The following is a 144,179-nucleotide window of genomic DNA, read 5'->3' as shown; positions in this document are numbered from 1 at the left end:
GTCCTGGCTCCACCCGCAGCGGCTCCACCTCTGTGGTAGACTCAATGAGAAGAGCCTTGCCCTCAGGGCCCCCTCATTGACTGTCCAGGATTTGGTTGGGCAGAAAACCATAGCCCATCAAATGGATCCTTTCCCTCCAGGTCGGCTTTCCACTCCCTTCAGGTGTGGCAGGCAAACGCTGGCCTCACAACAGCTTCCTCCACAAGCAGCCTGTGACCACCCTCTTCCCAGTTGGGACCATGTTTGGTCTCCTAACAGGCAGTACAATTCCAGCCCTGACCTCAGCCACCTGGGAGCACACTGTGTGCCCAGAGACACACCACCCCACTCCTAACTCTGCCCTTTAGCGTTCCCCAAAGGTGGGTGGGAGGAGCCTATTGTCCAAACCCTGTGGTCAGAGGCTCAGGTCAATAGACAAGAGGCTCCTGGTGCTTCCCTGTGTTGTTCCTGTGATGTTGTCACAAATCTGTGATTCTGGGCGCTCCTGGCTCTCCAGGGGGCCTGTGTGAGTGAAACTCTCACGGAGTGGGATGCTGGGGAGCATGCTCAGGACACGGCCTGATGACCGCAGCGGCGGTGGAGGGCTGCGTTCTGCATGGACTTTGGCTGGCTTCCTGCTCAGGACAAGATTGAGGCTCTCTTCACAAAGGTGGGCAAGAGCGTCCCACCTGTTGTGGGTCCAAGCCTTAAAGTCCAGGACCTGGAGCAGCTGGTGTAGAACATGTGAGTTCAGAGCACGGGGTACAGGCTGAGGTATTCCACCAGACAGTCCATGCCCCTCCCTGTGCTCTGTGGGAGGGAGAGCGTGCCTCCCAGCAATCTCTGCTCTCTTTTCTGCTCTTCCCACCCGCCAGACTCTTTTCCACCCCAGGGCCTGTGCTCATCCCTCATCTTCCATGTCCAGCTCCTTGTCATACTCAGGTCTTCCTCTTGCTAATTGTAAATTCCAACCCTCACCCACTTTCTCCTCCATATCACATTGTTTTTTCTTCACAACTGTTGTCATCACCATCTTTAATTGCTAGTATTTATATACAATATATGTTACTTTAATATTTAATGACTGTTGTTTGTCTCCCCTTTTTGACCAAGCTTCATGAGGAGAGGAAACTACATCTGCATTGTGGACCCAGTGTGTGGAAGAGCCTAGCATCAGGTAAATGCCCCCAAAACAAGTGTTGAGTAAGTGCCTTTTGTGGGCCAAGCCCTCTACTAAATGCAGGGAGATCAGCATTTCATAGAACCAATATGGCACCCAGTTCAAACTCACATAGAGGAGACCTCTAAAGTGAAGAAGTGGCTGAACCTGGTTTGGCTCAGTGGATACAACATCAGCCTGTGGACTGAAAGGTCGCAGGTTCGATTCCAGTCAAGGCCATGTACCTTGGTTGCGGGCACATCCCCAATAGGAGGCAGCTGATCTATGATTCTCTCTCATTGTTTCTAACTCTCTATCCCTCTCTCTTCCTCTCTGCTTAAAAAAAAAATGAATAAAATATATTTTTAAAAAATAAATAAAAGGGAGAAGTGGCTTCACAAGCTCCTCTTGGTGGCTGATTGTATGTGTTGCGGGGAGGCTGGTAGCCTTAGTATTTGTACAGAAGAGCCTCCCGCCAGCCTCAACCCTAGAGTTTTTACTGCTCAGCCAAACCCCCAACCTGGAGCCTGGTCTTGGATGGAAACAGGTTGCAACTTCAGTTGGTGCAGCTGGCTGCCAGGAGTACCATTTTGTGAAAGGTTCTGCAGCTGTGATTGGGCTTCTTGGGAAATTGTGTGTGGATTGATTAACCATGTCTGTACCAGGCAAGGGAAGGCAGAGAGACTTGCCTGCCCTGGGTTTACCATCTTTGTCCTGGATGCTCACTGCCCTTTACTGGAGGAAAAGGGCCCTTTCCATAACCTTCATGCCCTGCCTGCCTAGGGCTGCTGGCCAGATCTGCATGAAGGGCAGGGCTCTGGATTTGGCATCTGGTATCTGAATCCTCAGCCACCTGATCTTCACGCCCCTCTGCTAAATTTCCAGGTATTGGTGATTAGAGGGTGGATGATTATCAGGAGAAGAGTCATAGGTTGTCCCTGTCATGTTAAGCTTGCTTCTCAAGATTACTTAGGAGTCTATAATCCAAGACTTTTCTTGGACAGCACTTATTCCCAACAGAGATAGATAGACAAACAGGCAGACAGACAGATAGATATTGAGAGAACGGGTGATAGAATGATATAAGTATGACTGAGTTTTGGCTTACCAATCAACAATATATAAAATTGTGTTTTACCAATTTAATCTTCACACTCTCTGGTGTTTTATTTTAATTCTTATGCATTTTCCAGGAGCAATAAAATTTGTGTTAATTGCTATTTCTTCATTTCCTAGAGAAACTAAACTTCCTATTTGCATATTGGTCCAATTGGGTTTTCCTTTGTATGACTATTTTTTTTTCTCCTGTTTTTCTGGTCTCAAAGGCAAAACTGAGATCCAGGCCTCCCGGAGACTGTAGGCTTCCATTCAGTCTGTCTGGTTCTAGATCCTCTATCTTTTACCCGAGGCTGTAGGATGGGAAGAGCCACACCAGCTGCATGTAGTCCCTGTCAGCATCCACCTGCTGTGTGTCCTCCAGTAAGTCACTTACCCTCTCTGAGCCTGAGTTCCCTCAAGTGGTCAGAACAAGGTCCTTTCCAACTCTGAAATTCTGTTACTCTCTGGACAGCATGAGGCTTGCCAAGACTTAGAAAGAAGTGAAGAATTCAAACAAATCTGAAAAACTTTTAGCACAAACACTGTAGTATTGATGAGTTCACCTGTCATGCTATAGAGTCAGTAGCCAGGGATGTTTCTGAGTGTGTCAAGCCACATTGTCTCCATTAGTTTCCTGGCCAAGAAGGTCTGTTCATACAGCCTTTTGGGACAACCACAGCTGAAAAGCATTTCATCCTCTCAATAACAGTAGATGAGTAGGTGCCATCTGTGCCTGTGAGTGACTTTGTCTGCAATGGAAGATGTGGCAGAAGCAGAAGGAACCAGCCAGGCTCCAGCAGCCTTCTGATCATTATTCCTGTCACCTCATCAAGGCTTTTATCACAGCTATGTACTCAGGAGACCCGGCCCAGGACCCTGCTAAACTAAGTGCCTTACATCTGTTGCCTCCCTCCTTTCAGCCATTCTGTGAGAAATATTATGATCTTCTGTTTACAGAGGGGACAGCTGAGGCTTATAGAGGTTGCCAGGTGACAAGAGGGTCTTGAAACCAATCTGTCTGCTTTTAACCACCAGGCCGTTGGGGACAGTATGCCCTCTGGTGGTCACCATCCAAGCTTGCAAGTGTTTCCTCTTGCTAGTGAATATTGGGAAAGGAAGCTCTCCTGATGGATCCTGGGGGTGGTCCCATGCTTATGTCTTTGTTAAGTAAGTAGTTTTGTGCTCTGAACTCCATCTGAAATCTTTTTGTTCTTGGCTCATGGGACACCTTCTCTCTCACCTCCCTCCATTCTAAACCATCCAAAAGTACCTGTTCCCTGCCTCTTGCACCCAGGGTCTTGTGTTGGCTTTTCCTTGACCTTTCCTGAGGCATCCTAGCTGGCTGGAGGGGAGGGGCAGGGAAATGAGTGGCCCATATGGTGGTAGATGGGAGGGTGAACTTTCCAGGGCTCAGTATTGTCAGCCCCCATCTGCTCTGCAGTGAGCCCTGTGCACTGGAATACACCAAGATGAAGAAAGAGGATCACTTCTGGACTGATCTCTCTGCTGATGAGCTCATTCAGAGGCACTGCATCCACAGTCTGCACCTGCCTCAGGACTCATTCAACAAGCACTCAGCCCTCTGTGTGAGGGGGGTGGGCAGTGGGACCTGTAGGGGAGTTAGACTTTGTTCCTGCCTTAAAGTTGGGGAACGGAATGCAGTGGGGCCTTGAAGGTGGCACCAGGCCTCATCCTCTACCTCTCTTCACACTGCCAGTTCCAGAAGAGGCATTGCAGTGGCAGCATGGGTGTCCACCCAACCCTCTCTGCCCACGACTCTGTTGAGTCCCTGCACCAGAACTTCTGGGCTACCCTGCTGTATGGTAAGAATGACATTCTCTTTCAGCTAGTTCAAGTTCATTGTGGGCCCAGATCTTCTATAGGGGTCTGGCTCCATCTCATAGAGAAATTGTCTTTCATTTCATGATACTCAATCATCCATCCATCCATTCACCTACTCACTCATCTATTCATTCATCTGTCAGTATTTCCACAATCAGTTCAATTATCCATATGCCAATGTTTCCTTCTATGAAAGTCATCTGTCCATATCTGCAGTCAGCCAGCCAGTCACTTCTCCTATTTCTACTATATCCACCTGTTCCTACATTTCCCACCATTCCTTCACCCATGTTTCTGTATTTATACCCATTCACCCATCTTTCCATTCATTTGTCCTTTTGTTTTCCTGTCCATCTGTCCACCCACCTTTTAAGCCAGCCAGCAATCCATTCATCAAAGCCCAAGGCCCCTGTTTGTTGGTTGAACTTAAGCCCAGGATTGTGTGAGATGACAATTTTCATGCTGATGTTTTGGGAGAGACTTTGGACCAATTGATTTCCAAGCAACTTCCCTCTTCCTAGCTCAAATCATCAGGGACTCCATGTGTCAGCATCACCTTTTTCTCTGTGAACAAACACTTTGTGGGCACCTCCATATTTAGTTCCAACAGAAACTGCACTTTCAAGGTCATGGCCAATGCTGGGACATCCCTAGTCCTAGGTTCTGAACCTCCATAGCTCCCTGTTTCCTGTTACTTTCACCTGGGGCTCAGGGAGGAGAAACGGCTAGGGGTCAGCAATGTGGGTGTTAGCATGTGGAAAGGAGGAACCCAGACTTGCCAGCATCTCTTAGGGGACAATGAAGGTAAGGGGAATGGTCCCTGTTCCAAGTGGCTCAGGACTTCTCTCTTTTCCCAACTCTCCCTCTTGCATTTCCCAACTAGGTTTCCTAATACTTGAGAGGAGATAATTCCCAGAGAGTTGGCTATTTGGGTCCTGGAGTCAGACTCAAATCTCAGCCCTGACATATGGAGCAGCTGCAGCCCTCCTACACTGCTGATGGGAAAACTGGTTTCTTATTACATACCACTACCACCTGACACAGCAGTTCCACCCTACAAAGCTGCTAAAAAATATGACGCAAAAACCAAAAATACATTGCTCTTGCTTCTTAATCTGATTTGGGTGACTTTAGAAATTGAACTTTACCTCCTTAAGCTTCAGGTTGTTCATCTACTAAGTGGGATGTGGCAATGGAACCTTTGAAAGGACATGTGGGGGGAGTCACTGGGAACATGCCTGCAAAGCCCTTAGCAGGAAGCCTGGCACCTGGAAATGCCTCTCTGTCATGGGGATCATTGGTGATAATTTACTCAGATCCAGAGGGACTGTGGCTGCAGCGCTCTTTCTCACTGGTGTTTGTGGTAGTTAATAAGTTGCTTTGTTTACAAGCTTCCCAGGGCCTACCATTCATCTGAACATGAACATTCCCTCAGCATCTTGCAGCAGTGAACAAACCCAGCCCCACTCATGGCATTCAGCACCCCTAAAGGTGGCAGAAGAGAAAACAGGCAATTGCAACCCTGTGTGATGGGCACCGAGTTGAGCAAAGGGAAGGGCCTGCCCAGACTCAGCTTGGGAAGGTCTCAGTGGAGGCTATGACACTAAAAATTGCTTGTGGACTTGATTGTCCTCCAAGGACATTCACTCCATGGACTCTGGTGAGACCAGCACCAGAAGCCTTGAGAGCGCTTATGTTCCAACTTACTCATTTCCTAGCTGGAGAAACTGAGGCTCAGAGAGGAGGAGGGACTGGTTCAATGTAGGTGTCAGAAGTAGGATTTGAATGTTGTCTGACTTTGAAGCCTGTGTTAGTTTGGGTCTTCCAGGAAGCAGACAACAAGCCAGGATGAGATATGCAGGAGGAACGTGAGGACCAGGAGGAGGCAGTGGGAGCCCCTAGACCAGCTATGCTGGGCAGGAGGAGTCTCATACAGTGCAGTTCTTAGACTGTTTGGCCAGATCATTTGCAAGCCCCCAAGCTAAAAGTGACCATTCCAGGAGTCCCCTGTCCCACAGGAAGAGGCTGGCACTAGCACCCTGTGTGCTCAGTCCTGGAACAAACATGGAGGTGCGTACAGTGGGGTGGCCTCAGAAGCTGATGTTCAACTCTTCTCCCCACAGCTAGGCTCCATGAAGGAGACCTGATCAGTACATTCCTGTGGTGCCACCAAGCCCCTGTTCCTGTTGGCTGATGTTCCAATTGTGTTCTGAGGGCAAAAGCAACCTATTTCACGACAGCAGTAGGTTTTTATTTGAAAATGACAAGTCTTAAGTAAATAATCACAGGCACCATCAACCAGGTACTTTTTAAATGTAGGATGCCTGCCAATCTCATTGTGGGGAATGAGCCTTTGAAATAAGTGATTCCATTTCATCTTCACAGCAACCCTATGCAGTGGGTACTATTACCATCCCCTATTTCAGTGGAGGAAACTGGGGTTCATAGAAGCCTTCAAGTGTCACTGCTGGGACTTTTGAAGTTAATGCCCTTGAGTGCTTATTTCAGCTCCTGTCCCTGGATACATGGTGTCCTGAAATTTGAGTCAGTTAGCTAAGACTCAGACACCAGTGACAGAAAACCAAACTCAAGCTGACATAAGCATTTGTCCACATGAACTGAAAACATGCTGGGGCAGTGGTGTCAGGCATGGCTGGATCAGATGAGGAAGACCTGAATACTTGCTATCCGTGTCTGACTCTGCTTCTGTGACCCTTGACTGTTTCCAGGCAGCCATTTTCTTGCCATGCCCTTCTCATTTCTAGATGTCTAGCACCCTTACCACTACTCTCCGAGTATTTCTAACATGGAATTTTATTGGATTATAGGGTCATCTCTGCTGTATAGTGCCATCACTGAACCAGTCTCTGGCTGGAACTGTGGAATGTGCTTACTTGCCAGGCTGGAGTCAGGTGGCCATTCCTGGAATATTCAGGTACAGGTTGGTGTGGTCAGCCTCAGATGCATGGAGTGGGGGCAACAAGGGATTGTAAAATTGGGTGCTTGTACCAAAGAAAGGGAGATAGAGTCTGGAAAGCCTGTGATAGAAATGTTGAAACAGGTGGGGTTGGTGAAAAGGTTGTAGGAGCCCATGGGTGTGTGTTCCTCTGGTCTGCTGGGCCCTTTCCCACAGTGGGATAGGCAGACATCCTGAGGGTCTAACTTTCCCTTCACTTCCAGCATCTACTGTGACTATGCCATGTCCATCTGCCTGGATGTGATTGTTTACCTGCACTGCCACAAACAAAGTAAGGATGGTCTGGGTAGTACAGGGCTGGGGTGTTCCTCCTTGATCCCCTGCCTGTCTCCATCCCCTTATTGCCCATACAAACTCAAACGAGTGACATTGGCTGATTCTTGTATGTGCCCTGACAGGAGATTGTACATACAACATGGGCATAGTAACACACCAGCTGAGCTACCCAGCCAGGGTCTACATGTCTTTTCTTTCATCATCACGATGATCCAGGGATAGGGGTGCTGTCAATCCCAGTTTAGAGGTGGGGAAGCAGCTTGGCACAAAGACACACAGCCTGTGATCTCCAGAGCCTGGACTGGAACCCAGGTCTTAGTCATCCCCAAATCAGTACTCTGCAGATCTGGGTTTAATCATCAGAGTTCTCCTTTAAATCTCAAAGAAGGTCCATTCACAAGAGGACAGTCATCCTTCTATGGAAAGCAAGAGACCCATGGCTCACTAAGGCCCAACACATTAAGCTTATTTAACAAGGTAGACCTGAGTTCAGATCTAAGCCCTGCAACTAATCAGTTGTATGACCCTGGATAAAGGTACATAACATCACAGTTTTATCTTTTGTAAAATAGACTTGCCTTATGTTTGAGTACTACAATTACATGGCGCCTATAATGTGCCATGCTCATATACAGCAAGTGCTCAACACATCTAGTAACAGTGAACTATGGCCTTGAGAAGGGGCAGGTCTACAAGCCTCCATGCAAAAAGATTTGTAGAGAGTGCTTGAGGACCATGGGGGTGTTTGGGAGCATTCTTTTGCTTTGATGGGTGACTGAAGGAAGACCAATCACATTATTTTTGCTCATGTCCTACAGTTTCCCGTCAACAACCATGACAGGTGGGATGAGAGGGACTAAGAGAAGTAAAACCTGCCCCTGACCTCAAAGTGTCCATGGATCTGGCTTGGGGGGTTGTGTTGTCCGGGAGGGTCCTTATCACCATGCTGTATAATGACTTCCTGTTGGGTCTTTTGTGGTCGGATCACAGTGGCAATCGAGAGCAGTGGGACAGTGGTGATGGTCAGCCAGAAAGGCATCCAGAGGCCATCTTTCCACTTCCCCAGGGAAAGGCACCTCCTGCAGTTCCTCTCCTCACAGGAGGACAGGGTGCTCCCTCTAGAGAAGCTGGACCCACCATTTTGGTGTCAGTGGGGGAAGGTGAGTTTTGAGGGTCCAGGAGGCTAAGGGTGGTGTCAGCCATGGGGAGGGGTCACTCTTGCCAATGGGCCCTTTTGTGCCTCTGTGAGCTCATGGACACCCCACTGAGTTCCTCAGGCTGTGCAGGTTGGGAACAGGTGGGTACCAGGGAGCCTGCATTGAGACATATTCTTTCAGGTCAAAGTAGGTCCCAAACTGCACACGTGAAGAACTGCACACTTCTTCAGAGGAGGAAGAGGACCAGGCTGCGGATGACCTGTTCAGGTTCATCTAGCCCAGGCTGCCGTCTGAATTTGGTAAGCTGTCCTGTTGGTACACCTGATCCCCAAAATGACCCGGCAGTTGGGAACTAGAGGACAAGAGGTCTGGATGCTGGGGCCAGCAGGGGGACCTGGAACCTGAAGTTTGTATCTCAGTGGTCTCAGTTTTTCTTCCAATTAGAAACGACCACTCTTCCCTGGGATAATAAGTAACCACTCTCTTCTTGGCTGGTCTGCAGCTGCTGTGGGGTAGTGGCAGGGACATAGGCTCTGGAATCCTAATTGAACTTGGCCAAGTCCCTTTACACCTCGGTGCCTCAGTTTCATTATCTGTAAAGCAGGGATGTTGACAGCACCCATTTAATATAGCTTATGTGAGGATTAAGTGAGCTAAGGTACTTGGCACAGAGAGAACACTCAAATGTTAGCTGCTATTATGCTGTTATTAGACTTCAAGATATTGTTGTAAGGATTGAATGAGATAATGAAGTATTTAATATAAAGCCCATAAAATATGGTCTTGCACCAGGTGGACACTCAATCAGTGGTCATCAAAGCAGCAGTGGGGAAGGAAGTGCTTGGCACTAGCACGGGATATGTTGAGTGATTTGCCTGCTCACTGCCCTGAGACAGATGCTAGTGACTGGAGGCTGCTGCTGTTAAGATCATCATTACCCTGGTCTATTGTTAGGATTAAGTGGATTAATATTTGAAAAATTCTTGGAAGGAGGCCTGGCATTTTTTAGGCACTGTATGAATGTCTGTTAAACAGATCAGTATTAAGTTACAGGTTCATCCTGTTAACCTCATTTTATTTCACTCTCTGTGGCCACATTGATACATCAGAGGAATAATTGCTCTGAGCCTACATCTCTCATCCATTGCCGCATTGGACCACTGTGTGGAGAAGGCTCTGTGGTAAGGTCTTACATGGCTGGCGTTAGTGTGTTTTCACCCATATAGTCCTTCATGGCCAGTTGGGAGACAAGTCTCATGTTCCTGTGGCATTAAGAGTCTCAGAGTGTCCTGACGTGGTCATGGCCATTTTCATTCCTGCCCTGGATCAGGGTCTGAGGCCACCCAGCCTGTCCATGGCATACAGCACCACCAGAGAGCTGATTCATTAGCGAGGACCAGATACCCTGTGCCCCCTTCCCAGACAGCTCTCTCCACAGGGGCTCATCCCCCAACACATTATTTGTAGGCTCTCGCTGGAAGCCAGGCTGTGAACATATCCCTTATTTGTGGGATGTTAATGTGAGTCTCTTGGGGTCCGGCATGTACCAGTGGAACACTCCCTGGCTATGCCTACATTCCATCCTTTGTGCACAGCACCCCTGTCCCAGTTCCCAGATTCAGGGTCTCTTGCCTGAGAAATTTATCTGGCCTCAAGATTCTCTCTGCTCAGGGGTGGGGCACAAAAGCAGTGTCAGGGAATCAGTGCTCCCTGGAGCAGCCATTACCAGTGACTGGCAGGAGGTAGGGTACAAGCACCCAGCTCTGTCACCCTCAGTTGGGAAATCTGACACGTGTCATCGGCTTGTCTCCCAGGAGATGCAGCCCCCAGTGCCCATAGTGGTCACAGGAGTGATAACTAACCCTTTCCTCTCTGCCTCCCCTTCCTATCTCACTTAAGCTCTCCCCTGCCCGTGCTCCTTGGGAACACCTCCCAGATAAACTCCATGCACTGGAAAGCTTGTCTGATTTGAGGAAACCCCAGCTAAGCCTGATTGTTTATTACAGGGCTTCTCAGATGAAACAGCTCATGTGACAGGGGCTGTCCTGTCCATTTTAAGATATTGAGCAGCATCCCTGGTCTCTACCTACTGGATGCCAGGCAGCAAATCCGCCAAATTGGGGCAACCAGCAGTGTCTCTAGATGTCGCCAAACATCCTCTGGAGGCAGAACTGAACCAGGCTGAGATCCACTAGTTCAGAGGAAAGCTCACATCATTGGATTCAGCCCTGTTGCTGCCATGGGGCCAAGTGACCTGACCCTCCAGGCTCACATGCTAGTCTGTAGAATAGGCTTAGCAGCACCCAGCCAGGATCATGCTCTGAGGACTCCATGTGAAGATACACCAACCATCTTATGTGACCAGCGACAAGTGCTCAATGTGCAATAGTAGGTATCATGTACTGAGTGCCACTGCGTGTCATGCCCACTTCTATGCTCTCCGTGTTCTAATTCATTTAACCCTCACCACAGCTTTCCCAGACAGGTGCCACTACCATCCCCATCTGCACTGTTCAGAGCAGCAAACTGAGGCCCAGGAAGGTTAAGAAACTGGTCCAGGGTGGCACAGATGATCCTTGGCATGGTTGGGGTTTAAATCCAGGTAGTCTGGCTTCAGAGAATGTACCTCTTACCTCCACACCATGCAGATTATTTGGTAAGGGAGGGTGTGCTGATTTTTCTCACTTCATCCTGAAGGTCACATTCACCTACATGGAAATGAGAAACCCCATCCTTGGTTCATTTTTCTCAGGGGCTGGAGCCACACAGGGTTAAGAATAAACCATCTTTTGCTTAAGCTTTTCACCTGTGAGAGGTATGAAATTGTTTTAGGAGAAGAGCCTAAATCAGAAGTCAGCAAACTCATGTCAGCCAAATTTGACCCACTGCCTGGTTTTGTCAATAAAGTTTTATTGAAATATGGCCACACCCAGTCATTAACATCTTGTCTCTGGCTGCTTTCAGGCCTCAAGCAGAGAGGAGTAGTTATGACAGCAACTGGATGGCTCACAAAGCCAAAACTATTTACTCTCTGGCTATTTACAGAAGAAGTTTGCAGGGTACTGTGGGAGGGAAGATGTAGCTTCGGAGGATTCTAAACTCCCTTTCAATGTCTTCTTACCCCTGTTTCTTCACCTCATTCTTTGCCTGCCCCTTGTGCACAGAGGAGGCAAAGGCAAGTTCTACAACATCAGAAGATTCACAGGCAGAGAAGGGCTTTTTCAGACTGCCCTGTGTATGGATGGCACTGCCCTGTGTCTGGGACTGCCGTTGGTCTGGGACTGCCCTCTGTCTGGGACTGCCCTGTGTATGGTGTGGCAGGTGCAACCATGTGTAGGTACCGAGCATTTGAAATGCGACTGGTCCAAAGTGAGATGCGCTGGAAGTGCCCAATACATGCTGCATATTGAAGACTTAGTACCAAAAAGAAAAACATGTCATCAATAATTTTAACTGATTACATGTTAAAATGATAACATTATGGGTTGATTGGTTTCGAGAGATATATTGTTGAGTTTGGATTCACCTGTTTCTTTTTACTATTTTAGCGTGGCTGTTGGGCATTTCTAAATCATGCCCATGGTTCATTGTATTCTGATTGGACAGCCCTGGCTTAGCGCAGGGTTTCTCTAAGTTGTGTCATCACTCTGTGCCTCAGTTTTCTCTTCTGCACAATGTGTAAAATGCAGGGTCATAAGGCACTCACTCCTCTGCCTAGAGTGGCCCTTAATACATATCAGCATTCTTTCTTCCTCTAACTCCACAGAATACTTGGGAGCTGTGTGGAGAAGGTGGGGAAAGTTCAAGATCCAAGGAATTGGTTATTCTGTTTGGGTCAGTGTTCTGCCCACCTCAGAGCATCCATTTCATAGTGTTTCTGTTTTCTGTCTCAATTAGTTCCTGATCTCTGGGGAAACATGTTCCAAGTCTCCATTAACCCTGTCTGGAGGGTGGTTCCTGGGGGCAGTGAGTGTGTCTGGTGGTGACCAGGGACAGTGAGTGTGTGCAAACCAGATGGGACCCCATGCTCCCAGCAGCAGGCTTAACACAGCAGCCCTCAGTAATGTCTGGACACGCTCACCCCTGGGGCTGAGTGCAGTTATCTCTGCTTTGTTGTCATTTGAGTCTTGGTTTCAGTGGACTTGGTGGTAGAAATAAATGCCTCTATGCTGTTCAGCCTCCACCTGGCAGGATTTAGCTTAGAGAGTTATGGGTTCAGTAGAGAAGGGATCCTCTGGTGATGTCTGCAGAGTGGGAGGGGCTGGGGGCAAAGGCATGCTTGCCACAAGTTGGTGCAACTGATTAACCCTTCCCTAAGATTGGCTAAGCTCTGCAGCCATTTTTCTAGAGCGTTTACAGGAGTTGGCTGGCCTTTCTTGGCCAACTTCTTGGTCAGTCTGCTTAAGTAGTAGGAGGAGTTTAACACTTTGGTGACCTCCAAAATCTCATTCTAAAGGCAGCTTCCTAGACTGTCATTGTGTGGGGCAGACCTTGTCAGCTACTGAGCTCTGATGGCAGGTGGGGCTGAGTACACAACTCTACCTCTCCTTGGAGCCCATGGTGAGGCTAGGTATTATCAATCATCATTGAAGAGACATAGCATGAGGAGCAAATATGTACCCCTCTTACATCCTAGAACAAGGCTTGTCAAACTATGCTCTGCAGGCCAACTCCAGCATCATTCTCTAGGGCCCATGAGCTGAGAATGGTTTTTAAATTTGTAAGTAACTGACAAAAAATAAAAAGAGAATACTTTGTGATAGGTGAAAATGATATGACACTCCCCTTTCAGTTCCCAAAAACTTTTACTGGAACATACACATGCTCTTCAGTTTACATGTTGTTTATGGCTATGTTTGCACTATGACAGCAGAGTGGAGTGGTTACAATAGTTCACAAAGCCAAATAGCTCACAAAACCAAAAGCATTTCCTATCTGATGCTTTACAGAAAATATTTCCAGAGCCTTCTTCTAGAGAAAATAAAGATTTGCACCCGTCTGGAACTGCGAAGAAGCTGGGAGTTAGCTACAGAAATTGCGATGCACCTGTTATCGGGTGTGTCCTGCAGCACTGCAGAGGCTGCGGTTTCCATGGAGCTGAGAAAGACAACTTAAGGGAAACTGTAAGTGCTGAGCCCCAGCAGCAGTTGGTCAGGAGTCACCAGTGTCCAGGAGTTAGGTAAGTCATGCATTCTTGGTTTTCAAAGGTTGCTGCTGCAACAAACTTGTTTTTAAATGTAGAGTACAGGGATGTATCACAAGGAGGTTTGAATTCATTAGGTTGGGGGTGGGACACAAGCTTCTGGCTTTCAAATAAGTCTCCCTCATGATTCCAGAATGTGGCCAACCAGTTTGAGACCCTGTTGGTGGCTCAGGACCATGGACAGCGCAGGTGCCATAATCACTGGGGAACTCCATTGGCTCCTTGGCCTTGTGTATCCTGCCTTAGCAGATGAGTCAGGCTTCCTCTATCTTACCACCAGAGACTCTCTCACCCAGAGAATTGATCTCTGGGGACTTGAGAGCATGCGCCTCCACAATAAACTCCCAGTAAGCTCCCTTTCCTTCATGTCAGCCTCCTTTGAGGACAGCAGAGTGGCAACACAGTGAGGCTTGGCTCCTTGGTCTGGGGTTGGGCCTGTCTCTCCACTCTGATCTTTCCCTCTTAGTTCTTTTCCCTCTCCATGGTCATCAGCTCTGCCTATTTCCTAGGCACTCCATATATTGGTGGTGGCTTGTATTGGATCAGGTGGGCTTAAGGACTGGAGTCAGACCGTGTTTGGGACTGCTGTTTCCTATAGGGGCATTTCCTGTCTCTGTGTGGACCTGGTGGGGAGGGGCTTGCTATGGAGTGTGGTTTCTGTGAGCCACATAGGATCTTCCTCTGCCTCTTCTACCCATCCAGCATAGGACCTAGTGGATGTCTTTGTGATCAAGCTGCCATCCCTATGGCAGCTCAGACCCAGCAAAATCACTTGCTCATCTTGTCCACAGAGAGGCTCAACCAATGGCTTCAAATATGAGAGGTATGAGGGTCTTGAACTGTGCATAGAGGGGGTGGAAGATTTACCACAGATTTGGGGATACCTCTTCCTTGCCTTGCACTGACCTCAGAGCTCTGGAATTAACCGAGTCTAGATTCAATATTACCTCTGTGACAGTCCTAGTTGTCGCAGCTTCCTTATATGTATCAGTCAGGATAAACAAGGCAGTTCACTGTAACAAACATCCTAAAATCTCAGTAGCTTATACAACAGAGGATTATGTATCATGCATGTTGTGTGTCTATGATGGGTTACCAGGTACTCTGCTTTCTCCACATTAAAGGGCACCACAGATGGAATCACCACCATCTTGAATATTCCTAAGCACAGTGATAGAGGAAAAGGTAGCCTGGAGGTACTCACATCAACAACTAAATGTTCCACCTGTCATTTCCACTCACAATTCATTGCCCCAAACACAACGGGCCAATAAGTAGAGCCCCCACAAGCTACGCTAAGGAAGATAGCAGAAATGTTACTTTATGATAAGCACACATGCCTCTGTTTGCTCCACAACCACATGGGACACTAAAGCTTATTTTTTATAGTTACTGTAACAAAAAATCAAATGATGCTTTAAATATGTCTAGCATATGGTACCTTTATCTATATGTATAAAACCCTACTATCCAAATAGATGGAATGATGGAACTACTGAAGAACTGGTCACTATGATGTGCACTGACCACCATGGGTTTCACGTGGAACATTGATGTTTCTTTGGTGGGCATCAGCTGCAGGTGGCAGAGCACAGAACATGGTGGACATCGTCCATGGTGGGATGGTTGAGCAGGGAGCAGGGGCGCCAGACCAAGGCGAGGCATAAGTTCTGTTATCAGAGTGAGTCTCTGGTAGTTATTGAAAATTTTATTGATCTCATGCACCACAGCCTGCTGCTGGCACTGCCCCCACTCGCACCCATTTCCGGTGTCAGAGCCGCTGCTCGGACCCATTGCTGTTGCCCAGCCTTGGCCCTGGTTCCTCGGTGCATTCAGCAGTTACAAGCAGTGGCTTCCAGCTCTGGTCACCCTCAGGACTTCTCCACCTCCCCCTGCTCCTGAAGTGCGATTGGAGCAGCAGCCACCACTCACACCACTGCCAGCACCAGGAGCCCAACCAGATTACTCAGCACCACTGGCCAGTGCAAGTGATGGTTGCTGCCCTGAGAGCCCCTCAGGGCTTCTCCACTTCTCCCTGCTCTTGAGCAGTGATGCGGACAGCAGCCACTGCTCACACCTTGGTGCTGGCCCCAATTGCTCTGTGCTGTCAGTAGGTGTGAATGGGGCCGGCCTTGTCAGCTCCTGGGAACAGTAGCTGGCAGCTGCAGAAGTAGAGCTGCAGGCAGACAGATATCCAGGGGTCAGGGTAGGAGTGCAGAGGATGGGGTGAGACCAGCCTCTGTGCCCACTGAAGTTCACTGCTCACAGTTCCTTTCAAGGTGCACAAATTTGTGCACTGGGCCCCTGGTTTTGTAATATTAAAACTCTTTCCTTGCACATAGGGCTTTGGTCTCTTTGAGGGTACTCAGGCCATTCATGAGAATGATTTTGTTTTCTGCTGACCTGGCCTGCCTGTCAGAATATAATCCTACTTTCCTTGTTAGGCTTCTGTTCCAATGGATGGTCCAGTCTTCAGCCAAAGCATCATCAAATGTGGGGGCTGGATTGAAATTTTTGAAGTCTTCTAAGCCCTGTTGACCAGAAACATTAGAACCTGAGGCGATTATCAGTCCCTCATCCCAGACCCACTGAAGCAGAGTCTGCATTTAACAAGATCCCAAGACCATGTGTATGCTTTTAAGGCTGAGAAGCTCTGATACTACTGGAGAGTCCCACATTTTAATGGGCATCATTAAAGTAGGAAAACCTACTGTTTTCTGGACTACTTCCCAGAGGACCTCTATAGGTAGATTTGTGTGGGGCCCATTCTGCAAAATAGTGGAGAAATTCATGGGCTGGTGGTCCAGGGACGACTGAAAAATGATGTTCAAACCTACTACCCTGCTCATGCTACCTGCTTATATACGGTACCCCAAGAGACAGGGAGCTCACCACCATGCAGATAGCTAAATACGTTATGAGGGAGCTGTCACTGATGTAATTAGAGTAAGCCTGAGCCGCACCAACTGGAGGGTACAAAGAGGGTGACTTTAGAATTTAATGCCTCCATGTATACCTGGAGGATGTCAGCCATGCCTCCTCCTCAGTCTCCATGGATTTTCCTGTATGTCCTGCAGATAAATAAATATGCAGATATTGCTCTATTCTCTGCTTTTCAAGAACACTTCCTTCAGCAGTTCTTGTTTATTCAACAATGCTTTATTCCTCTTCTTCTTTCAGCAAAAAGCCCAGAAGATTCTCGTGGGAGGAGTATCTCTGAGGCATCACCTGGACTTTGCAATCAGCCGGACCCTGAATCCCAGCTTGGCTCAGTTTGATTGCAGCTGGGTGTCTTCAGAAGTCCGAACTCTTTTGGAAAATGTCAGAAACTGTCTTCAAACTGATTCAAGTAAAAAGATTTCTGGGGTTTTCTTATTGGAATACACATTCCCCGGAAGGAAAATGTTTAGGTTTAAAAAAAGTTTTATAGTCAAATAGTTTGGGAAACACAATTAAACAGCTTTCTGTAACCTGCAGTTTTTCTTAAAGCCTTGACTATGTAATATGCTTGTCACTCTCAGGAAATTGAGGGCATGTTTGAGGAAAATAAATCATCCCCTCAAATCATTTGCCCACAGAAACCATTGTTGGAAAAGTACCTGCCATGACTTGTGGAAGATGGGATTCACTTTGAGAAACACTTATTTAACTGCTGGGAAGAGCTCGCATCTGAAGGAAATGGATGAGCCTAATGATTCGGGCAGCTGGGCGCCTTTACATCCAGGCACTGGGGAGGCCACGCTGGTGAGCATCTAGGTCAGTTGGCTCCTGTACATTGGGGGATGGCTCTGACTCTGTGTATTGATCTGAAATTATCAGGTGACTTGGTGAGAAAAACAAACTGGTTCCCAAATCTGGATAAGCAGAGAGGCTTCATTTTTTTATTTTCATTTTTTGGCCAGAATAAAATAGTTGTTTCTCTAATTTACACGGGAGAATTACTACTTACTGCAACATTTAAAAAAAATTAAGACTGCAGGTGTATAGAATAAAACATATTTTTTCATTTTTATCTTTATCTTTTGGCTCTATAAACTGATTTTATTCAGTACTACTGCAAAGGGGAAGGACGTTTAAAATCAAACTTAGCTGAATTCCAAATTCAGTAGAGATAGTTGTTGATTTATGGCCAATGCACAGAGTGAGGAGGCCAATGGGTGAAAAGTCCCAAATCAAACACTTTTCTATCTGATTGATTCTTCCCATGGATCCCAGCATTTTGGGTGTCTTTGCTTCTGCCCTCTCAGGTCCATGAGCAGATTCATTCCTGCTATGCACATTCTGTGGCCTAATGCAGTTCCACGCAGCTGCCCTAGCTCACTGCTCCTCAGGGGCCAGCCTGGATGGTCACCTGCACTGCCTTATGCACTGGGAGTCCACCATCAGCCACCGGGGGATGAGAAGATTATCTCAGGGATTGGGATTCCCTCCATCAGTTTGTGGTAGGAATGGTGAGGACTAGGTGTCTGGGGCATTGGATAGCATCTCACCCCTAGGTTTTGGGTGGAAAATGACTTGGGAATCTGACAGGCCTGAATTTGAACTCCAGTGCCACCATTTCTTAGCTCTGTGGCTTCAGGCAAGCACTCATACTTCTGGGCTTCAATTTCCTCCTCTATCAAATGGGGATAATTGTTTAGAGGAGAGGTTTGTGTGCAGCTTAAACAAGAAAGCATGCATGAGGTACCCATGCACCACAGTCCTGCTGCTGGCACTGCCCCCAGTTGCACCCATTTCTGGTGCCAGAGCCACTGCTCGGACACATTGGTGTTGCCCAGCCTTGGCCCCGATCCTTCTGTGCTGCCAGCAGTTGCAAGCAGCGGCTCTGGTCACTCCTCAGGACTTCTCCACCTCCCCTTGCTCCTGAACCACTCAAACCCACTGCCAGCACCATGCATCCATCCTGATCACTCAGCACCACTGGGCAGTGCAAGTGATGGCTGCTGCCCTGATAGCCTCTCTGGGCTTTTCCACCTCCCCCTGCTCCTAAGAAGTGATAGGGACAGAAGCCACTGCTCACACCTTTGTGCTGGTCCCAATTGCTCTTTACTGTCAGCAGGTGTGAATGGGGCTGGCCTTGTCAGCACCTGGGAACAGCAGCTGACAGCTGCAGAAGTAGAGCTGCAGGCAGACAGATGTCCAGGGGTCATGGTTGAGTGCAGAGGATAGGCTGAGACCAGCCTCTGTGCCCACTGCAGTCTCACAGCTCACAGTTCCTTTCAAGGTGCACAAATTTGTGCACTGGGCCCCTCGTTTTGTAATATTAAAACTCTTTCCTTGCACATAGGGCTTTGGTCTCTTTGAGGGTACTCAGGCCATTCATGAGAATGGTCTTGTTTTCTGCTAACCTGGCCTGCCTGTCAGAATATAATCCTACTTTCCTTGTTAGGCTTCTGTTCCAATGGATGGTCCAGTCTTCAGCCAAAGCATCATCAAATGTGGGGGCTGGATTGAAATTTTTGAAGTCTTCTAAGCCCTGTTGACCAGAAACATTAGAACCTGAGGTGATTATCAGTCCCTCACCCCAGACCTACTGAAGCAGAGTCTGCATTTAACAAGATCCCAATACCATGTGTATGCTTTTAAGGCTGAGAAGCTCTGATACTACTGGAGAGTCCCACATTTTAATGGGCATCATTAAAGTAGGAAAACCTACTGTTTCCTGGACTACTTCCTAGAGGACCTGAATGGTAAGTTCGTATGGGGCCCATTCTGCAAAATAGTGGAGAAATTCGTGGGCTGGTAGTCCAAGGACGTCTAAAGAATGATGTTCAAACCTACTACCCTGCTCATGCTATCTGCTTACATACGGTACCTCAAGTGACAGGGAGCTCACCACCATGCAGATAGCTAAATACGTTATGAGGGAGCTGTCACTGATGTAATTAGAGTAAGCCTGAGCCGCACCAACAGGAGGGTACAAAGAGGGTGACCTTAGAGTTTAATGCCTCCATGTATACCTGGAGGATGTCAGCCATGCCTCCTCCTCAGTCTCCATGGATTTTCCTGTATGTCCTGCAGATAAATATGCAGATATTGCTCTATTCTCTGCTTTTCAAGAACACTTCCTTCAGCAGTTCTTGTTTATTCCAACAATGCTTTATTCCTCTTCTTCTTTCAGCAAAAAGCCCAGAAGATTCTCTGAGGCATCACCTGGACTTTGCAATCAGCCAGACCCTGAATCCCAGCTTGGCTCAGTTTGATTGCAGCTGGGTGTCTTCAGAAGTCCGAACTCTTTTGGAAAATGTCAGAAACTGTCTTCAAACTGATTCAAGTAAAAAGATTTCTGGGGTTTTCTTATTGGAATACACATTCCCCGGAAGGAAAACGTTTAGGTTTAAAAAAAGTTTTATAGTCAAATCGTTTGGAAAACACAATTAAACAGCTTTCTGTAACCTGCAGTTTTTCTTAAAGCCTTGACTATGTAATATGCTTGTCACTCTCAGGAAATTGAGGGCATGTTTGAGGAAAATAAATCATCCCCTCAAATCATTTGCCCACAGAAACCATTGTTGGAAAAGTACCTGCCATGACTTGTGGAAGATGGGATTCACTTTGAGAAACACTTATTTAACCGCTGGGAAGAGCACACATCTGAAGGAAATGGATGAACCTAATGATTCGGGCAGCTGGGCACCTTTACATCCAGGCATTGGGGAGGCCACGCTGGTGAGCATCTAGGTCAGTTGGCTCCTGCACATTGGGGGATGGCTCTGCAGGAGTATAGAATAAAACATATTTTTTCATTTTTATCTTTATCTTTTGGCTCTATAAACTGATTTTATTCAGTACTACTGCAAAGGGGAAGGACGTTTAAAATCAAACTTAGCTGAATTCCAAATAAAGTATAGATAGCTGTTGATTTATGGCCAATCCATAGAGTGAGGGGGCTAATGGATGGAAAATCCCAAATCAAACTCTTTTCTATCTGACTGATTCTTCTCATGGATCCCAGCATTTTGGGTGTCTTTGCATCTGCCCTCCCAGGTCCATGAGCAGATTCATTCCTGCTATGCACATTCTGTGGCCTAATGCAGTTCCACACAGCTGCCCTAGGTCACTGCTCCTCAGGGGCCAGCCTGGATGGTCACCTGCACTGCCTTATGCACTGGGAGTCCACCATCAGCCACCGGGGGATGAGAAGATTATCTCAGGGATTGGGATTCCCTCCATCAGTCTGTGGTAGGAATGGTGAGGACTAGGTGTCTGGGGCATTGGACAGCATCTCACCCCTAGGTTTTGGGTGGAAAATGACTTGGGAATCTGACAGACCTGCATTTGAGCTCCAGCACCAACATTTTCTAGCTCTGTGGCTTCAGGCAAGCACTCACACTGGTGAGCCTCAGTTTCCTCATCTATCAAATGGGAATAATTGTTTAGAGGAGAGGTTTGTGTGCAGCTTAAACAATAGAGTATGTATGAGGTACCTATCACAGTGCTAGACTTTCATTTATTCAACAAATTCTGATGAAGTGCCTGTCATATGGCAGGTGCTATAGGAGTGTCTTGGTCAGTGACCCACTCAGACATCTCTATTCTCAGAGAATATTCAGTTTCTGGGGCCAAAGCAGGAGTTAGTTCTCTTCACTAATGATGTGTCAACCATCAATTGCAACACCAATACTGCTTAAAAAACTACTCCTAAAGGTTAATGCCTTCCAACATCATACTTTTCCTTCTACTCCTGAGTGTCTGGGTCAGAGGGCAGTTCTGCTCTGAAGGTCAGCTAAAACATCTGACCTTCGTGGGGCTCTCTCACATGCCTGGGGTGACTTGGCTCTGCTCCATGTCTCATCCTCCAGGAGGCTAACCTGCCTGTGTTATCATAGTGCACTCAGATCATAAGAGAGACATACACAGGCTCTTTTAAAGTCTCTGTCCTGAGGACTTGGCTGATATCCCATTGGCCAAGGCAGGTTACATGACTAAGCCTAGCAACAGAGTAGGCAGGAACTGGAAGTTATAGGGCAAAAGGCACATATGCAGAGAAGGGACTAAACCATCAGGCCATTCATACAATCTCTTACCCTGAGTCTAACTAAGATGTCAGCCCGAGTCTCAAGTACAGAGCAGTTAAAGATGGGGGTTTCTGGCCATCGGGATGGGAGTTGGAGGCCAGAAGCTGGGATGGCCTCTGAAGAGGCTCCAGGAGGCAGAAAGTGAGACGCCTGCCCCTTTCACTTTACAGAGAGGAACCAGAGGCCTTGGAAGGGACTCGCTGGTTTCCGGAACAGAGATAAACCTCGGCTTCCTGACTCCCAGCCCACCAGCCCACCTGAGCTCAGTGCAGGGCCTGAGCTGGATGATGCAGCCTCACAGGCTCCCTCCTGCCTCTGTGTCTCTCAGTCCTCCCAGAGCTGCCCTCTGGCCTCCAGGACATCCTCCTGCAGAGCCCCTGCAGCAGCAGCACACAGGTGAGCTGCCCCAGGTCCTTGTCCCTCCCTGCCACCTGGAATAACAGTGAACTTGGATGTCCCTCAGCTACAGGTCACTTATGGTTTAGCTTTTATAACAGCATAGAAATTGATATGTTAGTTATACAAGTATCATATGAATCAACTTTCCCTGTAAGAAAATATTAAAATATTATAGAGAATGTTAAGCTTGGCTTTGACTGTCCTTAATCCCCACTTGCCTCCCTAGAAATAGCACTGCCATCATCAGTTTGTCGTGTATCCTTCAAGACCCTTCATTATATCTTACATGCACAGAAGTATGTAGATGGAATGCAGAAGATACATTGCACGGTTAGCCAATCTTATTCCTACATAAATATGTATTGTTCAACCACTTTTTATTTCATCCAGTTAAAAGGGAGGCTAATTGAGTCTTATAAGTATTTTTTTAAAAGCAAAGTGTAAAAAGTATGCATATCATGTCACTTTTTGTATAAAAAGGAGAAATTTTTATATGTACATGTATTTGTCTCCGTGTCAAGAAGAATGAAGGATAAACCAGAAGCTAATTAAATGGTTACTTACAGAGGTGTGGGCAGGGAAAGAAGCTTCCTTTCCCTGAATGTACTTTGTTTGCTAGTTTTGACTTTGGAGTTAGGTAATTTTTTACATACTGTAAAATAATTTAATAGAAAAGAAATTAAAGACTGGCCAGCATGGCTCAGTGGTTCAGCATTGACCTATGAATCAGAAAGTCAAGGTTCAATTTCAGGTTTGGGCACATGTCTAGGTTCGAGCTTGATACCCAGTATGGGGAGCTGATCAATGATTCTCTCTCATCATCAATGTTTCTATTTCTCTCTCCCTCTCCCTTCCTCTCTAAAATCAATAAAAATATATTTTAAAAGAAATTAAAAATCAGAAGCATTTGACAGTAACAGTAAGTGAAGTTGGTGATATAATGACATAAAGTAAAATATATTTCACTGACATAGACTTATACTGTCTGTCCTTGATGGGTAATGGCCTAAGGATATAAAGAACCATGACTAAATGTTTTGTTATGTAATCTGGAGACTTTTCCTTAGTATTTGATGTGTAGTTAATCCTTGAACAACATGGGTTTGAACTACAGGTCCACTTACACATGAATTTTTTTCAATGAATATGTACAGTGCTATAAATGTATGTATATTCTTTTGTGGTTTTCTCACTAACTCTTTCCTCTAGCTTACTTTATTGTAAGAATATGGTGTATAAAGTACAAACGATCTAGTCATCTCTTTATGTTATCAATAAGGCTTCCAGTCAACAGTAGGCTATTCATAGCTAAGTTTTGGGGAGAACCAAAGTTATACTTGGATTCTTCATTGCTCCCCCACCTTGCTCATGTGTCAGCTGTACATCTAACTAGTTTTGAAAATTGGTCCATAATAGTCAGCCACTTGGAAATAAAATGCTTTGCTTGGCCTGTTCCCTATGTTGTTAATTAATATTTAACTTAAAAAAAAGTATGTGTACATAATTTTATATGATGAAAGGTATTCTTCTCCCATTTAAGTTTCTTAGTTCTCCATGTGCAGAGTCAACCACATTTCTTCCTTATTTATTTCTGGATTGCCCTATGCATTTTCATGCACATAGGCCAATAACAAATGGGATGCATTTCCAGCCACAGTTATTACTCTTATAAGTCTATGCACCTCAGAGGATTGTTTTAGCAAAGAAAATTTTTAAAAAAATATTCATTATACAAAGTGAAAGAGGGTTTCTTAGAAAACGACAACAAAAACCAATCACACATTGACTGGTCCAGGTAGAGGGTGTTCTTTCAGTGAGGCAGGAGAGGGCCAGGAGGAGGAGGGAGAATCTGTAAAGTCTGAATCTGCTGTGAGGACTTGGGGTGTAATTGTTCTTTTCTCCCACCCCCTGCAGCAGGCAGTGGAGCTACTGGAGGTGGACACTGTGAACCTGCACTGTGCGGAGATGTATGTGCAGAGGGGCGGCCGCAAGTGCTGGTACTTCATGCCCACCAACCTGGAGGCACTGAGCGGCATCATGTGCAGGTGGCTTTCACAGGGGCAGGCCTGGGTCTGTAAGGCATCATGGGAAAGGTAGGGTGTAGGCTCAGGGAGCCCAACTGGAACTCCAACCTCTGCAGCTGGCACCAGGCCCACCTGGGAACATATTCCAGGTCACATTGACCATAACAAGCATAGTAATGTTCATAATAGAGGATGTTTGCTAAGCACTTACAGTATTCCAGGCACCTTCCCTGGCTCTTCAATAAATAACACCATCTCACTTGACCCTCACAACAGGCCAGGAGGTCATGTTATCTCATTTCTGCAGGAAATGGAGAGCCAGAGGGGTACCTCACTACTAAACGCCCCCAGCTGAGCATGGCTGGGTGAGAACTTATCCCCACATCTCTCAGACTCTAGAATCTCTGCTTTATTTCATGAATACAAGATCTGGGACTTCTTATTACTTTTCATTAAAATGTAATATTATTTTTATTTCTTATAATAGACTTATTAAAAGCCTAAATCCACCAAAGAAATCAGAAGCTCATAGGCATGAAGAGAAGAGCATGGTATGTGTTTCTGGATGTTGGTCATGCAGGGCCACCTGGTCACAGGCAGGAAGCTGGTGAGAACTGTGTTGAGGATGTGGTCACAGGCCCCAGTCCAGGTGACACTGAACACTGCGATACACAGAGGCGGCTCCACGGGCTTTCTGGGAAAATGGGGGCCGGGTGCTGGGCTGATAGCGAAAAGCAGCAGGCCCACAACAGTGGTTGGCTGGAGAGAGCAAGGAGGAAAGTCAGTGTTTTAGTCAGGGGGCTCTGGGCTAACCTTCCATCCCAGGACTCACTGACTCCTCCACCTCCAGTGAACCTGCCCTTCCATCCACTTATCCATCCCTTCATCCATTCATCCATCCATCCATCCATCCATCCATCCATCCATCCATCCACTTATTTATCAGTTCATCTGTACTTTAAAGAATTTTTATTAAAGTAGTTGGTATTCAATATTATTTTAACTTCAGTTGTACAGCATAGTGATCTGACATTTATAAACCTTACAATGGGATCATCACAGTAAGTCTAGGAACCATCTATCACTATGCAAAGTTAACAGCATACCCTGCTGGAGGGGCCTGGAAGCCTGCTGCTGCCCTGAGACCCCCACATAATGACTCTAGACATTAAGGATTACTCTCTTTCTTCCAGCTGTCAAGAGATTCTCAAGGCTGTAAGAGTTGCTGTGCTCCCCTGCCAGGACCTCCAAACAAGCTCTCTGAAGCCCATTTTCTTTGCCCATTCCCAGCACACAATGCTATTTCTTTGTACTTTTAGGTTGAACTTGCCCTTTGTTTTTACTTGGATTTCTATAGGCTGAACACACTGGAATTCACTCAGTGTGGGACTAGGGGTTTTGCTAACGTTGTCTTAAGTCGTTGTCTATTTTTGCTGTGGAAAAGTTTTGGATGACTAGAAGAAATGAAAATGGGAGTATCCACATATGATGCACTTATACTTGAAAAGACACTGGAAAATGTGCTACTGGTTCAAGGCTACCTAGCAAGTCAGGCTGGGCATTTCAAACTGGAAAAGGAAAGAAAGAAGCTCCTCATGATGGTACTGCTAGAGTGGTCTTCTAAGAAACTGGTTTTGATAGCATATGTTATGTTGAAAGGAAGAGTACATGGAACTTAAAATCAATGACCAGCTTGCTTGTGTGTACATCATCCCAGGAATTCCAAAAGATGCAAATTTTGTCCAGAAACCTGGAAGAGAGATTCAGAACCCTCTGTGGATCTCCACAGAGACATTGTCAAGTCATAGAAATGAAACTATCCCAAAACCCAAAGAAACATGTTGAAATGTGAGAAAAACAAACTTGTTGATGGCTGTTCCTTTTGTCAGACCTTAAAGGGGCTGGCTTTCTGGAAGATTTGGTGATTCCTCAAACTGACAGTGGATTTTCTCCAGCTCGTGGAAAACCAGCAAAGCCCACAGTGGAAAAATGGAGGCCAAATTCCAGCACAGTGGGCAGGGATTTCCAGAAGGTTCTGGGGACCAGTGGTAAAGCACAGGCAGCCACTGCAGCAAAAGCCACATAAGAATGATTCTGAAATGTCTGGTCTTTTAAAAGCAAAGAATCAAAGTATGAGGGGAAATGGCAGAAAACAGTATCAAGACTCACCTACTCAAAAGAAGAAAACAATGGGGCCCACAGCCGGCCTGCCGAGCAGCAGAAACCCATGGTGAAATATGAAAAAAATAAAACAAAACAAACTTCATCCAAGAATCAGGATATTTTACTGTGGACCTCTTCAGTGAAGAAGGCCTTGTATCTCTGACAAAAACCACGGGGCCATTATCCCTTTTAATAAAGACAACGAAAGCTTTAATGTATCTCATGTGCAGTCCATCTTCACATTTTCCAGTTGCCTCAATATGTCTTTTTGGGTTGGTTTGTTCACATCAGCAAGCAAAGGGTCCCCACATCTATCATTCTTTTTATAATCCAGTCTGACCTAAGGGTATTGTCTGCCCTCATTGTGGGATGTGGCAATGACCTGGGTGAGGGGCATTTAGGACCACTCTCAAGGTAACATCCCTCCTATGTTCTGTTTATCATGCACCCAAGAGGCAGTTTCATGCCCCTCTCCTCTCCCAAATTGCAGGCAGCCCTCCAGGGCACCCAGTGGGGCCGAGTTTCTTCTCTGAGTCTGGGAAAGAGACTCACAGTCACCTGTCAAGGATGAATCTTGTAGTGCTGCCTATTCCAGCTCAAGTTACTTAAGACTTTTACTCACTGCCTTGTGGGGTAGGGCTAGGGGTGAAATGGTGAAGAGGTCTGGGCATGGGGCAGTTCCTCAGCCTTAATCCTACCTCTCTGATCTTAGCCTTGAATACAATTAGCTGTTAGAGAGTCTATTGTAGATCCTAGCAAAGAAAAAGAAACCAACTACCACCAAGCTTCTTTGCCTCCTGTCCTTTCCCAGCTTCTATAGGGTCCAAGGCAAATGGCTGAAATGCATGCCTGAGTTTAAGAGAGATGGTCCAGGTTATTCAATCCAATCTTCCAATCAGCAGGAACCCCTGTTTGCTTTCAAAATAAAGTGATTAATTTTTTTATTAGAGAGAGGAAGGGAGAAAGAGGAGTGGCGAGAAACGTGGATATGAGAGAGAGACAGAGAGAAACATTGATCAGTTGTCTCCCAGCCACTCCCTGAGGGAGTATGGAACCTACAACCCCAGTGTGTGCCCTGCACAATTTTGTGATTTCATCCTCACAACAATGTGTTAGGGTAGTTGTTTTGAAGTTGAGGAAACTGAGCCATAAATAATTCAGTAATTTGTTAATGATTGCCAAGTTAGTAAGTGGCTGAAACAGGATTTAGGATCTAGACACTCTGATTACAGAATCCAGGACTTTAACAACTTCTTTATACTGTCTTATTTTTCCTTATATTCTTCTTGCCTGCGGGAAGTTACTTCCAGAAACAAATGAACATTAGTAGTAATTTCTGTGGTAGTGTACCACCGTCACCTACTGGTAGAAAAATTAAAGCGTCAAAATTGCATTGCATGAAATGCTCACTGGCCATTCTCTCCCCTAACTACACAAATACAGTCAAGTATAATAATTATGAATTCTGCTTGACCCTGCTATGAACCAAATACAAGTCATAGGAGAAAAGAACAGAACGGCTAAAATTTGAGCTGTTCTGAATGGATCTAAATTTTGCTGATTAAAATATGGAACTCACCATAGAGAATAGTAGTATCAATTTTGTGATAATATATATTGAACAGCTTTATGTTTTCAAAACCTTTACATTTTCTAGGTCTAACCTGGTCTTATTCTGTTTTGAAAACTGGTTTCTCCTGATGCCCTTGTCCTGATGACTCATTTCTTTCTGCTGTTCAAATTTAGGATTAACAAATAACACAAGACTAATTAGCAATTTCTAACCATTAACTGTCTTTGAAAGAGAAAAGGAGAGGCTGTCCAGAGAATTGGCCTTGTTGCTTTTTCATCTCTGAGCTTGCAGTTTCCTAGGACTTAACTTGGCACCTGTCTCTGCAGTTTGCATCCACTGTCCAGTATGTGTCACCATAAGTTCAGAAATGATGCAGCACAACATTCTCACAAATAAGCTAGAAAAAAACCATATTGAAATCACCTGCTTTTAGAACTGGAAGACACCTTAGAGCTTATCCAGTCTAGATCGTACCACTTGTGTGTATTTTCACAGGGGAATGATGGGAAATTTTGGACGAAAGGGATGGCTGAATTGGCTTTCAGAGGTGATGGTCGTAGTCAGGAAGTACTCATCACGGCTCCCTGGAACCTGCAAGGACATGACCAACGTGGGGCTTGGGCACGGAACCTGAGCCTGGGGTGGGAATGCTGATTGACAGTTTTAACAAGGATGCTTTTTTGTCTTGGATCAGCCGCTTTCAACCACATTGGCATACTGCCAGTGATAGGTTGCTAACTGACGATGCCTACTGTATACTAAACCTTAACCTTTGATGTGTAGATCTGCTTTGTTTTAGGACAATTTGTGTTAATAAAGAGCAGGGGTCCAGAGACTCAGAGAACTTGGTTACTAAAGCTAAGCCCTCCTCTGGCTCCCCCATGGATTACAAATTTATATTTCTAGTCTCTTTATTAGTTTACATGCAGCACCTTCTCTAGATTCCTGAACCCTTCTAGATGATGGATAACACCCTGGCATTAAATGACACCTGGGTCAAGGACGTCTGGAGAAGAAATTTCACCTGAGCAGACAAAACAGCACCGGTAATGGTGGTAAGACTCACTGTGTGTAAAACTGGTACAAAGCCCTGGAAGTCACGAACCAGAGTGGGCAAGAAAAGTCTTTTAAGTCAGATTATAATGGGGAAGAATTCAGTTCTAAGGCAAAATTATAAAGAAATTGGAATACCAAAAGGCACCTTTTAAAATCAGGTTCTAGAAAGAGTGCTGTTATCATATTTAATTATGTGGCTTCTTGTTCAAGTTGAAATCCTGATTCATATTTGGTATGGAAAGTATATAATTTCTAAAAAGTAGCCAGATCCTCTGCCCCTGGAGAGGAAAGGCTGGGCAGCTAGAGAGATTAAAGCTGTCAGCTCTTTCCCCGGGAGATTCTTTAATGCTTTGTTTTAAAAATCACCCAAGAACACATTGGGACAGGCAAATGTTGGCATGAATAACTCTAAAAGCTAGCTATCACTATGGAAAGTGAAATAGGAAAAAATTCAAAATCTGTCTTTTTCTATTAAGCATGCCTTTAATTTAATTGGGAAAAGAATCGTGGCAGAATCATGTACTGAATTTTCCCAAAGCAAACAGGAGGTGAGGGAAGGGAGATACGTGGTGATCCTATAAGATGGACCTCCACTCCCGAATGTGCTAAGAAAAGTCTAATTTTCACCATGATTTTTCTTTCCTGATTCATAATTTAAAAGTTTTACAGAATTTACCATAGTAAATGCCTTAATGATTATAATTGGCTATAGAATCTCAAAATTGTTGAAATATAGATAAATAATATCTATACTAATAATATCTATGCTTTTTAGACTGGGATACCTTTGGGACCTCCTTCTGGACAAAGCCATGGTGGTCGGGCCAAGGCAGAGTTGGGTAGGGGTGATCAGGCTGGGAGGCAGTTAGAGGCTGATCAGGCAGGCAGGGGGAGCAGTTGTGGGGGAGAAGCCTGGCAGCTGGGGGCAGTTGGGGGGTGAGGCAGGGGGAGCAGTTGTGGGGGAGAAGCCTGGCAGTTGGGGGCAGTTGGGGGCAGTTGGGCGCAATCAGGGTGGCAGAGGGGGCAGTTGGGGACAAGCAGGTTGGCAGGGGGGCAGTTGGTGGTAAGGAGACTGGCAGGAATGGGCAGTTGGGGGCAAGCAAACCAGCAATTAGGGCAGTTGGGGGTTAGAAGGCTGGTGGGAGGGTGCAGTTGGGGATAAGTAAGCCAGCAGGCAGAGCAGTTAGGGACAATAAGGCAGGCAGGTGAGCGGTTAGGAGCCAGAGGTTCAGAATTGCCAGAAGGATCCCAGATTGAAGAGGGTGCAGTCTGGACTGAAGGACATCTGGCCTTGCTCCCGTGCACAAATTTCATGCACAGGGATACTTAGTATTAATTATAAAGGTCCTTATTGAAGAGGGTGCTGGGCTAGTTGCACTTCCCCCAACAGAAAAAAAAACATGGTTGTTTTTAAGTCAAGCAGAAAAACATGCAATGAATCCAGAGCAGTCATATTTCTGTGCAAAGAATTAAAAGCTATTAAGACTGCATTTCATGATTTCCATAAGCCACTTATAATATATTATTTAAATAAAAAAGAGGGGATAGTGGAATAATTTCCTGTAAGTAAATTATATCAAGAAAGTTTTTACTTTAAAATTATTTTTTTCACTTGTAATGCTGATGGCAAGACACCCATGAAAACACACATGGTGTCAGAATAAGCCAAAGGAAAATTGTTTGAACAAAAATAAAAAGATCCTGAATTCTAGGTTATAGAAAAGATTCCTTTATCAACCTTTATTTGAGAATATGCTTATATATTTCCAGAAAACTTCTCCAAGCCCATGTGGATTCCTGCAACAATAGATCTGAGAGAGAAACTAGTCAGACTACTCCAGCCAAAGATAGCAATGCCCCCAAGCATCACCCTGACAAGACAAAGGAGAAACAGTGCAGAGGTGGAGAAGATAAAGACTCCTTGCCTTGCTGGCAGCCAGCAGCTGTGTGTCACCAGGACCAAGCCAAAGAAGGTCTGACCTGTAATTGCTCACCATTTGTCCACCATCCAGAACTGAAACATTGTTGCTGGCACGTACACATAAGAAACTGTTGGACATTGAAAAAAGGACTCAAAGAACTGTTGGCCCAGAAAGAAACTTACTGCAAACTGATTCCTTTGATGCCTGACAGCAATTTCAAGGGACATGATAGAACTCTATACTTTCCATTGAATTTAAAAATCTTTAAGGACCCAAGCTCTATAAATGACATATATTCTTGTTAAATTTATAAAATAAAAAAGGGTGATATGCTGGAGGCTAATTCCAGCATATCATAGGGGCAAGAAGTTTCATCAAAAGGTTGATAGAACCTTCAGGCTTAAGCAGGGCTGAAGGTACATATTATTGCCTAATTGAAGTAGCTGAAAAGCATTTCCCCAAACCTGAAAAAGATGCCTAAATGATTGCTTGCTGCCAGACTGCTGAGGGCATTTTAATCTACATGGTATTGCCTCCTGCTGGCCAAACACCTGAACAGCCAAAGGCAGTTCCCCCAAAACTGTCAATTCCTACTGTATTCTAAACTTTAACCTTTGATATGTATATCTGTTTTGTTTTAGGACAATTTGTGTTAATAAAGAGCAGGGGTCTAGAGACTCAGAGAATTTGGTTACTGAAGCTAAGTCCTCCTCTGGCTCCCCTATGGTTTACAAATTTATATTTCTAGTCTCTTTATTAATTTACATGTAGCACCTTCTCCAGATTCCTGAATCCTTCTAGATGCTGGAGAAAGACCCTGGCATATTTCATCTCTTGTGTGTGTCACAGTGGAAAAAAATACGAAACAAACAATTCTAGGAATTATGGTCTTAAATGATGAAACAGGTTTACTACATTTTTATAATTTTAAATATGTTTTTATTGATTTTTTTTATTGATTTTCAGAGAGAGAGAGAAACATCAATGAAAGAGAATCATCAATTGGCTGCCTCCTGCATGGCCCCCACTGGGGATTGATCCCAAAACCTGGGTATGTGCCCTAACTGGGAATTGAACTGGCAACCTCTTGGTGCATGGGTTGATGCTCAAGCACTGAGCCATGGCGACCAGGCAGTTTGCTACATTTTTAAACTATACCTAGATAAACTCAATGTCCAATTTGAACATAAACACTTAATAAACGTTTGTATTAATAAGAGTAGTGAAGTGTGATTGTCAGAGATAGAAATGGAGTTGGATAAGTTCATGCTAGTAAATTTGAGCAAAAGGAATGGATTAATTGAAATATAGGGTAGGTAAGACTGGCTGCATGAAAACCCAGAAGGGAGAAATCTATGCAGATAACCCAGGAGTGGCAGAGAAGATGCTGTAGGAGTCACTCAGATTATAACCTTTAAGAATGGGTCTTTTCCATGGTTTAGTGGCATTATTAAAGCAAGTCATTAACACAATTCACCAGCTTCCTTTACTTGTTACTACTCTTCCTTCTTCCTAGGCAGTGGGAGTGCTTTTTTAACTAAAACAGTAATTAATTACCTCCTCAGCAGGTGGAGTATGAGAAACAGGTCCTACAAACTTTTGAAATACGCAGGCTATTTTACACCAGTCTGAAAGATGAATTGCTCATCCCTTCAACAAGAATTGATTGTCTGCTCTGTGCAAGGTGCTGCCCTGGCTGTAGGAGGGTCAGTGCTGACAGGGCAGACAGGGTCTCTACCCTAGGGAATTTGCAACCTAATAGTGGCCAAAGTTCAGGGACACTGAGGGGGTTAAAGGGGCAGATCACAGAGGCAAGGTGCAAGGTGTGTGAAGCAAAATGGGGACTTCAATATTTTAGAGCAATGAATTAGTCCTTCAGTCCATGTGGTCACTGTTTTGGCTTGAAGTGTTTGTAACTCCACAGAATACACTTCCCCGAAGCAGACATAAATGATGTTTTTGTGTCCACTCTGCTCCCCATGCCAGCAGGACAGGCCATGGAGCTGTGGTTACAACCCACTGCATTTGATAGGTGCCTATGATAGTGCTCCGACCCAGACTAGTGAACTTTATCTAGTGTGAGAGGCAAAGTTACAAACTCTTCAGAAATACTATGTATGAGGGATAGTTACAATAATAAGATCATTAAACAGAGAGAGGGAGGTTGCTGGTGACTTAGATAATGGCCTTCAGACCTCTAAACGGAAGTTAGGCCACAGAACCTTTCTCTGGATTTGAGCCCAAAAATACTGTCAGGTTCCTAAAACAAAAGGGAAGAATCGTCCTCACGACCAGTAGTGACCTTAAGTCGATGCTGCTCTAAAACAAACACAGACAGAACAACGTGCAGTATGGGGATGGGGACCCAAGGAAGCCAAGACGCTGAGGTTCAAATTTCATTTTCAGTTTCCGAAATACTCCTGAGTTTGAATGTCAGGAGAAATAAAAAAAGGTCCCGCGAGGCCACGTGCAGAGGAAGGGCTGTGGGCGCAGGCTGACTAACATTTGGCTTCCTGCTTTTTATTTGATTTGAGTCTGAAAAAAATAGGTACAAGAATGGTTGGTGCACAGGCCAGCCCATGAGGCTTTGAAATCATCTGTCATTTCCATCCTGTTGTGATTACAGGGGCTGCTGTCTAGAGGAAGGAAAATGACCTGGGATGGACGTCCTAGAGATGGGTGTCCCCAGTCCCACAGCTACACTGGGGCCCTGCCCAGGAGAGCTGTCCCTGGCTGGTCTGCTACAACCAATCCACTGCCATGGATGTCCTACTCTGCGCCAGCCCTGGGCAAACTGCTTTCTCATGGGACAGAGCTGGTGAAAGGCTGGGATAGGGATGCAATAGCGGGCGATGGGGCCGCATGCTCACCCCAGGCCTGGAGCCAGCACTTTCACAGGCTCCCGAGTGTTTTCCTCATAGACAACAGGAGACTGTAGCTTCTCCTTTCTTCCCCATTCTGGTCCATTTATGTGACTCTCCCAGGTCCTAATAACCATATATTTCATTTTCCACCCACCCACACTCCTTGCTCCTCCCCAGCCAGTGGTCTGGAGAGAACTCGTAAATGTCATTGGTCACAAAGCCGCTCTCTATGCTGGCTAGCGTGACGAACCCACTCTCAGATGGGTTCACAGCCCTGTCCTCAGAGTCGCAGGACAGGGCATCGGGAGTGGCTTCTCCCGAGCAGCCTCGGAAGGAAATGTTCTTCAGGTCTGGCCGGGTCTCGGCTAAGTCAGCTTCGCTTTGTTTCCGGATGACCTTGTAAACCTCCAGGTCTGGGCTGTTGGCGCGGCCAGGCGAGGGCCAGAGGGTGCGCGGTGGCTCCTTCATGCTGAGGCCTGGCTGCTCCCGGGTCCTAGAAGAGAGGACAGGGCTGAGTTTCCAGAGGCGGGGACTGCGACATTCCCTGTGCCCGACCATCCCTCTGCCCAACCACCCATCCCTGTGCCCGCTGGCCAGGCAGGAGGCCATCCAGGGCAGGCACAGCTGGGCATCTCACCTGCCTGACTCCAGGGGGCGGAGGGGTGGGGAGAGACAGGATAGCAGCGTTTTTCAACCGCTGTTCCGCGACACACTAGTGGGCCGCGAGATGTTGCCTGGTGTGCCGTAGGTGCAGACAAGACAAGAATTTTATAATTTTTCACTATTTTGTTTACTTAATATTTCATAATAAAGTAATTATAAAATACTTTCTTTGTGTTTATTTGATTCCTATTCAAGAGAATTACTTTATATATAGTCAATATAGGCACAGAGTTAAATTTTTTAACATTTTCTAATGGTGGTGTGCCTCGTGATTTTTTTCATGAAACAAGTGTGCCTTTGCCCAAAAAAGGTTGAAAAACACTAGAATAGGGGCGTGTTGCTATGTGCAAAGCCACTGTAAATCTACCAGTCACAGGAGCATGGAACAAAGGTGTCTATCCTGGAACCCCGGAGCCCCCAAAGAGTCCATGATAGAACGGGATGGGAAAAAATATCACTTAGAAAACCCTCTTGTCTAAGTGAAAAAGGCAAGGCCTTCCATTCTAAGTGTAGGAAGATAAACAAGAATAGAATTAGTAATATCTCTGACTTGATCAAGAGAAATTATAGATATATTTGTGATTTCATGATTTTATAACATCACAGTCATAATAGATGCCTTAAAATAACTTCAACATTATAATAATTACACCCACCACTAAATAAGGAAGCATTAATAAAGGAGCACATGTATTTCTGTATCACATTCCTTTGGGGAAATACTTGGATAAACTGTGTATTCGCATAATCGCTTCCCTTGCACCCAATGCATTTTATTTTATGCATTCAAAAATATTTTTCCGGGAAGGAATCCTTAGGCTTCACCAGGCCTGGTGAGGTGCTAAATAGGCAGAGAAAGGAAGAGAAATCAAGAACGAATGGCAGAGTCAGCCGTCGTCAAACACATTTGTGATTTTTTTTGGACTGAATTCAATTTTTAGATGAGAAGGAATTAACTAGTAAAAATGATCACAGTAATAAAAGCGAACGTTTTTGAGTGCTTCCTATCTGCCCATTCAGCCTGAACTAACTGCTTTGATTCTAATAATTCTCTAAGGAAGCCGTTATTAAAGGCAGCAAGTTCTAGACTCTTACTCATTCATATTAAATTGGCCATCAAAGGGCGTCACATCTGAAACTGGATCTTCGTTTTCCTGTTGCAAAGTGGGCACATCAGCCTTCTTCTCTGGGTACCACGACAAAGGGGAGAAAGGTCGCTGGGAAGCTCTGGGCATCTCAAAACTGTGGCACCTGATCCCTCAGTGGAGTGGCCCTAGGCTATTAGTGTCTGTGTTTTGTAGCAATCCACAACCGAGTATTCAGTGGAAAGAAAAACCAATTAAAAATGTTTGGCTATTTCATTTTGAATAAAGTGATTTATTTTCAGAAGTTTGTTTGTCAGAATATTCTGAAAGAGCTGTTTTCCATGTGGCTCACTATTCACTCCTCCACTCATTTTGGAGTGAGAGCATGGGTTTCTGAGAGCACTTGGCTGAGTGGATACAGAATAACTAACACAGTTCACCCCTTAAGCCATTAAAAAAATAAATAAGTAAAAGAATGCAAGATCACTCTCAAACACAGCCAAGCACAGATGCTTGATACTTCAGAATGCCTAGAGCATGGCAGAGAATTTACTCTCAGATCTGCCATGGTGTTTCCCTTGTCACTGCCATGGCTTTTAGTGAAGTCAACAGGGCAATGTCCAGACTTGAGAGTTCAGAAGACAAAGGTTTGCATGACCAAGGTTTTACTTGCCTCCTCCTCCAGATCCAAACCCAGCAGACAACTGCGGTGACCAGCAGGAGGAGGAGGAGGGGGATGCCGGGGATGAGGAGGTAGGCAAGGTTCCAGGCAGCTTCTGAAAAGAAAAATGCACATTACCCGCATTAATGATGATGTGTGCTTTGAAACAGGCTTTAAAAGTAATAATCCACCTAATGGACACAGAATATTCCAAAGAGCATCTCCTTTCAAAAAGTGAGAATTTTCTACCTGTCCAATCATCCTAGGTAACAGAGATATTTAAAGTTTGGGTCTCATATAATATCAGAAGGGCAGTTTGGGTAATTACATTTTTTTTTCCAATTGCAAGATATTCTCTCTTCTTGTCCTTCCTCTCCCTTAAGGAAGAAGGGGCTGCTTGGGCAGTGTGGATGTCCCCAAGGTGGGGCGAGGGAGAGAGAGGGAGGAAGGAGAGTCTCCAAGTTATTACCCGGAAAGAGACAGTCACATGAAGCACAACATTCAGACTGCAGAATCTCCCCAACATTTCTAAGGCTAACTGGATCCAGCTGGGCTGAGGAGCAGTGAGTGACTTCTTCTGTCCTTTAAGCCTTAGAACCAGAGAAGTTTCTTTCAAGGGGCTGGGGAGGACCAAGGATTGGGGACTGACCCCTTTCCTAGTCCGACTGGGCCACCCCTTTTTGCATAGCACTGTGTACTTTTATCAAACATTCCCATGTATTATCTATTGTAGAATAACACATTTGATTGGCCTTTGTCCCTGGTTCCTGGGAGGAAGGACCTCTACATCTTTGGAATTTCTCAGCTAATAAGAGTGACTGTTATTCATGAGCCCCTCAGACCATATCAGAGTTGATGCTGACAGAGATGTCTCAGAATGGGGCTGGTGGGGAGGCAGTGGGGCCTGGGGATTGAGCTCAATTCCATGGCCAGTGATCAAATCAGTGATGCGAATGTAATGACACCTCAGTAACACTCACACCAAAGCTCAGCGGAGCTTCCTGGTCATGTCAGGAGCAAGAGAAGGCATCCCGACTCTATAGGGAGAGGACAGGAGCGCCCCACTTGGGACCTTCCTACACATCACCTTTTGTGTTTTTCATTTGGCTGGTCCTGATGTGTTTCTTTTATAATAACATGCAGTCATAAGTAGAGCACTTTCCCAAGTTCTATGAGTTGTTCCACCAAATTAATGAACCTGAGATTGGTGGGCACCCCCTGGGTTTTTAGCCAGTTGGATAGAAGTGCAGGTGGCCGGGGGACCCCAGAACTTGTGGCTGATGTCTGAAGTGAAGGCAGCCTTGTTGGGGGCCTGAGCCCTTCACCTGTAGGGTTGTGCTAACTTGGAGGGCTAGAGTCAGAACTTAATCACCATTTCACAATATCCTATTTTATTTTATGGACACAGTTTCTCAGGTAGTGAGAAAAACATTATTGCTTCCATTATGCAAATGATTAAACTGAAACACAGAGAACTTGTGTTTTTTGTGTGTGTTTTTTAAGTTGTCCAGTGACAAAAACCCAGATCTCCCTCCAAAAATTTAAAGTGGAGCCCCTGTCTGGTGGCTCAGTTGATTGGAGCATTGTCACACATTGTCACAAAAAGGTTGGAGGTTCAATTCCCAGTCAGGGCATATACCTAGGTTTCTGGTCAATCCCCAGTTGGGGCGAGTACATAAGGCAACCAACCAATCAATGTTTCTCTTTCACATCAATGTTTCTCTCTCTCTCTCAAATCCATCAACTAATCCTGGGCTGGGGATAACAAAATAGCAACAATTCAAAGTGGAGTCCAGGTTGAAAGTCCATTAGCACTCCAATTCATCACCCCATTTCCTTTTGTCTTTTATGATTTAATGTTTAAAAGGTTTTTGCCCATTTCCTTTATTTGCTTCCCAATTAATATTAACCATGGATATAATGCAGCATGGTCTGCGACTCTCTGCTCTATTTCCCTACATCCATTCTCAGTCTCTGCCCATCACCTGCCCTAGGACTTCCGGGTGGTTTCCAAGTCTCCATCTTCATGCAGATCCCCCCCCCCTCCCCCCCAGCCTAATTTCCCCAATTGCTTTAGGACAGCTTCATTAGCATAGTTCACTGATGAAAGCTAACATTTGACTTAGTTTTTGCAAATCGCAAATGCCCTGTCTAGTTCCATTGTTAAGTAGCTCTGGGATGAAGAAAAGGAGGAAGTGTAACTGTGGGTAATTTGTGATCAAGGGAGTCCCATGATCTATTTTTCCCGGGAGAGTTCTGTGTATACCTTTGTTTTCTTTAAATGTTTCCTTGACATCTTCTTCCTCTGTGTTTTCTGGAAGTATGGGTGTGGCTGGCTTTGTCCTTTCACCTGGAAACAGACACATGAACTTGAGAACCTGGAGAAAAGCGTCAAAACACAGATATTCTCTGCAATCCTACCAGGTTCAAGGTGGAGTGCCAAAAGGCAGTAACCATTTGGCCATTGACATTTATAGACACAGAGCAAGGGTAGACTTTGCTGGGATGGAGGTGTAATTGCCTTTATCTTTCTGGTGAGACTCTTGCGGCCAAGAATCACAAAGTACTGCAACAATAGGTGGCTGGCATCAAGGCACATACTGTACGGACGTGCTAAGGGGAAGATTCTATGACTCATTTCTAGGGCCAAAAATGATCAGTTTGGCCCACTTGTTTAAATAGATCTCGAGTTATTCCTTTCATATTGTCAGTAATGACAAATAACATCTCAAACTGAATTTTCAAGCTGTTCCTTTTCAGCTTTGAGAGAAACAATGTTAGAGAACTAGACTCCCCACGACTCGCCACAGCTGGATATGGCATATACCTGTTTACTGTTCTGGTTAACAATGATCTTTCTGTTGAACAATCTGGTCTAAAGATCATATAGTTCTAAATCTATGAGGAAGGGCTGTGAAATAGCCCAAATTAGCCCAAACCTCAAAAGACAGGCTTACCTACCAGCCCCAGAGAAGGAACTGTTGGTTCCTCTGTGGCAGAAAGAAACAAAGATGAAAATAATAACTAAATTTTCATGCCCTCTTAATGACATTGGCCAGATCATGGCATCCAGATATTTGCTCATTCCGTCACCAATAAACCATCTTCGCTATGAAGTTAGTCAACAGGATCACTTGTGCACAAAGAACCCTCCCTAAGCTTTGCTTGTGTGCTTTTTTCTTTTAAAAAAAGTATTTTGAAATTTTTAAATATGAGGATTTCCAAATACACACAACAATAGAAAGAGTGGTATAATGGACCTCTGTGTACCACCATTAGCTGCAATTCTTATCAACAAATGATTAATCTAGTTTCAGCAATAATCCTTCTCCACTACATTCAGCAATAATCCCTCCCCACTACATTGGTTATTTTAAAGCAATCCAGATGTCTTAACAGTTTCTATTGGGATGTTTTAGAAAGCAACAAACAATGATCTCCAAGCAGAGGAAGTAGTTGGGGGCTAAGGAGACCACTGGCCAGCCCCTAGGGAGAGACTGGTGGCTGGCTTAGAACTCTCTAGAACTCGGAATCATTTGGCATATTTCAAAGAACCCAGGAAAGTGAGCTTGCACAGACAACTCATAGGAGATGTTTGTACTGTCTTCTGGCAGTCACTCTCTTCCACCCACCAGATGGCTTGGGGCTCATGGGGATGGGGTCCTTAAGGGCAAGATTTTAAAACTCATAGTCGTAAGGCCAGGATGTCAAAGCTATTCAGAGAGAAAACTTAATCATCTTCTCAACAGTTCAAAAATTGGTAGAGATGATTCAAATCCATTAACTTATTTTTAAAAATTTGTACAATGCATGTCATATGACAGAAATATCATCACGTTCTAAGTGTTTTCTAAAACAGTCTATCCTGATAACAGCTTCATGCGGTAGGCGCTCTATTATTACTCTGATTTTGTACATGAGGAAGCCAAGGTACAGGGAGTTTATATAACTTGTCCAAATCCCTCAGCTATTAAGTAATAGCTGAACTGGGATTTGAAACAATAAATTCAAATAAAAATTAAAATCATAAGGAGACAAACTCTGTGCTAGGTACTGGCAATAAAATAGCAAACAAGAAATAGTTCCATTCCTCTAAGGCTCTTATACTCTACAATTTGGCCATAAAATGTGGAAATATAGGACAATATTAATAAATAAAAATAAATATAAAAAATATTCTAAAAATTTGTGATGTTACATTATAATACACAGTACACTCAATAACATTACATGATCTACTCATTTTCCTGTCTTTCTGTGGTTTAATCCACTGTGCGAACCTGCAGCAGCCAGCATACTTACGCAGCTTTTGCTCCAGTCCTGCAGTGCCTCTGCAATGCATCGCCTGTGACGAATTGTCTCTGATTTTCACTGAACCTGCCTATGCCTTTGGCATACCCGGAAGGAAGTAATCAAGTGTGCAGAACCTGCCAGTATGTCCCCTGCTCTACGTGGTCATGTTGTCAAATGCAGTTTTGGATGTTATTCCATCAGTCCCTTGACACTCTGGCATAATGAGTGCTGTGCCATCCTGTTTGAACCACGCTGGATGAACTTTCCCTCATCCATCAAGTGCAGGGATTGATTGGTTAAATGTGTATGTTTCCAGACCTCATGCCAAACATGGAGTGAGGGAGCCAAACCTGTAAATAGGCCGTTAAAGTAATGTGTGTGTGAGGAGCTCTGATCCTCTTGGGAGGATCACCTAACCTAGTTTGAAGGGCCCTGGAAGGTTCCCAGAGGAAATTAGTATTTTTTTAATTTATTACTTGGACGTAATTTCTGATTTATAAAAATTTGCAAGAATAGTACAAATAATTTTCATATATTCTCCACCCAAATGTTATAATTTTATCACATTTCACTTATTCTCTTTAATCTCTATCTCTGTTGCTTTCATTGCTCTGAAAGGTGACCTGCTAAGTCAGCCTCCAACTTTGCAATCACCTGCCTAAGACAATTCTGCATGGGGTTTAGGGAAACAGGTTTCTGGGAAACATAATTCATTGAGAGTGGGGAAAGAAAGAAAATAAACCGTTTGGCAGAAAAAGCATAGTCCACTTCAAACAAAAGATGATAGGATTACCTAGTAACTAACTAGAAACAAGTCATTCTCCTATCGGGAAAGGATGCAGAATTGGAGCCAAGCTGTTGGCTTCATGGAGGAGAGAAACTTGAGGGACAGATCAAAACTCACTTCAAGTTTAGATCCAAGCCAATTATAAAGGAGGAGTGTGGGGAACTCCAGCAGAATGAGACTACAGTCTTAGAGCCCAAACCCTTGGCAGACCTAGGAGCAAATGCCCGTTGCATTTGCAAGGTATGTATAGAGCAGCGTTTTTCAACCGCTGTTCCGCGGCACACTAGTGTGCTGCGAGATGTTGCCTGGTGTGCCGTAGGTGCAGACAAGACAAGAATTTTATAATTTTTCACTATTTTGTTTACTTAATATTTCATAATAAAGTAATTATAAAATACTTTCTTTGTGTTTATTTGATTCCTATTCAAGAGAATTACTTTATATATAGTAGTCAATATAGGCACAGAGTTAAATTTTTTAACATTTTCTAATGGTGGTGTGCCTCGTGATTTTTTTCATGAAACAAGTGTGCCTTTGCCCAAAAAAGATTGAAAAACACTGGTATAGAGGGTGACCTAGGTGGTCGAGCTCATCAACGTATCTGCTCTTTGCCCCAAACCAGAGAAATTGGTGTATTTTATCACCTCCTGCCTCAGATCAGGTCACAATTCTGTTTCCTTAAAGCCCCAGAAAATGATCTCACATGGCTGTTAGAAGGCTTGTAGGAACAATGGCCAGTATCTTTTCATAGTTCATCTTTATTCCAAGCTCCTACAGCCAACATCACACGTGGAAAAAAATAAGAATTTGTAATTGTTCACATAGAGGATTTTTGTTTCCTGAAGTTCTCATAATTCTTGCTTCATTATTCATAAATTAGACCCTTTCTTTTCTCATCCCTCTCTTAGTATCTGATACCCCTCTCCTTTGCTAGTGCTACTCCTCAAGGAGGAAGGCTCTGTCATTTCCCTTTCCAAGGATTCCCAATGTTTACCATTGTTGGCATTTGCAACACACTTTATCAGAGACCACGTAATAAATTCTTGGAACCAGCAGCTGCTCATGAAATGAAGGAGGAAGTTGAGAGGTTCAGACTCCTAACTTGGGAGAGGATTATTACCATCGGAGTATTTGCAAATGAAATTGTTCTTCATGTTGCATCGGTCGTCATTCCACTGGAACATATAGCGGCCCCCGATGCCGGTGGGTGCAGATGGCTGGTGGTACATGACTACGCAGACCTCGCTGCCACAGGAAGGCTCATCCACATACCAGTTCCTGTAGGAAAGGGGTCAACAATGGAGGCAACTGGTGAAGGATACTTCAAAGCCTTTGTCCATCAAATCCCTCTGAGCCACAAACTTAAGACTCTGCTTCAGAATACAATACAGAAAAAGGGAGGAATTGAAGTTCCGCCAGTAGGAAGAGTCACAGGCTTTCTAATATGACAGCACAATCAATCATCTGACACTTGCCACAACCTCTCTGCAGGAAGGAAGAAATATATTACCATATGATTTCTGCAAAGTAATTATGGGGGAAACACAGCTAGCAGCGCATTCTGGACGATCTTATTTATGGCTTGCTTTTTGATAATTGGGTTTGTTTTTCTTCTTTTATAAATCAGATGCTCTGATAAGAGTCATGACTCATCTCATGTCCTGCTCCCATCTCCTCACACTTTTTAATTGGCCATAACTGACTTTCCCAGCCCTGGGAAGACTTTCCAAAGCAGGGGTCCTCAAACTTTTTAAAGTGGGGGCCAGATCACGGTCCCTCAGAAAGCTGGAGGGCCGGACTATATGAACTACTAATTCCTACTGTAACACCTCGGCTGCGCTCACTGCCCAAAAAACCTGGCGGGCAGGATCAGACTCCTCTGCGGGCCGCATGTGGCCCGCGGGCCGTAGTTTGAAGACCCCTGAGTAGAGGCTGTCAAAGCAGGTGAGGGGGCGGGGACTAGAGCAGAGGGTCCACATGGTCTTCAGCTGTTTCCTGCTTCTCTGGCTGATGAGCCCCTTGGTCAGCCTTCGCTGCTAGATTTCTTGTCATGATCTCCCTGGCTCCTGGGTAGGATGCATTAGCAGCCTCACCTTCACTATCCAGTGCTACTTGGAATTAAATGGCACTGCCACCCTGCTGGATATGTGGGTGCCAGGTTTGGGAGTTCACAAAGGGTCGAAGTGCTCTGAGCACCCACCCCATGCACTGGCCAAGGGGCCCTAGTTACCTGATTACCCACCTGAGCTGTTCCCTTCCAGCACTCAGACCTTGCCCTGATGCTCAGATTATTACTGGGCCCTTCGGCGCTGCCTACCCTTGTCAGAGCCCCTCCTTAGGAAACAGCTAAGAGTCAGGTCACCTCATAGTACCCCATTATGGCTCTGCTCAGTGTTGTATTCCATCCACTAAAGGAAGATCCTTTGCTGCACCCTCTGGGTTTTATGTGCCTGGACAACAGCTGACCTTGCAACTTGGCTGGATACTATGCCTGGATCCCTTGCTCCTCATTAGTTACCTCCAGGCCATTTCCCAACTCTGTGGCTGGGCCTCTTACACTGACTTGCCATTGGCCTTATGGCTTTCCACTGGCCTATGGCTTTATGTTTCTTCATTTTACAGATGATAGACTAGATGGAATGTCCAGAGCTTAGTTGGTAGCTAGTGGAGGTTAGAATAGAGAAGGACTCAGGGGTAGGGCAGAGAGTGTGACCAGCTGATCAGGGGAAAAGCTTTCTAAAAGAAGAAAGATTAGAAGACTGGGGACAAGGAGCTGTTGACTAGAATGTTACGACTAGACTCTATTATAGGTTAAAGCACACCAGAAAGTATCTATCATGGAGGAGACCCTTCACAACGAGGGAGACTAAATGACTTGGCCAATTGACATCAGCTAGTCTGTTGTCAGCTGCCCCAGTGCTGGTGCAATAGACACACGCTAGAGTAGCCATGGTGGCAGGGATGGAAACTGCATGGGCTCAACAGTATCGGTCCCCACTCTCCAAGGGCCATCTAACCTGCCAGCAAATCCCTGAAAGAGTACCAACCCTAGGAGACCAGCAAGTTGGCTACAATGGACTCCTTCCAGTGACTCATTTTGACAGGAACAGACACACAGTCTGGGTGCGCGTTTGCCTTTCCTGCCCCAGGGGCTTAGTCAGCATCACTATCCAAAGGGTGACACACACAGTATTTGATCCACCAGCACAGTACCCCAAGTAACATCTCATCAGACCACAGGATCTACTTTATAGCAAATGAGTGGGAGTAGGCACCTGGCCATGGGATTTGCTAATCATCTCATATATTCACTATCCTGAAGCTGCCAGCTTGACAGAGTTATGGAAGAGCCACTGAACACAGAACTTGAAGTACTAGCTTGGAGGCAATACTTTTTGAGAATAAGGCATCATCCTCCAAGATGCAGTGTACAGTTTGAATCAATGACCTTTGTATCTCCCTGTGTCTTCAAGAGTAAGACTACATCAATCTGGGAGCCTAGGAATGGAAGCAGAAGATGTCCTGATTACTGTCACTGGTAGTGGCCCAATTGGAAAATTTGTACTTCTTGTCTCTGCAGTGCTGGGCTTTGTGAGTTTAAATGTCCTGGTACCCCAAAGGTACCCAGTAGAAGATACAGCAAAAGCCTTATTGAACTATGAGCTTTGGCTGCCACCTGGGCACTCTGGGGTCCCTGTGTCCAGGGACTGGCAGGTAAGAAGAGGACTATTATCTTGGCAAGGAGGAAGTACTTCTGCTATTTCATATCATGGGCAGAGAGAAATATGTATGGCACCCAGATAGTCTATTTGGATACCTGTCAGTATTCGTATGACTAATTTTGATGGAAAATGGAAAAGTGCAAGGTAACTAGGGCAGGAAATCTGGACTGGATAGCAGAGGAGGGAGCTGAGTGTCAGTTGTGATTCTGGGACCAGCTGCAGTGGTGAGAAGTGCAGTTCATCCGATTAACCTTCCCTTTTAAGTTTCTCCCAGGAAGAGAAGCCCATGAGGATCCTGAAGGAGGAACTCCTAGAGCTTAGATGAAGATCTGGATCTGATCAACATAATGGGTAGACTTTGATAGATGCTGACATGCTGTCTTAAATGTAACAGGTAAAGAAGATTATATTTTAACTTTCATTCTTTTTATTGATAATGAGTTTAAACTTTTTTTTTTTAATCATATGATTGTTTATTAGTTAGATTTTGTATTTTTTGTAATGTCTGCTTAGGTCCTTTGCCTCTTTTGGGGTTTTATTAACTTATTAGAGTGCATGAAATTTGTGAGTGGGTTTGAAGAAGGGGTGTCCCTCAGCCCAGACTGCACCCTCTGGCAACCTGGGACTGCTGGCTCCTAACTGCTTGCCTGCCTGCCTAACTGCTCACCTTCCTGCCTGATCGCCTCTAACTGCCTCTGCCTTGCCCCACCACTGCGGCTTCTTCTGGAAGGATGTTTAGAATGACATCTGGAAAGTCATTCAGCTGTCCGGTCTAATTAGCATATTACACTTTTATTATTATAGATGTAAACTTTCAGTGTTTTATTGACTTTTATATAAACTCATAAAAATGCAATCTTTGTTAAATTTTCTACAATTTTTTCCAGTTTCACGTCTGCCTTTTAATTAGATATTTTTTTATGCTTGTCCATGTCACTGCATTTCTTGGGGTGGGGGTGGAGGCGATGGCAACACCATGGTGCCAGGGGAGGGCATGGGTTTAGGAAGGTTCTATAAACTGCAAGCTCCCTTAAGCCCTCTCTTGCCCAATCCATAGAATTAGATCTTGGCTCTGATTTCTTGTCCATCATTATGATTCCCTGTGGTCTGGAGATCTTAGCCCCATAGACCTTCAATCTCTCACTGGAGTTCTAATCCAGAAAAACCAGATAGCAGAATGATTGGAAGCACTGCATGCCATTGAAACAATGCTTCGGGCCACACCCTCCAGAAGAGAGTTGTTTGGATAAGAGCTGAGTCTGTATCAAGGCTGACTCATCACCTTCACTACACTGCTTTAGTCAGCGCTCTTCTGCCGATGTCTCTGCACGGCTGTTCCCTGGGTCAGCCTCCTCCTCCTCCTCACTGACCTGGCACCGTGGGCCTAACCTGCCTCCTGTTGGAGTTATGTCAAGTGCGTTAGCCCCCGTGGGTTCCACATTTACCTGAATGTTGATAAGCTGCCATCCGTCCAAGTGTAAAGGTCCTGGCAGGCTGTGTTGTTGCTTTGCTTCTCCTCACGCCTCCAGAGCCCAATCCAGAAATCGCCATCAGCTGCCATGAGGTTTTCAATGAACTTCTCTATCAGCCTCTGTTCATCTTCAGACTCAATGCTGACTAGCTGGCCCCCGTCTCTCCGGCAGGCTGCTCTGGCTTCCTCAAAGTTCAGTCTTCGAGAAGCATCATGGAAGTAAAGGACTTTATAACAAGGCCTCTGTGTCCCTCCCAGGCAGATAGGCTGGCCTAGAGAAAAAGCAATTCCACCAGTTTCAGTGAACCCAGAGTGAACTGGAGCAGGGATGCTTGGAGGCATGCGAATGAGGCTGTCCCCAGGGCAGGCACTTTGATGACTCCTCAGTGGACTGTTGTCAGATCAGTTAGGGCTCAGAGAAAAACTGATAGCCTGCCAGCACGGAGATGTGGTAAGCTAGACTATAATACATCATGCAGTGACTCCATGGTTTGTTTGTCCCATTGCAGCTTCCTGAACAGCAGACATTTTTGGCTTTCCTCCAAAAGAGAGGTAGATGAAAATGCATGGTGTCACCTTAAGGCACACAAATCACTTTCATGCTATTAGGGAGTATCATGGGATAATGTGGCTTTTATATATATATTTTTTAATTTTTTCCTACTTCCTTAGTGTGGCTTTAAGTGAGTTATCTGTTTGGGGCTTCCTTCAGGTAAGAGAGGCATTCTGAAATTGGGAGTGGTTTTCTCTATTCTGAAGCCCTTCTCTGCCCATGTGGCAGGACTCAGAATTCACCCAGTCTGTGCGCTGTTCTGCTACTGAACTTGCCTAAACTCAACTAAGGTTAACTGAACTCTCACTATGTGCCATGAACTAAGCTAAGGGTGTTTTTTTTTTTTTTTTTTTTTTTTTTTTTTTTTTTTTTTTTTTGTGTGTGTGTGTGTGTGTGTGTTTTGCTTGTTTGTTTTGGTTTTTACTTTTATATACATTAGTTACCTCATTGAACTCCCATAGTAAATCCCTGCTGTAGATATTGCTTATGCCCCATCTTACAGATGAGAAAACTGAGGCTTAGAGAAATTAAATAATTTGGCTAAGGTCGCATAGCTATCAGCAGCATTGTCTAAGTCAGAGCTCTAATTATAACATCATGCCAATAACCAGTGAACTGCATTACCCACTCGCTATTCCGCAGTCAGGTGTGTTTCTTCTGACTGACAGCTGGAGGGGAGGAAACCATCTTAGACAAATAGACAGGGTTCTACTGAGGAGGAAATAGCAAATTGTTCACCAGGTCACACCACTCTAGCTTGGGTCTCAGTGCCTGGAGCTTTGCTACACCTGAGACATGAGCCTCATTATTCCTTTGTTTAATCATCGTGTACTGAGTGTACTGGCTGTGCCCAGCACTGTGGTAAATGCTGGGAATATGGAAACAGATGCCAGCTCCCAGCCCACAGGAGCAGACAGCATATGTTTCTGATCAACAGAGTACAACAAGGGGAATCCCTTGGAGCGAAGAGCCAAATCCTAGGCTGTTGGTGTGACTTGCTGCATAAAGCAAGGGATAAAGGATTATGGTTTGCAAGCCTCTTTCCAGCCCTCACGGGATGGTCTCACTTTCCTAACTTGTTCTGCAGCTGTGCAGGGAGCCAGATAGCCTTCGTTCTTCTCAATACTGTCCAGAGACAGTGCTGCTGGGGACAGTGCTGCTGGGGACAGCGCGCATACGGACAAATGCAGAAAGCTGTGATTTCTTCTTTTCTATTTCTCCTTTCATTGCTTTGGCAGAGAAATTCTCAATATGCAACCAGTTATAAAGAGTTTTGTATCTTCTTTCTTGAGGTATCTTTCTGCTATGGCTAAATGAACCCTAATAGGACAGGTCCTCCAGAGAAATAGGAGGCCTCGAACGTGGTATTTCACCAAAGATGTATTCCGGAGAAACTGGGGACACTGGCCAGGGAGGCTGTGGCTGGGCTGCTGCCTGGGGAAAAGACTGGGCCTGCTCAGCTTCAAGGAGTCCTTAGAGGTGCCTCTACATGAGCATAAGACCAAGGCCTGAGCCCGAGCCCCGCCCCCAGTCCCCAGCAGAACAGAAGTTGGAGCTGAATTTACTGTTGCATTGTCAAGGAAAAACTTAATACCCTAAAGCAGTTCCCCGCATGGTCCAGCCTGGCCACACCTCCCAAGTCAGCAGGTGAGGCGGAGAGAGCCGGGGCTGGCCAGAGGCCCAGGGGCACGTCTGGTTCCCTGGCCTCAGGAAGTGTCAGGCTCTTCTTTTTTGCAGGAAGAGGAAGGTGGGGGAAGGGGGAGGTGCTTCAGTTCCCTTTGGCCGGTGACAGAGTCCTAGGAGCCCAATTCAGTTTACCTTCCCCTAGGCTGCTCTGCGCCCCACCCCGCCCGGAAACCAATTTGAGATTTTGTTCGGTCAGCTGTGCAATGGCAGGAAACCAACTTCAGATTTTTTTTTTTTCTCCGTCAGCTGTGCCAGCAGGATAGAGGAGTGCGGGCTCCATTCCCCTTTGGGGCCATGCGATGGCCTATGAGGCAGGCCTTCCACCCCGACAACATGCAGAAGGAATGCAAGAGGCAAGGAACCCAAGCACCGTACCTCCTCTGAGGTCCCCGTCCGAGGCTGCAGGCGCGAGCGGAGGAAGGAAGCAGCAGAGAGTCACTCCTCAGAGTCAGGCGGGACTTGTCCCAGCAACCTGGCTTCTCTCCGATCTGATCTCCAAGCGCTCATTCCAGGCGCTGGATCCAGCCCTCCTGCCCCCTCCCCCAGAAGACCAGGAGCTCACAGGCTAGGAGGTTCCCAGGGCACAGCCGACACGGAGCCCCTACTGTACCCGCCGTCTCCGCTCAGACCTCCCCAGGGGCAGGACTGGGGAGTCTGTGAGCCCGATCGGCGCGGGGGTCCCGGGTCTGTGCCTGCCTGGCCGACTTGGCCGCCCAACCCGCTAGCCCACGTTCCCGGATTCCTGGAGCCGGGCTGGGAACAGACTTGGGGAGATCCATCCAGGACATCAGGGAACCCGCACACGGCTCAACCGCGGGCGATGGCTCCCCCAGAAAGGCTGGGTCCACTGGTTAGGTTGGGGGGCCACCGCCCTCACCCCCGCAGCCCTCGCTTTGCAAAGAGCCCCAGAAAAGGCGCGGCAGTCCCGAAGACAGCCGGGGCTGGGTTGCGGAGGGTGCCTCAGCCCAGAGTCCCGGGAACCGGCCCCCGCGCCCCCCGCGCACTCACCGCTCAGCAGGCACCCCTTCTCGCCCCGGAGCCCCGCCAGCAGCGTGGCCAGCAACACGGCTCGCGGCGCCCCCAGCTGCATGGCCCGGCCCCGTGCGCCTCGGACCCCGGCGCTACCGCGGAGAAGCGGGTGGACCTCCAGCTGCACGCACCACCGCAACCCGCAGCTGCATCTCCCAGGACAGCCCTGGCACCCGGAGAGGCGGGGAGGGCGCGGAGCCAGCCAGCCAGTCTCCCCTCCGCCCCCGGGACGTCACTGCGGGAGGGCAGCCCCGCCAGCTGGCCCGCCCCTAAGGCCTCCCCCAGCACCGGGCGCCAGACACCCGGCCCACTCCGAGCTTCCCAGGAAAATCCCGCATTTGCCTGGAGCTCAGGGCCGCCGGGGAAAACCTGCCTGGCTTCTCTGAAGTCTGGTGATGAGAGCGTTGTGGCTGAAAACAGGACCGCGCCTCGCCCCCGCTCCTGAGGACCCAGCCAGATTGACTTGGGAGAGGCAGGCAGATCTCCTGGGGCTGGGTGGGGTGCAGCACAGGCTTCGGGCTACTCAGAGAAAGGGGTGGTGGATGGAGAAAGGGGTGACGGATGCGGAGAACAGATGCTGAGGTAGGCAGTGTGCCACTGGCCTGGCATGTAAGGGGCAGCATGGATAGCATCCCTAGAAGGAGGCTGAATTGAAGTCCTGGCTGAGAAGAGAGCAGCTCCTCCGGAGGCCAAAGGATAACTGAATTCAACAAGGAAATAACATTGTCCTGCTTTTTGCAGGGCTCATGTTTGTTCAGCCTTGAACTTGTGATAGAAAGGAGATAGCCCTCCCCCCACGAAACAGTTCCTCTGGAAACGCTTTCCTCACAACCCAGCCCTCAATGTGTGCGCCTTCTTCTACGCTCCCACAGCAGTTGTGTTTTACATTTGGTCTTCAAATATATCCAGACAATAATGTGAGCTTCCAGAATCGAAGGCACTAAGTGGCAGAGGTGCGTCTGGTTTCCCTGCCTTTGCCTCCCTGTGAAGCACAGCAGAAGCTCCATCTGGGCTGACTTCCGGTTCGGGGCCTCAGCTTGAGCCACTGCAATCCCAGACACACAGGCCTGAATACAGACTGTGGGATATGGAGCCTGCTCCAGTACCAGCTGTTAATATGGGGAAGCTCTGCTACTCCAGAAACCAGTAGCAACAGCAGGAACTTATGGCAAGTACATGTACGACCAACCAGTCTTTATGTCCGAATTAGAATATCTGGTATTCAGCATACATTCTTTCTAGAAATTCCTCATTATCCAAACAATCAAAGTGAGAGCTGCTCTGGTGAGAATCAGCCCTTGATTTGGCACCTGGTATTGTTTCCAGTCCTGTTTTTCTTCACTTAATGTCAGTGTGGCCTTTGAAAAGTTTTATTGTGTGGGTTTTGTTGTTGTTTTGGCCTACGTTTCAATTAAATCTTGGTAACACTAAAAGTTCTCAACTTTTGTGAAGGGTTGATAAGGGAAACAGATGTTCAAGTGAGTAGGTAGCTGGGCACTTAATGTCAATTGCAAAATATTTATTTCCAATATTACAACACCATTACAACCTAGAGAGCTGTTACCTTGGTCCAATTAATTAAATTATGCCCCGAGTTCTCCCTTTGATATGCTGGTGCTTGGTCCAGATAGACTTGGTGGTACATTGTAATAACAACCCTAATTCTTCACACCACCCTGTATCCACACCCTTTACTGTATGTCTTTCCAGTACCTCTTGCTAAGGGGGCAGAGTATATTTCCCTTCTTCTTGTCTCTGTGTTTGAACTTGTGATTTGTTTGGCCAATAGAATGAACCAGAAGTTTCTGAGCCAAGTCTGAAAAGGCCTCACGTGTTTTCATTTGTTCTCTTGCTTCTCTTCTGCTTAGGGGAATATAGCTCGTATATCCCACTGGTCCCTGTACATCCCCAAGGAGATGTAGGGAGCAGAGCTGCCTCAATCCACAGGCATGCAGTGAAAAGAGACCTGTCTAGTGCTATAGCCTGAAGCACAGCTGTCTGGCCAAGCCTAGATCAGCCGAACCCCCAACTGACCTACAGATGTGTGAGCAAGAATAAACATTTAAGCTCACTTTGACGTGCAGTATTGTTGCAGTAATACCTAACCGTTACACCTGGCAATGCAGGCAGGTGTCACCAGGGGGAGGCTGGATGCCAAGAGAGTTCACCAAGTGGAATTTTTCTTGGAAAAATTATATTGTCTATGGTCCAATCCTTAAATATGACAAGCTCAAACCCAAGGTAAGAGACTCATATATTTACACATTGAGAAATACAATCATCAGGTAAGCCCATCTTTGCATTGGCCTGTTGAGCACAAACTCTCCCTCTGGGCAAAAGATTACCCAGTGAGCATGGGGTCAGAAGAAAGGGAATTGGTGTCATGATTTGGAAGTTTCGGCTTTGATAGCCTGCTATGTCATCACTATAGAGAGCTGTCAGGCAGACAAACACATTACCCTGATAGAGTCCCTTTTATTCTTTTCTCACCTGAGGATATGTTTCCATTGATTTTTGGAGACAGTGGAAGAGAGAAAGAAAGAGCAAAATATCAATATCGATGTGAGAGAAACACATCGATAGGTTGACTCCTGCACAAGTCTGACCAGGACTGAGAAGGAGCCTGCAACCCAGGTACTGGCCGTTGACTGGGATCAAACCTGGGACCCTTTGGTCTGCAGGCTGGCGCTCTATCCACTGAGCAAACTGGCTAGGGCCTTTTTATTCTTAATGTTGCTGAGATTTCCATTTTATAACTTTCTAAACTTTTTTTAAAGTCTACCTTCTGTTCAAAACACTTATTTTCAAATAGTGTTGTGGTGGAAACTGCTAGTTTCCACTAATATCCATTTTCTACTTCTTTTAGTGATAGAGTCCTGAATTTTTAATTGGTTAGATCTCCCCCCTCCCCCCGCCCTCATTTAAAGCCTATTTCCTGGCCTCCCTTGCAGTTTGCTGTGTCCCTGTGATTAAGTTCTGTCGGCACTGCGGAGTAGGAGTTGCATCTGATGGAAGGTATGTCCAGGAGCTGCAGGTGGAGGCCAAGTGAAGTGAGTGGTGGTCATAAATAGAGCTGCCAGCACTGGAGCAGAGCATGCAACCCTGAGCAGGAATGCCAGCGGAACAATGCCCAAGGACAAATACTTAACCTTCTCTTTTCCAATATACCCCAAAGGGAATGACCTTTAAAAGTGAGGGAGGTTGGCACTGGAACGTACATTGTGTAAGATATAGGAATGCTAAACCAACTATTCACAGAACTACACTGAGTGGCCAGATTATTATGATCTCTGAATGAATAATAATCTGGCCACTCGGTGTATATCCTATATAATAAAAGGCTAATATGCAAATTGTTTCCTTAACCAGGAGTTCGACCAGCAGTCAGGCCAACCAACTGCCCATGTCCCCTCCCCCTGGCCAGGCTAGCCAGACCCCACCTATGCACAAATTCATGCACCAGGCCTCTAATATATATGCTGAGTAGCCAGATTATTCTGCGTTCAGAGATCATAATAATCTGGCCACTCAGTGTTTGCCCTTTTATTTCTATTTGCTTATTGTTTTTACTATTGATCTACTACTTGGGGCACATAAAACCCTGTTGCTTATTTATTTGATATTCATAATATAGATCAAGTATAACAATTCTGGAGACAACAAATTAAAACAAGAGAAAAAGGAGTTTGAGAATGTATAAGATTATTGTGTAGTGTCAAATACAGTGGTATCCAATAAGTAAACTAGATACAAATATTCAATAACTGGTAAAATTCCTGGAAGCCTGCATACTTAACTTTTATTTCTTAGACTATTTTAACGAATGATCCCAACGATCCTGTTGTAGGACTAGGTTGTTTCAGAAGTGAAGAATTAAGTGAGCCATCCTCTATGACGTGTCAATCATTTAGTTCAAGGCTTTGACTTCTTCTTGGTCTTCCTTATTGGACTCTGGAATCACTTTCCTGTTGGCAGGAACATGGATCAGTCCCATGTACAGAACTCTGTAGTTGTGAACACAAAGTAGCATGGAGACAACTTTTGAAAGCTTCCCCAATAAAGATTTCCTGAATTGGATTCTGACAATGCATTAGATTTTGCAACCAAGTGTAAATTCATATGTGGGAGAAGCTGCAATTTTACTGTAGAGTGTGATTTGAAGGTCATAGAAGACCTCCTAACCCTAAATATGTTTTGCTCACCCAAGAGTCAAACTTGGGGGATTTCATCATTGCTAATTGATTACAATGGATTGTCTAATGTTCCTTCTAATCAGTCCTCTATAATGCAAATATTCCTGGGGTGGATAATAAACATATTGCTACTAAAATCTTACTCTGTTCACACTTTCTAGTTCTTTCTTTCCGACAGTAGGGAATTTGAATTGTCTTAAGATCTGTTGGATAAATAGCTGCTGATGCTACTCAAATAGCAGTCTTTACTCATTTAAAATCAAGGGAATATTTTCATTAGACTAGTTTTGCTTCCTGCTTAGAAGTTACATCTAATCATCTGGCTAAAATGCAAGAAATTAAGTTGCTGAGCATTGTGTAGACAAGATAGCCAGCTGATGGAATGATTTTTTCCATTTTCCCCAGAATTTTTAAAAATTAGTGTAGATTTATTAATTTTTCTTTGATGACATTAAAGGGAATCAGCCTTAATACCAATGGGATAAGAATAAAAGTTCTATTACTTTATAACCATTCTTCCCTGAAGGTATTATGCAAATAAATACTTTAAAAATAAATGTTGAGTTAGCCACATTGGTTTTCAGTCAGAATAAAAATAAACACTGAGAGTTCTTAAATGATTAACTAGTGGTAGCTGGTTTTCTTTCAATAGTTCTGGTCCCTGTGCCCAGACATTATTCTAGGGATAAGACTTTTAACACATCAATGTGAGGGTAAAGCCCTTACTACATGAATTTAGATTCAACAGATATGCCATTGATGGTGTCAGCACAGACAGTAGAAGACCTACTGATTTGCTAAGGATGGTGGGACTAGGTGTGGGTAGAGAAGGGGAGGGGAGTGGAGAGGGCACTAGCAGGTGGATACAATAGCTCAGGTTAAGAAAGGAGGGTAAGAGGATGTGAACAGAGATACAAGGTTGATTTACTTTCCTGTTTACACTAACTTACATTTGCATATTCACAGGTATGGAAATGGACACATAGGCTTTAATATAGAGAAGAAGAAAGTTTATTCAAGGTAAGAAATCTCTAAATTAGTGGGTGGGTTTTTAGAAGATTTGAGTGTAAGGAGGCAAAGTGAATAAAAAAAAGTGCTTTTTTTATCAGGTAACTAAAAAAGTAAGAATATTTGACAGAAGTAAACTTACTTTTCTTTATAGACTTTGCTCTTTGGTTTATAAGGAAGGGAGATCAGTTCTTTCTAAACAAAACAAAAAAATCAAAAAGGAAATGTTTTACTTTTTGCACTGACTGAAATTTAATTGAAAAAAATTGAGGTAAAATTATCACAGAGTTTATACAAACTAGCTTCTTAAATCTGGAGACTGTAGGGTCAGAAATGTTCCAGATTAGGGAATTTGGGGTTCATTCAGGAGAGCTTATACACTCATAAGCTTACAGGGTATTATTGTTGTTTTTATTAAGTTTGTTTATCATAATTTAGCATTAGTTTTTGCATGAGCTAAGTAAGATCAATCATCATAAAACTGATACTAGCACCGAAGTAGCCCATGTTAATACTGCAGCTTTAAACTAGGTGATAATCAGCTCACCGACAATAGCACCTCATTTCTCTGGCAGCAGAGTTGGCACACTGTGGAGATGTCTTTGGTTTACCAAGTATTGCACAATTATCTGATGTCTATACTCTGCCCTGCCCCCCCGCCCGTTATATAAAAGGCTCAGGACCTGTATAACTAGACTCAGAGGGTCAATTTCTGAGAATTTGCCATAGTTCACCACTCCCCACAAAGATAGATTTATCCAAATGCCTCACTATCAGTCTCACCGAGATCCTTTCTTCTCTTTGTTTCTTTAAGAGTTGGAGAATCTCATCTCTCTTTTTAGCCTGTGTAAAAGGGGAAAAGAGTGGGTGAATCTTTTGAATAATTAATAAAATTTTTGTGTCCACCAAGAGTAGAATTTTTTTTTTCCATTTTTCTTTTTGTATTTTGGGGCAGAATTTAAAAATATTTTTTCCATGATAGATTTATATTTTCATTTGTAACACAACGCAGTTTTTATTTCAGAGGATGCTGCTCCAAAAACAATTCATTCCCAAATAAAAGGTGTTTTCTTGTGCATCTACCTTATTGGTAATAATTAACATTTATTAATACTTTAATACATGAACTATGCCAAGAACTTTATATAAATTATGTAATTATTTTATTATAATAATTCATAAGTTTGACTACTATTAAGTTTACTAAGGTTTAGTAGCTTACCAAGCTATTAAGTGCAGAACTAGATTTGGTACCAATTGTATTTGACAACAAATCCCAAGCTAATGACCACCATACGAAATTGCCATTAAGTGATAGCAAAATGCAAACTCATCAAGCTCACACCACATGCCATCACCTAAGAACTATAACGGGGCTCTGTCTAATAGCTTGTGCATGAGACAGAGCATTATTCTCTCATCTCTCCTGTCTTAGATATTGGGACATTCTCAAGTTCTCTTAAGTGTAAAAAACTAACTGGATGCAGGCATGAAGATTTATCAAAATATAGACTATATAAAAAGAGGCAAATATAGGTACAATTTTTTTTCATAGAATCGCTTATATTCAGTTTGAAGATAGCCAGGCATAAAATTGCATCTGGAGTATTGGAGAACAAAAGAAAAACCTGAGAATCTGACAAAACTTGCAACTTCAAATGTCCAAATAAAATGAAAGAAGCTCTGTTTAGATAAAGATTAGAAGCAAGAGGCTTCTAGTCAAGATGGTGGTAAAGGTAAATATGATACTCTCATCCTCCCACAGTCATATAAAAAAATACAATTAAACTACAGGAAAATCATCATTCAGAACCACTTGAAATTTAGTTGAATGAAAGTCATACAACTGAAAATATAAAAAAAGAAGCTACACCAAAACTGGTAGAGAACAGAATAGGCTGGTCCCACACTCATGTGTGGTAGACAAAAATCAGGAGAGGTTTTTTGGCTACAAAAGACTCTGAGGTTTGAGGGTTCCCAGACCCACACCAGACACCCAAGTCTAGGGTTCTAGTACCAGGAAGAAAAGTCCCAATAACTTCTGGCTTTTAAAACCAGCAGAGATTGTGGTTGAGTGAGAAAGAGGTTGCTGAAGTCACAGACAGTTTTTCTCAAAGGGATCATGCACAGACTTACTTGAAGTACTCCCTCTGAGCTTCAGTGCTGGAGCAGGGTCTCCAAAGTCATCCAGGATGTATGGGGAGGAACAAAAGAGTCTGGCATCAGGGTGAGAATCAGAGGGACCACTTTCGCCCAGATAGAAGTGCTGGCAGAGGCCATTGCTCCTTTGCTGAACACTTTCCCCACAGAATAGGCAGGGAAGCACCATATCTGAGTCTCCATCGCCTGACTATCACTATTTGCCTCATCCTAGTGATTGTGGGGAGCTGCCCTGAATGCAGGGGTCCTATATGCCTGAATGCAGGCATGGGTGTAGGACACAGCTCTCCATGTGCCCCCCTTTCCAATAACCTAAGTGGAAAATTACTACTACCCCTAGGAATGCTGCTAACTGCAGATGTCTTTGCTTTTGGGTAAAAACAATTGATAGGAGCCTGCTGACACAGAAGGAGCTGCGAGTTAAGAGGAAGATAGGTGGTTGTAAAAGGTCAGATGGTTGTAAAAGGTCAGGTGCTGAAGTAACTTATCTGTACAGGAACTCATCATGTTAGCAGAAACGGCCACCTGCACGATTGTCTGAAATAAATATTTCCTCCTTCAGAATTGTATTTAAAGGTTGGAAAAATAAAATTGGGGGCGGCAGACTTCGGGTCTGAGCCCTCCCGACCCCATCTGTTCTTGTCTTTTTCTTATCCTCACCCCCTCATTCAGGTACTGTTCGTTGCCGGTAGGTTCTGGCAGGTGATTCTCTGAGACTCCACCCCACAAACCTGCAGGCCTACCCAAGCTGTTTCCAGTGGGTTTTCCTTACAAATGACCTGTCTTGGCTCATGCTTCTGACTCCCCTAAAATTTCTCAAACAAGCAGCATCTGATCTTGGATTGCCCCAAATCTTTCATTAAGTGGCTCCAGCCTCAGCACTAGTGGCAGCCAGCCTTGGTTACCAGCTTGACCTCTCCTGGGCACCTCTAAGCCATCTGCAGATCACTGTAGATCATTCCTGGTGGCTCCAGGTAGAGCACAGGAGGTGGCTGACCTTGGCCTGAACCTCCTGGGAGGCCCCAGAGCTAGTGCATCTGGTGGACAGCTTCATACCATGCCAGAGCACCACCCAACTACCTCCACAAGAGACAGACTCAAAAAGTGGAGTCGGGGCATACCAGAGCCACCCTGCTCTGTGAGGTGGGCCCATGCACAGCTGATCCGCCATGGTAGTTGCAGCCAATTGGCCTGGAGGTAAATTTCTCCCATTGATGTTCCATAGCAATCAAGCCTCAACTACAACAGGACGGTATACACAGTACACAGTGGAGCCAGCTCAGGTGAACAGCTGTGCCACTGGACCTTACAGAACACCTACCACATTAGGCCACTCTACCAAGCCCGGGAGATGTAGCAGCTCTACCTAACACATAGAAACAATCACAGGGAGGCTATCAGAATGAGGAGACAGAGAAACATGTCCCAAATGAAAGGACAGAACAAAAGTCCAGAAAAAGAACTAAATAAAATACCAATGTTATTGTTTCACAGTACTGGAGGCTAGAAGTCCCAAATCAAGATATGGGCAGGGCCACGCTCCCTCTGGAACCTATGGGGGAATCCTTCCTCGCCTCTTTGTAGCTTCTGGTGGTTTGACAGCAATCTGTGGCTTTCCTTGGTTGGCAGCTCTATAACTGCCACCTCTGCCTTCATGGTCACATTGCTTTCTTACTGTATGTTTCTGTTTTCACATGGCTGTATTATAACGACACCAGTCATATAGGATTAGGGGCTAACCCTACTCTAGTATTAACTTCTTAACTAATTCCATCTGCAATGGTTCTATTTCCAAACAAGGCCACTTTTTGAGATACCAGAGATTAGGACTTACTACAGACATTTTTTGGGATACATTTCAGACTTTTTTGGGGGGATACTGTGCAAGAGGCTGAACAAAACTCAATCCCTGACTGCAAAGTGATTGCAGATTTGTGGAGAAAAAAACAAGTAAATAATTTCAAATATGCGATAGGGTCAGTATATAAAGTGCTATTAGAAAACTGAAGAGGGATCATTAATTCATACTAGAGTGTGTATGCATCTGTCAGGGGGGTCAGAGAAGATGTCCCAGAGGATGTAATGTCCAAGCTTGGACCTAAAAGTTGTAGTCACCCAATAACAACAGAGACAGGATGGGAAGAAAGCTTTTGAGAAAACAGGATGTGCAAAGCCCCAGAAGCTGCCGCATTGCTAAGTGATTCCTCAAGGAAATTCCTCAGCCTTTATACCTTCAAGAGAAGCCACGGCCCTCAGGCATGCTCTGAGTCACAGGAGAGGAGGAACCCATGCTGGGGAGGAGTAATCAGCAATCAGACCAAGAACAATGCTGCTTTGGTTGGCATCATTCTGCTCAAGTCATGTTAATGTTACCTTTTATGAGCCTACAAACTTTTCATTTTACTTATTTTGGGACAAGATTTCTATCTTTTATTTGAATATTAGGCATCATATTACCGTTATTGAAAGAAAATAAATTCAGGGTATTTTAAAAACTAAGCTGAACTTCATAATACCTGTTCACTTGCTTTGGACTGAATAAAATAATGTCTAGATAAAGACATGGGATATTTTCAATGTAGGTACTCAATGTTAGTTTCATTTCCAACTTTTCCATTGCACATATATTGAATTGGAATCAATTGCTGCAACACAGTGATTACATAGCACTTTATATCTTTATTGTGGTATTGATCTTCCTTTCCCTGCTTTATCTCATAGCTGCTACCACGTCTCTTTCAGAGTCTTACTCATCTTTTATCCTTCCTTAGAGCTTAGCAGTGCCTTGCATATTATACTCAATGAATTTTTTGTTGAATTGGATTGAAATTGATTGAGTCATGATGAATGAATGAAATCATTCGCTGACGAATACACAATTATTAGCCTAAGCAAAATAATTTTTTTTTTTTTTAGAAAGTGAATTTAAACAGGGGTAGGTAAGTTTAATTCTTAAAATCCCTTTGGACAAAATTTTCTGGGTAGTCATAGGCAAGTTATATTGTTATAATTCTTCTAATATATAAACAGACAAATATTGTATTTAGTTATAAGATTCTAAAATATGAATTAAAAATTCATAATGGTGATGGGAAAAATAATAAAGTAAAATAAAGGGAAAATGTTATGTTAACATGAAAAAAATAATTCATTTTCTATTTTTATTTCAGGTCTTTTTTAAATAATGGATTTTAGTACCTAATAGGTTTTATAATATAATATAATATAATATAATATAATATAATATAATATACCAGAAACAAAGCCTTCAAATGTGATTTGACTTCTGCTTCCTGGACATGTTTCCTGGGAATGAATAATAAAACTACTGTAAGCAGCTATATATATCATCAGAACAAGAACATTGCCGAGTCTAAGATACCTCTGCCAGGATAACTAAATAAATTCAGTGGTGAGAGAAAATCTTTACAGTTACCTTGCTAGTAGGGATAAATAACTTACTAGTTAATTTCATAACAAAATTCTGATTTTTAATCATAGTGCTTTGATTGTGTCCATTAGTGGAATTTTATGATATCTTAATGTATTAACTTTAAAAATAATACTAAAAGGGGGTCAGGATTTACACTTACAATATTTTTATATTACTTATTTTCTTGATTCTATTTTCATTGATATTATTTACATTTAAATAATATCATTGAAAAATAAATTATATAATAACAGTTGATTACAGAAAATTAGAATATGATAATTTACCAATTTAATGCCACAGCGAAGGATATTGAATTTTAGTGTCACTTCTAGCATTTAATTGCTTAGTTCTCTATTTTTGCCTGTTCCAGGTCAAACAACTGGTGTAGAAATATATTTTATTGGAATCAGATATATTTGGGTTTGAATCCCATTTCTGCTGTGTGATTAATGGCAAATAATATCTTCACTATCTCTCCTGGCTCCTCCTTTCTTCCATCCAACTGTACTCACTAACCCATGGGCTAGAAGTTTGTGGTCTTGGGTAAATCAAAGAACTATTTCTCTGAATCTTGGATTGCTCATCTATAAGGTAAGTAGTTGTGAAATTTGGAGATAATACAAACATTGCTTAACATAATGTGTGACATGTGGTGGCTAGTTAATAAATAGTAGCTATTATATTGTAATGATGTTGACTAGAGAAATATTTTCCCCCAATCCTTCAAAAGTGGGAAAAAGGAGAGAAGGTTGGCTTGTCCAGCTTCTTTTTACAGGCTTGGAGGATTTTTGATTATTCAACCTCTGATCTATGGGTGAATTGGTACACAGAGTTATAAGGAAAAAGGAGAAACAAGGAGTATTTTGTCCCAAATTATGTAGTGCAAAGTCCTCTGACCACAAATTCTCCTGCTTATTATAAACTTTCTCCTCAGTTAATCTTCAGGTACAATAAAGTTCTTAATACACACAAGACTTTTTTTTAAAAGGTCCTTTCTTCTTAAGACCTGGTTCTTATATTAAAAAAATACATTTCCTCCTTGTATTATGGTTGATATTTTTTGATATTAAACATTCATAAAAAAATAGTATATGATCTTGCATCCATTTGTTATGCTTATATGAATGCATACAAGACACTGGGAGCGGGTGAGGGCATGTGCCGGGAGGTAGGGGAGGCTGGAGGAAGGTCAATTGGAAAAAAAAAAAAGGAGACATATATACTACTATTTATAATACTTTAAACAATAAAAAATAAATAAAATAGTATATGATAGTGTTTATTTCTCTGATAACCTGTCTGCAGTACCAACAGAAATTTTCATTTAACTGCCCTAGTATAAATGCTAATTCACTTAATTTAATCTTAAAATATTTTACAGCAGTATTGAATTGATTCAAAATCATCTCTTTGCTTAGTAACTTGGCAACCATCCCAATACTTAGAGAATCTAGAAACTCTTGAAACCAGTATGATATAGTAGCTCCACTGTCAGATGGACCCAGGTCCAAACTATCTCCACCATATTTTAGATGTGTGACCTTGAAAAAGCCACTTACATGTTTCAGCTTCAGCTTCCTCATTAACAGAAGCAATTTAATGCTTCTCACACAGAGTTTTTCTGAGGATTAAATGAGAATGCAAATAAAAAACTTATGTTGTAAATGTTTTAGTTAGTACTCAAAATAATCTTATTATATAGGGGGAGGAGCAGATGGTCTGGAAGCAAAAAAAAAAAAACAACAACAACAAAAAACATGAAGAAAACAGACTAAGAAGCACAGAAATATTTAGTACAAATGGAAAGTTTTAAAAATTCTTTATTTCTTCCATTGAATATAAATGCAATATATGCTCATGGCACAAACATTAGAGAATGTGAGAGAAAACACATAAAGAAAGATATTTACATAAATCCATTCCTGAATCTAAGTATAAGTTTAAAATTTTATAACATGCAAAAATTTTAGAAACTTAAAGAAGTTTCAAAATAAATTATCTATGGATTAAAAATACTGCATCAAAGGGAGAAAGGCAGCTAGAGAAGCAGTGGGCTAATTTAATAATCATAACATAAAAAGCATGCACAGTGATGAAAAGAAGTTATTAGTCCAATTAAAAATAATTGGAGACATGGAGGTGGATATGAGCTTAAAGTTGCTTAAAGATGGTGATAAGTCTAGCTTGATTGGGATAGAAGTACACAGGGCAGGAAAGTTGAATGGCATCATATCTAGGACCTTGGAATAAAGGTAGCTCTTAGTTTAGTAGGAGATAGGAACTGTTTTTGACGTCAACATAATTAAGTTATAAATAAAAAACAGATGATTTAAGAAGACTTCATTAATTGGAAAATTAAAAAGCATACTTAAAATAATTCATGGGGCAAATTATAAATCAAAATATAAGTTTAAAAATACTTTAAAAAAATAATAAAAACAGTATCTAGCTTATGAGATGCAACTAAAATAGTACTTTGAGAGATTTTAATAACTATAAATTATCATATTACAAAAAAAGATAAAAGGGAAAATTAAAAAACAAGTGAAAAGGGAAGAAAGTTAGAAGGAAAATAGGAATCAACCCAAAATTGAAGACATAAATAATAATATAAAACCAACAATATGAAAGAGGTAATAAAGGACAACTTCTAGCATATCAACATTCACATCATGGGTGTGTGGTGGAAGGAAAAGAGAGAGAACAAGAAATTGAAAACCTATTTGAAAAAAATGATAGAAAGGTTCCCTAAAATGGCAAAGGAAATAGACACACAAGTCCAGGAAGAACAAAGTCCCAAACAAGATAAATCCAAAGAGGGCCACACCAAGAGATATATTTAAAATGCTAAAGGGTAAAGACAAAGAAAGGATCTTAAAAGCAGCAAGAGAAAAGCAGTTAATTACTTACAAAGGAGTGCCCATACAACTAACAGCTGATTTCTCAACAGAAAGTTTGAAGGCCAGAAGGAATTGGCAAGAAATGTTCAAAATGATGAAAAGCAAGGACCTACAACCAAGATTACTTTGCTCACAAAGGCTAATTTTAGAATCAATGGACAGATAAAGAGCTACCCAGACAAAATGCTAAAGGAGTTCACCACCACCATCATCACAAGAGATGTTAAAGTGTTTTCCTTAAGAAGAAAAACAAAGATCAAATATATAATAAAATGGCAGGCCTGGCTAATTGGCTCAGTTAGTTGAACTGTTGTCCCATACACCAAAAGGTTGCAGGCTCAATCCCCAGTCAGGTGAGTATGGGAGGTGGTAGATTGATGTTTCTCTCTCACATTGATGTCTCTCTTTATCCCTCTCTCTGTCTCTTTAAAATCAATAAACATATCCTCATGTGAGGATATAAATAAATAAGTAAATAAATAAACAAATAAATAAATAAAATGGCAATAAGTACATATATATTGTATCAACAACTACTTTAAATGCAAATGGGTTAAGTGGTTCAATCAAAAGACACAGGATGTCTGAATGTATAAGGAAATAATATATCTATATCTATATCTATATCTATACCTATCTCTCTCTCTCTCTCTCTCTCTCTCTCTCTCTATATATATATATATATATATATATATATATATATATATATATATATTGACTAAAAGAAATTCACTTCAATTTGAAAAATGCACACAGATTGAAAGAAAAGGGATGGAAAAAGTTCATGAAAATAAAAATGAATAAAAAATCTGGGGTAGCAATAGTTATACTGGATAAAATAAACTTTAAAACAAAGGCTATAACAAGAAACAAAAAAGGTCCCAGAAATTTTACTTCTGGGCACTTATTTGAAGAAACCTAAAACACTAATTCAAAAAGACATATGCATCCATATGGTCATTGCTGCATTATTTACAATAGTCAGGATATGAAAGAAACCTAAGTGCCATCAATAGCAGAAAAGATAAAGAAGATAAGGTATATATTTGAAATGGAATATTAGCCATAAAAAAAAAATGAAATCTTTCCAATGTGACCACATGGATAGACGGTATGGTGCTGAGTGAGTCCATCAGACAGAGAATGACAAATACCATATGATTTCACTTATCCGTGGAATCTAAGGAACAAAATAAATGAACAAACAAAACAGAAACAGACTCATAGATACAAAGAACCTTTTGATGGTTGCTAGAAGAAGGGGGTTTAGTCTGAGTAAAAAAGGTGAAAGGATTGAGAAGCACAAATTGGTATTTACAAAACAGTCATGAGGATGTAAAGTATCTCATAGGTTACATAGTCAATGATGTTGTGGTGGCTATCTGTGGTTCCAGATGAGTCATGGATTTATTAAGATGATCGCTTCATAGGTTAAATAGATATCAGGTCACTGGGCTGCATACCCAAACTAATATAGTATTGTATGCCAATTATAATTGAAAAATAAAAAAAAATTTAAATTAAAAAATAGGACCACACATTTACTCCAACACAAAAACAAAATTAACAAGCAAACCAGACTTATAGTACTTATGGAAATTAGGGCCATATTAATAATTTCAGTTTTAGTCCACATTTGACTCATCAATTGAGCTTGCTTTGGATGGAATTGGGTCTACTTGCTATATTACTTATAATACATTTGTAATAATGCTTTGGCTTTAGTAAGTTAGCTTCTATACTGGAGTCTTTTTCTATGTTTTTAAGAACTGTTGCAAAGGGTTTGTGTATTTGCAAATATTCTTTTCCTGGTTAACTTTTCATAGTGTTTGGTTGAGGGCCACTGACCCAGACCTTCAGGATCATTATGGCATTTACCTCTTAATCTGAAGAGAGGCATTATGATAAATTCAATTACTTTTATTTACCTGCAAATGTTAAATCAACTTTGCCCACACATTTTTGCTCCATAGTTAAAATATATCTCTAGTGGTAACTTTTCTTTTGTAGTTGATACATAAAGAGTATTAAGGGGGAATAACGGGAGAGGCCCTTTAATAGTATGAATAAGCCAATCTTGATTGTATCTTTTAATCAGGTGTACACACTTGGCTGACTATGCCACTAGCAATCTACTCATCACCTTTGAAATGTACCACTTTAATCAAAGCATTTCAGTTAATACTAAAGCTTATGTTGTACCTGCTAAAATTTTATTTTTCAATTATGGCTGAAAAAACAAGAGAAAATAGAGAAGATAAAAACAGTTTCATTGAGTAACTTCTGGATATCAAGCCCGTGTGAGGAATTACTCATTTAATCCTCCTAACATAGTGAGGTAGATGATGTTATTATCTCCTCTTTATAGGTAAAATGAACCCAACCACATTAAAATTAGCAACTTTCCTCAGTTTCACTTAGCTAAGTAGTAACTTCCGTGTTTGACTCCATATTCTATGCTTCTTTTGATGATCTACTTCAAACCCAAAGTAGATATTTTTGTATATTTATAGCTAACGTACTTACAGAATGGTTTCTTTATTCTGAAAAGGAAGAATTAGTGTTAACTATAATGAAGAAGACAGAGTCTCTGCTCTCACAGAAAAATTTATATTCTAGTAGAAAATATATGCTATGGGAATACCCAGTAGGAGTAGCTAATCCAGTTTAGGGCCAGCTTTCTTCAAAGCTAATTACTTATTTTATGGTATCATGTAGCTCTTTGAAAAAAAAAAAAAAAAAAAAGCTTAAAGAGTAAAGAATAGTCCTCAACAAAATATTAGCAAACTGAATACATCAATACATTAAAAGATCATACACCCCATGATCAAATGGGATGCAACATTGGTTTAATATTCACAAATCAATTAATGTGACACACCACATAAACAAAATGAAGACTAAAAATCATATGATCATATAAATAGAAACAGAACAAGCATTTGACAAACTCTCTTTGTGATAAAAACTCTCAGAAAAGTAGAAATAGATAAAACATACCTCAACACAATACAGGCTGTATATGACAAATCCACAGCTGACATTAAAACTTTTCCTTAAGATCAGGAACAAGGCAAGGATGTCAACTTTACCACTTCTATTCAATATAGTATTGGAAGTTCTAACCACAGAAATCAAACAAGAAAAGGCATAATAAAAGGTATCCAAATTGGAAAGAAAAAAAGTAAAACTGTCATTATTTGCAGATGACATGATACTACATATAGAGAAGATTGCACACAAAAAGCCTATTAGAGCTAATAAGTGAATTTAGTAAATTAGCATTATATAAAATATTCAGATATTAGTTGCAAGACTTGCTCAGTTGGTTGAGTGTTGTTCTGTGCACCAAAGGTTGCTGGTTCTATTCTTGGTCAGGGCATGACACATACTTGGGTTTGGGGTTTGATCCCTGGTCAGGCACATACAGAAGGCAACAAATCAGTGTTTATCACCTCTCTCTCTCTCTCTCTCTCTCCCTCCCTCCCTCCCCCCTTCCTCTCTCTTAGCATGTCCTCAGGTGAGGATTTAAAAAATACCTAAAAATAAATTTAACCAAGGAGGTCAAAGACCTGTACTTGGAAAATAATAAGACAATGACAAAGAAATTGAAGAAGACACAAAATAAATGGAAGCATATAGTGTGCTTATGGATAGGAAGAAATAACATTGTTAAAATGTCCATGCTACCCCAAACAATTTATAGATTCACTGTAATCCCTATCAAAATACCAATGTCATTTTTTCACAGAACTAGAATAAGTAATTTTAAAATTTATATGGACCTGCAAAAGATCCTGAATAGCTAAAGCAATCTTCAGGAAGAAGAACAAAGTTGGAGGTATCATTCTATCTGACATAAAACTATTTTCAAGATTGTAATAAGGACACATATGTAATACCTTAATCAATAAAGAAATAAAAAAAGACTGAAGTAATTAAAACAGCATGGTACTGGCATAAAAGTAGACAATAGATCAATGGAATAGAATATAGAGAGCCTAAAAATAAAACTCTTCCTTATGGTCAATTAATCTATGACAAAGGAGGAAAAAATATACAAGGGTTAAAGACAGTCTATTCAATAGGTTTTGAAAAATGGATATATATATATATATATATATATATATATATATAGCAAAAAAATGAAACTTGATCACTTTCTTATACTATATAAAAGAATAAACTCAAAATGGGATTAAAGATTTTAAATGCAAGATTTTAAACCATAAAACTCCTAGAAGAAAACATAAGCAGTACACTATTGACATCACTCTTAGTAATATTTTTTTAGATATGTCTTCTTAAACAAGGGAAGCAAAAGAAAAAATAAACAAATGAAACTATATAAAAAGAGTTGTTTTTTTTTTGCTCAGTAAAGGAAACCATCAAAAAAATGAAAAGACAATTTACTTAATAGAAGGTATTTGCCAATGACACATTCAATAAGGGAATAATAAAAAAATAAATATATTGATATAAAGAACTCACACAACTTGTCCAGCCAGTGTTTCCCAGTGGTTGAGCATCAACCCATGTACCAGGAAGTCACATTTGGGTTCTATTCCTAGGCAGGACACATGCCAGGGTTCCAGGCTCAATCCCCAGTAGGGGGCGTGCAGTAGGCAGCCAATCAATTCTCACCATTGATGTTTCTATCTCTCTCCGTCTCTCTTCCTCTCTCTGAAATCAATAAAACCATATTAAAAAAAAATAATTCACACAACTTAACACCAAAAAACAATCATTAAAAAAAAAAAATGGGCAGAGGACCTAAATAGAAACTTCGATAAAGAGGATATATAGATGGCCAATAGACATATGAAAAGATGTTCAAAGTCACTAATCATTAGAGAAATGCAAATTAAAACCACAGTGATTTATCACCTAACACCTGAACATCTTAATTCTTAGTGGGTTCTATTTCTATTTTATGTTACAAATGCACTCTTAAGGAAGGTGAGACTTTTTCTTGCTTACAGTAAAACTATGTATTAGTAAAAAGTCTCATTTTGGGCTTGATTCCAAAAGTCATATGCACCTCTTAGCTTGTTGATTCTGATAACAGAATGCTTTAACTATGAATATATTCTATGAATTTACTACAATTCCCATGTCAATTCCTTGAAATCTGATATGTACATTCTATAATTTTCATATAGTAAATTTATATCTATTATAATAAGATAAAGAACTATTAGACCTCAAATGATCTGCTGTGCACTTTTAAAGATAGTCTGAATAATAAGTAGAAGGCTTTTTCTAGCACTAACTTGATTTTTATAACGAAGCCCTAACACAGTAATTTATGGGAGTAGATGAAAAATGTTAGAGGAATATTAATCGGAGAGAGGAAGAATGCTGACTTGCAGAAAAAAATGCATATCTAAGCACCTTTCTGTACTTCCTGGAAATTACTTGACCCTGGCTCATTTCCCAGCTCCGACATATATAATTTTCATAGAAAAATGACAGCTTACTAAAATGAGAAAAACATATCAGTCATTACATAAGAGGGAGACCATAACATTTTTCTTAAATGTATGTTTCAAAAATATGAATTTATCTGTTTTGAAGAAGGAAAATGTGTATTTTTTTGGTTGTTACATTTTTTTCTTAGTTCTATTACATATATCTTAATGGAAAACCAATAATAATTACTTCAAGAACATAGTTCCTGTTTTAAAAATTTTACACAAAACAAATGCATAAAACTGAAAGTGATTTTAAAAACTGCTTTAAAATGCACTGATTTTTTAAAGCAATTAACATCTGAATTTTAATGTTGAAAAAAACATGAGCATAAAATGAGCGTTGAATTTTAAAATTCAATAAACTATAGACAGATATATTAAAGATACATTTATTTATGATTGAATTACATACTATTGATAATTCAGCCTGTGATAATTATCAAGGCAAACAAATAATTAAGGTTTTTATCATGTTGATGTTACGTAGGTATGATAAATGGGCGAATGGGATTAACTTCATGTTTCAGGTATGTCTTTCCCGCCTTGTTGTTAAGTTGTAAGGGGAGGGTGGGGGATTCCCCATCCAGATGACTCTATCTCATCCCTGGCCCATACTTCTCTAGCCCATATATTCACAGGCCTGTCTGAAAGCTCAAATTGGCTTATCTCAAAGGTACCTGAAATCCAGTACACGTCTAATGGGGTGCATGCCGGAAGCAACCAATTAATGTTGCTCTCAATCACTTTGATGTCTCTCTCCTCTCCCCCTCCTCCTTGTTATCTCTCTAAAAAATAACTTAAAAAAGTTATTGTATGAATTGCACTTAAAGGGGAATGGTGGTTAATGAGACTGGGAGGTGAGGCAGAAGGCAGATATTAAACTACAGTTCAACCAATTTTAGTATAGTTAATTTTCATTCATAGTAGGTATGGTTTATTAAAGTTGCTGTGAACACTGAATTAGCAAATACTGAACCATTGTTTCTAGCTTCCTGCCTGCCTCTGGTTACATTTCATCAGAGGATCAATATATAACTTTTTTATGTGTGTTTGTCTTTAAAGACACCTTATTTAAAATATACTATTGATTTATCAATATAGAACCCAAAACCAGCATCATTTATTTATAACTCATGTCTGAACAAAGCTTATGTAATACATGTATTTCCCCCATAAGGCATATGACAACTTCTTGCATTTACAGCATTTCAGCACTTGGAGGCTTTTCTTAAACAGTAAAATCATTTTTCAAAAAGCTAAAGACGTGGCACTAAATAAACTGTAGAAAGGAAACCTGTTCATAGTGTAAAAGCTGAAACAGGAAGCAGAGCACCATCACCTTGTTCATCCTCAGCTAGAAACGTGTTTGGGTGACGCAGTGCTCACTGTTCTGTGGGTGTCCACCAATGACCATGGAAGCACCATGAGCATTGAGTTGGAGTTACAGATAAATTGTAGCTAGTAAGTGAATTTGCAAATATTACCAACAGACTGGCTGTAAATCTCGAGCCAAACAGATGAATGATTATATCACCTCAGGCTCTGAGGTCATTCTTGATCAGATTTAACATGACTAACATGCCTTCTCATAGGAAAAATGGTCAAACGATGAAGTAAATATAGATACATAAATTGTTTAACATTATTATCTGCTCTAATATAACTTGCCCATGATTTTTCATTTTGTCTTTGATAGAGGCAAAGAATGTTATATTATTGATTTCAGGTATGCCATAATTCTTTTCTGAGTCATCTGATCCACAGAATAATACAGCTCTCTAATAATTCCTGCTGCTTTTGAGGTGTCAACTAATTTGAACATTGATGCTTCATGTAACTGAAATCAAATGAATATGTCTGCACTTATTAAAAAAAAATACATGATCCTTTGCTTCATTCTGCATTTGATAGTTTCATTCAATCATTGCAAACAGGTAATTAGTATGGGTCCCTGTCCAATTGTACCATAGGATTTTAATTTTGTTCTTAAGGTGAATGTGTATAGAAAATAAAGTATACAGACCTTTGGAAAAAAGAGGAAGAGATGCAGCTGGGGGCACGGCCTCTGAGGCTGGGTTGTCTGGGGCAATGAATTCAGCTACTTGATTCCAAATCTTACCCTTTTCCCCAAGCATGTTTCATTGACTGTGTTACTAAATATTAAGTGGGGGGGGGGGGGGGAGGGGGACTTCATCTCTCAACTGAACATGTTCTCCAAGATTAAATAATGTTTGAAAACAAAGTAGTACTGTAGATGATATAAAAGAGTAATTAGTATTTGTATAATCTTTTAACTATCATTTGCTACCAAAACATTTGCTTGTTATTGTGAATGCACAGTCTGTTTTTATGATTCTTCCACCTGACTTATTTGATAAATTAAGAACAAGAATTTAAGTGACTATATTTTGTTGGTGAAAGAGAAATCTACCATCCCTAGTGGTATTTGTCTAATGGGGAGAAAGGAACTCTGTTAATATATTGGGGTGGAAAGCAAAACTAAAATAAAGCAGATAACACTGAGAAAATTTAGCTTTGTCTGGGAAGCCAATCCTGATCAATCTGACACCAAAAAGGATTTTCTTTATCTGAAGTCCCTACATCTCTGGTTTGACTCTAATTTGCAGCCCACAGGCCACATGCAGCCCACAATGAATATTTTTGTGGACCAGTTTTATTAAAAATTTCATAACTTAATTTTTACAATATCCTATTATACATAATTATTAATAATGAACTACAACATTCACTAATGACTGATTACTATAATCATGTTGTATTCATTTCCTGTAAGCATCTTACACACAGGCACACCATTTCTCTCCACTAATACTAGCAGCGAAATTTTAGCTGCCAACTGCCATGTCATTAGTCTTGTACTGACTTGTTTGGTGTGTGCAACAGGAAATATTTTGCTTTCAGAGAACAAGAAAAATAGGTTTATTTGTGTTACAACTGTGTGTTTATTCAGTGTCTGGTAAGTTAATGTTCAAGAAAAATATTAATTTTTATTAAATGTTCTATTATTTTGTTAATGATTACTCATTTATTTACCCCTTTGTATTCAGCATGTCTCTATAGAAACAAACCTACATTTCTATGAAAATGGAAGCTTTTGTTTTTTTGCAGCCCTCATAAACTTAAACCTTGTTTATTTGGCTCATGTTAGCCTTTTAGTTTGACATGCTTGGTATAGGACAACAAAGAATAACATTAAATTTTTATTTCCACTTTCATGCTTCAGTGCCTAAGAAAACACCATGTGAAGCCTCAGATTCTTCTTCTTCAAATAATGCGCTTATCATAGTACAATTTGCTTCTTTTTCACAGAAATGATAGATAGCAAACTCACTTTTGTTTTAGGCTTATAGTATTGGTTGCATAGACTGGGTGATAGGACAGGTTAAAACCCCATTCCCAATGAAGGGTTTATCTGAGATGTTGATATGCAGATTAAATACAATAATTTCCTTGTAAAAGGATTTTATATTTATTTACTCATGCTAAAACTTTTATGCCAGGTGGATATTTCCAAATATGTCATATCTCTCTCTCTCTCTCTCTCTCTCTCTCTCTCTCTCTCTATATATATATATATATATATATATATATATATATATATATACCTTAAAATACTGCTCTGTTATCTTCTTCCTTCTCCAAGCAAATGCATCACTTATACTTCTTTTCATAAAGAGATAGTCATTATAAAGGTGGCAAAACTAGAAAGCAAATGAGTTTTATGATTTCAGAGAATGAGCTGACTATTCATTTACTACAATAGGATGTTTTCAGAGTACTTTAGAACTCTCAGAGGTAGAATAATGGTCCATACATTGCTATCGGGTTTCCTTTATAGACAAAGTAAGCCATCTAATCTTGACAGACACAATTGTTTTTGATTTCCTGCCATGGATATCCATCACAGAAATAGAAGTGATTAATAGCATTTTGTTCACTAACCAAAAACATTTATAATGTATACCTGGAAAATATTCCAAAATTGAGGATAACATTAAAGTTTCAAAAAATTTCAACAACTGAAAAATCAATATCAGTTGAGGAGAGAAAGCCATAAAGGTACTTTTAAGAGAGATGGAAAATAAATTTTTAGATTTTCATTAATTTTAAGGAGATAGTGGAAGAAGAAAAAAAAAAACCTTTAAGAGAATTGATGGGAAATATTGTTTTCCATTTTAAAATGAATATTATTCCAGGAATTTACTTATCATGTATATGTTCAAAACATGTATAAGATTTTCTCAAATTAAACAGATTATTGTAAATGTTTTAAAAGAACTTCTATTCCCATTTACTCTCTGTCATCAAGCTAAAAATTCTAGAATAATGGTGGTAGTAATGCAGGGAGAGTACTATAGACTTAGAAAAACAGTTGTACCCAAAATAGATTTTATACTTTAGTAATTACAGGAAGTCATTTTTTCTCTCATCGTCTATCGACCATACAAGCAAAAGAAAGAAAAGAGGTGAGGTGCTAGAAATGGCCCTAAAGCAGACTTGCAAACAGATTAGCTTTGCGGAACATTCTTGCAAAAATTATCAGTCTAGAAAATATGCCTGATGAATATATGTTGAAAGGCTAAACAAAATGGAAATATCACTGTAGAGAGCACACTTTCACTCATTTATTACTTCAATTATGTTTTTATTTATTCAATCAAAATATTTGAGTTTTAGTAACTGGAAAGGCATGGGGTTAAGCAAATAAGAAATAAAATCTGTCCCCATAGAGGAGAAGAAAATTAACAATTGTTGAGGGCAAACTATGGCCAGGCACTATACATCTTATATCAACTCTATGAGGTGGATTTTTTTTTTTTTTTATCATTTCTCTTTTTATATCTGAGGAAGCTGAGCCTTATGGGTGCTAAATAGATTGTTCTAAGTCACACAAATAGTAAGTGGCAGAGTTCAACTTCCAAAACACTTTGTCTCCAAAGCTCACTACACTATGTCTCTGTCTTTCCCACTAGCTTGCAATCTAGTGGGAAAGACAGAGACATGCAAAAGTAGCTGCAACACAGATAAGAGACTGTGACAAATACCAGGAGAGGGGCACATGACACTTGCTCTGGGAGGAGAGAGAAGGAAGCTCTTCACTGGCTAGTGTCAAGGTCACTCTGGGAAGGCTTCACAGAGAAGGTGGCATTTAAGCTTGGTCTTGAATGTATAAATGGGGGTGGAGGGGGAGGGGAGAATTACAGGTAGAGACATAAAAGTGCATTGCAGGTTGAAGAAACAACTCATATTATTGCAGGACTGGGGAAGATATGTCTCACGCTTGTTTTCATACTTGAGTTTGGAATTTTAGAATATTTGGCAGCATGCCTAAACACTGCCATGGCCCGCAGTCATTACAACACAAGAAGGCACGTGGGCTCTGGAGTTAGGATGCAGGCTTTGAATCTAGGCTCTGCCACTTCTTAGTTGTGGGACCTTTGGAAAATCATTTAAGCTTTGCTTGGTTAAACAGGTATACACATCATGAGGTTGTTTTAAGGAGAATATGAGTAGATACATGTAAACTGCTAAGCATTGACTCCCTAAATTGGCTGTTAGGAATACTACATCCCACTAATACATTCAGTCATTGCAGGATTCTCTTGGACACTTTTTGCACCATGGCATTGTTGGAAGAGAACTGTACTGTACACAGTATTAAGTAAACTCTCCTATATACTCACCAGGCACAGTTTCAGCAACAATCTTTTTTCTGCTGGGTTACTGTTTTGTTAGGCCTCTGCTACTCTCCAAAACATAATCTTCTATACTGCATTGCAAGACCCACTTGACTAAATGTACAATTTGGCAGATATACAGAATAATGTTTAGGTTTAGCAAAAATCACCCACCACTCTGGTAGCACATATGGGGAGTGGTATACAATGTGGCTTAGCCTGGTGGTTGAGAACCAACTGTAGAGAGTAGGTACATTAGGAGTGGGGGAGGGGTACAAGGTAAGGAAGATAGTGGCAGGAGAAGTCAGTCAACTCATGGTCAGATTGGAAAGGAACTGGAATGCCATGTTGAAGGGCTTGGTCTTGACCTGACAGATATGGAGAAGATGGAAAAGAATGACAATAGGTGCATGGGCTGAATTGTATTCCTTTCAAGTCCCTATGTTGAGCCCCTCCCTCACCCTCAAAGTGTAACTGTTTGGAGATAAGGCCTTTAGGAAGGTAATAAGGTAAAGTGAAGTTATCAAGGTGGAGCCCTGATGTGATAGGATGTGTCCTTATAAGAAGAGACACCAGAGCTCTCCCTCTGCCATGTGAGGACTGAGCAAGAAGGTGGCCATCCATAAGCCAGGCAGAGAGGCTTTAGCAGAAACCCACCCTGAACGCACTTTGACCTCAGACTTCCAGCCTCTGGAACTGAGAAGATGAAGTTCTATTGTTTAAGCCACTCGGTCTGAGGTATTTTGTTAGGGTATCCCCAGCAGACCAACCCAGTAGGAAATCAGCATAATTGGATTTGGGATTTAGGTAGATGACTAGTGCAGTGAAGAGAATTGTTTTGCATATTTTTTGTCTGGTCAACTCTATACATTTTTTGAAACCCAACTGCTCTGAGACGAGTTCTTGATTCCTTAAGCTTGATTTTAATGTCCTTCAATATGTTCCCATAGTATTATGTGAATACATCTATCATAATAATGTATCATAATTCTTGGTTATTTCCCCACTACATTAGATTGTAAACTCCTTGAGATCAGGAACCACATTCTATCTTTGCATTCCCAGCATCTAGTTCTGTACTTGGCATAGAAGAGTATTTCAATAAATATCTGTGGAATTAATAATTCATAAGTTAATAGAAGAACCTGGGCAAGGAAACCAGTTCTAAGATACTAATATAATAGTCCATTAGCAGAATATCCACATGAAGCTTATACCATATTGTCTTAATTGTTTGACAAAAGATGAAACAACTGATAATAGTGTATCTTTAACATTTTATTTCAAATCCCTTCCAAAATGATATTAAATGAAACTTTATCTACAAAGTGCTGAAGAAATACATTTTTAATGATTTTTGCCTCAATTAAAATGAGTCTCCTTCCCTCACTTTAAGTCCTAATATAAATATACTGTACCTAATATCCTCGAGAGAGAAGAAAATGCTGACTGTGTCTAATTACCTAATTTGTTTGGAGGAATCAGCAGTAGTCCACAAAGAGAATTAATGTGATCAGCAAACTCAAATGCATTGTTTTGTAATTTATGCAGAATTCCCGATAAGTCTTTCAGAGTTTGCCAATATGTGCAATGATTAAAGACATAAGGCCAAAACAAATCCTCTGTCTTTGCCTTTATAGTTCAGAAACAGTTACAGGAATGAAATTTATCCATTAACTGAATAAACTATTTCTATAAATCACTGCATTAATTGCTGACTTAAGGGCTGTGCCTGCATCATGAAAAGCAAATAAAGGATGTTGCCAAAAAAAGAGACTTGTCTAGTTGATTTGACAACATCAATGTGTTTAATTTCAGCCCTTAGTGGAAATGGTGACAGACTCATTCATCTGTTCATTTAATTTTGATCTATTAAGACAGTCAATCACATTCAATTTTTCCTGATTTTATAATATTTCTGTTCTTAAAAACATTGTATATGGTTTGTGAAATTATGTGGATCCATTTTTCTCCATTTCCCTCTAATTCTGTTGTTCCTATACATCCTTGGGCTTTTGTAGAGACTGAGAATAGGCAGTTTAATAGAATTTCTTAATCTTCAATTAAAATTCTAACAAAGATTTTCTGTTTGCTCAAGCAGACATGCCAGATGTAGAAAAATTATATATGCAGATGTTAAAAAAGAATAATTGGGATTATTTAGAAAGCTTAATGAAAATCAGATGACCTTCTGAAATGTTGACCTACCTTTTCCAGATACTTTTTTTTCTCCTCCATCTTTAGGGTTTTATCAATGGCATCTGTTCCCTCTAAAGAAAATAAAGTCATATTCAATCTGAAATACTTTCATCTTGATTTTACAATAATATTGATATGAAATTGCATAAATATTAAAAAGTACATAGACTAGGAAGGTAAGTACAAATATGTACTGTATCTTAAAACTTTATAAACCAGATTCATAAATAATTGGAGATGGACTTAATTAGCTATGGCTGCAGAACAACTCTAATTTTTAGAAGATAAGTAAGCCTGAGTCCCGAGACAAGAAAAGGTATTCGGTATCAGAGAGTCCAATTTCCACATCCCCATTCAAGATGTTATAGGAATAGAGGCATTTTTCTTTGAATGAATAGGGTGGTTTCCGAGGCAGGGTATGCCACAGGGTAAAGTTGTAACTTTGTATTTTGCATTTTCTTAATCTTGGAATCATAATGTTGAAAGGCATAAAACTTGGTACTTACTGTTTTTCTCAAAGAGAAGAGACTGCAAGTAACTTTTCTCTAAAAATTACAAAGAATATAAATCATTAGAAAACAACAGCTTTAAAGGTATTTAAGCTTTCTATACCTATAAAAACAGTTTCCACATCTTCAGCCTTGCTAAGGTCTTACAGGCCAACAACTTGCTTCTTAATGTTAACTTTGCCTTCAACTTTCACTAGGAATTTCATGTTTGAACTCAATTATATAAACCACTATTTAAAAAAAAAAACTTTATTGATTTCAGAGAAGAAGGGAGAGGGAGAGAAACATCAATGATGAGAGAGAATCATCAATCGGCTGCCTCCTGCACACCCCCTATTGAGGATCCAGCCTGCAATCCAGGCATGTGGCCCTGATTGGAATCCATCCTTGGACCCTTCAGTCGAGTGTTCAATCCACTGAGCCAAACCAGTTAGGGCTAAATGACTATTCTTAATATCCTTTCAGCTAAGATATAATAACATTTCCCCAGTTGCTTCTATACTTTTTGGCCAAATATATGATATAGAGGATACTTTAAGATGTAATTTTAGATACAACAAAGACACCCCTGATTCTTTTGGGTAGAAGAATTGATGAGAAGCTTTAAGAACTGTTTGTATAGAGTTTTAGAAATGTCAAATGAAAGATTCTTATTTTAGAATTAAATTTGATAGATAGATGAATAAAATTGTGGTACATATATACAATGGGATATCAACCGTAAATAATGAAATCTTGCCATTTGGGGCAACATAGATGGACCTTGAAAGTATTATGCTAAGTGAAATAAGTCTGACAGAGAAAGACAAATACGTATGACTTCACTTACACGTAGAATCTAAAGCACAAAATAAGTGAACAAACAAAAGAGAAACAAACTCATAGATATGGAGAACTGATGATTGCCAAATGGGATGGGTATTAATTAGAGGATGGATGAAAAAGGTGAAGGGATTGGAAAGTACAAATAGCCAGTTATAAAAATAGCCACAGGCTGTAAAGTAAAGCACAGGGACTATAGTGAATAATGTTGTAATGATTATATAGGACGGTACTAGACTTGTGTTGGGGGGATCACTTTGTAAGTCATATAAATGTGCAATCACAACGCTGTACACCTGAAACTAATATGATATTGAATGCCAACCATCATGAAAAAAAGAAAAAGCATTATGTTCAGCAGTTCCTTTGGGGAGGGGCTCTGGTATCTTCCATGTTGGCTGAGGTGGAGGCAGCTACTCACCAGTGGCGCTGCTCTTGGAGGCCCTGGCCATCCGCAGGCGCTGACAGCTGCTGCCCGACAGCACCAGCTGGGATTCCTTAGGAGGATACAGGGACGCCGTGACCCAAAACTGCTTGGCCAAGCTGGTGTCCTTTTCTGAGGAGCCAGTGAATACTAATAATCCATGGGGACAAGTGTCACAGGGCTTCTTTCCATGGCTGGGGCATATACTGCGCCTCGCTTCCATGGCAACTGAGGACGCTTGTCCAAGCTCCCAGGACCCCTCTCCCAGCCCCGCCTCTCAGAGAACCTTCAAGTTGGCAGCCACAGGCCAGGCCGGAAACCCTTCGTTTCCTCCGTAGATGTTGAGGTCCAGCGCACATGCCACGCCTGTAGTGACCACAGGCTCCGGGACCAGTCTGTGATGGAGTCCAGACCGGAGAGTCACAACATCAGCTGGGGGCGTGTCTTGTCCTGTTGGAGTCAGTGGGGAAGCACTTCAGCGCTCATGTGGTAGGTCAGCCTTCTACCTGCCTCCCCTGTTCTTCACCTCCCGGTCCCCCAAAGGTGTCCCAATGAAGCTTTCTATTCCTCAGCCACCGCCCCAATTCCCCCTTCCACGCCCATTGTCGCAGCTCAGCCCGGTATAGGCCAGCTTCCGTTGGAGAATTAAATAGGGCAGTTCCCATGCCATTGGGAGCTAGAGGTCTCCACTGGGCCAGTGGGTTCCCATGGATATAATTTTTGTTATAATTCTCTCCCCCTCCTCACCCTCATCCTTTAAGACAAATCTTAGGAAAGAAGCTGGATTTAGATGAACTGCATGTACTAATGGGTCCCGCTAAAGCCTGCCTAGATTGCCAAAGTGTGAATGACTATTTAAAGATGCCTGATGAGTGGACTCAGTCCTTTCATGGAAAATAAATTTGTTACTCCTATGGAAACTTTAACAAGTGCTTGTGAATAGCTTTCCTGGGAGATTTTGTTAATCTAGGAACAGTTTAACCATTTCAGAGACAGGAAAATTGTAATTACTGTGGCAGGAACTGAGATGACCCCCCCCATTAAGGCAACTTAGGAAAGGTACACGCACTCATGACAATTTATGTCGGCATGGCACTTTATTCTTTCCAAACACGAATACAGCCTCATGGAAAAAATACTTCAAAAGTTGATAATCACACATCTACACAGTTACCCAATCTATCCCAAAGCTTTCTGGTTAAGAGCCTGATGAAATACTGAAACATTTTATATGAACACACACGTACATTTCATCACAAACATTATATATTTAGCAGCTAACATGTTGAGTTCTCTCTGGGCTGAGAGAACTGGCAACATTGCTGTGTCCCAATCCCAGCTCCTTCCCCCAGGTACGTTGATGTGCCCAAAGCGCCTCGCTTGGATGAATCCCCAAATCTTTTTACTTGGCCGTGTAGTTAGTGATTGGGTACTGTTAGCAATCAGCTAACTACACTGCCTAGCAACTAGACTCACAGAAAACAGAGTACTTTCATCACAAACTTGCAGTCTCAAGTTGGCGTCCCATGCTTTGCGACGGGCTAGCCATTGCTTCAGCTTTAGTTGGTGGGTGTGTGAATGTCCTACTAAGTAATGAAAAACCGGCAGGATCAATCACAGCTACACAGCATTAAACCATTAAATGTCGTTACATGGGGCGGGGTCCTCCCAGCAGTTTAAAAGTCTGCACCTTACAATTAAAGCCATCAAATCCCACACATTTCGCTTTCCTTAGGTGGGATTGCACACTCTTGCTTTACTCTTAGAAAGCGGAGTGGTTTACGTGTATCTAGAGGCAGTGCCCCCCTCCTTTCCCCCGCCCCCGAATTCTCAGGGCTTTGCTGGCACTTGGACCACTCGCTGGCCCCGCTGGCCCCGCAGCGCCAGGCCCATCACACGCTGACGCATCAGATCTCCGAGCGCCTGCAGCTCGCTCCGCTCCAGCTCCGGGGCGGGTCCTCTCCTCCGGCGGCGGCGGCGATGCTGTGCCTTGTTTTGATGGCAGTGGAGTTAGTGATTGCCAGCACACAGCACAATCAGCTAATTACACTGCCTACAAACCGAGCACCGGCGCCCGCAGGCTGCAGCTCCAGACGGTCCGCAGCGCCCACGCGGTGTCCCCCGAGCCGGCGGCCCGCAATCGCCCCCCGCCCGCCCGCCTCGACCCCACACTTCACCAGGGAAGGTGCCCGCAGGGCCTGGGCGCGAAGCCCCGGCGGCGAGGCTCGCAGGACGACGCCCCCGGACCCGCCAGGGACCCCCACCCGGGACCCGAGCCCGGCCCGCAGGCTGCGCTGTCCCGTAGGACTTGCCGCGCACACCTAGCGAGGCACGGCCAGCGGACGGCGCTCCGGAGGGCACCCCGCACCCCGCACCTCCTGGGCCGGCACCCCCACCCCCCCAAACCCCAGGTGGCTCCCGGGAGCGCCCGGGCGGCCGGCTTCACCTCTGCCGCCGCAGAGTCCGGCCTCCGCAGCCCGCAGCCTCCCGCACCTCCCGGGGTCTCCCCTCCTGTCCCCCGCGCTTCCCCCTGCGGCTCCCACCGCCCTCACTCCCCGGCGGCCCGACGACCTCTCTCCAGCTCCCAGCCCAAACCCTAGAGCCGGCTCTCTACCCCGTGCGCCCCGCAGCTCCAAACGGCCAAGTGACAGTGGCCGTGGCCGTGGCCGTGGCGAGCCAACCGCCCTTGGAACCCTGCGAGGAGGGGGGCGGGGCGGGCACGCGGGGCTGGTGGGGGAGGGGCCGGGGAGAGAGCGAAGGGAGCTGAGAAGGGGCCTGGAGGGAGGGAAGAGGCCAGGAGACCCAGGCACCTTTCCTTAGAAAGTTCCTCTACTACCCCATAGGACTGGAGGGACTAAGAGCTCCTTCTCCCCTCCCCCTCCCCCAAAAGCCCCAAGACCCCACTTTTCACGCCCATCCCCATTAAGGAAGACAGCTGGCCTGGGACTAAATGGAAGGCTGACTTCTCCCAATGGAGATAGGCCTGGACCCTGAGTTTGAGGGTCTCATCTGCAGTCTGTATTCCCCTTCAAGGCTGGAGGGCGCTGGGGTGAGGTGGAAGGCTGATCTAGTCAAAAAAAGGCAGCCAGGGAGCTTGTTTCTCAGAGCCAAGGATGGCCCTCAGGAGACCAAGGCCACAGTTTTATCCTCTCAAGACCCACGAGAGGCAAAACCAAAACGAGTCCTACTTCCAGCACCTCTTTATTGAAATACCAGTATGTGTTTAGCCCCTAAAGTCATTGGTGGCAACAAACAAGTGAACCTAGTTACCTTTGGAGACAGTAGACCATCAGTCACTCACTGGGTAGAGACAGAAGGGAGAATTGTGACTGGTCAGGGGGGAGGTTCATGGAGCAGGTCCTTGAAATAAGACTAAATTTGGACATTCGGGGTGAGGGCTGCGAAGGCCAGAGAAACAATGTCTTTGACCAGTTCCATTTCCTTTTTTCTACAATTTCACATTTGATGACATGATGTGTTTATGTGTGGATTTGGGGTAGCTGGGGCCAAGAGGACGGACAGAAGGTTTCTGGTAGACCTCCATTATTAATTGTTCCGTTAGTTACTCCTCCTCCCTTTTCCTTCAATAAATGAAGCAGAAGAGGATAAAGAATATTCTCTGATTACTCACTGTGTGGAACTCAATTGGAAGTACAATAGTTCTCCACCCCCCAATATGGTCTTCATGAACCCAGCATAAGGCACTTGTTGTTGATCCTGAAAGCTTAGTTCTAAATTATTTTCCATCAAAGAAAGCTTCCCAGCTACGGACTGATTCCCGAAACCAGCAAATGGTCTCATAGGTGCCATCGATAACATGGAGAGCAGAGAAGGGAATCCTGTGAGATTTATCAACACACACCCCATATCCACACTATTAACATGCCAGAACTCCCCAAGGATAAGTTAAAGTTACAGTATTATCTTTGAATATGAAAGTATTTTTGCCAAATTCATTGTTTTTTTTCTGTGAACACCGACAGTGAAGAGTAAGAAACCAAAGTGAAGTATACAATGTGCAGTACAGAAAACATGAATGTGAAAATCAACCTGTAAAGTTAAAAAGGCAAAACACAAGTCATTTACAACTCACTGTAATTTGTATCCATCTCATTTTGGGGAGAGGCACAATATTGTAGAACACATTACACCATCCCTTATGCTCCTTTACAATGTATAATACAATCAACAAGCCCTCCCAGGCAACATGCTGAAATCAGAGCTCATTAACCTCTGAGCTCTCTAGAGATAACTGTAGTAGAGCCACGTTTGTATTTTACAGTTAAATAGACATACATAAATAAAACCAGGAGCCGAATACCCTCCATTCCATTAGCAATATGCTGACTTTTAAGTCTTGATTAGGGCACAGTTACAAAAACAAATCTGTTCTTTCAAATGGTTAGTCATTTTTCCTAATGTAAGATTGTCTGCCTCTTCCTGATTGATGTCTGATGATTATTAGTTGCCTCTTGCATGCCTTACCTGAGCTGGATTGCTCTCATCCAAGGCATGGGTTGCAGTAGATGCCTTGAGATTCAGATTTTTAAAACTCCTCTTCAAATATAATAAAAAATAAAGAAAACAGAGATATAAAAGTCATCAAGATGCATTTTCTACTGAAATAAAATTTTAAAATGCCGTTTATCTTATGGATAGTACAACGAAAGCAGTTCAATAATGAGAAGGAGCTGTGTGGCCTGGCTCTGTGTGTGTGTGTCTGTTTTAAAGAATGCTTGTTCTCAGGGTTGTTGTTGTTGATGTGGCCTCAGTTACTAGAGAAACTCCACGGATCTCGTTCCCTTTATGGTTCATGTCTAGGCATGCCTGGAGACCAGGAGACCCACGGTTTAATCTAAGTAAGAATGCTGGGGATGGTTAAAATGCCCCAACGGAAGACTGTGTTTGCTTTAGACAGTACCAGGAAGGCACCTTTCACGGGAATTATTTACTGTTTTAATTTCTGGGCTTTTGATGAATAGAGAGATGGGGAAGGAGCACTAAGAAAAGGAGGTGAGATTAGTGATGAGAAGGAAACGAAGAAGAAGCTAGAAAACAAACACCTTTTCTTTTAGCTTGGGCAAATTTATATTGGCTACATTTACCACTCCTACATAAAAGACAGAGAAGTGATGGGGAGTTGGGTATTAACACATAAACGCCATTGAACTTTTTCTATTTATTACAACTTTTGAAGCATGTTAGGAAGGAAGAAGAGAAGAATTAGACTGATTAGAAATGATTGGAGTTTATCAACTTCTTTTTAGATCTGTTTATTTTTTAAATTCCCATTTCCTCTTAGGAAATATAAAACTATATTTTGATTTAAATATATATATATATATATATATATATATATATATATATATCAACAAATGCCAGATTATCTTATTAACATTCATGATACTACATTTAGGAACTAGTTTATGTGTCAAAGCAAGACAAGATTGAAGTCAACTTAGTGCCTTTGAAGAACCAAACATCAACAAGTATGTTTCTGAGAGATTTTTCTTTCTAACGAAAATGAAATGCCAGCAGTTTTTATAATTTTATACTTCTGATTCCATTTTATTGCACTCTCATTAGTAAGAGTGCACCAGATTCTTAATTAGCTTGTATATATTTATTGATTAATCAATAATACTGCTTGAGATATGAAAATGTTAAATTAATCTTTCAGTAAATCAGAAACAATCTAAAAATAGGCTTTATATTTAAAGTTGTTTGAGCTCTTAGTAGTAGGAGTAAACATGTTGCATATTTACCGTCTTCAGAGAACACAGTCTAAGGATTTATGGTTAGCTGGAGAGAGACACAATTTGTATCTATAATAATAAAAGCATAATATGCAAATTAGCTGAACGGCCACCCGGAAGACCTCCCAAAGCCGGATTATGAGGGCCAAGGCAGCCAGGGCTGTGAAGGCCTACTCTTGCATGAATTTTGTGTATTGGGCCTCTAGTATATAAATAATTGAGATAATTACACAGTCATCTCTCAGGATCCCTGGAGGATTGGTTCCAGGACCTCTTATGGATACCAAAATCTGCAGATGCTAAAGGTCCTTATATAAATGGTGCTGTGTCCTATCTAATAAAGCTGGTATATGCTAATTAACTCTCGCACTGTCCCAAATATGGCGGCACCCAGTCAATAAGGAAGCAATATGCTAATTGACTGCCTGCCCTCAAATATGGTGGTGCCCACAGCCAATGAGGAATATGTTAATTGACTGCCACATCCTCAAAGATGGCAATGCCCACAGCCAAAAGAGGGAGGCACTCAGTCCCCTCAGCCTTGCTGGGGTGGCAGGCGGGCCTGTCCACTCTGTGTATCTGCCCCTGGAGTCTCCCAGACCCCTCAGTCCCCAGCCACCCAGGGCCAGCCCGAGGTGCAGGCAAGCCTTGGATGGCAGCTGTCTAAACACCCAGGGCCCGCCCAAGGCACAGGGAAGCCTTGGATAGTGCTGCCCTGCCACCCAGGGCCACCCAAGGCTCAGGTAACCTGGGCCAGCTGAGGCTTGCACTGCTGGCAGTGGCAGTAGCAGAGGTTTGATGGGTCATCGCTTTCCCCTGCTCACCAGGTCACCTCCCACCCGAGGGCTCCCGGACTCTGAGAAGGTGCAGGCTGGGCTAAGGGGGAAACCATGCCCCCCCACCCCTGTGCACGAATTTTGTGCACTGGGCCACTAGTTTGTATATAACCTACATCTTCCTGTGTACTTTAAATTATCTTTAGTTTATTTGTAATTCCTAATACAATGTAAATGCTATGTAAATAGTTGTTATACCGTATTGTTTATGGAATGATAAAATAAAAGTCTGTACAGGTTCAGTACAGATGCAACCATCCTAAATACATGGTGTAACATTTAAAAATATATAATTTATTGATTTTTTACAGAGAGGAAGGGGAGAGGAATAGAAAGTTAGAAACATTGATGAGAGAGAGACATTGATTAGCTGCCAAGGTACATGCAACCAAGGTACATGCCCTTGACCAGAATCAAACCCGGGACCTTTCAGTCTGCAGGCTGACTCTCTATCCATTAAGCCAAACCGGTTTAGGCTATGGTATAACATTTTTAAAAAATATTTTTGATCAAAGTTTGGTTGAACCTGAGGTTGCATAACCCACGGATTTGGAGGACTGACTGCATTTAATTACATTAATATACCCAATATGATAATTTAGATATTATTTGTATAATTATATTGCATATAATTATATTAAATGCCAAGATGGAACTTATGTATGCTGTGTTTAGGTTTAGGCATGTTTAGTTTTAGGTGGTGAAAGGACATGGTGGTGGTGGAATTAGATAGATGGAGCTGGAACTCCAACCCTGAACTGAAAAGAGAGATTGCGTAGTTTCCTAAAGCTGTATGAGTTGAAGTTGTGAGAACAAGTGAGATCTCTTCTCTTTATTGATCCTCCAGCACTTCCTAACCTGCTATGGCTCACACAGGACAGAAGACCACTAACAGCAACGTGTTATTCTTGCAGAATAGGGAGTGGCATGAGGAAAGCAGAAGGCTCAAGACCAGCTTCGAGAGCATCCATCTGCTATTTAGGGGCTGGCAAGAGGAAGTACATATTGGGAATGGTTAGTCCACAAGGAGAAGCGGAAGAGAGGATTCTCACCGAAGCCAAGCTGTTGTAAACAGGATTCTGTGCATATATGAGTCCAAGGGTAACTGCTGCCTTGGCACCACCAGGTCATAAGGTGTGGTCAGTGGAATTGGCCACAGAGCAGCAGAAGACCGCAGGGCACGGGCTCTATCAGAATGTTCTGCCTCAGTGCTGTATCAGCCAATCAGTAAAAGGTCCGTAAACTGCTCTGGCTGCTAGTAAATAGATTATCTTTCCTGGCCACTTCTCACCACTGATTAAACTCTGTCACCTCTAAAAAAAAGGGGGGGGGGGAGGCTAGATTGTCAAGCTTACCTCTTAAAAGAGGTAATTTTAGGGTTTTAGTACAACCACCAAGTCATCTAGCTGAATCAGTCAATTCTCTTATGGAGAAAGTATATTCTCCATAAGAAAACTGGCTGATTATCTTGTTAACTAATTAATTTATAAGAATAAAAAATACTTCATGCTATTCTTTTAAGAATTACTCTATGTCTACTTATTCTTGTTCTTATTTTCACTCTACCTAACTTGACACAATCCTTTTTTTCTTTGTAGATTTATACTTTTTAGTTTAAAATAAATTAAATAGTTCTTATTGTTATTATCTCTATATCCACAGACTATCTCTCAAGAATTTCATCAGGATTACATTTACTAAAGTTCACATTGTCCTTCCCCTCTTAGGTCTGTGGTTGGCAAACTGGGGTTTGCGAGCCACATGCGGCTCTTTGGCCCCTTGAGTGTGGCTCTTCCATAAAATACCATGTGCGGGCACTCACATACAGTACAATTGAAACTTTGTGACCCATGTGCAGAAGTCAGTTTTCAACTCTCAAAAGAAATGTCAGTCGTTGTACTGTTGATATTTGGCTCTGTTGACTAATAAGTTCGCTGACCACTGTGTTAGCTCATCCATTGTTTTTTTATTTTTATTTTTTTAAATATATTTTATTGATTTTTTACAGAGAGAAGGAGAGAGGGATAGAGAGCTAGAAACGTCAATGAGAGAGAAACATCAACCAGCCGCCTCCCGCACACCCCCCTCAGGGGATGTGCCCGCAACCAATGTACATGCCCTTGATTGGAATCGAACCCGGGACCCTTCAGTCCACAGACCGACGCTCTACCACTGAGCCAAACCAGCTTCGGCTCATCCATTGTTTTAATCTCAGGCTCAAACCCTGCTTATTGGGTAACATTTTCTTGGTGCTTTTTAGTTCATCTTGCTCATTCCCTTCTCTAACTCCTTTTGCACTTAGTCTATGTATTCTACAATTTGTATCTTCCATTGGTAAAAGAGCATTCTTTTCCAATATGTAATTGCATTTTGAAAACAAAATATTTTGTTATAATAGTAGAATATGATGCCATATATAACACTCATTTCTTATATTAGCAAAGAACATTGTATGCACATTTTCTTAGTGGGCTAGCTTGGTTTCCAGCTTGATGCAATTTCTCCATTGCACTCTGTAGCAGAACACCACTTAAATCATAGTGCTCAATAATTTATGGTTCCAGTTATAATGAATGTTCCCCCTGAGTTTGTATGTAACTGCATTAAAAAAACAATAGTGTTTTCAATGTTTCACAGCTTTGTTTCCTTTATGGCCTCCTGCAAAGACCCCAGATGAAAATTTGCCAATCTGTCCTGCTTTCTATTTTTATGAAGACAATCAAAGCTGGCCCAAGAAACACAATTTGTGACTTTTAAAATGGCCAATGATGTCTTTAAAATGTGATCTTCCATGACAATTTATAACAAAATGGTCCTATTTTTGTGGGAAGGGACGTAACATAACATGAGGTTATACATCAGTATGTATATATATTTCTATATAGACTTGGGGAATACTGCTAAACTTCTATAACAATGCTATATCACTGTCCGTTTATATATTTCAACTATTATATTACCCAGAGGCACATTAACTGTTGCACTTTTGAATGTCCAAAATTTACATTTTAGAAATAATGAGAAAAATATGTAAGTGTTCCCCCTCAAAAATAAAAATAAAAAAAGGAAATAGAAATAAAGTCAGAAAAAATGCTAGTCCTAAATAAAGCACTTGTATGGTAACTTTATAAAAAAGAAGCATGATGTTTAAGGTTCATTAATTTTATCAGTAAATGAATTTCATGTAGATTAGAGAGCTCTAAACTTAATTTCTTTTGGGGTTCAAATCAACATTGCATGACTGTACAATTTTACTATGTAACATGTTGGTGAATTTTATTTAATAATTAATGTAACTTCCTTATTATGTGGCTTGAACCTAATGGGACTGAGTTCATACATGGGTTCTATAGATGAACTATTCTAGATATAATATAATATAATATAATATAATATAATATAATATAATATAATATAATATAATATTTTATATTTATAAAAAATGTACTTTCTGTCAAAAGTGGGATTTTTGTTAAAGCATCTATAGTTTCCCCCTCATTAGCAATGACACACATGTGCAAATGGATGGATGATCCTAAGGATGTATTTACAACTTAAGGAAGGGAAGCTAATGAAATCAAACAGGTCTGATTATAAGACTGGCTATGACATCAAAAATCCAGTGAATTTAATGTTCAATTTAGATGATACTTTAAATTGTCTTGCCTATTTTAAACTGTTGTATGCAAAAACATTTTCATCTTATAGCTGAAGTTTAGATAAAATAAAGAAGACAAATGTCAATGTTTATCTTTATTGATGAACTTTGTGGGACTTGAAGATACTGTAGCAATCCAATTCATGTTAAAATGAAGAAATGCAATTCTAAAAACTGCTACTCATACCAGGTCATTTGGGTCATTTTCATGCTTTATACCATTTGATTTCCTGTTACAAAAGGTAAAATGTCTTTGATGGTCCCCTTCATCCTGTTCTGTGCATCCTCATTCCTAATGGCCGTTTACGGTGATGTCTACCCCAGATTCCTCTCCTCTTCCCAATGTCTCTGGAAAGAGCATGAGCCTCTTGTTCTACTTTGGGTAACCCATTTGGCACTTTCCAAAGGAAATCCTGGAAAGACAATGTCTTATAACAGGAATTTTAGACATCACACAAAAACAACAGAAGAGCTGTTTTTAGTCTTCACATGTCAGCAGCCATTTTCTATTCCATTTAAGTAGGAGGCTGGCTTGGGCTGGCCCCGTCAAGACCTTCTGCTAACTTCTTGTATCCGTTCAGTGGACATCACTATCTGGGTGTTTCATTGTCATAAAAAAACTCAGTATACCTCAACTGGAACCAAACATCATTCCATTTATACTAGCTCTTCGGCTGAACTTGATTATTTCAATGATGACATTGTTGTCTTGGTTACTAATGCTTGAAACATGGAGTAATTTGGGGTATCCTATTTCTCAAACTCTGTATCCAAATAGCACTTGTGTACATATTTGACTCCCTACTCTAGATTATTAACCTCTGAAAAGGCAGTTGGTTTTCTCCCAACTCCATGGCACTTAGCAGTGTCTTACATCATGGCTTCTTTTTCATAAAGTTACCATACAAGTGCTTTATTTATGACAAACATTTTTCTGACTTTATTTCTATTTTCTTTTTATTTTTTGAGGGGTAACACAGTATCTATTACAGAGTCATTAAATAGTCACAGAGTGAATATTAATTATAACAGAAGGTATAGTTGTCATTCATGTGTAGGAGATGATTTAAACAAGGTGTTTAAAATCATCATAAGCAAGTAACTGAAGGAAGTCTTGCGTGATGTTTAGTTTCTCTTTGATTGTTCTTTCCTGAAATCTAAGTACATTGGTATCCTACAGTTCTATTCATACTTCCAAGGCCTGCCTGGGCCTGTTGCAAAAAATTATGCCAGGAGAGGGTTCAAAGCCTTATCAGTTAACATGATTCACTCACTCAAAGTGCAGTAGAACAGTACGCCATTGTGGAAGGTGAAATAATCAAAGAATTATTAAATACCTGACAGTATTTTAATATTATAAGTACAAACATTAATCATTTGAAAAGGAAACATTTGAGTATGTGCTAATGCATATGTTTCCTTTAGTTCTGAAGCAAAGTTTATTTCAGCAATATATGAGCATTGTCCCGATTTTCAACTTTGTTATTTCCAATATAAATTTAAAAAGCAATCTTTTCAAAAGTTATCCCAGCAAAGGCTAGAAAAGAATAAAAAGGTGAAATGCATATTTGTCATAATAATCTTTGTTAAGCTTCAGGCATTAGTAAGCAATCAGAAGTGTAGAATACATTTGCAGTCTCTTTGACAACTAGGAGAGATCTCTCTTAAGGATTTTTCACCTTTACTGCACATTAGCATTACTTGGAGAGCTTTTAAAATCCTGATGCCCATTACTTGGGGAGCTTTTAAAACCCTCCTACCCGACTTAAATCAGAATGTCTGTGGGTAGGAGTCAGGCATCAGTATTTTTAAAAGATATTCAGGTGATTCCAAATTGCAGCAATTTGGAAACCCATGCAATTGAGTAAGGGCCAGGAGAAATATTGATACATCCCAGAAAGCTGAAATAAACAAGATGCTGTGGATGCGGAAGATCTTAAAGGTCCTAGTCACACCTTGATTTTATTTTTATATGTTCTGGGTATCCAAGATACTTAGGTACTTACTGAATTGAACTAGCCTTATTAAATCATGTCATTATTAGATGATTCTGCCACCCATTTCCACAGTCCTTATATTATCATTTTCATTCATCTTAAGCATCCAAGATAAGGAGTTTTAACAGTTACATCACTCCAGTGTGCCAGAAGCCATCCATATCAGGCTTCCTTCTAACATTCCTGGTACACACACACACACACACACACACACACACACACACAAAGAAGAAGAAAAAGAAAAAAACACATTCCTGGTACAAACTGTAACAGATTGAGTTTCTTGGAAACAGACTGAGATAAGAGCTGCAGCTATTTGGCCCCTTGCGTGTGACTTTCCACAAAATACCATGGTCTGGGCGAGTCTATTTTGAAGAAGTGGCATTAGAAGAAGTTTAAGTTTAAAAAATTTGTCTCTCAAAAGAAATTTCAATTGTTGTACTGTTGATATTGGCCTCTGTTGACTAATGAGTTTGCCAACCACTGTCCTAGAAGATTGCTGTTTCACAGACCTCCTCTTCTGAGTTGTAAAGCTGCCGTTCACACAGAGGTCTGACTTCACACCCAGGTCTGACTCCGAAGCCCAAGCCCGTATTCTTCAACATTGCACTGTGCAAGAAGATAAAGATGTGACGAAACAATAGCATTGGTCAAAAAAGACTACTTGCGCCGAAACCGGTTTGGCTCAGTGGTAGAGCCTCGGTCTGCGGACTGAAAGGTCCCAGGTTCGATTCCGGTCAGGGGCATGTACATTGGTTGCGGGCACGTCCACAGTAGGAGGTGTGTAAGAGGCAGCTGGTCGATGTTTCTCTCTCATCGACATTTCTATCTCTCTCCCACTCTGTAAAAAAATCAATAAAATATATTAAAAAAAAAAAAAAAGACTACTTGCAAGTTCAGTGTGAGGCAGTGGGGTGATGCTACTTGCCACCAAGGTAAATGTGACCTGAAGCTGCGCTGTAGAAATACAGGGCTTAGAGCAAGGGCGGCGACAGTCCCACGTGGTCCTGGGTGATGGAGCACACCTGGAGTGCTGTGTGCACGTGGGCTCCACATTCTCAGAGGATCACTGACTCACCTGAAACCCAGCCAGTGGGGAGCACCCAGTGGGGAAGGCTGAGTAACATGTCTCATGCAAGAACTGTTAAAACGCTGAGAGTAGTAGTCCTCGCTGAGAGTAGTAGTCCTCTCGGAGGAGACTCAGTACAGGCTGAATAGCTAGTATTTAAAGTGTGATCACGTGGTGGAGGATGAGACACACTCCAAAGGGAAGAATGAGACTGCTTAGATAGAGAAGCAAAGAGGAGGATTTGGCTCCTCACAGGGAGAGAGGACCACTTGGTGTTTGGAGCTGTTTAGAAAGGAAATGGGCTTCCTTGTCAGAGAGTGAAATCCATTTTCGCTGATCAGAACCGGAATGAGCACTTATGGTGGGTGTTTCAAGATCTATATGTCAGGTGTGGTGGTTCTGACATTTTAAAGGTACAAGGCCCACCTGGGAGAACTTGTTAACAGTTAACAGTTAACTACGTAGTTAACTAGCACTGGTTTCCAGGCCTTGTTTTTAGAAGTGTTGACTCAGTAGACCCAGTCCAAGGTCCAAAGTTCTGCCTATATATATATATATATATATGCTTTTTTATTGTTTAAAGTATTACATATACTAGTACATACATCTTCTTTTTTTTTTTTCATTGACCTTTCCCCAGCCTCCCCCAACCCCTGTCACATGCCCTCATTCCAACCCCCCTCCCCCGCCCCCGCAGTGTCTTGTGTCCATTGGCCGAGCTTAAATGTATGCATACAAGTCCTTTGGTTGATCTCTCTCTCCTACTCCTTCTCCCCAACACTCCCCAGCCTTCCTGCTGTAATTTGACAGTCTGTTCATGCTCTACTGTAGCAGGGTGGACCTAAACCAGATGGGCCCACACTTTGAGAACTAGTGAGGCTGATAAACTCTGAAATCTCTTCCACTTGTTTCTCAAATAAACATTGCAGTAAGTAATGTCTGTAGTCAACATATGACTGTTCAGAGAAAGTTGTAAGTTTTATAAAAGATTCAAGACAAAACTCTTTAATATGGTGACAGTTATAATGAGAGGTGAAAATTATTGGAATGTAGGATATTAGCATATGGAAGGAGAAGGCTTGATTCTCAACTTATCAGATGGGACTTAAAAAGTGCAATGGAAGTTACAGATGCAGTTTGAAAATCTTTAAGCAAAGAACCCTATTTACGTAGACAAGGAGCGATTTCACGGGGACCTTGAAAAAAGCTGAGCATCCAAAATGACAGCACCTGTGTAAGGCTAAACACCCACCAGGTGTTGGGGCCCAGGCTAATATAAAGTTCCACTTGAGACTAACAGCACAAGTGTGAGTGAGAGTTGGAAACTGAAAGCGGAGTTGGTCTTCTGACTCTGGCCCACTTTTTGTTGGGGCTGAAGATTTCTCGCTGGCAAGTACAATATTTTTTATTAATATTGACTTTTATTTAAAGCATGCAAACGGAGAGCCACGTTTTAAAACGTTTTTGCTCTTTAGAAATAATGTTTCTTAAAAGTGGGGCTTGGTGTAATTACTGCCCAATATAAAGACTTTTTCTTTTAAGTTGCATAATGATGTTTTATTGGTTCCTAAGTGTATTACATAGCTTTAAAAATATATTTTTCCTTTGAAGTTCGTTAAAAACTAGCTAGTTGAAGAGGTGGTCTTTTTGCCTGTTTTGTTGATTGATGCTACTCATGTGCTTATTTATTAAAAACTAGCAAATAATTTCTAATTAAAATTTAAGGCATATCCAATTACCAAATAGTAATTACATGTTGGTAAGTGAGGCTCTTGGTTCTATTTAATTTATTCTTGCTTCCTTTTAAAGGTTGCAGGCCTCATAGACTTTTTTTTTTCCTGGAATCATGAGAGATGAAATCGCAACAGCAGTTTTCTTTGTCACAAGACTGGTGAAAAAGCATAATAAACTGAGTAAACAGCAAGTAGAAAACTTCGCAGAAAAGCTGATGACTATCTTGTTTAAAACATACAGAAGCCACTGGCATTCTGAGTGTCCTTCTAAAGGGCAAGCCTTCAGGTGAGCGCTTGTGTGTGGAATGGGGAAGGGGAGGAACAGGCACCGGCAATAGTTTTGTTGGCAGTCTATGAGGGATGCCAGTTTTGTGGACGCGGATTTATTCGTTTGAAGGTGGCCTTGCTTGAAAAAAAGATACTTAGTGATGGTGCAGTTGAATATTATAGCACAAACCCCCTTATGTGAGGTGGATTAAGCAATTTCTAACTTGTATTTACGATGAAAGATACACCGTGGACGCTTGGTGAATTAATTGTGTGACAGTGATGCAACTCGCATTCTGAGCTGCTGTGAGAAAAGCTGATGTTTTACTCTTATTTGTAAACTAGAAGGTGGGGAAGGGGTGAGAGTGTTACAGAAAACCGAAGAAGAACAAAGCAATACTTAGAAAGATGGAGTTACATTTATTACATGCCGGTCATTTCCCAGAGGAAAATGTCTCTCAAATTCTGGGCCTCAACATGCAGGAATTCTCCCTATTTATATGATTTTACCTTCTTTGTCTCCCAAATATGGAGTGTTTCCGGCCCCTTTTGCACGTTCTTAAAGAGCCCGTATGTGCTGGGTTTTGAGACATCAACCAGAAGCCTAGCCTGGCGCCAGCACTGATAACCTTGTCTAGGGAAGGTTTCATGGCCTAGCTGAAGTGGGAGTAGTCTTAGCAAGCAAGAATTTACAGAAGTCAATTAGCAGGGTTAAAATCTCAAACAGGAGTTTTCATATTCATATAAGGTGGATGCTTCAAGAGAAAGCAGGGGTGAGGTGGGAACTTTGTGTTTTGCAACAGAAGCCTAGAACCATATTTCTTAATAAATCCTAATTAAAACAGAGTGTGGTTGTTCTCACAATGCCTGTCTGTGCCCTTGAAGTGGCTGGTAATGGTGACCTCCATGCCTGATAGTTTCTCTGATTCTCCTGCTAAAGCACCCGAGGACACGCCTTTGTTTCCCTTTTCTTGCTTTTTAAGGTGTATCAGGATAAACAATAATCAGAATAAAGATCCCATTCTACAGAGGGCTTGTGCTGAAAGTAATGTAAAATTTTCTCACCTGGGACTTCCAAAGGAGATGACCATATGGATAGATCCCTTTGAAGTTTGCTGTAGGTGAGTAATCTCGTTGGAAGTAAGAGTCTGTGTTCCCTCTGGCAGGGGGAAACCTTAGGCTATTTAGTCAGTTCTGTGCATGTTTGTGAAAGATGGTGCTCAAAGCCCTGGGCTAACAGCCAGGGCAATGGTTGGTTAAGGTTTTAGTTGCAAACTTGATTAGACAGTGCAGATTTCCAGTAGGAGTGGGAAGCACAACAATTTTGCCTAATAGTTGAAATTTGATTTTAATCCCTGCCAATAGTAGATTATAATATCTAAGTCCTGCAGGCCATATGAAGGGGGAGGAGGAGTTATCTACCATGGAGCAATTCAGCCCAACAGTTCAAACAAAAGAAACGAGTCTTTGTCTTTTTCTGAGCAGTTAACCAACATAGCTCTTATGCTATCAATTACAACAATGCTATCAATCTCTCACCAATTACAACAGGGCAGTAGCTGAAGGTTGTAATGTTTGTCAACTTGCCTTGCTGTCAAGTCATTTCAATTTGTTTTTCAGAATAACTCTTTTTGTAAGTTAGTGAGTTGTCTCCAGAAGAAATTAGAGATAAGCTGTGAGACATTGAATCCTAAACAAATAACTTTATTTTCTTTTCCTACTTAGGTATGGTGAGAAAAATCGCCCATTTACAGTTGCTTCTTTCAAAGGCAGATGGAAGGAATGGGAGCTTTCCCAAAAAGTCCTGGATGCTGTCAGTAGAGCCTCACTAGACTACTCCTCAGGCACTTCTTCCGATGAAGAAAGTTGTAACAAAGAGCCCCGGCTAATTCCTAAAGTCAGCAATCCGAAGAGTATTTATCAGGTAAAGTGTATTCCAAGTCTTCTATCTACTTTAATGCCTGTTCTGATTTTAAAAGAATTTGCTAACTGTAAAAGCAAAGAAACAATAATTGGAAAACATGGTAAAACAAAACAAAACCACAAAGTTTAAAATCACAATATTAATATTCTGGTAAAATGTTTTTTTGGGATTTTTTGGTTTGTTTGTTTTTTTATATGTAGTTCATCTACTTGGCTGAATGACTAGGACCTATACTATTGTTTGCAGTCCCATTTTTCCATATAGTATAAGGAAATAAATTTCCTTTCACCTAAATTTCTTCAGAATTAAATATTAAAATTAGTGGGCTTTCTTCTTCTCTTTAACCACAACCCATAGAAAGACATGCATCGCTATATGTTAGAAAGTTTTATGAAACACCACTTACCCTTAGTAGGAACAATGTTCCCAACACTTTGAATTAAATTAAATTGATTTCAACCACCTGAATGGATCTCATGATTCACTAATCCACAGTTTGAAAAACACTGATCTAGGGAGATCTGTGTTGACACTTTGTAGGTGTATACTTGAATGTTTTCTTAAAATAATCACTTATGTATTCACATATTAAAGAATTTAAAGACTTAAATTTTTAATATTCATTTGCTTTCCTAGTAATTTACTCAATTTATTATTGGCAGATATCTAGATTAACTATTTCCACATTGTTATATTAAAAAAAACTGATAATTCATACAGAAATGTCTGAATTTTAAATTATTTCTGGAGATTTGATTCTCAGACATGGAATTGCTGGGTCATTAAAGTGTATGGACATTTTACTCATTCTCAATGTACAGCCAAAGTACCTGTTAGAAAATTATATTTGTAGTTTAACCAGCTTTAAGTGAAAATGTTTACCATTTTTTCTAAAATTAAGTATTCTCACTTAAAAATAGTTTTGATAACAATACTATTACAGATATTATTAAATGTTAAAAATTAAAAATCTCCATGTCCCCAAATGTTTTAGGTATTTACTGTCTTAATGAATTTCCTCTTTTTTATCTACTTATCATTTAAGTAGATTAAATATATGTTTATAGGGAATGAATGTACTTGAAGAGTATTTTAACTTGTCACTTTACTGAAAAATATTTCTCTAGCTTGTTTAGTTTTCTAAACTATATATATATAGTTTGTACATAGTTCTATATATATAAAAGTTTAAAACTATATAGTGAAATATTTGCCCTTAATTCTATTTTTAATTGATTTCTTAATTAAATTATTGTCTAAAGTTTTATACATGATATGTCTCCCTTTTCCCTGCTTAACCCCCTGCCCCACCCCCCAGCCATTCCCATCCCACGAAATCCCACACTGCCACAGTGTCTGTCTATTGGTTACACTAATATGCATGCATACAAGTCCTTTGGTTGCTCTCTACCCCCTGCCTCCCATTCCCTGCCATTTGTCTCTGGATCTATTCTTGTTCATCAAATTATGGTGATCATTATATCCCACATGTGAGTGAGATCATGTGATATTTATCTTCTGACTAGCTTATTTTGCTTAGCATAATGTTCTCCAGTTCCATCCATGCTGTTGCAAATGGTAAAAGTTCCTTCTACTTTATAGTGGCTTAGTATTCCATTGTGTAGATGTCATTCTTCATTTCTTCTTGGTTCTTCATTTCCTCCTGGTTCTTACATATATTGTTGACTTTGTCTTCCATCCTTTTCAGCGTCTTATGTCCATTACTCTGAATTCTTTCTCTGACATATTGCTTGCCTCAATTTCATTTACTTTCTCTTCCAGTGATTCCTCCTCTTTTTTTTTTTTTTTTTTTTTGTATGGGGGCTGGTTTTTTGTCTCCCCATGTTCACTCCTTTCATGGTTTCTGGTTATGTAGCTCACTCTCTTCTGCATTGACTTAAAGGCATAAAATACAACATGACAAGACACAATACACAGGGCACCAAACACAAATACCAATAACCTGAAATAAAGGTGACCACCAGAGAAAAGAGAATTAGGGGAGAAAAAATAGTGCAAAAATGATATTGCGAAAAGAAAAAATGTAAGAGAAAAAAGAAGAAAAAAAAGGGGGAAAATATATGTATATGTATATGTATATGTATATGTATATGTATATGTATATGTATATGTACATGATATGTATATATAGGGAGAAAACCCCCAAAACCAACAGTGAATCCAAAAAATGCAAACAATAAACATCCAGCTGAATCTTAGGAGGCAGAGCTATTTTCAGGATATTTCCAGGCTATCTCTAACCTTTCTGTTTATGGATTGCCTCATCAGCTATATATTTTATTTATATTTATTTATTTATTTATTTATTTTTACAGAAAGGAAGGGAGAGGAATAGAGAGTTAGAAACATTGATGAGATAGAAACATTGATCAGCCACCTCCTTCACACTCCCACTGGGATGTGCCTGCAACCAAGGTACATGCCCCTGACCAGAATTGAACCTGTGACCCTTCAGTCAGCAGGCCAACATCTATCCACTGAGCCAAATCAGCCAGGGCCATCAGCTATGTTTAATTCACCAATTCCAGGTAGATGTTGTTCAATTCAGCTGTTCCTTCTATCTGCTCTGTCAGAAGGTGCAGGGTCCATCTGCATATTTGATGCCACTTTGTCTCCCCTGGACAAACTTTTTAGGCTCCTGTGGCTGGGGAGGCTGGAATCTTGGTGTTCGTGGGTTCATAGCTGATGTGGTTGTAGGGTCCCAGGAGGTATCCGAGGTCTCCCCAGTTGAAGGTAAGACTGGGCTTTTGATCACAGCTGCTCTCCCCTTCAAGATGGCATAATCTCTATGGCAGAGTCAGCTGCTCAGAAGAGATTTCAGCAATAGTAGAGGCTGCCCAGCCAGAGGAGCCTGGTTCACCAGTACCATGGAATATAGCTGTCTGTCATTTACAAATACAGACACTCCATGCACATCCATGCTCTCACTCACACACTATTTTGCAGCCTGCCATCCTGTTGGCTGATATTTCCCCCCATCCTGAGAGCTAATTCTATTTTTATGCTTAGAAATTTATGCTTCCATTTAGAGAGCAATATCCTTTCAGAGTATATTCTACAAAATATCTGTATTGGTCACTTGATATGTTTAAAATGGATATTTCTAGACCTCCACCCAGAGATCATGAATAGACTGTTTTGGGTTCCACCAGTGAGGTGGAGTGAGGTAGGGGAGAGCATACAAATATATAGACATTTGCATAAATGTGTTTTTAAATTTTTATTTGAATTAAAAAATACTTTTATTTAAAGGTATGAAATTGACTTGCTTTGTACCCTCGAAAATGCTAGCCAATTTTCCAAATATGATTATCCACTTCTCTTTATTTGTACTTCCTATGCTTTTGGAAACATTTAATTTCTGAGTTATAAGTTTTATTTAAACCTTAGAGCTAGCTTGTTATAATAGTTTAAAAATATCTTTATGCCATCATTTTATCCTTTTCTTTTTTTTTTTCTAGGTTGAAAACTTAAAACAGCCCTTTCATACTTGGTTCCAAATCCCTCCCAAAAAGAACATAGTGGATGGCCGTCTGGGCCACCTGAAAAATGCTTATCACATGCTGCACAAGAACCCCAAGGGCCATAAGTCTGGGGCTGTGTGCCAGGTGGACAGGTACCACTGGGTCAACACCAACCGTAAGGCAGTGGCTGCGTGCTCAGTGCCATAGCGCTCAGAGGAGCCACTTTATTGTCTCTAAAACAAAACTAGTCTGAGGTTGGCAGGCTCATGAAATAGAAAAAGTAACAGAGACCAGGATGCATGATGGTGAATCCTCTCACTTTTAATTCTTATTTAATTTTATATGAAGTTTTATATAACACTAATGAATGTATCCTGAAGGTAATAGAATGAAGATATTAACCTGTGATAAGATTTAATGAATTATGAAAAGTAACGGTTTAAATAAATGTGTTGTTTTTAATATATTCCTCGTTCAGTTTGTTGCAAGAAAATTTTTAAGTTTATTAGCCATTAAAAAAAAAACAAAAACTTCATTTAGGGAAGAGTGAGCCTCATAATATAGTTTTCTAGTTCTACTCTATTATCTGCTGTCACTCATTTCATAAAGCTAGTGAGAGCTTGTTTGAAAATTGCTCTTTAAAATAGATAATTCCCTTTATTTAAAAAAATTGTTTTTATTTCTAAACCTCTTAATAGACTTAATAATTATGACTTATTTTGTAAGAGTGATACATACTCATCATAAAAATTCAAGCTAAGTAGAAAATTAAAAGTGATTATGTCCAGCCAGAAATTACCATTATTCACATGAAATGGTGACCATCATTCCAGTCATCCTCTTCTATAGACAGAAGTAAGAATCTAAACACACAACATAACAAGAAAACCATACTACAGAAGCCACTTATAAATATTTGGATTTAATTTTATTTGATCTTAGCAAAACAAATTAAAGTGAAACAGAATTGTTGAAATATCCATCAGCTTTTCTATCACAAAGTATCTTGTTTCCTGAAAGATTTCTTTATATATATATATATATATATATATATATATATATATATATATATATATATAATTTTTTTTAAAGGAAAACGCCAAGAGGTTGGAATAATCTTTAAAACTTAAAAAACTTATACAGTATTGGTTATTTGTTGCTATGTAAGCTGTAGAAATTAGCACTCTTATTTTTATTTTGTCCCTTATTTTCCATCTCATTTTTTTTAAACTGAGGTGTAATTGACAGATAGCAATATATTATTTTCAGGTGTACAACATGATTTGGATATTTGTATACCCTGTGAAATCATTACCACAATAAGTCTAGTTAACATGCACCATCATAACATAGTTACAAAATTTTTCATGTGATGACAACTTTTAAGATTTACTCTCTTGGCAAGTTTCAAACATGTGACCTTTTTAATGTCAGTTTAACATTTATGTTCTGACCTAAAACAATTATTCCTATAGTTTTTTCCTTAGTTCTAATGTTAAAACTGATTCAATGTTCATCAATAAACTTTCCTATACTGTGAAATCTATTTTGGTGAACTGGATTTTGTTTAGCAGCTTTCCTTTTTTAAAAGTTAAAATTTTTGAGATAATTGTAAATTTATTTACAGTTAAGAAAGAGAAGATATTGCACACCCTTTACCCAGTTTCCACCAGTGCTAACATTTTGTGAAACTATAATATCACAACCAGATACAGAGCATTTGCATCGCCAGCCAGCATCTCTCTTGTTGCCTTTAATAGTCATACCCACTTCCCTCCCACTCTCATCCCTTCCTTAACCCCCTTGACAACTACTAACCTGTTCCTCATTTCTATAATTTTGTCACCTCAAGAATATTATAAATGGAATTATATGTAGGTAACCTTTTGGGACTGACTTTTTTCACTAAGCAAAGTTCTCTGGAGATTCACCCAGGTAGTTGCATGTATCAGTAGTTTGTTCCTTATTATATATCACTAGTGACCCAGTGCATGAAATTTGTGCACAATAAAAGGGGACTAATTAGAGGAAATAATTTAATATTGCTATTTGCCCTTTATAATAGAAATGTCAGAGATGAAAGAAAATTAGTAAAATCTTCCTGTCAGAGTCTGGGGCAAACCATGGAACCCAGACCCAAGCAGGCCCTCCCCACCCCGTTGGGTTAGATCCAGACCCAGCCATTCTTGTCAAGCCCTAATGGGCAGGAGCTGTAGCCTCAGGTCCCCTGGCCCGGTGCCAGGAGGGGTGTGTGGCCTAAGGTCCCCCAGCCCAGACTGGAGCAGGGGGCGTGCCTTGAGGTCCTCCATCAAGGCCCACCAGGTCCCCTAGCCTAGCACCAGGATGTGGGTGCAGCCTCAGGTCCCTTGTCAAGCCCCACTGGGCAGGGGCACAGCCTGAGTTTCTCCAACTCAGCACTGGGGGTGCACCTTGAGGTCCCCCATCAAGCCTGGCTGGGGGGGGGGGCACGGCCTGAGGTCCCCTGTCAAGCCCAGCCAGGCATGGGGGCACAGCTTCAGGTCCCCTGGCTCGGTGCTAGGGTAGGGAGCACAGATGAGGTATCCTGTCAAGCCCTGCTGAATGGGGGTTGTGGCCTGAGGTCCCCTGGCCTGGCACTGGGGTAGGGGGTATGGCCTGAGGTATCCCAGCCTGATGCCAGGGGAAGGGGGGGGGGGGCGCACCAAGAGGGCGCGCAGCTTGAGGTCCCGTCAAGCCCTTCAGGGTGGGGGCCGTGGCCTGAGGTTCCCTGTCAAGCCCTGCCAGGTGGGAGGCAGGGCCTGAGATTCCCCTGTCAAGCCCCAAGGGGGTGGGGGAGGGCGAGGGCGTAGCCTCAGGTGCCTGCTGCTCTTTAAGGCTCCTTATGGGAACTCAGCCTCAGCTGTGGGTGCAGCCATCTTTGTGATGGAGTGATGGTCAATTAGCATATTCTCTCTTTATTAGATAGGATGGTATAGATATATCAAGATTTGTTTAACAATTTGCTTGTCGAAAGATGACAACTGAGTTGTTTCTAGTTTGGGGGATTATGGATAAAGCTACTATGAACATTCATGCACATAGATAGGGAACTTAATCCCCCCCCCCCCCCCCCCCCCCCCCCCCCGCCCCATAAGTGCCTAAGAGTGCAAATAATGGGTCACATGGTTGTTGTATGTTTGGATTTGTAAGAAGCTATCACACTGTTTTATAGAGTGGCTGTACCATTACTCCCACCAGAAATATATGCAGGATGTAGTTTCTCCATTCCTGCGCCTGCCTTTGTTCTTTATCTTTTCACACTTACCAGAATGGCTTAAATTAAAAAACAAAAATAGTGTCACATCATTGTTGTTTTAATTTACATATCCTTGACGGTTAGTGATGTCGAACATCTTTTCATGTACTTATTTACCATCTATATATCCTCTTCGGTGAAGTATCTGTGCATGTCTCCTGGCCATCTCAGGAAGGGATTCCTCATAGACTTTGGACTGGTATGGAAGTCCCAGCTCCTCATGTTATTTCTACTAAAAACTTTGGTGAGGGTGGTCCTATTACCAGCAGGGAACAGTGCAAGTTCTAACTCTTTACTTGGCCTCTGCTGATGCCACTCAAGTGGGAAGTGGTGGTGAGGGGACTTATTGCTGCCATATTATTAGTAGATGTCTAGATTTGCCCCATGGTCTCCACTGACATCACGGGGTTGGGGGAGGGGGGGTTGTAACTGCCCTGTGGGAATGAAAGATGAAAATCCCCCCCTTGCTACTTGGTCTTTTCTGGCAGCACCACAGGAGGAGGTTGCGGTGCCTCGTTACAGGTTGGTAAGTGGGGGGGTGGGGGAGGGGGGGGCGGGGGGTTGGTGGGGGGGGGGTAGGTCTAGACTCCCCAATCAACTTCTTGGTGTGGTTGGAGGCGGGGTTTTGTATCTGTCTATATTTTGGGTTGTGATTTTGCCTGAGTAAAGCAGTCATTGTCTAAAGGTTTTCTGTCTTTGCAGGCTGCTCCTTTCTCTGTCCTCTGGCTGAAGAGAGCAGGCATTTGTGGTGCGCTTTTTGTCTGTGCTCACGAGTGTTTGTGGGTTGCTGGGGTTCATTGCTAATTTGGAATACATGGAAAACAAAGAGGCTCTGTAGAGTTTACCATCATATGCTGCCTTGGATTCGGAGGTCCCTGGCTGTTCTGTTTTCTTCTCTACACCTTTTAAAACAATTAAGTATTATATTTTTGGGAAAGGGTTCTTTTTGTTAACAGTAAAATATGGCTTCTGGATCTATTAAGGTTTTCTTATCCTTTTTCTGCTCAGTGGCCTATCATTGTGTGTGTATGCGTAGGCATAAAAGCTAATTTCTCAAAGATAACTCAAATATCAAAACTTAATCTCACATGTATTGATTTAATTCAGCAATAAATACACAGAAGACAGCAGGAAAAAGGACATGGTCCCTGCCTTGTAATCTGTGGCATTTTCATAAAAAAGTGCATGCTTACTAAAAACTTGCAGCTGTTAATGCAATCAGGTGGAGGGCCCTGGCTGTTCTGTTTGGCCCAAGAAATCAGGAAGTTGGAACATGTTTGAGTAGGTCATTGCTCAGCCAAAACTAAGAATATAAAGGAGAGAGCTTTACTTTCTGCACAGCATTTTCTTTACCACCTCTCTTAGAGGCCCTGGACTTTTGCCTAACTATCCTAAATAGTCTTTCATGGCTGGCATAATTAATCTTCACTTTACTCGCTGGGAAATTCATTTAATAATTTATGTAAATAGTTCAATAAAGTTCTTAAGGGTATACTCCAATATTTATCATATCATCTCAAAGTACTGGAGAAGTCTTTAATCTTGTAATGTTATGCATTGATTGTGGGGGAGGGGTGTGTATGTAAGAATCTAATAATTTAATCTGAATGGTTATTTAAAATAACTAAGTGAGCAAACTCCAGCAGTAAAGAAATGAGAACTGAAGTTCAGTGTGAGATGGTTGAAATGGAGAAGTTAGATGTAGTAAGCTGATTCTGAGCAGATAACTCTTTAAGACATGCTTTAAAACTTTTTGATACCTTAATTGTAAATCTCCTTGTCATGTTGTCTCACAGTGTTTTTTATCTTATTTCCCCTAAAGTAATTTACCATTAATATTTTGGTTGGAGTTAGAGTTAAATCTCAGCCATGTGAATAAATTTAATTATGACAAAAGACCTGCTGGGCTAAAAAACATTGAATATGAATTGGATACTGCATTCACTAATTAGTCATTATTTATTATCTACCCACATAGTGTTCCTTTACTAACTTGTCTTCCTTGCATTGTTCAAGAGACTCAGTAACAAGTGTTATATTAGTTTAAAAAAGTCCTTTTTAAAGTAATATAAAACCCTGAATGAGAATCATCTTGGAGAACAATAAAGAGAATCATCCTTGTGAGAAGCAGTTTAAATGGCTGGCAGTGGATTTGTAATTTGAGCAGGTATTTGACTTGAGTTTTGTATTTGAAAAAAAAAATTTTTTTTTTGGAGGGCGGCTTCTATTGGTTCATGTGATGGTTGTGTCTCTGTGGAATAGAGAATTTTAAAAATATTGTCAGATGGTTTGAGAGGCAGGCAGAGTGGCATGGCAGTGTACCACCTAGGGTGTTTGACAAGGTCATGCAATAAAGCATTTATTTTGTGATGAAGTCCACTTTAATCAAGGCCATGTGCTACATAAGTTAGTTAGGTACCTCTTCTGATGCCTCTGGCTCCAAGTGAGACTCCTTCCTTTCGAGGAGTTTAGAGAGAATATCTCCTCCTTATTCGGAGATGGGCTGCTCTCCCAGCAGGATAGCACTTATACTTTGGTCCAGCAGGAAGCTGCTGTTTTCAGTGTGATAGAGAATGCTTCCCAGAAATAGTAATATAAAAACAGGCCTTTAACCCCAGGCCAAGGAAACGGTGAGGGGCAGTTCAATGCCACTTTTAGGCAATTGCCATTAAAGCTTTAAAATAATATTTGAAAGAAAAACGGGGTTTGAAATGCATCATGTTTATTTGCCCTCACCATGGGTTACCACTGTCATTTGCAATTATGGAGAGGCTTATGCGTTGACAATGAAATAACCACGGGGAGCAGTTCTCATAGGAAGACCACTTCTCTGCAGAATTCCTACAGAGTGGTGCATGCGTTTTGTTAGACGCTGCCACAGGAAATCTTTCTGGCCTGGCAATAAGAACCATAGGCTACCAAGGAGACTTCAGTCAATTTGAAATGTTGCAAAGTTTATATCATTCATGAGCCTGGGAGATAGAGTGTGCATCACAGAGAAAGAGAAGCAAACAGCCCTGGTGTGTTGTAAACACCTTATAAAATGACCTCAGGAAGGCGGGATTGGAGTTCTGGTGGAAGTCCTCAGCAGTGATGTGGGCCAGGCAGTGAATCAACAGCAGGACAGAGCTTCTCACAGATGCCAAACACTCTGTCCCAATAAACAGTGTGTTTTTGGCACTCTGAATGGAGAAAATACCCAAACACGGAGATGTCCACTTGAGGCAGCCGTTCCACTGACTCATATTCCCTACTTTTATAGAATCTGAAATAACTTTGAATAACTCCCTGGGCTAATGGAAGCTACTGAAGTGAAGATTCAGAAGATGAGCTAAAACAATCATTTGTCCTTTAACTCTCTGAATAAATTATTGTCTCCAGATTTTCTGCTACCCAACCCCATCTTACAGAAAACAAACCATTGGAAATTCAGAGCAAATTACTCAAGTATCTGTTCTTTTACCAATGTCCTCTAGTCACTGTCTCCTTATGCAACATTTCTCAAACTCGATTCTGTTCTTGGGACTCTAGGTCGGCCTCGGCATTTCCACTTTCACCAAGCTCCCTTGGTGTTGATGCAGGAGGCCCAAGGACCACACAATGAGAACCATTGTCTTAGAGGGCTCTCAGGCTCTCTTTGTCTTTCATGCCTTTATTGAAATCAGGCTCTCAGATCTGTGTCTTGCCTAATTGATTTTAAACAACTCCCTCATTTATCCTCTTAAGAGGCTATAGGTTGGCCTGGAAAAGCCTTAGATAATTTGGAATCAGACAGCTGAGAACTGTTCCTGGAATCGGCTATGGTGGCAGCACAGACTAGTGGTTAAAAAAATGAGTGTGGGTCAAATACTCCTCGACTTAAGTTAAACTCTTGCTGACAATGTAATCTTGGACAAGTTCTGGGCCTCAGTTTCCTAATTCATAAAATGAGTACCTAACAAGAGTGTCTACTCCCTGGGGTATTTCATGTAGGCACATGGCCAAGTGCATAACACACAGCACTAAATGAATCCCTTTAGTAAAATGGGATTAATTTTACTTCATAGATTGCATGAAGATCATTTTCAATAGTGCTGGAGAGGACCACATATGAGTAATTTTTGGATTTACTAAATCTCCTAACAAGCTACTTAGTGGAGTATAAGCCATGTCCTAGTTGTTTAACATTGATTAGCAGTTCCTCCTCTCACAATCCTTGTTTACCAATGTACTATCACCAGTGTTTCAGCTCTGCATATACCAGCTTAGAGTTTCCACCGAGGCACCGCCAATCTACACATTTGAGGAACTACCAGGACAGGAACAATTTAGATCCCTTTCTGTAAAAAGATGCTGATTGTGTAGGATTTCCTGAACCTGGAACCAGAACTCTTAGGAGAAAAAATGAGTCTGGAACCCTGCCTTGAACAATGACAGAGATTCATTAACGGGCCCAAAGCCATTATGATTCACTGGGTGCAAGCCAGGATGTATTCAATTTACTGATTGGAGAAAGCTCTTAACATGCTGACATTTATTGTGCCTTAGCTAAATAACTTAGAAAGTTCCCTGCTCTAAGAAGGAATGCAATATGTCAGTATTTGAGATAGAAACATGTTTTATAACTTTTTTTTCCTTCTGTCTTTACTATACACCAGAGAACTCCAGAACCCTACACCTGGGGCTCAATTTTCAGCACCTGATAGAAGAAGGAACCTAGGAAGGCATTGTCTGAGGCTTCCTGGCAGGAAGATGGGAAGCAATCTGCAGGGAAGTTTCTGGAGATTGGGAAGAATAAGAGACAAAAGACACAAAAACAAAACCCATCCTTTTGCTAAAAATTCTCATGTAGCTCAGCTACATAGCACCACCAAACCAATGGGAAGTAAATGCATGGGAATGCCAATTTAAATTGTAATAGGATAAGTCAATTCAATATACTCTATAGGGAAGTGGAAAGAATATTTAGTTACGTGTTTGACATTTATGCTAACTTCAAGAATTAACTTACTCCTTTCCTAAATAGAAATAGGCTAGAGTGGCATCAGGGCTCCCAAGCCATGATGCCTGGATTCTAACCTGGCTCTAAACTTTTGGTTGAGTGGTCTTGGGTAGGTTTACTCAACCACTCTGTATTCCCCATCAATTTTAAAATGAGAAAAAGATAACAGTATCTATACCAAAGTTTTTATGAAAATTAAAAGAGTTAATTCATGCAAACTATTAGAACATTTCCTGGCATGTAAAAGTGCTTAATTCACTGTATTTATTGTGAATATCATTTGAGAAGTGAGACTTTAGATTGGTAAAATGACTCCTGTCAGTCCCCTTGAAGGAGAGACTATAAAGTTCCCTGCTCTAGGTGCGTTATCCAAAGTAAAAGCTACCACCTCGAAGCTTCCTTCCTAGTCACCTGATCTTCTTGGCTCTAAGATGACAACTCCGTAGAGAGGCCAGAAACCATACTTAACATGAAGCTGAGGGATGAGGAGGTGCAGGATGGATAGGCCATACTGGTAAACCACAAACTTCCAGGCAGAAAGGTCTGTGGGTTGCACAGTTATCAGCTCTTGTTTCTGCATTTTCCGAGGTTTTGGGAAATCCTTCAAAGGATCTTTTTGGGGCTACAGAGATCAAGAGAAACCAGTAATGATTTCACTAACTTTTTATGTGCAGTGGTGATATATTAACAACAGCAACAATACAATTCAGCTTGGGAAAAGGTTTACATCCATCTATCCATCCATCCATTCATATATCCTCTTACCCTCCCATCCATCATCCTGGGCTACATATGCATTGTGCCTTAGGCTTTCCTGCCCATCTTCATGGAAAGGAATTAAGTCTCAGTCAATTGGAACAGAGGAGCCAGAATGACAGAATGAGAGTCCCCAAAAGATGGCAACAGTGTTTCCTCTATTTCATAAGGTTGTTTGGGACATTAAATGTATTATATTCAGAACAATGTCTGGTATACAGTATGCACTCAGTAAATGTTAGCTGTATTAAGTGTCTTCCCCACACAATTGTCTCTAATGGGACTTAGCTCTTTAAACATTTTCTAATTTTATTTTGTTCTCGAGAAGCACAATGACAGAAGGCTTGGGTGGCATGGCATAGAAAAGAATGACCATAGTTCTGGTCCAGGTTCTGTAAGACCCTGGGAAAGCCACTTAACTGCATTGAACATCAGTTTTATCATCTATATAAAAATATGTAACAATCTTACAAGGTTTCTGAGTGTAAACAAGACAGTGTATTTAAAGTTGCTTTCAACATTATAAAGTCAATGTCATTGTAAGACAAAGAAGGTTGAAGTAGTGGGGGAAGCTCTCAAAGGAGGGTCTACCTCTCTGCCCATCATCTGCTTAGTCAAGTTCTGGGATCAGCAAACATTTTCTGTGAAGGGCCAGAGAGTAAATGTATTAAGTTGTGCCAGCCAAGAGGCAAAAACAGAGTTTAGCTCTATTATCCCCCATCATCATGTGAACTCATCCTCCTACAAAATCACCCCTTGCTTCTCTGATACACAGTGACCTGCCTTCCTGAGGACTCACCAGCAGATGGTGTCTGCATCTCCCTGTTGGCACTGCCTTCATAGCGTTGGATAATTTTTCATCTGGGGAAGCACATTGAGAGCACAGGCTCTGGGGTAAAAATCTCTGGGATTGAATTCTAGCTGAACTCCTAATTAGCAATATAATTTTGACTACTTACTTGACCTATTCAGAAGCTTCATTTTCCTGATTTATAAAATGAGTAATAGACTAGATCACTGGGTTGTTGTAAAGATTAAATGTAATAATATATCCAAAGATTTAGACCTGCATATGGTATATTATACAGCACTCCATGGTAATGTTATTCTTCTTTTGACATTTTTTTTGTGTTATTTACAAATGTAAAGCCATTTTTATTTTGTGGGCCATACAAAATCAGACAGAAGTCTGGAGTTGGTCTGTGGGTCATAATTTGCTGACCTCTGGTCAAGTTCAAAGATGTTCATGGAACTGTGCTTACTAGTGACCTGGATCATAGTCAACTGAAAAGAATTCATTAATTTTCTATTAGTTTTCTTGCACTTGGGAGATGGGTAAGTTGAAATAGACCTGACTTTTCAGGGAAGGCCAGCCACCTTCTGGTTTAACTCACAGTTCCTCGGGGTGCTATTGGTAATATGATGTACTTGTCCTTCAGTTCAACTCCCTCTTTGTAGGCTTGGGGCCAGATGCCTAGTTTCTTCAAGGTGGAAAAGAGTGGTAAGGTCCACATGATGTCAACTTTACCTGTATCTGAACAGAGGGGAAGAAAATAATTGCAGAAGTAAGGCATAGAGTTGTTGCCAAAGTTTAAAAGAGCCAAGTGGAGCATGGGGTGTTACAGCCTCTTAAGACAGCCTTCATGATGCCCCCATGTGCATCACGCCCCTGTGTAATACCCGCCCCCCAACCCTCGAATGTGGGTTAGATGTAGTGGTTCGCTTCTCATGAATAGAATAAGGCAAAGGTGAAATGATCAATATATTACAAGACTGTGGTTTCCATCGGCTTCTTCTGCCCTTTTCCACTTGCTTGCTCTGAAGGCAGTCAGCTACCATGTTGTGAGCTGCCCTATGAAGTCCATGTGGCAAGGAATCAATGGTTCTGGCCAACAGCCAGTGAGGACTTGAGGTCTGCCAATAGCCACAAGAGTGAACTTGGACTCCCCAGGTAAATCTGGAGATGACTGCAGCCCCAGCCGACAACTGGATGTAGTCTGTGTGAGACCCCGAGCCAGGGTCCTCACTAAGTTGCACCCAGATTCTTGACCCACCAAAACTGTGAGGAAGTAAATGTTTGCTGTTTTAAGCCACAGGATTTTGGATTAGTTTGTTATGCAGCAATGTATAACTGACACATTGGGTTTCTCCGTGTTCCTTTTAAAGAACCTATCGTGGCCACACTTCCACGGTGCCTGAAGCCCTAATTGTAGTATTAGAACTTTATCAAAACATGACCCAGATTGGCAGCAGAAGGGAGCGTGGGACCAGTGAGCTGCCTTACCTGTTCCTGGCCCCCAATTCTCCAATCCTAGGCCTTGGTCTTGAGCTTCCACTAGTGCTGCAGCGAGGCTCTTCTGGAATAGGATCAATGGTGGGCAGGCGGCAGGCAGCCTGGTCCTTGAGTGAATTGGTGGCGACTGTTCCATAAAATCAGTTTCCAGGGTAATTCTCCAAACACACGGGGGCTCCAGAAGCAACAGTCCAGGATGAAATAGAATCTTAGTTCCATGCTTGGTTTGCAACTGTCCCACATGGCTTCTTTGGGAGCTTCTCTCTGATGCCCTCATCAGAGATGGGCGCACAGATCTCCTCATGCCCAGTGCCACCTGTGCCGTGTCCAGAAGTCAGTACCGGGACATGCAAGAGTTGGAGATGGTTCAGTTCCTGTTGGTACTGCAATTGACCGACAGCCTTATCCAGAAATCTGTCTTTCCCTCACCATCACCTGAAACTCATCAGAGAGATGCTGAACCACCCAGAACTCAGGAAATGTAATGTCCAAATTAAAATGGCACTTCTTTCTCTTTCCTCCTGCGCCCCTCCCAGACCACCCACTACTCCTGGGCCCACCTATCCCACTGCCCTGAAAAGCCACATTGATGATGTGGGAGGGTGTGCTTTTCCCACATGGGTCCTCTTAGCCTCAGAGCCTTACCTGCCTGGGACCGTTCCATATCTGTGGGCTCTGCTATAGCCACATCTCCTCCTGTCCCTGTAGCCGGCTAACTGCTTGTCTGAGCTTTTCTGCTGCCTGTCCTAAACTCTGCAAGACTTCCACATGGCCAGTGCCACCTGTGCCTCCCATTTCCACTCCTCTTTGTCTGTTTGCAGGAACAAAAAAAAAGGGGGTGGGGGGCTGTATGGCAGTGGCCACCTCTAGGGGTAGGGAGGAGAAGAAAAGACAGTTTATTGGGACAGGGGAAGCTGCCAGGTCAGAGCCAGGGCCTGGCTGGGAGCCAGGGAGAGGAGCCATTCAGAGGGCTGGAAGAGTCCTCACTGGGCAGCTGAGGATGACAGCACCACTCAGAAGATTTCTGCTTTGGGTATCTAGGCCCAGGGATACTTTGGCCATTCTATGGGCTCAGGGTTCCAGCTCCCCTCTCTGTCTCTGGAAGGCAGCAGGACTCCAGAACTATGCAGGTGTCCTCAACAGCTCTCAGCTACTTAGGCCAGGAAGCACAAAAGAATGGGCCACAGAGAAGGCAGGAACCCTGGGCTGGCTGGGTCATCTCATGTTGGTCCCTCCTGACTTCTTCATCCTGCTGAGACACTTAGGTGTGACTGAAATCTAAGACCTAGTGCTGGGGAGCTTTGGGCCTTGTCTGTCCTTAGATGGGTTCCATTCCTGAGGTCAGGGAGAGACAAGGGCTCCACACTTCAAGTGAAATGTGTGCCATCTGGGCTGACAGGTGTGGAGGGATGTGAGGAGGTGCTTCTGGGCCTTACCTGCTGCCTGGCATCTTTGCCTGGAGTGTAGAGGAGCTCCTGGCTCTGATCCCCCAGGTGTTCTGCCAGTTACACCTCTTTCTGCTCCTGGTGGCGCCAGTACTGCTCTGGGGCTCTCAGCCCCCACTCGAGGAGTCCAGCTAGCACATGCAGCTCATTTAGTGCTCCTAAGCTCTTCTCCTCACAGCCCCAGGTGGTCTGGTTGAAGATGCCAAAGCTGCTCAAGGTATGGGTCTCCCTTACCCCTGGGCATCCATGACTAAGCCGAGGCAGTTGATTTGTTTGTAAATGGAAAAATAATAACCATGAATCTTCAAGCTTCTAGTCTTTCCCCATCCCCCTCTCCCCCTTTAACACCTGGACTCACCTGTCCCCTGCTCTCTTCCCACCTTCTTCTTGGGAGGCACAGGCAGGGGGAATGGTTTCCACCTCCTTGTATCGGCCCTTCATGTTCATCTGTGAAACTGAGTTGGGGCTAGAATATATTTATGTATTTTTATATTTTTTATTGATTTCAGAGAGAAGGATGGAAACATCAATGATGAGAGAGAATCATTGATTGGCCGCCTCCCGCACACCCCTTACTGGGGATTGAGCCTAAAACCCAAGAATGTGCCCTTCACCAGAATCGAACCAGGGACCCTTCAGTCTGCAGAGTGATAACTCTATCCACTGAGCCAAACCGGCTAGGACAGGGGCTAGAATGTAAATTTCTTGGCTTCAAACAAAATCTTCTACAACATATCCATCTTTGTTTCTGAAGCCGTACCAGGCTGAGAATGTATGGGAGGACCCTCAATCATTTTCATTTCCTGGAGGTCTGCCAAGGACTGAATTACTGCAGTAACCTCCTAATGGGGCTTCCTCCTCCAGTCTGGCCTTGCTCCCATGCATCCTCTGCACTGCTGCCAGAGGGAACTTTCTGGAATGCTGATTACTTACACACATGCATAAGCATAAAACTGTCTGAGAGGAAGTGTGCCAATCTGTTACCTGAGACTGCGTTTGGTGGGAGAGAACGGAGGAGAGTGAGTGGCGTCCTGATGTGGGGTGCTGATGGCAGAGGGAGTGAGGAATGGGGAGGAGGGAGCTTTTGCTTCTTCATTTACATACTTTAAAATGTGGTAGGATTATGAGTAACTTATGTTTTTTTCCATTGTTCCATATTTTCCAAATGTAAAGGTCTTGAAAATATTCATATTTTATCATGCCCCACGTCTACTTAGAATTTTTCAGTAGCTCCCCAGGGCTTTCATGATAAAGGTCATATTTCTTGGCTTTAGCCAAGCCCACAGGCTGTTTCTAATTTGTTTCCTGCCTTCCTCATTGGCCTCACCTGCTGCTTGGCCCCTACAACTTCCTCCATTCTCCTGCAGCATCTGTGGTCTCAACACCTGCCACCTTGGCACTTGCTGGCTCCGGAAGCCATTCTCTGATGCCGGCTTCAAGTTCAGCTTAGGCGTGGCCTCTTTAGGGGACCTTCCTCCAACACTCCTCCATGTGATCTGGATGGCTCTCATCTGACCTCCCTTAACACCGTTGGAAACCACAATCACAGAAGGAACCTACCAGTCCATGCCCTGAGGAGGGGAGCCCTGTCTAGCTGTCTTTGTATCTCAGCACCTAACACAGTGCTGGAACATAGAAGGCCCTCCATATGTAGATGATAAGTGGATAGAGCAAACTCCTCCTACATACTAGCCAAGGGTCCCTCGCTCCCCAAGGCATTGCCTCCAGCACCTGGACAATGGGCACCACCACTCCAGCAGAGAGATCTGTTTGAGCACCAATGACAGGACATGTTCCCCAGTCAAGGGGTCTACAACTTGAGCCCCAATAGAAATTGGGACAAGTCCTGTGGGATGCCAAGACCATCACTGGATTTAGCAACCAGTGATGGTGAAAGAAGGAGAGGCAGTCATGGGAAGAAAGAAAGGTGGCTGGAAGGGAGCTAAAGAAGCCCTCAGAACCCTCTTACCCTTTGAGGGGCTGCATTGGAGGGCTTCCTGGTGGCCACAGATCCTGAGGGCAGGGGTAGGTGGTGAGTTTCTGAAGCACTGGTCTTTGAAAGGACTCAATTTTCTCAGTGGGGGATTAAAGACATGGGGTCCTGTGGTTGTGGGATCTCTGAACACCTTAATTCGGGTTTCAGTAGCCCTAGCAGAAGCATCAGAATGATCCCATTCCTACCCATTCCTACCCATTCCTAGACTGGTTGTACTCCTGAGATTTACTGGGCTTTCTCTCCTGGGCTAAGTCACATTCGTAGGGCCTTCAGAGGCTCCAAGTTTCCTCCTTCCTTTGCCATTGGCATCTTCCATTGAACCACAAGGGTGTGGCATCAGTAGCATTTCCATCACATTCCATGCCCAGCAAGGGCACCATGAGCCCAGAGCTCTCAGGGTCTGGAATTTCCATCCCAAGCAGGACCAGGACACACAGGATGTCCCAGGATAGCACATCATGCCTAGCACAGGGGGTGGGGCACAAGGGAAAAGAAGTTAAGGGTTATGTGACACATGGAAGGTCTGTTCAGGCTCAAAGGGCTACATCCCTGATCAGAGAGGCTTACTGAAAAGATTACCTCTGTTCCCTTGGGAGCCCAGCTTAGCAATTTAAATTCAGAAGGGAGGAATTGGGTGGTGTCAGGGTCTGGGGGAAGCTGGGAACAATTTCTAAGTCACACTAAAAGGTGGAAGAGAAGAGGACAAACGTTTGTAAGTACCTACCATATGCCAGAAACTGAGCTAAGACTCTATTTAAATAACATTTAATTTAGTCCCACAACTAAATGCCTTGACGTACGTACTATTTTAATCCTCGTTTTAAAGATGATAAAACAATCTAGCTGATATGGCTCAGTGTTTGAGCATCAAATTATGAATGAGGAGGTTACTGTTTGATTCCAGGTCAGGACACATGCCCAGGTTGTGGGCTGGATCCCCAGTAGGGAGCGTGCAAGAGGCAGCTGACCAATGATTCTCTGTCATCATAGATGCTTCTGTCTTCCCCTCCCGCTCCATTCCTCTCTGAAATCAATTCAAAATATATATATTTTTAAAAGATGGTAAAACAGAGCCAGAATGAGGCTTAGTAACTTGCCCAGGGTAAAAGATGGGTCTTCAAACTCAAGTCAGTTCTGACCCCAAACCTGGGTCTTTTTTGCCATACCTGGACAGAAAGGAAAGAGCTTCTAGAAAGAGGGAGGGAAGATGCCATTTCCTACTTCCTTCCACCTGGCCTTCCTCGTCTTAGTGCTGCAGAAGAGCTGGAGGAGTTGAGCAGGCTCTTTCCTGAATTTGTTGATGGGAAGTTGAAGGTGTTATAAGCATCAAAGTGAGAATAGAGTTGAGGATTCAGGAGATTCAGGCTCTAGGCTGTGCTGTCAACTAGATATGGGACTGTGGCTGGGCAGCTCACATGAACTCCCTAACCTTCAGGTTCCCCAGTAAAATGAGCATCACAGCGCCTGTTACAGTGTTTGAGGAGCCTATGAAATAAGAAAATATACACTTCATAAACAAAGTGTAAGACCCAGTGGTATTGGCAAGAGATTAAGTGGCAGGGATAGAGCCAAGTGTTCATGGGCTCAGGGCACGAAGTCACTGGATTCCTTCTCTCTTCCCTTGTGTGGGTCTCAGTGTGCAGGGCTGCAGTCCCGGCCCCAAGCTTACCAGGGCTGAGGGTCACTGGAGCACCCGGGCATTCTGGGCCCGGGATTTCAAGGCCTGATAGCATTCAGGGCACGAGAGGTCAGCATGTACCTATTTTGCCGCTACTGGCCTTGATGCCATGCACTGCCTCCAGCTGTCTGTCCAGTATCTGAGCCTGCCACAGGACCTGGTGCAGACTCAAGGGCAGTGCCTGTCTCATGTCCTTGATGGCAGCCTCCAGAAGCCCCTGTAATCTTGATACTGGCCTCTGCTGGCACAGTCATAGCACTTCAATCACTTGCCTTTGGGCCACCAGCACATTGGCATCCAGCAGGGCCGACGACCCTCCCTCATGGGGCAAGATCCCGCCTTCCTGTGGGACAGCTTCCTGGAGCCAGGACTGTTTTCCTGCTCAGTGGCTCCACAAAGCTGTCACCAGGCAGCCCTCCCGGTGCCAGCACCTCACCTGAAAGTGGGAACCCAAGAGGTTGAGGTGGGAAGGGGATGCAACAGAGATGCCCGCAGATGAGGCAGGAGGGAGAACCAGGGCCTGAGGGTAGAGTGAGCAGCAGAGGTGGGGGCAAGTAAGGGTGAGGGAGAGAGCAGAGAAACAGTGCATGGTGGTGGCAGGAGAGGGAATGATGCCCCTTCTTTGTTAAAAGCATCCGTTAACTTTGCAGAACCAGCTCAGCTCTCTTTTTCCTTCCCGGGGCACTGTGCCTTAGATGGGGAGGTGCTGAGGGGAGCCTGCAAGGAGAGGAAAGGCTGGGTGGTGGGTGGAAATGTGGGGCCCTGGGTAGAGTTTGCACCCTGACCAGAATACAAGGCCTAGGGGGCTATGAGGGGGGATTGGAAAGCCAGGCTAGGTGGAGGGGGGGGGGATGTGGGGCGGGGGGGGGGGGAATGGGAGGACAGCACCTAGGGCTGCCAGACCTGTTTTCTTCTAGCCTGACTCCCAGGATCAGTGAGCTGCCTCCTGTGACTGGATCCTCCATGGGGCCCCCCAACTCCAGAGAGGCCAAGGTCTTGGTGAAGGGATTGCAGTGTCCCCCCAAGAGTGAGCCACTGCCTTGTTTGGGGGTGCAGAGTCACAGCCAGCACAGGCACCTTGATGCCTGTACCGGGGTCTGTCATGAGGGCTCCAGCTGTGAGGTCCTCCTTGGCTGCAGGACTGGTCGAGGGTGGCTGGAGGGGAGCCGGTGGCAGGACAGGTTGGCTAGGGTGCATAGGGGAGGAGGGGAGCGTCCGATGTCAGACAGGAAGATAGGGAGGCCTTGCGACCCTAGACATGCCAGTCTTCCACCCCCTCCCCGTGCCTGCAGAGCAGGGGCAGAGGGTGGCTCAGGGCATCTGCTTTCTTTGACCCAGCAGCTCCCTCCCTGACAGGGCGCCCTCTGCAGCAAGCATGTTGCAGTGAAGAAGCTGGAGAGCCTTTGCTGCTCTGTTGGTCACGGAGCCTCACTGTGCGAGGAGAGCCCTGCTCCCTGTTGTGCCCTAGGGACTCATTCCAGAGGGCCAGGTGAGCCCAGGCTGCCAGGGTCTCACCGGGACAGAAGTCAGTGGTGGGGACAAGGGCAGCTGCCTGCATATCATGTCCAGACTTCCAGCCTGCGGCAGCACCCGCCCAGTGTCGGGTGGACAAAGTCGTCCGGGGGTATGGTCCTGCGTGGCCGCTGGCTGGAAGCATTGCACAGTTGGGACCAGGGACCATCAACTTGGTGCCGGATTCACACAGATGTCATCAGCGCCCCCTTCAGGGCCTGAGGAAGCTACAGGAAAGCAAAGGCCTGCTCAGTCCCGGGCTGAGGCCGGTGGCAGGTGACTGGGAGGAGTTGGCAAGAAGCCCCTCACAACCCCCGGCAGGTGCTTCTGAGGGCAAGGGATCTCTCATCTTTTGCTGAGTCCAGGGCAGGACTCCACATTCAAAACATGACACTGTGACATCACACTGCAGACTGGCAGCAGCTGGCAAAGCCCTGGAAGGTGTGGTGACATAGGGTTGGGGCACTCTCTGAGCTCAGCATGCCCATGAAGTTCCCATGGGACCCTTCTCCCGCTCTTCTCTCCAGGCTCATCCAGCATTTTGCAGGCATGGCCTTTGCATTCACCCTCAGGCTTTTGTTCTCAGGAAGTGTTACCTCATTCACAGCTCTGCTTTGTGGTGGTTTTGTTTCCTTCTCTGTTCCTCCCATTTCTCAGGTCCCCTCTTCTGTGACACAGGACTCGCCCAGAGGTCTCCACAGGAAGCCCCTCCCAACCTGGGGTTTTCCTCCCCTCCTCTCCCCTCCCCTTCTCCCATCTTCTCCTCCTTTCTTCCTCTCTTCCCTAACTCTCCTCCCCTCTTTTCTCCTCTCCTCCACCTCTGCAGAGTGTCTTGGGTGTGGAACTGAGTTTGCAGGGCCTAGCGCCCTGGAGGCAGGGCCAGGCTTCTTGGGCCCTGGTTGAAGCTGAGCAGGCTCACCTGGCAGCAGCAGCTCTGTCCCCGGGCCTGTGCCCAGGACACCACAGGCCTTCAGGCAGCAGGGCCCAGGACAAAGGGCCCAGCACAGCTTCCAACTGGAGGATTTCCTTGCAGTGACATGGGAGAGCCATCAGGGGGAGCTGCAGTTCAGGTGGGAAAGGTACAGGCTGGGGTGGTCAGCTCCAGGACCTGTGAAACCACCTCTTTTCTCCCCTGGTGCGGACCTCACTGAGTCTGGCTCAGATTCGCCAGGTACACATCCTTGTGGGTCCTGCCCAGCCTGGGAGGACCTCACGGGCCAGGGGGAGCAGCCCCCGAGCTGAGCAGAAGGAGGCCCACTGCTCCTGCCTGGCGTGGAGGTCTTGGCACCGGAGCTTCAGTTGGTGACTAAGGCTTGCTGGGTACACGCCTGCCAGGTGCCCCCTCTGCCTGGCCTCCTCTTCCGCAGTCCTGGCAGCTGCTTCTGCAGCTTAGGGTCAGAGGTCAGAGACAACCCTGCAGGCTTATCTCTGGGACAAGCAGCCTCGGGCACTGGACACCCAGCTGCTCCTGGGAACTCTGTGCATTCTGGGCTGGCATGGCTGGCATGGTGGCAGTGGAAAGGAGGTGGGAAAGTCCCAGGGGTGGGAGTGGGGCTAAAAACCAGGGCCTGGGAGCCGGAATTGGTGGGAGAAGTACTCAGGGAAAACCCTGGGCCTCAGTGAGGGGAGTGGGGGGTCACATTTGTGCAGAGGAACCAGCCCAACCTGTTGCTATTCCCTCTCGGGGCTCCCCAGAAGCTGGTCGGTGAAGACTGGGGTGCCTCACCCAGCACCCCAGAGCTGTGGGCTTCACTCACAAGACGGAAGCAGAGGAGTTTGAGCTGTGAGAGAGGGTAGAGTAGCCTGTGAACAGGAGCCCCCAGCCTCCGTGGCTGCTGTGACCGCACTGCCTCCTGCTGCCAGTTGGTGGAGTGACTCCAGAGGACAAAATACATAAGGACCTGCCCCAGACCAGCTGAAGAAGGTCCTGGCACGTTCCAGCTCGCAAACTCTGTCTGGGGAACCTCTGTCCCAGTTTTCATGCTTGAGCTTGTAGTGTGTTCTTTTGCTCCTAACTGTAGTAGTCTGCATCTACTGCCTGAATTTGGTCATCCAGTTGGACTATTGAGGACCAGGAATGGGGATCAGAGGAGAGACTCCAGAAGCGGTGCTGATCTGAGGCCTAGGTCTCATCAGCTCCGTCTTACATTTAATCTGAACTCTTCTATCTCCCTTGTCCTTTCCTCTGAGTCCTTACTGGTGACTGAGGGTTTCTTTAGGCTCTGTGTTCCAGGAGCAATTCTCCCAGGGGCGAATCTGTTTCCCGTCCCATTTGCTTGTCCAGCTTCTCCCCTTACCTCTTCCTTGGTCTGGCTGAGTTTGGTGGGCAGTGACAGAGACTGCCTGAGCAGGATCCCAAAGAAGGTTTCTGTGTCAAACCCTCCAGGTCCACCATTGCCTTTGCTGAGAAACTCATTGGAAATGCAGAATTCCAAGCCCCATCCCACACTTAATTGGAGCAGAAGAGCCCCAGGCGACTGGTAATCACTCTTAAGTGTGAGACAGACAGATGAATTCCAGGGCTGCTATCTAAGGATCATACTCTGAGTAGCAAGGTTATTAGGGGAAGCACCTCAGCATGACAGACATGTAATGCCTTCTGCAATTTGTTCCTTTAGGACTCAGTGGTCGGCAAACTGCGGCTTGCAAGCCACTTCGGTTTGTGGCTCTGTTGACTAATGAGTTTGCTGACCACTGCTTTAGGTAGTTCTGGCCATTTCATAACTTGGTTACTTCATACATGGTTACACTACTTTTGTGTGTGAAAGTTTGTATTTAGCTGTCTCTATCCCCCTCTAAACTGTGCCCTCCTAGAATCTGGCAGCGTCTGGCACTCAGTAAATATTTGTTGAGCAAATGGATGAATGGACAGAAATGGAACAATAAGTAATCCAGGAAGATGACCAAAGGAAGCAGGATCTGGCTTTGGATTTGGGGGTCCCTCTGGGATTCTAGGCCAAGCCTATCACTCACTGTGACCTTCCTGAACCGTGGGGGAACCAGTCTTGGGGTGATTGGCCTCTCCATCCCAGTTCTTGGAAAAGTGTAGGCATCTGGGTGAGGTGGGGAGCTGCCTTTCGGGCCCAGTGCAGGGTGTGACACTGAGTCTACAGGGAACATAATGGGGCGATGTGAAGGAAAGGGGGGTGGGGGAGAAGCATCCTTTTTGAAGATGTTGAGAGGAGGAAGATCCCCGCTCAGCTGTGGTTAGGGAGTGCCTGGACCATTCTAACAGCCTATATATCTCTTTGTGGCTTTCTCCTCTCTAATTCATCTCAGTTTTCCACCTTATTGCTAGAGTAAAAATAAGTCTTACCACGTTTTTTCCCCTTTCTCAGAATTCTTAATGGATGCCCAATGCCAGAGGATCAACTCCAAATGTCTGCAGGTCCCACGTGAGCATCCAGAATTTGATCTTCCTCCCAATCTCAACCTTATTTCTGTCCTTGCCCCCTAAGCTGCAGTCTCCAGGGACCATGTTTGGTTCCCTGAGCAGGTGAATGCTGCGTCATACTTCCCTGCATTTGCTCATATTACTCTTCTCCTCTCCTCTCCCCTCCCCTCCTGTCTCCTTTTCTCCTCTCTCCTTCTTCCCAGTGCACTACCCTCCACCCTCCCACTCACCAATGACTTTGTTAGTACAGAGGCTGCGTTCCCGACCCCCCAGGGAGAACAGCCAACTCCCTCCTTTGTGCAGTCAGGTCCCTTTGGACACACTCTCTCCATCACTCCCCAACCCTTGATGAGATTTGTTTTTCTTGTCTATATTCTCCCCACCAAGCTTTGCCCTCTGCAGTATATACCCTCATCCCTTCAGCATCTGAGCAACTATTCTAGTGCCTGATATAGCATATCTATATGCTGTATAAGGGGACCGGGAGAGCCGTGTGCTCGGGGTTGGTGTGCTGGTGATGATGTCCCTTGTCCAGCTTTACTCAGCGACAGAAGTAAGCAGAGCGCCAGCAGGGCAATCTCTCCCAGGATTCCCGACCAGTCAGACCTCTTTAGGGGCTCGGGGATCCTGGTGATGCCAGTTGGGTGAGATACCTGGGGGATGGGGGGCAGGGGGCCCTTCCCCAAAGCACTGGCCCCCTGGTGGGAGGGTTTGGATGTACTGTATGGAAAAAAGTCTATTCAGCCTCTGTCCTGCTGCCTGCCAGAGGCTGGCCAGGGAGCAGACTGGGAACTCAGGCCTGTCAACACTAACTGACTAGTCCAGGTCTTTGTGCAAACCCGGGAGCAGAAGCTGGCTTTCCCTGGAAACAATTCACGTCAGATAACTGCCAGGCAAGTGGTCTGCATGCCCTGGGCTGGGTCCGCACAGCCTCTTAGAAATGGCTCACGGGCTGAGACACTGAATCTGGCGTGTGACCAGGACAGAGCACATGGGCCAGCAGTGCATCATGAGCAGGTCACAGGGGTGAAAGCCCGTGTGGATGGGCCTGGGATGGAAGGGGTGGGATGGGAGATGGGGTGAAGGCTGTGAGAGAGGAACATTCCAATGTCCTCGCATGCACATTCTGTTTTATCCCCACTCTCTTCCCTCCTCACACACCACAGATTGGGCTACTGTGGCGCGACCCATTGGCATCCCCAGAGCTATCTGTTAGGACTGCAACTTGGGTGGAGGCATCTCCTGGCCTGGAGAGCTGCCTGGGATGGATATGAGGTGTAATTTTTAAAGAGAGAAGATGCAGGGGTAATGTCTTAAATGAAGCAAACCATCACAGACAAATAATCTTCCGATGCCAGTGGCTGCTCTGATGAAGGACATAGACCCCGGGCTCTGGTCACCCCTCCTCTGCCAGGGCCCGGAAGCACCCCCAGTCAAACTCCCCCAGAGTGTTATAGAAGTGGCCCCTGGGGACAGAGAAAGGAGGAGTGTTGTTTCTGGAGGTGGCTGGCTGCAGGCGCGGGAGCATTCCCTCCAAGGCCTCGGTGGTGGCGCGGTCGGTCCTCTGGACACTCACAGGTCACACTCGGGGCCCCAGGAAGCCAGTGTATCTTTGAGTTGGAGGCGCACTGTGGGGTTTTGGATGCCCAGCTCTGGGGTGTCAGATCCTCAAGGCATGTGGATTTGAGGCTTGGTGACCAAGGAGGGCTCAGGTGTCCTTACCTTGACTTACCTGGTGAGATTCAGAACATGAGGAAGAGCTGCTGCTCTTCAGATGGAGTCACGCCAGGACCTGGGAGGGTGGGGGAAGGAGTGGGAGGCAGCAGGTGTCATGGGGAGGCTCACCTGCATGCGGGCCTGGGAGCCTGGGCTCCCGGAGGGGCAGGCCGAGGGCAAGCAGCAGTTTACAGCCTGGTCTGGTCAGGCCTGGGAAACCGGTCCCTAGAGCGGGACAGGGCTCTCCTGAACCTGCCGGGCTCTGGAAGAGAGCTCTCCTGTCCCATGGACACAACTGACCCTGTCCATCCCTGATCTTCATGTGGAAAGAAGGAACCAGCTGTCTAAAGCACCCTGGGGCAGGTCCATGAGTGCACCCTGGGAGCCCTCCTCGGGGAGGTGTTGCCCATCACCCCCAGCCTCTGCTTGCAGGGGCAGCACTCACACGGGGCACAGGCACACTTGCCCATCTTGTTCCTAAGCTGTGGGCCTCCCTGTGTCCACCTCTCTTACCGTCCATCTTGACCAGGTACAGAGGCACGGGTTTCTGCCTTTGGTCCAAGTTTGCAGGGATGGCCCCCTGCACCTGGTGACGAGGGCCTGTCCAGAAGGTAAAACTCCTGGGAGCAGGAGGTCCAGCATCAGCTCTTCCCATAGGACACCGGTGTCACACATTGCCCGGGGTAAGGCGAGCACAGGTTTCTCCGTGCCCTGTCTGCGTCCTCTTGGAGGGAGGGCTGGGGGAATAGGTCTAAGAGCTCCATGCGCAGGGGCAACCTGCGGTCATGACTCGGTGACGTCTCATGCTCATGTGGGAAGATTTCCATGATCGTGCCCCCTCTTTAATGAATGTAATGGCTTCTTCAAGGGGTTCTACAGGATGAAATTAAATCGATGATGGGGCCGTTTCTCTGGTACCAGAGGTTGTGCCAGTGCTGTGGGTCAATGAATAGGACCTGTTCCCATGCACACGCATCTCACACATGCTCTCCTTGGGGTTCTGCACTCTCAGCAGTGGCCCCGTAAGCATGGAGCTGGACCTGGCCCCCCGGGTTCTCCGTAGTGGAGGTCTGTGGGATGCCCTCCGAACAGCTGAGCCGTAGGATATGTCTCTGTTCCCCTGGGCACAGGGAGCCACCCATTCCACTTGAGTATCGTTCCCAGCACAGATAGAGCCCAGGACTGGGTCATAGCCCTGGGCGTCTCCCGGTGTGGCACACATCTGCACAAAGGCTCTTGTTTCTTGGGGATGCCTCCCTGGGAGAGGTCCCCCCAGTTCTTCCCAGTTCCAGAGTGTAGAGCACAGATCTCTGCATTTCCAGAGAGGGGTTCGTGGACCGAGCCCAGCAGCTAGGAGGTTGGGCAGCAAGCAGTTGGGTGGAGGGCCCAGAGTGCAGGGGGTGCAACACACTGGCAGTTCCTACCTCATGGGCGAAGTGGTCATTCCATTGATCCTTGGTCAGGCATAACCCCTCCTGGTTCCATGTGGCTCCATCATGGCAGCTCTTGTGTTCCCACTGGACACGACCCTCGGCTCTCCAGCATCTTGGTAGCCCGGGAGGCAGGGGCAGGGCCCATCACTGGGCTGATGTTGGGAAGAGAGGCCACAGTGGCCCTGCCTGGGGTGGGCCAGAAGAGGAGAGCAGGGGAGGGGGAGTGAGGATCAACAGGGCCGGACAGGAGTCAGCCAGAAGGGGAGGTTCCTAGCACATGTTGGCTGGGGTCCATTTCAGTCTAGCAGACTTGGGAGTTACAGAAAAGGAGGAATTCACAGGCATCTTAGCTGGCTTACAGTCAAAGTTCAAGTTGGAAGGTGTTGGGCCAGCCGTGTGCTTTGGGAGTGATCATAGAGGAGAACAATGAAAGCCTGCCAGAGTTAGCAAGCAGAAACACAGGGTCCCCAGTTACACTGAATTTCAGGTCAGTAATGAATAAGTTCTTAGTATAAATGTGTCCCATTCAATATTTGAGTCATAATTATAATAACAACTTAATTTATCTGAAATTTGAGGGTATCTGGGCACACCCATTTTGTATTGACAACCCTACCCCCAAATCACTTGGAAACCTGCTAATCCTGATCAAGTTCAACCTGAGCTGAACTTGAGTAGAGACTGAAACAGTCTAGGAACTGCAGCCTGTGTGTGGGTGCCACTGCCAGAGGACGCAGCTGGAACACTCTGCCAGGCCTTGATCAGATAGATGCACACGTCTGACCCTCTCCAGCTGGGTGGCCTCGGAGCCACAGGGAAGGCCTGCCTGTGAAGAATCCCAGGGGCACAGGGTGCAGGCAGTGGGCCAGGACAGAGCCCACCTGTGGAGTGACAGAGCTCAGGAAGCTGTGGGTTCCCCGGTCATTTCCACAGTGGCCCTACGTGGGTCCCTGACTGCTGTCTTCCCCATGAGGGGCCTTCTGACCAGCCAGTGTCTCCTCAGCATCTCCTCTTGTTACAGAGTTACTGAACAATGAAACAATGCAGGAGGAGAGTTTGGAGAGACTCACTTTATTCATTGTGCGATGGGCTTAGAGAAAATGAATTCAAATTCTAAGCAAGGTTACAAGCAGAATTTCTCTTTTTATTAAAGAGCCTGCTCTATGTGCACATAGTGGTTATCTCGATTCTGGCCTTGAAAACAATACAGTTCTATCCAATTAAAAAAATGTACCTGGCATGGCATTGAGATTATGGGCATATCTAGTTCCTGGCCTACAAGGTCATACAGCTAAGTTTATCTTCATCATTCTTCAAACAGGCTAAAACAGACTAGAAAGCAAACATTTTTAGAATAAGAGGCCATCTAAGAAAAGGAGCAGAAAATTCCACACAGCAGTTTTTTACAAAATAGGGGTTTTCCTTCTCACTCTCACAGCGGTTTCTCTTTCCCCACTCCTCAACTTTGCCCCCAACTCCTTTGGAGCAAATTCAGCCCCAGCCTGACCGGGTTCTGGCATTCCGGCTCTTCTCCTGTACAGGGCGCCTCATCCCCACAGTCCTGAGGACCCTCCATGGTCAGGCATGGGGAGCTCTGGAGGGCAACGCAGAAGATGGCTCCCCAGGCCCACGTCCCAAAGGGGAAAACCCTCACCTTCAGGGCAGGGGCAACCGTGGAAGGGAGGGAGGCAGACGTGATGGTCACCGAGAAACACCTCCGGTATCTCTGGGGTCCAGATGGAGAGACAGGATCAGGAGGCAGATAGAACAAGAGCAGGAGAGGACAAGATCAGGATGGGAGCAGCACAGTGAGGTCTGGGCCCGGATCTGCAGGCAGAAAGAAATGCCCAGGAAGGCCGGCCTCTGCCACTCACGGGAGCTGAAAGAAGCACTCAATGAATATCTCATGAAGATGAAAGCTGAGATATGATCCTCTGTGCAGCTTTGGCTCACACAACTTAAACAGACTCCCCTTTTTCCTCTCTCCACATACTTTTTCCTTTTTTTGAGTAGCAGGTCTCTTTCTCTCTCTCTCTCTCTCTCTCTCTCTCTCTCTCTCTCTCTCTTTCTCTGTGTGTGTTTGTGTGTGCGCGTGCGCGCGCACGTGTGCAGAACTGGACTCTGGTGGGAAGGGACATTCCAGTTCCCTCCTTTTATAAGGCAAAGTCAGTCAACCTCACTTAAGCATTCCAACTTTGCAAAAGCGTGCAAGACAGGTGCAAAGATAATGAAATATAAGGCTTCTGGCTTTGGTGCACATTCAGCCAAGGTTTTCACATCCTTCTGATTTTGGCATTATGAAATCATTTAGTTCTACCTTCCCAATTTGCAGACAAGGAAACAGAGGTCAGAATGATGAGAAGTTTTATAAATTCACACAACCAGTCAAATGCTCTAAAAAAATATGCACGAACCCTGGTCAGTTGGTTGGAGCACCATCCCGTACACCAAAAGGTTTCCGGTTCCATTCCCAATTAGGGCACATATCCAGGTTTCAAGTTCAGTCCCCGGTCAAGGTCGGGGCATATATGGGGGCAACGGATTGATGTTTCTCTCTCACATCAATGTTTTTTTCTCTCTCTTCCTTCCTCTCTCTATAAAATCATAAAAACATATCCTCTGGCGAGGATAAATTAAAAAAAAAGAAAAAAAAGAATATGCATACCTGGAAACTGCAACAGCCAGTGATGCAATAGACAAAGCATGCAGCCAGCAAAGAGAAAAGGGTGTGTTCCTGTCCTTGTTGATTTATTGTCTTTGGAAACTGGTTAACCGGTTGGCTTATCACTTGTAAACTAAGTGATAATAAATAATACTACTTGTCTTTCTTCACAGCAGCTGTGAAAATCAATCAAATACGGGGTGAGATGGCACTTGGAAAGCCATGAAGTGCTGACAGAAGTCAGTGCTAATGGGTGAGGTGTGGCTGTGAGGAAACTGTGGCTTCCAATGAAAGGATCTGAGGCACTGGGCCCTGCAGGCCCACAGCCTGTAAGCACAACTAAGAGCTTGTAAATGAGGACTCCAAGTGTGAATGGTACTGGGCTGGGAGAGTCTTCAGAGAACTTGTTGTATGACTGTACTCAGGCCTTGGTTTTGACAATAATAAATGGTGTGTCTAAATTGGTTTGTTAGGGCATTCTCCAAGTTTTCTTCCTCCGGATGGCTTGGATTTGATTGCTTTGAAAAAGACCCACCCATTCAGGATAAGGTGTCCCTCTACTTTAGAGCATTTCATTCATTCATCCATCCATTAATTTATTCTACAGATATTTATTGTGCACTGATTCTCTTCTGGGGCTGGTGAGACCTATAAGAATGTGCCAGAAATGCTGCAGGATTGTTGGAAGCTGTTTGTGAAGCTGAAGCTGGAAAGAGAATCATTGGGGTGAGGAAATAAAGGCTCCCTGTAGAGACATTTTGGAGGGGGAAGAAATTAAGATCCCTGGGAACCTCTCCTCTGAAAAAAATGTAGCTTGCATCAGTGCTGTCCAGTAGGAATACAATATGAGTCACATGTGTAATTTAAAATTTTCTAGTAGTTACTTTTAAAAGCAAAAATAAACAAGTGGAATTAATTTTACTAGTGTTGGATTTAACCCAATGTATCTAAAATATTACTTCAACATGTTATCAATATAAATATGAATAATATGACATTTGACATTCTTTTTTTAATACCAAGTCTTTGAACCCCATTTTATACTTACAGCTCACCTCAGTTTGGACTAGCACATTTCCAGTGCCCGGTAGCCCTATGTGGCTAGTGCTCACCATGTCCTACAGCACAGCCACTCCATGCAGGCTCCTCTAGGCCTGCGGGTGCCCCCTGCTCCCCAGCAAATCCTCTGCAGGCTGCTTTGTGGAGTGGCTCAGTCGTCCTGCCCTTGTCTTTCCAGAAGGTGGCACTGTGACCTTGCAAGAAATGGAGCTACAGATGGCGGGGCTCTGATGAAGGGGGAAGAGGAAATGTAGTTGCAAGGGAGTGTGTGTGTGTGTGTGTGTTTGTGTGTGTATGTGAATTAGTATCATTACCTTAATTATTTTGGTGGAAATTAAGATTAACATCTGTGTATGTTTTATATCAATTCTGCTAAAACTGTATTGCTATACTGTGCTGTCCCTGGCAATCACCTGGGGATCTTTTATTTTTTATTTTAATTTTATGTTTTCTCTTTTATTTATGTTTTTAAGATAAAATTATATACATTTAAATTGTACAGCATGATGATTTGATATGCAGTGAAATGATTACTTTGATCAAGCTAATTAACATATTTCTGCATAAGATATATATGTATATGTATACACAAATATGTATACATATTGTATATATTCTTTATTTGTTCATCTGTTGGGGGACACTCAGGTTGTTTTTATAACTTGGCTAATGTGACTGATGCTGCAATGAACATGGGAGGGTAGGTGTTGCTTCAACGTTTTGATTCCATTTCCTTTTGATAAATACCAAGGATAGTTCTATTTTTAATTTTCTGAGGAACTCCCAAACTGTTTTCCATAATTCCTGTACCAATTTACATTCCCACCAACAGTGCACAAGGGTTCTTTTTTTCTCCACATCCTTGCCAATACTTGTTATCTTTTGTCCTTTTAATGATACCCATTCTAACAGGTGTGAGATGATAGCTCATTGTGGTTTTGATTTGCATCTCCCTGATGATTAATGATGCTTAGCATCTTTTCATGTATCTATTGTCAATTGGTGAATCTCCTTTTGAGAGTTGTCTATTCAAGCCCTTTGCCTATCTTAAAATTGGGTTATTTTTTTTTTTGCTATTAATTGTTTGAATTCCTAAAAGGGATATTCTGATTCAGTACTAAAGGTGAACTAGGGTGGGCCCAAGATTTTACCTTTCCCACAAGCTCTCAGATAAAGCTGTAGTCACCATACGCTGCAAAGTTTTATGGTAGTCACCATATTTTTATCACCATATGTCACAAAGTTTTATAAGGAATTTTGATGTGCACCATCCTTTTTGACACAATGATCTTGTGTGACAGACATTGCAGTGAACCCCATCTAATCAGGTAAGACATAGGGGCTCAATGAGGCTGAGTTACTTGTTTAAGATCATACTGTTAATAGGAAGTGAGGTCAAGGGTAGAATCCTGGTATTCTGGCTCCCAAGCATGTCCTTTCCACATCAATTACATACATTTTTCCCAGGGGGCAGAATGTGGGTTCATCTCATCATCCTTCCTTCCTCTGTGAGGAGATGGTAAACTCCTTTACCCCTCCTCCACCCCCTTAATCCTCACCTGAGGATATGTTTTTATTGTTTTGTTTTTGTTTTTTTTTTTTGAGAGAGAGGAAGGGAGAGAGAGAGAGAGAGAGAGAGAGAGAGAGAGAGAGAGAGAGAGAGAAAGAGAAAGATCAATTGGATTTCTCTTGTACATGCCCCAACCAGGGATCAAACCCACAACCCAGGTATGTGCCCTCACATTTTGGGGAATAGAATGACACTCCAACCAACTGAGCAACCTCGCTGGGGCTATAGGTACATTTCTTGCTCTGAGATCTAAAGGGAAGTTCTATAGCCTTTAGGACTCTTCTTCTTGTGCTTATTGCAGTTATGGCCAGTAACTCTCCTCATTCCTCTTCCTGCTGTGAAATCAATCTCAACCACCATTTCTACCTACTGACTGCCACTGAAAGGTTGTATTGGCTGGAAGAGAGTCCTGGGGACCTAAATAGAAGCAGATTCCTCCAGGGGTTGGAGACATTCCAGTTGAAAGAAACCCTGGGGTTAAGTCCTCCAACCTCCTTATTTTGCAGATGAAGAAACTGAGGTCCTGGAGAAGGGAAGTGCCTTGTCTTGGGTCAACACAAGACAAGATGGAAAATTTCCCTCAGGTCCAGTTACTGATCAGACTTCTAGAAATAATCAGAGAAGAGAAAATACAGTTCAGATTGCTCCTTAGATCAAAGTTTGAGTTTTTTTTTTAAAAAAAGTCTAATCCTAATTGTTGTTTTACCGGGATGGCTGGCCTTAGCGTCTTTAGTCATTGGGGATATTTTAGACCTAGAATGTGGCAAAATATTGAATGAGCTCGGTTTCTTGCCCCAGTGCTGCAGGAATATAGACAAAGCACAAGATGTGAAAGGGCACTGTCCCCATAGGCCGTTTATATGGCAAATGAGGGCACAATGAAGGACGGTGCGACAGAGTGTGAAGGACTTTACCAGAGGAAAGGACACACAGACAGGCCTCCCCTGGACTTTGTTGGTATAATAAGCAACAGGAGCAGAAGTGTAGATGACAAAGACCATGGTGTGGCACCAACTACCATCAGGTCATGCTGCTCTCTTCCTTCCCGAGATAACTCACAAATTGCATTATTTGGTGGAATCAAAGAAGGGGGCATAGGCTTTGGTTCCAATCCCTCAGAGCAGTTAAGGGATTTTCACAAGGTCACACACATAACTGGGAAGTGGCAGAATGAGGCACCCAGGTTCTCACCAGTGATTTTTCACAATACCATGGTTAGAACCTTAGTTTTCCTTTGAGCTCACAGTCTCTCCTCTTTTCCCCAGCACCAATGTTTATTTTTTTCCTGTTCCTTTAAGCAAATGTCAGAATGTCCTACTTGGCAGGTAAGGTTGTGGCTTTCAAACACACTCTTTCTAGGTTGACAGTTCACTTTGATATGTGCCCCCTCTCCATCCCTCCCACAAAGAACTCCCCACTAGGCTTCCCATGCTCTGCTCTTCTGGCTTTCTCCTCTAGCATCCCAGACCTCTCCTTTCCCACTACGTATTTCCTTCTCTCCTGCCTATCCTTTAGTTTTGAAGAAATCTGATTCTATTACTTCTTGGAAACATGGCTCTTCTGATTTCCCCTTTCCTTTACTTCCCTTCCCTTCCCCTCCCCTCCCTTCCCTCTTCCTCTCTCTTCTCTTCTCTTCCCTTCCCTTCCCTTCCCTTCTCTTCTCTTCTCTTCTCTTTTCTTCTCTTCTCTTCTTTTCTCTTCTCTACTCTTCTCTTCCCACTTCCCTTTCCCCTTCCCCTCACCTCCTCCTTTTTTTTCCTCCTCCTCCTCCTCCTCCTCCTCCTCCTCCTCCTCCTCCTCCTCCTCCTCCTCCTTCTTCTTCTTCTTCTTCTTCTTCTTCTTCTTCTTCTTCTCCTTCTCCTCCTCCTCCTCCTCCTCCTTCTCCTCCTCCTCCTCCTCCTCCTCCGCCCCTCCATCCATTTATTTTCCCATTTTTTAGGTCTCCTTTCTATATCCCCATAGATAATCAATCTAATACACTTAACACATGTTCATAAGTGCTGTTGCAAAATGAATAGTTTATGCACATGCACTTGAAAAATGTATGTAAAGGTTGTGCAGTCTCATCTTGTTTTTTACATTTCCCCTCAGCAGTCTGAAAGACTCACCTGGGCAGCTCAGCGGGTATCTACTTTGAGGCTTCTCACTGAGGCTTGCTGCTTCATTCCATCTTTGCATCTTTCCCTAAAGACCACACTTTCTCAGAGTCTGTCTACATTTGCTGCCTCCAGGTCCTTGCATTGTCTCCCTAGCTTTCTGCCTTCCACACTCACCATCTCCCAGCGCTGCCCTCTCCAGGCCGGCAGTGCCTGCTGGCTGCTCAGATCCTTTTGTTCTGATGTGAACTGGGCTGGCAGGCTGCAGCCTTTTTACTTCCATGACCCTGAAGTCCCCACAGTCTATGACTTTCTCTCTGCTTTTAGTCCTACTGAAGTTTTTCCTAGAACATGCTGATATTTATTTTTATTTATTTTTAATATTTTTTATTGATTTTTTTACAGAGAGGAAAGGAGAGGGACAGAGAGTTAGAAACATCGATGAGAGAGAAACATTGATCAGCTGCCTCCTGCACACTTCCCACTGGGATGTACTTGCAACCAAGGTACATGCCCTTGACTGGAATCGATCCCAGGACCCTTCAGTCCGCAGGCGGATGCTCTATCCACTGAGCTAAACCCGTTAGGGCTGATATTTATTTTTGATAAACCTTTTCAAGTAATAGTTTTAGATTTAGAAAAAAATTGCAAAGGTAGTACAAAGATCTTATATAGGCTTCCCCTATAATTAACATATTATATTAATGCTAGAGGCCTGGTGCATGAAATTCATGCATGGGGAGAAGGGGTCCCTCAGCCCGACCTGCATCCTCTCACAATCTGGTATCCCTCTGGGGATGTCCGAATGCTAGTTTAGCGATTAGAAAGAAACCTTGTGAGAGAAAACAAAACAAAACAAAACAAAACAAAATAGGAGCCACTCCAGTGAGGGTGGGTTCTGAGGAGCTAGGGTTAACTTTCTGCGTGGAGATTCATTAGGCCAGGAAAGAGCAGGGGGAGGAGTGAGTGTGTGTGTGTGTGTTTGTGTGTGTGTGTGTGTGTGTGTTTGTGTGTGTGTGAGAGAGAGAGAGAGAGAGAGAGAGAGAGAGAGAGATCACTCCCCCTCCCCCTGCTGCCAAAGACTCCAGACTCTTGTTCTAAAGCACAAAACTTTGCTTTTGCCATGTTTTATCGCATGTCTAAACTCAAATTATCATTTACTTCAAGCAACATGTATTAGGGAAGAAGAATGCATCCTTGAAGCAAAGGGTCGGGGTGTCAGCAGTGAGTAACTCCTCTGGTCCCCCCAGCTGAAACTCCTTGAGGACCTGCCTCTTTTCGAATCTACATTTATCTCTTGGCCTGTGGGAGGTTAGGGAGCACAGCATTATCCTGGGAGGTACTCGCCCCAATTTTCATTTCCTCACCCTTCCAGGTCGCTTTCTACCCCACCACTGATCCAGTTAATGGGGTCAGAGGACTGCAGCTGGACACCACCAGGCAGAGAGTGCACTGGGGGCCGGGTGGTCCAGCTCCAAGGCCCCTGAATCTATGCCCCACCCCCACCAGCTTCGGCTCGGGGTATTCCACCCCACCTCATGCCAGACTCAATCCGACTATGTGCAGGGAGAGATTGGATGGCTCTGCAGCTAGTGTCTTGAGGTGCACACTGATGAGGGAAAAAGAAAAGTCTCCCCAGAAAGTGGTTTTTCGAACGCCTTCAGAAACCGGGAGGTTGGCCAGCTGGGGCCTTCCTTCCCCCACCGCTGCCAGTAGCCAGCCTCACCCCCCGCCCACACCCGCCTTGGCCTGGTGCCACCGGAGTCTGCCGCCACCCACCCCCAGTTCCCCATTTCCCATCAGGTGATTGGTGCCTGCTGGTCGGGGAGAGGGATGGGGAGGTTGGCTAACAGGCCCCAATCAGGCAATTGGGTTGGTCAGTGCACATCATAGCAACTGGTCTTTCTGGTCATTTGATTGATCTGCTGTAACAGTAGCTTAGGCTTATATATATTTAGACTTGAAGCCTGGTGCATGAAATCCATGCATGGGGGGTGGGGGGAGCATCCCTTAGCCCGGCCTGCACCCTCTCCAATCCGGGACTCCTTGAGGGATGTCCTCCCCTGCCAGCCTGGTTGCCCCTAACTGCCCTCCCCTGTGGGCCTAAACTGACAGTTGGACATCCCTCTCACAATCTGGGTTGGCTGGCTCCTAACCTCTCTGCCTGCCTGCCTGATCTCCCCTAACTGGCCTCCCCTACTGGCCTGATCACCCCTAACTGCCCTCCCCTGCTGGCTTGATTACCCCTAACTGCCCTCCCCTGCCAACCTGATCACCTCTAACTGCATCTTCTTAGTCCTCACCAACGTGGCTTTGTCCAGAGGACATCTGGATGGATGTCCAGTATAATTAGCATATTACCCTTATATTTGTATAGATAGTACCTTTGTTATAATTAATGAATCAATACATTATTATTAGCTAAAGTCCATACGCTGTTCAGATTGCCTTTGTTTTTACCTAACATCCTTTTCTGTGCCAAGATCTCATGTTACATACAGTTGTCATGTTTCCTTTGGTACCCCTTGGTTGTGACATTTTCTCAGGTGCCCCTTGTTTTTGATGACCCTGACCGTCTTGAGGAGTACTGCCGAGTTATATGGTAGGATGTCCCTCCATTGGCTGATGCTTTTCTGATGATGGGACTAGCACTGGGGGCTTTGGGGAAGAAGACCACAGAGAAAGTGCTGTTTTCATCACTTGGCATGGAGGGGACCTGCTCTCACCATGAGATATCCCTGCTGATGCTGACCTTGATCACCTGGCTGAGAGAGTGCTTGTCAGGTGTTCTCCACTGAGACATTATTATTTTAATTTTTTCTCCCTTTTGTACTGTATTCCTTGGAAGGAATTCGCTATGTACTAAGAACCCACACCTAAGAAGGAGAAAGCTATGCCCCACCTCCCTGCAGGTGGAGGACTTACATAACGTCTATGTAATTCTTCTGCATGAGAAATGTGTCTCTTCTCCCTATTTGTTCAGGTATATATTTATGTAATTTATAGGTTTTTATTGATTTTAGAGAGAGAGAGAGAGGAATGGAGAGGGAGAGAGAAACATCAACCAGTTGCCTCCCTGGGGTGACTGAATCTGCAACCTGGGTATGTTCCCTAATGGGGAATTGAATGGATGATGTTTCACAGCATGGAAACACTGAACCAATGGAGCCACAGCAGCCAAGGCCAGTTACTTATTTGTATAGGATGAACTGATAGATACTGATTTCATACTTTAGATTGCTCCTTCCTTCCTTCCTTCCTTCCTTCCTTCCTTCCTTCCTTCCTTCCTTCCTTCCTTTTTTTTTGTTTTGTTTTTTTGTTTGTTGGTTTGTTTGTTTGCTTTTCCTCTCAAAATGATTCAGCATTGATCACTGGGAGCTTTCTCCGTTGGTTCCTGGGTCCTTTGACATAACCTATCATTGTGTTTGTTTGTTTTTTTTGTTTTTTTTGTTTAATGTTTTTTTAACGTTTCTGGCACTAGAAGATATCCTACACTCATTTTGTATATTTCCTTCCCCAGCCTTAGAATGCACCATTTCTCCCAGGAGGCCTGGTTCCTCTCATGAGAGAATGGTATTAGAAACCAAGTTCTAGGGGCCAACTGTGTTCTGGTCCTTTATTCTTCAGCCCATCAGTTCTTTCTCTGTATGTTAAGTTTCGTGTTCTTTACCCAATGATGGTAGGGTTTCCCAAGAATTGATCACATTTAAGTCAGCAACAGAGTCCTGACTCTTTATGAGAACTTTTCAGAGATCAAGAACGAATAATGCGCCATCATGAAGATTCCAGCCCAGTGTGGGAGATAGATGGACATGGAAACATAAGAGTCAATCTCTGAGGAGTCCCTAAGGAACTAGCGAATAATTCAGACTGTGGGATCTGGGGAGTGTGAGCTGGGGTTTTAAAAGAAGACATGCTCCCAGACTCTTATAATGGGTCTTTTCTGGATGGAGCAGCGACTGCTGATGCTGAGGTTAGCTTCTCTCTTCCCCATCAACGCTTCTCCCATTTCCTAGGTGGAAATGAGCAGACCCCTCCCTCCCCTTCTCTCCAGAGCCCTGTAAAGACATGTGGCACAGGGACCTTCAGCAGTGTTGGGTACAGTTTACTTCTTAAGTGACGGGGTGGGTGCATGGATGTTTATTTTTGCAACCATCGTTCCTTTTCTCATGGCTTGAATGTGTCATAATAAAACCTGAGACATATTAATACAGAAAATAAAAAAAACCTGTATGTTGACCTGACTTACCTGACTCCGCACTCTGGCTCCTGGAGCAAAAATAGCTTGTTGCTCCCAGTCTGGAGCCAGAAAAAATGCAGCTGGTTTCAGCCAGATGGGTCTGCCGGAGCCTGTCTGACCAGCACTGCTTGGTGTGACTGTTACTCAATACCTAAGTGGTGTGGCAGATAGATACCTTCCCCATCCTCCTTTCCCCCACCCTCCTTCCCCCCATTCTCCCTCCCCCATCCTCAAGGCACGTTCTGACTCCCAAAGGGCCTCAGAGCATGACATAGGAATAACCTTTCCCCTCAGCAGGGACATGCTGCTGGAGCTATTCTGCAAGGGCTGGGATGGGGTTTGAAGTCTGGAGCATTAACTCCCCTATCTCATGGAGGCATCGTTGCCTCTGCAAAAATGGATTCAGCCTTCCTTATCTCTCCCATCTAAAGTTATCTGTGAGCGAAAACTTTGAAAAGGACAGTTCTAGCTCTGGCAGTAGATGAAAAAAAACAAAATTCTGCCCAGAGGCCAAGCAGTGGGTCCATTTGGAATGCTGCCTTGGGGCCGGGGAGAGTGTTTGTTTGAGGCTGGGGGACAGCGTGGGAGTGATGCTAACTGTGAGGTTCTGCTTGCGAGGCTGGGCCATTCAGCCTTGGGGCTCAGGACTTTGCTCCTGCACTGGTTACAGGGTCTGGGGGCTCCTGAGAAGACCACGTTAGCTGGTGTGGTAGGTAAATACATCTGCAAATTCCTTCCTCTGGAACCTGCAGAAGTGGGATTCTGGGATGTGTGAGCCCAGGTCACAAGAAGCCTTGCAGCTTCTGCCCAGTTCTTTGGGAATTCTATCTGGCAGCCATGATCCTTTATGGAAGGAATCTCATTATCCTGTGACTGCTGAGCTGATGCAACTGCCTGTAGGCCCTTTGGTCAACAGTCCCAGCCAAGCCAAGCAGCCTTCCAGCCATATCTACAGAGGCATCAGGCCTGAAAGTGATCCCGGATCAACCCATTTGCCAGCTGACTACCATGTTGATGAGCAGCGCCCATGGATGTCACTCAGAGAACTGCCGGAAACAAGTCTCTGAGCGATAACTTTGAGATATAGTGAAATAATTGTCATTCTATGCTTCTAGGTTTGGGGTGATTACACAATGATAGATAACTGTCTGATTATCAACTTCCATATCCTCTCATGATGTAAGAGACAAGGGATCATGGTTCACTCTCCAGATGGCCTGGCAGAGGGCTGGAGACCAAACTAAAACATGAATTCGAATGTCCTGGAGGCTTCTGTTTGGCAAACCCTGTGAGTGCTGGAGGGAGTGCTGGAGTGAAGAGAAAGCTGACAGGGGAGGGGGCGGCTGAGAGGGCCTGGGAGGGGAAGCAGGGGGGATGAGCATTGTCTGGAAGAGGAAGATCAACTTGGAAGACTAGTAAAGGAGTGGACTTTGGGAGGAGGGTATGGGTTGAGTGAAGTGGGATGGTGGGAGGTAGGAGGGAGAACAGGAGGGTGTGGGAGTGTCGGAAGCCTGTAGTTGGTGTCCCGCCTAGGTTCAAGCAGCCCCTGGGCTGGTGCCTTCTCCCCTGCTGCAGTGCTTGGCTCCCTTTAAAGAGCTCCGTGGGTGCCCCGTGATGTCACACCACCAGTGCAGGTGCAGGTGCAGGCCGGGCCTGTGCGGCCACAATGCACGGGGCAGAGAACCTGGAGGGGATAAAGGGCGGTTATTTGTTTAGCATCATGAGCAAGAGTCCCAGAAGCCTTTCAAAGCAAAGCAGAAACTTTTGTGCTAAGGAGATTAAGCCTTCAACTCAGCTGGGAAGGCTCTGCTGTGTGGAGTGGCTTTGTTGTGCCCAGCATTGTATGTGATTATATGCAAATCACCGGGAGGCCTCCTTGGGGTCCTGACCACAGAGGCTTAGCTGCCTGCCCGGCTGGGTGCACAGGAGAGGGGGTAGCCTCAGGCACTGGCCAGGCAGCACCCAGCACCCAAGCAAGGGGAGCCTGTGTTTTCTCAAGTTCAGGCAATGGGGGTCAATGGCTGACTATGTTAGCCAGAGGTTTCTGTAGGGACAGAAGTGCCACAGGGTGTGTGTGTTTGTGTGTGTGTGTGTGTGTGTGTGTGTGAAACCAGAAATTCAGGACCAGGTCCAGTAAGGGTGGGGAAGGTTCTTACATCTCGGACCATATCACCCAAGACATTCTCTAGCATTCTCTCTTGGAATTTTGAGTAATATGTTTGGTTGCCAAAGAAATAGAGACATGTTTTGGTTTTCTTATGTCTCTCCCCGCCTCCCCCCACCTCCTTCTCCAATCCATTAGCCAGGGTCCCTAGTGGCCAAAGGCCTGGGGGAATTATCCTGGTTTATGGATGCAGAAAATGCTTACTGTCTGCTCTGTGGAAGGCACAGTGTTAGGTACGGGGTGGTGGGGGAGCAGTGGGCGGCCAGTGAGAAGAGAGATGAGTAAGTTAGTTCTGTTGGTGTTGGGTCTGTAGAGGAGATGTGCATCCGGATAACTGAAATGCCTGGTGGAATTTGGTCAGCACAGGAAGAAAGGCCCAGAAGAAAGAGCCTGCCTTCAAATAGGAAGGAACCAGGCCTCAAAGGTCTGGAGGCCAGAACAGGTGAGGGGGTGGGGCTGCGAGGGTGAGGGGTGCAGGCTGGCCATGTGCCCTGGGTCACACTGGAACACACTGGGTCTCACTGGGGCACACTGGGTCTCTGGGGATTGGGAACAGCAGCTTCTGTGGACCAGGGCCCACGTTCTCGTTCTGTGCTAGAATCTGGAGTGAGCAGTTGAACCCAGGAACTAGGGAATCCGGGTGAGACCCTGTGTCGGCATGTGCAGAACTGCCAGGGTGGTCCCTGAGACTTAGCGTCCCGCCTGCTGATGGCCCTGTGGGTCCCTGGCATGCCTCTGTCCTTTCCCCTGAGCAGGAGCTTCAATTGCTTCTGATGACAGGGTCAGCTTGGACATAGCCAAGGCCCTACTTCCAGGAAGGCCTACATTATTGTGCAGCAGGGCTCTGGAGTGACAGCCACCAGTTCCCCTCCTGGGAGGCTGTGGGCCTCCTGGGGCAAATCGGAGCTGAGCATGAGGATGGAATGAGGTGGGCCTTTGGCCTATAAGAGGTGCTGCTGATGGAGGTCACCCAAGATCTACCAAGCCATCCATCTGAGAAACCGGGCAGAGTGGTAGAAGCAGGTAAGAGAAAGCAAGTAGAAGCAGGGGTGGAAACTGGGCTGTCTACCCTTGTTTCCTGACCACCAGACAGTAGTGGGAGCAGGGGCTGGGTCGCAGGCATTGGCTAGTCAGCCTCCTGCTCAGGCATGGGCACGGCCTGGCAGCTGGGGCTCTGGGGTGGGCCCCGCGAATTTCAAGAAGGGGAGGCACCAGTCCTCACGGTGAGCCCAGTTCTTGGGGCCAGGTGGGAGCACTGAGATTGGCAAATGAGAAACATTTGCTTTAACAACAGAGAAACTCCATCACGCCTCCTGTCTAGTTCCATGAGGAGCACTGGCCCCATCGAGGGCCTTTCTGGGGCGGAAAGAAGGGGAGGGGGTCAGTGTGGGCTCTGGGCCTGAGGATGAGGATTATTGTCTACCTTCCACCCATCAGTACCCGCCTCTGCTCTTGTGGAAAGTTCCAGGGAACACGGGGTCTCTGAGTTCTGAGGGGCCTGCAAGGGATGAAAGAAAAAAAAAAGTGAAAGAAAAGCAGAACAAAACCAAACATCCCTCCCCCAAATAAACCGCATTGCTCTTTGGGACGGTGTGTCCTTTGCCCCATGCAGGAGCAGCTGTTTCTGTAAGGGCTGGGGGGGGGGGGGGGGGGCATGTTGGGGGGACCCAGCCGGGGGAGCCAGGCAGGAAGGGCCCCAGAGGATGGGAGAGTTAAAAGGAATTTTGTAAAGATATTGTCTGGGCCCAGGTGGGATAAGAGCTGCCGCCTGCAGGCAGGGAGCCATTCACCTGCGGAGGCTTTTGTTCTGCCCCGGAGGCTGCTCTCCTCACAGCCCGGGGCGGAGGGCTAGCGGGCAGGGCGGCTGGCTGCCATCTGCAGGAGAAACACAACCAACAGCCACACGCGAGCCAACGGAAACTCTCAGCAAAACAAACAGCGCGGAGGGCGCAGGTCGGGGTGAGGCAGGGCTGCGGAGGGAGGGGCGAGGGCGTCCGCAGGGGCGGGGACTGGGCGGGGTGCTCCCGGCCTGGGCAGGCTGCCTGAGGTGCAGGGGTCAGCGAGGTCTGGACCCCCCTCCCTCCGCTCGACCCCTCAGGCTGCCAGGTTTGGAAAGCCAGAGTTCTGACCCATTCCGCTCCTGCTCCTCCCCATCCCGTGATCAGGCTGCCGCTGGGTTTGTGGCCACGATGGGATCCGCGGTGAGATGCACAGTGGGGTAGCTTGGCATCAAGACCTGACTTGGCGCCTCCAGTGCGTGGCTCTTCAAGCCTCTTGCTTTCTTTCCTATCTGTCAAATGGGGAGCTGTTAGGGCCTAATCTAGAAGGCTGTTAGAAGGACGGAAATACCATCTGTAAAAAGCACTTTGTAAACTGCAGAATCCTGCAGCAATGCCGCTTTTGTTAGCATTTTACTTCTGTGGGCGCCGACCATTTGGGTGACAGGTGCTTGTTCCCGGCCTGAGACCTGCACAACCCATAGGTACACATCAGTGGGGGACGCCCACCTCCTGCGGCTGTAGGGGGCTTTGGGGAAAGAAATCCTGCACTTACAGCTGGAACCTGGGTTCGGGGTCAGTGAGGAAAGTGGGAACTGAGGTGGCATGGGATGTGGGTGGGGCACAGAGCCAGATCCGATGGCATTAAGTGCTGGGCCCTGGCCTTATTCTGGGGATTGAGGCTGGGCCCTGGCCTTACTCTGGGGATTGAGGCTGGACGAGAGGTCTTCGCAGATCCTCACTCTGCTCTCTGGGGACTGGCTTTCTGCCCCTTTCCCCACGCCCACACCTCCGCAGTGAGCGGCAGTGGGTGGCCGGTGTCCACAAACCTGCTGGGACAGGGCAGCTTGTTTGCTCTTCCCAGGGCCAAGCCGGTGGGCTGGCCCCAGAAGTATTGTGTTACTCAGCCAAAACACTCCTTTCTTCGCCTGCCTCTGTTTACGAAGAGGAAATCAAACCCTGGGATACATGCTCTCCTGGCCTCAAGCCAGGGCCTCAAGTGTCATTTCTGGGGAGATGCTCTCCCCAGGACAGGGTGAAGCCTCCAGGGAAACAGAATCCTTCTCCTTCTCCCCCTGCTCACCTGTGGTGGTGAGCCTCCTCCAGTCTCACCCTTCTCTCTCCCCGTCAGGAGGCCCTGAGAGACCAGAGCTGGGTTGCTGGGTTTCTGTCCCAGCCCTGGGTGGTGCTGGTGCTGGTGCTGGTGCATTCCAGCCAAGAGAACCACCAAAGAGGCCTTTTGCCATTGCCTGTGGCCTGGTGCGCTCGCCTCTGCTTGCTTCCGGGTTCTCATACCCGCCAGGGCATGTACTGCGACACTTCAGAGTTCTGGTCAGAACTGGGCAGCCCCGGGGAAGCCTGCACCGGCCTTTCTCAGTTGCTTCTCCCCGGAGTAGCCCAGGACCAGGTGAGGTCTGAACTTGAGACACCTGCTGGGTGAGGTCTCTTGTTCTGCAGCCAGAATTGGAATGGCTGGTGGAATAAGAGTGAGGCGGGAAGAACAACAGGTGAGGGGGTGGGGGTGGGGGTCAACAAAGATATTGTCCAGGACTTGGGCGGGGAGGACCTCAAATATTCCTTGCCTCCCTAACCCCTCCTGGATGGATGGTCCTTTTTCTATCTGGAGGAAGAGGGGTTGATAGGAAACTTGGGTTTGAGTCTGCTGATGCTGCTAATGAGCCATGGCAAAAGCATTTGACATCCCATGCCCAAGTTTCTTCATGTATAAAATAAGGAAATCAGACTGGTGTGCATGTAATGACCATTTTACATCCCTGGCCCAGTACAAGCAATACATGCTGGTTTGTGAACACATGCTGGACATCATCTCCTTCTTGCCTCACCTTCCGGGAAGTCTGCCTGGCTTGGCCCAGCTGAGATGATGGGCCTAGGAGGAACAGATCTATTACTAGAGAAGTAGCGGTAATAAGATTAGGTTTCTGAGGAATATGAACGTTTAATTTTTTTTTTAATTTTTTTTTTTTTTTTACCGGTAAACAGCGTAAAGCAATCTATAATTCACTTTGGCTAGCACTCTTTGCTGCCTTCATACTTGTTCATATCTACTCTACCTAGCAGGACAAAACTTTATTTTCTCCTGTCTGTTCTTTCCTTTGCCTCTTACTTAAATATTGGATTGCAATTTGGCTTGCCACGTGTTTGTTTAGTACCCACAGCACAGTGCTGAGTGACTTGGGTGTAGCAGTCATGATCTACATTCTTTTATGTCACCCACAGCATTCCCCAAGAGTGTCATTCCCTTCGTGCTCAGCACACTCTCTCTCTAGCTCCAGAAAGAGAGCCTGGCACAGAGCAATACTCAATGGATATTTGTAGAATGGCTAGAATGGCAAAGGCATGAAGAGAGAGCATTCCTAAGTGCTCACTGATTCGGTGCTGCCTGTGACAGAGCCTCCCTGGCTCCCCTCTCAGTGTCCTCGATGAGCAGCTCTCTGGTTCTGCTCCGGTCTCTCTGTGTCCTCCATTGGGAACCCCAGCCATGCTTGTGACAGCATCTACTGCTTTCATGCTGATGGCTCTAAGCATGGGACCTCAGCTCTGAACTTCTCTAGAATCCACTTTTGTTGGTTTGTTTTTGTTAATCCTTGCCAGAGGATATTTTTCCATTGATTTTTAAGGAGAGTGGAAAAGAGAGGGAAAGATGGAGAGAAACATTGATGTGAGAGAAACACATAGATTGGTAGCTTCCTGCATGAGCCCCGACCAGGGCTTGGGCCCAGGAGGAGCCTGCAACTAAGGTACATGCCCTTGACTGGAATCATACCCGGAAACCTTTGGTCCGCAGGCCCATGCTCTATTCACTGATCCAAATTGGCTAGGGCTAGAACCCACTTTTTATATCTCTCATTGACGGTGGGGCTATCAACAGAATGTCAGTGTTGAAAGCACACTTTGAAGTGATTTAATTAGACCCCTTCCCTAAACTTCTCTGGTTTTTACTCTATTCCTTCAGTCCTGTCACAAAACAGCCCACTGTGCGCTGTCTGCCTACTGGTTGTCATGCCTCCTGCTTTTCCCCTTCCTCTGTCCTTTGGCCTAAATTGTAATCTTCTTTTTTAAAATATATTTTATTGATTTTTTTTTACAGAGAGGAAGAGAGAGGGATAGAAAGCTAGAAACATCAATGAGAGAGGAACACCGACCAGCTGCCTCCTGCACACCCCCTACAAGGGATATGCCCGCAACCAATGTACATGCCCTTGACCAGAATCGAACCTGGGACCTTTCAGTCCGCAGACCGACACTCTACCCACTGAGCTAAACAGGTTTTGGCCTAAATTGTAAGCCTTTTGATAGCAGTGACCATATAATAAATGAGTCAATTGGCATCTGTTTATAAGTAGTAAATGTTTGATAATACAAAGAAATTAAATAATTAAATGTAGCTGTTCCCTAAGTAGGTTTCAGGGCTCTTTCCCTCCTCTTTCATTTTGGAATCAGAAAGCCCTACATTCAAACTCTAACACTGCTCCTTCTCTGAGTCTTGATTTCCTCATCCATAAAAGCTGATAATAGCAGTACCTCCCTTTTAGGTTTTGTGCGTAGGCTCATGAAATGTATAAATTCAGTGCTTAGTACAGGGCCTGACACAAACCAGGGGCTCAAAAAAAGGGAGTCACTGTTACTCGGCTGAGTTTAATCCTGGACCTAGGCCAGCCCCAAAGCAGTGGGTAGCTCTTGTTCCGCACTTCCCCACTCCCCCGTACATTATTGAAGTGATGGTCCTTTATTTTCTGGATCGAGGAACAAGGATCAGTTTTCCCTTCAGATAAGCCCATGAATTTCCTCTTCTGAATATGAAACTCTTTCTTCACTGACATAGACCCTCTGAGGGCACGGAGAGGAGAAGGAAACACATCTGTATCGACGAGGCCCTGAGCTGCTGTTATATCATGGCTCCTGTCCTTGAAGTGCTTGTAGAGTGGTGGGAAGGAAAGGCCAGGAGGTGTGACATAATTAGCTCCCGATGTGGAGGGGCTATACTGTGATGGCCAGAGAGTCGGTTCTGGAATCACAAATACCAGATTCTATTCTGCCACCAATGCTTGCGGATTTTGAGTAAAGTTTACAACCTCTCCAGGTTTCATCTGGGTTCCTTTGTGAGGGTCATGCACTGAAAAGTGTTTAGCACAGTGTGCGACACATAGCAAGGGCTCCCTGCATGTTAACCACTGTCGTTATGATGTGTTTTCTGCATTCCGTAAAGAGCACTGAGACCTGTGCTAATCAGAGGGGGTAGGATTTAGGTGAATGAAGAAGAGAGGAGAATGCACTGTCCATGGTAAACAAAACAATACAACAACAGCACCGAGCCAGGAAAGAAATGTTTAGTGACATGAGCTGTCTATTGGGACCTGAAGAGAGAACACGATCTGGAAGACGTGAGAAACTCAGCGGGAGCAGCTGAAGGAGAAGTGGCATTGGGGAGCTGCTTCTTTGTATTCTCCCTGTGCCTCACAAGGCACTTCCCTCAGCAAATGCTATTATTTGTTACAGAAATTCTTGACCTTATTAGGTGGGCCTGTGTTCTTTAAATAATGACTTTCGCAGATTTGCTAATCTTCTTGAGTGCTTCCATTCCATTTCCTACAACTATCTGGTTCAAAGCTCCATATAGGCCGTTGCCCCTAATATCTTCAGATTTGGTCAGAAAATCTGTGGAAACCTTATCTGTATTGAGTA

At 43.9% G+C, this 144,179-nt stretch overlaps 3 protein-coding genes and 1 long non-coding RNA gene across 6 annotated transcripts; 1 reads left to right on the top strand and 3 right to left on the bottom strand.

The window, feature by feature from the left end:
* Positions 1–18,675: 18,675 nt before the first annotated feature.
* LOC311627225 lies at positions 18,676–26,478 on the bottom strand. Of its 2 annotated transcripts, none has more exons than XR_014795864.1 (3): positions 26,302–26,478; positions 26,024–26,198; positions 18,676–19,167 (listed from the first exon to the last, which is right to left on the bottom strand). It is a non-coding gene; the product is annotated as an uncharacterized lncRNA (long non-coding RNA). The 2 variants fall into 2 exon arrangements; XR_014795865.1 differs by lacking the exon at positions 18,676–19,167 and adding an exon at positions 25,143–25,882.
* Positions 26,479–31,773: 5,295 nt separating this feature from the next.
* On the bottom strand, positions 31,774–49,860 carry LAYN (layilin). 2 transcript variants are annotated; one of them, XM_084896009.1, is made up of 7 exons: positions 49,640–49,860; positions 49,007–49,030; positions 46,367–46,664; positions 42,320–42,477; positions 38,386–38,469; positions 36,132–36,234; positions 31,774–34,203 (listed from the first exon to the last, which is right to left on the bottom strand). In XM_084896009.1, exons 1-7 carry the CDS (start codon positions 49,719–49,721, stop codon positions 33,834–33,836), a joined length of 1,119 nt encoding a protein of 372 aa, XP_084752135.1. In that variant the 5' UTR covers positions 49,722–49,860; the 3' UTR covers positions 31,774–33,833. The 2 variants fall into 2 exon arrangements, with proteins under 2 accessions (XP_084752135.1, XP_084752136.1); XM_084896010.1 differs by lacking the exon at positions 49,007–49,030.
* Positions 49,861–53,259: 3,399 nt separating this feature from the next.
* Positions 53,260–83,228, bottom strand: HOATZ (HOATZ cilia and flagella associated protein). The gene is made up of 7 exons (XM_084893871.1): positions 82,970–83,228; positions 78,482–78,934; positions 77,236–77,274; positions 76,739–76,800; positions 55,645–55,704; positions 55,004–55,056; positions 53,260–53,625 (listed from the first exon to the last, which is right to left on the bottom strand). Exons 2-7 carry the CDS (start codon positions 78,705–78,707, stop codon positions 53,568–53,570), a joined length of 498 nt encoding a protein of 165 aa, XP_084749997.1. The 5' UTR covers positions 78,708–78,934; positions 82,970–83,228; the 3' UTR covers positions 53,260–53,567.
* A 10,418-nt stretch (positions 83,229–93,646) lies between these two features.
* On the top strand, positions 93,647–99,416 carry BTG4 (BTG anti-proliferation factor 4; the record flags this gene model as incomplete). The annotated part of the gene is made up of 4 exons (XM_084894029.1): positions 93,647–93,819; positions 94,784–94,921; positions 95,526–95,724; positions 99,207–99,416. The coding sequence occupies 4 exons, from the start codon at positions 93,647–93,649 to the stop codon at positions 99,414–99,416; spliced, it is 720 nt and encodes a 239-aa protein (XP_084750155.1).
* Between the last annotated feature and the right edge of the window lie 44,763 nt (positions 99,417–144,179).

This window comes from Pipistrellus hanaki (genome assembly GCF_964339955.1).
Source record: "Pipistrellus hanaki genome assembly, chromosome: 9".
Classification (NCBI taxonomy): Eukaryota; Metazoa; Chordata; class Mammalia; order Chiroptera; family Vespertilionidae; genus Pipistrellus; species Pipistrellus hanaki.
This window is presented reverse-complemented; position numbering and strand designations above follow the sequence as displayed.

Coding starts and splice junctions, on each gene's coding strand:
- LAYN (XM_084896009.1), bottom strand. CDS start 49,721: ATGCAGCTGGGGGCGCCGCGAGCCGTGTTGCTGGCCACGCTGCTGGCG. Junction 49,031..49,639: donor GAAGGGGTGCCTGCTGAGCG/GTGAGTGCGCGG, acceptor TCGCGCCTGCAG/CCTCGGACGGGGACCTCAGA. Junction 46,665..49,006: donor GGACGGGGACCTCAGAGGAG/GTACGGTGCTTG, acceptor CTTTTTCTCTAG/GCCAGCCTATCTGCCTGGGA.
- HOATZ (XM_084893871.1), bottom strand. CDS start 78,707: ATGGAAGCGAGGCGCAGTATATGCCCCAGCCATGGAAAGAAGCCCTGT. Junction 76,801..77,235: donor TCTTCTCTTTGAGAAAAACA/GTAAGTACCAAG, acceptor TATTTTCTTTAG/AGGGAACAGATGCCATTGAT. Junction 53,626..55,003: donor AGCAAAGTCTATAAAGAAAA/GTAAGTTTACTT, acceptor TCCTGCCAACAG/GAAAGTGATTCCAGAGTCCA.